Source organism: Delphinus delphis, chromosome 12, assembly GCF_949987515.2.
Source record: "Delphinus delphis chromosome 12, mDelDel1.2, whole genome shotgun sequence".
NCBI lineage: Eukaryota > Metazoa > Chordata > Mammalia > Artiodactyla > Delphinidae > Delphinus > Delphinus delphis.
Genome location: NC_082694.2, coordinates 25669325 through 25813503, shown reverse-complemented (window position 1 = coordinate 25813503; position 144179 = coordinate 25669325). Strand labels below are relative to the sequence as shown.

The following is a 144179-nucleotide window of genomic DNA, read 5'->3' as shown; positions in this document are numbered from 1 at the left end:
TCTGAAGAAATAATCTTAACTGTTGCTCTAATTTTAATTCCCCTGATTACAAACTAGATGGAAATTGTTTTCATATTTCATGGTCATTTATATTATTTTCTTCTGTGAATGCTTATTAATATATTCTCTACAGTTCAATAATGAAGTATGTGTGTTATTTTATATGTATGATTTCTTTGTATATTCTGGATATTAGTCCTTGGTTATAACTACTAATTCTTTACTTTTGTTTATGATTACTTCTGTTATTCATATCAGTATTGATATAAAGGCGTACCTCATAGATACTACAAATTTGGCTCCAGACCATCACAGAATAGTGAATATTGCAATAAAGTGAGTCACACGAATATTTTGGTTTCCCAGTGCATATAAAAGTTATGTTTACAGTATACTGTAGTCTATTAAGTGTGCAATAGCATTATGTCTAAGAAAACAATGTACATGCCTTAATTAAGAAATACTTTGTAGACAAAAAATGCTAACCATCATCTGATCCTTCAGCAAGTCATAATTCTTTTGCTGGTGGAAGGTTTGAAATATTGCGAGAATTACCAAAATGTGACACGGAGACACAAAGTGCGCAAATGATGTTAGAAAAATGGCATTGATAGACTTGCTCAGTGCAGGGTTGCTACAACCCTTCAATCTGTAAAAACTGCAGTATCTGTGAAGCACAGTGAAGCAAAGCACAGTAAAATGAGGTACACCTGTGATTGGGTTTATCGATCTCTCTCATAGTTTTTCATTTTTCTTTTATGTGAATTTTACATGCCTGTTTTTTTTTTCTTTTAATTTTGTGACTGAAAGTTTGTGATCTTTGACCAACGTCACCCCTTTCTCCCAACCACCCACCCAGCTATAGCAAGATAGAGGGAGACAGCGAAGATAGTGCCCACCAGTCTCCAACCCAGCATCCTGGTAGAATGTTCTAGTAGACTCTTAGTTTGGGTGGGATAGGCTGCTTCTGCCCTGGGCCCTTGGAGCAGGTGAGTTCTTGAAGACCCGTTTCTCAGATCACTACAGTCTTGTGGAAGCGAGTCCTACTGTTTTTCAAAGCTAGATGTTTTGGGGGCTCATCTCTCTGGTGCAGGTCTTAAAATTTGGGGCGCCCAATATAGGGTTCAAATCCTTCCCTCTTCAGAGAGAAGCTCCAGGTTTTGAATTCCCTCTTGATTGTGAGTTATAAACTGGGGATGAAGTTTATAATGAGATTGTATCCCAGCCTCTCCTACCCACTTCAATGTGGTTTTCTTCTGATTTACCAGTGTGTAGTTGTTGCTTAACCAGCCTTTATGTTTTTTCCAGAGGAAATTGTTCCATATGTAGCTATAGCCTCAGTGCGTATGTGGGAAGAGGTGAATTCAGGATCTTCCTATGTCACCATCAAACTGGAATCTTCAAACATACATTCCTTTAATATTTCTTCTATGACTTTATAATTTTTCTATCAATTTCTTTAACCATCAGGAACATACTTCTATAATTGGTTAAGGATCTAAACTTTTCTCTGTATGTATGGAGACAACTTTTTGAATAATTTACTTTTCTGAACTGATTTGAATAGCCACCCTTTTTATATACTAAATTTCAATATATACAAAATTTCAAGGTCAAAAGAGATACCTTGGCTAGAGATTCAAGTTTGGCAGAAATTGGCATTTACATGACATTTGGATCTTGCAAGTGAAAACAATCCTGAGGTTAATGTGTAGAGTAAGAAGAGGAAAATTTGAAAGAGAAGACAATTAAAGAAGGACGAGGTATGGAGTAGAGATTCAGTGCCTGCTGGATCTACACCCCACGGGGAACCACATTTCTACCCTAGGAGCCCCATCAGGGACACAGGTTCCTGCCTTCAGATTAGGCTCAGGTCAGCCCTGATGGTTCCTGTGACTCTACTTTGCCCCTTGATATCCCTGGGTCTCTGATCAGCATTAACTCCTTTCTAGCACCACTTGTGGGAGGAGAGGTTGGTTCTTACAACTAGGGGGCACTACTGACATTTCATGCATGCAATCATTGGATGCTGGAAACATCTTGCACAAATGCACAACTGTCTTTCTCAAAATGCCAATAGCATGTCCTTTGAGAATCCCTGGAAGAGAGATTAGTAAGGAAGATATTGCAAATCTACTGGAGAAATGATGGAGAGCTGAGCCAGAGAAGTGGCAAATAATTCAGGGGAAAGAATAGGTATAAGGAATATTTATGTAGTAAAATCAACAAGAGTTGGTCTTAGATGGATGATCCAGGATAATCAAGATGGAGGAGTCAATCAAGATTCCCAAGGTTGTACCTTGGGCAGTGGGGTGGCTTAGTATTTCATCCATCAAGATAGAAATGCAGGAGCAGGAGCAGATCTGGATAGGTAGGAAATGATTAAGTCAATTAGGAACACATTGAATTTGAGATCCCTGTGGGAGATTGTATGGGAATACCCAGCAAGCCAGGAAACAGGTACAGATAAAAATCCAATACAAGAGACTGGGAGGGAACAGTCAGGTTTGGAAACCACTCCTGGCGTATATCCATATGGATTAGTAGCCTCTGTGGGAAACATCCCACTAATCCATACAGACCGCTGTGTTACATGCTTCTCCAGCCAAGGCTGCCTGTGGCCTTGAGGATCCAGCACACTGATAGTCTACATGCTCTGCATTCCAAGCCTCTTCTGTGACTTGCTCAGGTTTTACAGCATACCGGGGAAGAGGCTAGGGCTTAGAAGTGGACAGGCTCTGTGAGGAAACTCTCACCATGTTCAAAGATGGAGGACATTAGCACCATCTCTGGGACACCTGAAGGATTGTCTTTGAGAATTTGGGAAATGGGGGCCCCTCAGTGACCCCCCTGAGAGAGTAATCCCAATCCCAAACCGTGAGGTCGAGAATGTGTGAGAGGTTTTAGGTGTACCTAACAGGAGTATTTGTGTCCCAGTTTCAAAACTTTTATCACCTGAACTTTAAGTGTGATTCCCGTGGCCGTCCATAAACCCTTCTCAAAGTTTAGGAGGTAGATTTTCCTTGTTATTTTTTTTTCACATTTCCTAGATGAAGTATTATTGGGAGAGAGTTTTCCATGGGTCTCTTGAGCTCCTACGTGTCTTAGTGGGTATGCTATCCAGACCATTTCTCAAGATTGAGTTTACAATGAGCAACCTTGAGGGGTTAGTGTCCATGTCTCACCAGGACAAAGCACAGGCTTGTTTACTGCTTGCTATAAAAGCAAAGGATTTACTAAGTTCAGTGTTCCTCAGCTGTGAAGGAAACCCACTGCATCTGTGCCATGGTGTCAACATGTGGGGTTTGAGGGCAAAGGAGATGTTTGCAAACATGCTGATGCTCATGCTGCTTACTTTTTGTGCCATCAGTAATAAAGTCCTTTGTCTCAGGAGTCTCATGTCTTCTACCAATGTTTATGAGACAAAAACAACTTATTCACTTGTAGGCAGGGGGAAATCAAATCCCAGTTCCTTCAAGTATGTGTTACTTCTGTGATAACAAACCAATCAACATTATTATACAGTTAGAAATAATTCGTCTCTAGCAAATTGTTATTTTCCTTCCATGATTCTCTAGGTAACGTTGATTAAAATGCATTGATATGTGTCTATAAACAAATACCTAAAAAGAAAGTAGAAGTCTAAGTCATTACATTTTATGAATATTTTCTTTCAGATAAAACATACTTCTCAAGCTAGTATTCCTCAAATCTTAGTGAAATTCAGTTTTCTAGTAAAAAATAATACTGGGTAGTCTAGGACTGATCCCTGCAGCCATCTCTTTCCATAGTTGGTATGCTACAGTGATTTCCCTATTTATCTTCTCATATACCTAACAGTAGGTATGGGATTCTGCTCACACATCATGTATTCCTCCAACTCCCACCCTCCCGTTCTTCTGTAGCAGCTCAATCTGCTAATCTCTCTAGGACCAGTGGCCCTAGCCCATCTCTCCATCTTTATCTTCTGAGGTAAAATGCAAGTGAATAAGACAAGCCTGATCTCTGAACATGGCTACCAGTCACAATTATCTTTGTCTCTCCTCCCTTTTTACTTCTCTTAAAAGTTTGAAGTATCCTTTTTGGGTGGGCAGAGAGAGACTAAAATTAGCTAATCTGAAACTTTGATTGTGTAATTCCTTGCTATTATAAGTTAAATTCTGTTCTAATCAAGGAAGCTGGAGTTAAAAGAAGACTTTGTCCCTCCTCGCAGTACTTTGAATTCTGTCCTCAGAACATGGCTCACTTTCTTTGAGAATTTGACTTTTTATCTGTCAACTGAAAACTGTGGATGGCTTTAAACTGGGAAAAAACAAGGACTAGGTATGCATTTCTGAGCCATCTTTTTGGTTTTTATGTGGAGAACGACTGAAGGGAACTGGAGGCAGGAAGACCAATGAGAAGACAGTTGCAGTGGTTTGCAGTGATCCTGAGGAGAAAGGATGGTAACCTGGATTAGCAATATGGATGGGAGGATGAGAAAGTTTAAGATATTTGAGATAGTTGATGGTGCCAGGTGTAGTTTTAGGAACTTTTCCTAGGGAGAGACATAAAGGAATCAGAAATGACAATGAGATTTTTGGCTTTAAGCAACAGATTGGATTTTGAAGCCATTCCTTGAGATAGCTAACACTGGGGAGGAAGTTTGGAGGTGAACATAGTGTATTCAATATGGACACATTGAGTTTGAGGTACTTTGGGACATTAATTCAACTGGAATGACCAATAAGTAACTAAGTAATCATCTCACTCTTGTGATGCTCCAAGGACAAAGAACAAGATAAAGTCAAAGGGCCAATATTGCTGGAACAAAGAGTTACAGGACTCTTATCACTATGTCACATTGCGACCATTACAATGTCCCAAAGCCCTCCCAAGCAGCATGCCCTGTCCCTTTCCCATCCCAAATAAGGAAAGGTATTTGTCCCATTCTTCTCACGCTCTGCACATTGTAAGTATACATATCTGCCCAATCAGCAGATGATTCCCAGGTTCTCTTTTTCCCTGGCTATAAAAACAGACCAGAAACCCTTGCTCAGGGTCAACTCCCCCTGGCTATCAGGAAGTTGGCCTGCTGTTCTGGCAGTGACCCTTCCCTCTAATAAATTCTATCTTCTTTCCATTCTTCCTTGTGTCTAGAAATTCTTTTCCAACCTGCATTCGGACCATGACAACTCTGAGTGTGAAATCCTTCCAGTGGCACACCATTGCTGAGAGTACAAATTTCAAATTTCTTAACAAGACTTACAATTTACCTTTTTAGTTTTGCCACCTATTGGAAGCAGATAGGGTAGGGGGTCCCCAGAGAAAAAGAACTCGTTACAGCTTTTTGACATAAGAGAAGACATTTTGGGCTTAAGCCATTTTGTGATCTTGAAACTGAGCAGGACCCTGTGGGTCCCCCTTGGATACAAAAACCTTTCTGTGTCCCTTGTTTCTTGTTTTTAGGAAATAGGCTTCATTCAGCTTCCTTGACCTTCCGTGCGTTCCAAAGGGCAGATTCAAACCATTACTACAGGGAAGGGAGGGAATGCAGAAAGGAGGAGCAGTCAAGAAACAAAAATGCAGCCTTGGGGCAGGGTCCTGGTTCCTCCTCAAGTAGTATACATAACAATATCTTTGAGTTCTTCTGCAGAACTGGGGCCCCCAACCAAGTGGAGGATGGTAACTTCAGGCTGAGTGCAAGATTCCTGGAGCATCACCCTGTTACCTCACCACCAACCAATCAGAAGAAAGTCACACACCCTGCAGCCCTCACCCCAAATTTTGCCTTCCTTTTCTGGGCCCAGTGATGACAATCCTGTTTGGCCCCTGTGTGTTTCAACTGCTTACAAGGTTTATCTCCTACAGGGTCCAACAGTTTCAGGATAAATTGTTGTTACTACAAAGGTGGAAGCTGGTTTCAGACATGGGATAACTTGATTTAGATCAGGTAGAGAGAGACTTCTACTCTACTAGGCAGGACTACGCCCACTCTCAGCAGGAAGTAGTTACAGAAGAAAGAAACCACTGCCCCAATTCCCAAGAAGTATCTTGAGTATGAAGTCTCTCAGTGGGGAGTTGTTAGGGGAACCACTGACCAAAACTACCCACCCTGGCCAGGCACAATAGTAACCACTTGCATACGTTATCTTACAACAGGAGGTCCTGGTAAGGAATGCGGAACTAACAAGCTACCACCAACTGAAAGGATTTGGGAAAGGTCAAAAGGAGAGAGGAGACTCCAGTCCATATGTCCTGCCAACCTCCCAGAATCCTCACTGAATCCATCTTGGCTGAATGATGCATGTGCCACCAAGAAGGACCCTGAGTTACACTGATTGGCCAGAGACAACCCAGAAATTAACCCCATTACCACAAAACCTGAGACTGCAAGACGTGGCAAAGCACTCTCCTGGGTTCCCTTACTCTGCTGCTCTCTGCCCAGGTGCCCCTTCTCAATAAAGTTTCTTGCTTTGTCAGCACCTGTCTCCTCCACAATTCATTTCTGAGTGTTAGACAAGAGCCCTGGAAGGGGTCCCCCTTCCACAACAGAAGAATGCTCACAATGGAAGGGAGTGTTCGGGAGTGTTTCAAAGGAGGAAAAATACCAGGTGCACAATATAACACTAACTAATAAGTAATCATTTGTAAAAGCAATTAACTAGGAAAAGAAATCACTTGTGGGAGGCAAGTGAAAGAAAGTGAGTAGAACATAAAATAATGGAGACTAAAACTGCTTTAGCTAGCTTTCAGCTGCAACATTGTATGCTGGATTCTCCTTTTCAAGCCCCTTCATGAATATGCATATATGGCCCAACCCCTTCATGAATATGCATGTTCCCTTAGCTTAAGATTTCTTCAAATTTGCTGTGCAGGGAGACACTGCTTTGGGAAAGATCCCAGGTGTTCCCCTTACTTGCTGTAAGTAATACATCCTTCCTTCTGATATTGGCTTGGTTGTGTCTCGTCTCAACACCGAACAAAAGGTGAACCCAGTTTTCAGGGTAATATAATCCCTACCTACAGTTGCTCAGCCCAAACTCAAGTTTAGCTCCTCAAGGGAGTAATGCTCTCTGTAGTCTCAGGGACTTTGCCACCCCTTCTGTCAGGAACCATTTTCTTTTCCTTTTTTTGCATTCAACAAAGAGTGAGGACCAGCTAGATGCTGAGAGAAAATGGTGAGCAAAAGACAAACTCCATGCCCTCAGGAGCTTACAGTATAATGGCGGAGTTAGACGGTAATCCAATAATTACACAAGTAATTAAAAATTAAGTTAAACTAAAAATTAAAATTGCAAATGACATCAGAGCTGCTAATGGCAGAATGAGAGCCTATAATGAGAATTTTGACATACTGAAGTCTTGCCTGAGAAATTGAAGGTAGAGTTGATTCAAAGAGGGAGGAAATCTTTCTAGGCTGAGAGAACACTCCCGTAGAGTGATATAACTTGGCACATGAAGAGAACTAGAGAAATACAGTGCACTTTCCCTAAGACATCCGGGCCCTTGTGGGGAGTGGGGGTGGGGTGGGTGGAGAAAGACTTGGCTATTTTGTCCCTTAGCAGGCGCCCTCTGTCTCAGGTGACCGCGACCTTGTCGCACTGATTACTGGGAGTTGTAGTCTCGACTGAGGGAGCAAGCATGGCGGCCTCCATTGCCAGGGGCTGCCGGGCTGCAATGGCCCTGGGCTGGACCTTTCGATGCGCCTGGGCTCTGCGCCCTGCGCCAGTCTCTGTCGCCTGCCGTAAGTGCAGCGGGGCTTGCTAGCCGGCGACAGAAGGAGCTTAGGGTCAGGCTAGGGGGAGGCGATTCTGGAAGTCAGGGGCGACATGGGAGGAGGCCTTTCGTGGGACCGCGCATTGGGGGCGATTTAAAGGTTTCGCGGGAGCTCTGGGCTGGCGCGAGCAGTCTTGACCTCTGTGGTGCGCTTCCGCAGAGGCCCTCGTGGGGCCGAGCCGGCGGCAGATCACTGGACCTTCTGAGCCCGGCGCGTTCCAGCCACCGCCGAAACCGATTATCGTGGACAAGCGCCGTCCCCAGCGCCGGGAAAGCAGGTGAGAGCCCCGACCTGGACGCGATTCCTGCCTTTTGGGTCTGTGCGCTCTAGAACCTGTAGTTGCTTCCGAAGTCTGAAACGGGTCTTATTCTGGGGTCTCCCAGATAAGAACTTGTGTGCAGGATTCATGTATGCGTGAAGGGCACCCAACTCAGGTTTGACTTCCTCGCTTCTCCCAAGTCGGCATTGAACTTTCTCTGCAGTCATATTAGAATTTCAAGTAGAGATTCCCCAGATTTGAGGCTCTTTGGCCCGTATCGAGAATTTTTCTGTGAAATACATTGTATTTTACCTGTTGACGTTAAGGAACGGATCTTTTCTCCCTAGGTGAAATGGATTGGCCAGAACTCACCCTGTTTTAGTTTCCTAACTGTGTTTTAGTGTCCCTGTAAAAGCGATACGGTGGTAAAAATTTCTACCAATTTGTTTCTGAAATTTGCTCTTCAAAACAGTGTGCTTAAAAGCCTGGTTCACTTAAGCAGGCAGTGGTAACTTTGTAGGTACGTGTAAATTTAGATGATCTAGAATTTGCAGAAACTGTTTCTGTAGAATTGTATAACCTTATTAAAAAGCGAATTTTAGGGGGGAAAATTGGTGTGACTTAGGCTTTATGAAAGGGCTCTATATTGTCGATTCGATTTTCTCTGCATATGTATTTGTGTTTAATGTTTAAAATATCCTGTGGTTCTAAGTTGAAATAAACTTGAATTTATGGAACCTAGAGATTCAGAAAAGATTTCTCAGTACAACTTTTTTTTTTAAGGTGGAAAAGGAATATTTCTCTTAAATGGCAACACAATATAATTCAGTTAAATGGGAGTAACTACTTTGGGAAACAATTTGACAAAATTTTGTAAGTTTGAGGTTGTCTGTACCTTCCCACCCAGACAGTATACAACTTAAGGAAAGTAATATGTACAAGGAGAGATGTACAAAAATGAACACAAAAGTAATGTTTGTAATAAAAGTTTAGAAGCAGCCTAGATATCCTTCAGTAGGTGAATGAGCAAATACATTCTCATAATGGACTATTATACAGCAGTGAAACATGAATGAACTAGAGTTAACATGGATGAACTTCAACTATGATGTGTGAAAAAAGCAACCTGCAGAAGAATTGACAAGTATGGTAGCATTTTTGTATTGCCCAGACATACATACATATGTAAAGTATAAAAAAATATACAGGGGAAATTCTCTACTTTCACGAGCAGTCAAACCTAGTTTTCCCAGTAGCCATTCAAGCTGACATTATGTGTCTCCTGATGTGTTGGAATAAGAAGATCACATCATCACCTCTGTAATATTTTTACCAAAAATGTATATCCTTGGTCTAGGTATGTGGAAACAGTAAACAAATTCAGATCCAGGGATGGTTTATAAGATGATCAGCTTTGACTCTTCAAAAAAGTCAATGTTACAAAAATGCAAATATGGGGAAGAGTACTAGTTTAAGAGACTAACAACCAGACATAATATGTGAAGCTTGATTGTAGCTTGGATTGAACAACAAACAGCTATAAAAGACCTTTTCCAGGACGAATTAGGTACATTTAAATATGAACTGTATTAGATTATACTACTGAATTAATGCTGAAGTTCTTAGGTGTCATAAAAGTATTGTGATAAATGTAAGAGAAAGTCCTTATTCTTAGCAGAAGCCTTCTAAAGTTTGAGGGATGAAATGGCTTGCTGTTTGACATTTTCAAATGGTTCTGGAAAAAAATTATATGTACATGTAAAGCAAATACGGCAAAATGTTGGCAGTAGGTGAAATTAGGTGAAGTATATATGGGTGTTCATTGTATTACTATTTCATCTTTTTGGTAGGTTTGAAACGTTTTAAAGTAGGAAATTGAGGAAAAGGAAGAAATTTATAGGAATAATCATCACACAAAATTTAGTTAATTACACCACAGTAATTAACTATGGGGGTAGGGAGGGGTGCACAGGGGCTTCAACTGCATTGTTAATTTATTCCTTGAGGTGGGTGACAGGGACATATATTTTCATTGTAATATCATTTATACTTTTCTACAGATTAGATATTTCATAATGACTTTAAAATCAGTTGGCTAATAGGGAGATTATTTTTAAAGCTAGTTTACAATTGATGATTTATATGTTTATATCTTTTCCAACATAATTTACTATAACATGTACAACTCAGCGTGAGGCCTGTGGGTCACAGGCTTTGGAATCTGACAGACATGATAAGTTTATAGCTAATGTAGTAATAAGTCTGTTAATCTTGGCTTGATAAGTTTATAGCTAATGTAGTAGTAGGTCCGTTGTTTACTGTCTCCAAGCTTCATTTTCTTCATCTGTAATAAGGAGATGATGACACCAAACTCACCTTGTTGTTGTAGGGATTAAGTTATGCTATAGATGTTTAATAAAGCTTTTAACACAATGCCGGGTGAGTACTCAGAAATTGTTAGCTATTTTCATGAGAATTGACAACAGTTTTAGAAATAAGATGGACTTTTCTTATTTAGAGAAGGAAGAATAAAACATGTCAGCATCCTAATCTTTCACTTTTTTTGGTAAAGCAATGGTTTCTTTTTTAGTGGTCTTTTAAGTTTGCTTTTAATTTATTTTACTCTATATTTTTCACAGGTTCTTGAGTCCTGAATTCATTCCTCCAAGGGGAAGAACAAATCCTCTGAAATTTCAAATAGAAAGAAAAGATATGTTAGAAAGGAGAAAAATACTCCACATTCCAGAGTTCTATGTTGGTCAGTAAGAGCTGGATGCTTTTATTATTAGTGGTTGGAGGGTTAGTTTTCTCGACAAAGAGAAAATTGTTTTTCACCTATCTGTGTTTTGCCCATATGAGGTACTTATTCCTAATATTATATTAAAATATTTAGGAACTTTGAAGTTATCTGGAAATGCTGTTGTTTGATTCTGCATCTCATGTAAAAGTTCACTTTTCTTTTGAATTTGGAGGAAGCATTCTTCGTGTTACTACTGCTGACCCATATGCCAATGGAAAAACCAGCCAGTTTCTGGGAATTTGCATCCAGAGATCAGGAACAGGACTTGGAGCTACTTTTATCCTTAGGAATACTATTGAAGGACAAGGTAGGCTTCATTTCATTATTTTGATTTTCTGGAAAATGTTATCTCAGGAGTCTTTTTTATTTTCTGCATCCTGGGTGAAGACATCTGGAACTTGAAAGTGAAAGGGAGCTTGGAGGGATGACTGGGAGCCTGTGGCCTAAGAATGGTATGAGAATTGAGGTTGCTGAGTACATACAGTTGGTGCTTTGCTTTCTCCTGAAGGCTTCTTTTGTTACAGGGACAACAACCATTAGAAGTAGACTTTCCAAATCATGGCAACATCAAAGGAGGAGACAAGTGACTATAAAGCAGTATGGGGGCATTCATTTTAGGAGCAAATAACCCTTGAAAACATTAAGATAAGCATAATGATGTCCTTGCAAGTTAACTTTCTCCTAAAATGAATGGCCCCCATTTTGCTTTATATTACAACAGTCACCACAATTGTTAGTTTTATAAGAATTGGAGGAATTTTTTAAAACGCAAAATTACATTTGCTATGTCAATAAGATAGGGGTGGTAAAATTCTAGAAAAATTATGAATCAAAATGGCAGGAACATGGATGGACTTGGAGGGTATTATGCTAAGTGAAATAAGTCAGATGGAGAAAGACCAGTACTGTATGTTATCACTTCTATGTGGAACCTAAGAATACAACAAACTAGTGAATATAACAAAAAAGAAGCAGACTCACAGGTATAGAGAACAAACCAGTGGTTGCCAGTGGGGAGTGGGAAGAGGAGAGTGATGATATAGGGATAGGGGATTAAGAGGTACAAACTGTTATGTATAAAATAAGCTACAAGGATATATTATACAGCATGGGGAATATAGCCAATATTTTATAGTAACTATAAATGGAGTATAACTTTTAAAAATTGTGAATCACTATATTATATACTTGTAACATATAATATTGTATAGCAACTATACTTCAATAAAATAAACATGAATAAAACTAAAAAAAACTTTTTTTAAGAAATAAAGACAAAAAAATTGGCAGGAACAGTACATTTTTCATACTTAAAGTTGTGTGCTTCATGGTCCCCAACAGTGAAGTAGTATATTGAAAGAAATTGAACATGTGAGAATCGTTGCTGTCTTCCTTATCCTATAATGACCTGTGGTGCTGTGCATGTAGGAACTCAGCAGAACTTGATTACAGAAACTTGGGCCAACAATCAGGTTGTGTACTTGGAGAAATCTTGTAATAGAAAGGCAGGAGCAAAGGTGTGGTAGACCTGAGATGATTTTTTTTCTTTAAAATTGAGATAATAGTTTCTACCTCCCAGGGTTGTGGTCAGTTTATTGTGATGTTCTATATGAAGTACTGGACACAGAATACTCAAAAGTATTAGTTCTCTCTTGCTATTTTCTACCATTAACACTTTGACTGTTTGTGGCCTGCCTGTACCTTCCCCATTGATACTTCCTACTTTGATGATTCTTTCTAGTCCATTGGCTTTAAATACCATCCATGTGGTATTAACTTCCCAGATTTATGTGTCAGGGACTGACCCTTTCCTTGTTCCAAATTTGCACATACAACTACCTATTTGACATCTGCATTTGGGCACCTTATAAGCATAAAACAAGTTCAAAACAGAACTCTTTGTTTCCTTCACAATGTGTTCTTTTAACAGTTTTTTCTATTTCCATAAGTTGTACCACTCCACACCCATTTATTTAAACCCAAAACTTAGGAGCTATTTTTAGTTATTCTCTTTCACACATCCAGTCAATCAGCAAGTTTTCATGGCTTAATTTCCAAAACTTTTATCCCAATTTTGCCCGTTTCTCCATCTCCATTGCTACCACTCTTGTCCATGCCACCATCATCTCCTGCCTGCAGCTGTGCAGTATCTCTGGCTTACTTTCCTGGCCCACCAAGTTACTTTGCTCCAGCCAAATGGACCTTTTTCTAGTTTTTCCAACATGGCAGGTTTGTTAAGACCCCAGAGCCTCTGCATTTGCTGTTCTTTCTGACTGGAGCATTCTTGGCTCTTTACAGTATCAACTTAAATGTTATCTTTTCTGAGAGGCTTTCCCTGACTATACTATTTAAAGTTGCCCCTGGGAATTCCCTGGTGGTCCACTGGTTAGGACCCAGTGCTCTCACTGCCAGGGGCCCAAGTTCGATTCCTAGTCAAGGAACTAAGATCCCTCAAGCCATGCGGTGTGGCATGCATGCATACATACATACATACATAAATTTGCCCCCTCCCCAGTCACAGTGTCATCACCCTGTATTGTCTTCACTATATGAAAGTACCTTGTTGGTTTATTTATCATTTGTCATCCACTAGAATGTAGGCTTTATGAGAAGAGAAGGATTTTACCTATTTTGATTTTGCTATAGGCACAGCTCCTAAATCAGTGCCTATAACAGAATAGATGTACAGTGGATACTGGATTAAATCCTGATATTAAACACTTGATGTTAACGTTGATCATATGTTTTACTATTTCTATTTCTCTTGGGATTATTCCAGGAAACCTCAGAATACACTCTTCCTTTTAAATGTTTGATGATACAGATGATATATATTAACCTTTTATGTCAGCATCTTGGAAACACTCAAAGCTGTTTCTCCTGTGGAGGGCTCCAGAGTGTTAACAAACCTAGGCCATCTTAAGAGGACTTCTAAATCAAAATTAGAATTTAAAAATGTACTTAGTCTTTTTGCATCATTAATTCTGTTGCTCAAAATGTAGAAGATAAGAGTCAAAATGTCGAAGATAGAGTTTTATTTAAGTAATTGGGAAATAAACAAGAACATAGCAAAGTGAAGAATTGTTCAAACTTCCAACTAATTTAATACTATCAAAATCGAGGAGATAAATGGCTCAATATATTTATAGAAGACAGTTTTCTTTAGACTTTATCATTCTAATTCAGGTTTTCTCATTTTTTAATCTACATGGATTTGTTCATTTCTATTTCTTTCAATAATCTTCATTTTAAAGATTACAAATTTATGTCACATTTCCTACATGCAAAACCCTGAGCTAATTCCTTCATGAAATAGCTTTTTTATAGTATGAGGTGTATGCAGGAATCTGAATTTAGATTATAAGAATATGTTTTCTTCTCTTTTAGGTGTTGAGATTTGCTTTGAACTTTATAATCCTCGAATCCAGGAGATCCAAGTAGTCAAATTACAGAAACGGCTGGATGATAGCTTGCTATACTTGCGAGACGCCCTTCCTGAATACAGCACTTTTGATATGAATATGCAGCCAATAGCACAAGAACCTAGCCAAGAAGTTCCTGTTAATCAGGTATAAGTTGTACATTTGGAACTGGAAGTTCAAGTATAAACTAAGAATCATCTTAAAGAAAACTTTTAGAAGAATTTTTGCTTGCAACTGTCAGCCTAATTTGTTCCTTTCCTTATATCTTCCTTAGCTGAAAGTAAAAATGAAGCCCAAGCCGTGGTCCAAACGCTGGGAACGTCCAAAATTTAATATTAAGGGGATCAGATTTGACCTTTGTTTAACTGAAGAGCAAATGAAGGAAGCCCAGAAGTGGAGTCAGCCATGGCTTGAGTTTGATATGATGAGGGAATATGACACTTCAAAAATTGAAGCTGCAATATGGGATGAAATTGAAGCATCGAAAAATTCCTGATCTGAGAATGAGTTTGGTTACTTGCAGAGGATATACTGACTCTCAGAGGATTTATTTAGAAACGAATTTAATCTCATATATAAGGACATAGTCATTAAATCAACCATTCATTATTTTATGAATATTATTTTAAAAATTAGCACACCAGTTTATTACTTTAAAAAGAAAATGTACATGCCAGGTGGTCTGATGTCCATTCTCTTAATGGAGGCAAAGCTACAATAGAGTCAAACTGTTACCAGAATGGTCTTCATTGAGCTTGGAATCTGAGCAAGGAAGTGGATAGGATGATTTTTTAAATTTGTGAAGTAAATTATAAATTCAAAAAGCATATGATTTAAAGAGTAATAATAAAATGAGCATTCATATACCCACCATCAGGTTAAGAAGTGAAACATTTGTAATATCTAAGAAGGTCAAGAAATAGAGCATTTACTAGAATCTAAGAAGACTCTTGTGTGTTGTAATTGCATCCCTCCCCTCTTACAGATGTAGGCACTATCCTGACTTTGTGTTAATCATTCCTTTGCATTTCTTTTATTTTATTACATATACATACACTCTTAAACAATATATTTACTTCTGAAAAATCTGTTGGCAGGTATTAAAGGGCAACATTGTCATTATTACATGAAAGCTTCAGGGAGCGCATAATGAAGTCTTGGGGTCATAGTCTGGCTTCAGCTTCCATGAGAGTTTACAAAAGTCACTTTTGAGGAAGTTCGTGGCTAAGGTCATGAGTGAGTCCTGCTAAATAGAAGGCTCACCAGAGGGTATCTGGAAGGGCCTATAGTGTGCACTGCCTAATTGATGGTCTGACAAAAATGTGGTCAGAGGGAGTAGACTTCTTTGTATTTACTGGTTCTCAGTCCATGAGGAATTAAATTCTAGCTCAAAGGAGTAGGTCAAGACAGTACTTCCGTAGGGTGATGTGAGTGTCTTTGCTGATCCTTGTAGCTGAGATGGAATGGAAAGCTGGCATGTAATCATACATGGTAAAGACCAACCTACAGATAATTAGGACCAGTTTCACCTGGGCATGCTGTTCCTCAAGTTTAAGAGTACAGTACTAGCACTGATCTTGATGAGTGTAACCATTAACCTGTCTCTTGAATCATTCTGCTTAAATCTATGTTCTTGTGCCTAAGCTTTTGGGATTTGCATTTACTCTTCTCCTGTGCTGATCTGTTTTCTGGATTTTTTGTTTTCCATTTTATTGGCTTTATTGTTTTCCATTTTGGTGAAGCACACCCTTTGTTAGCTTCTAGAGAAAGTATCAATATATAGGTAAATTTTTTGACCTTGCATATCTATCATATTTGATTAATATTTTATAAAATTCTGGGTGGGAGATAATTTTCCTTCAGAATTTTGAAGGTATTGCTTCATTGTCTTATTTCCAGTTGTGTTGAGAAATCCAAAACCATTTTGATTTCTGCTCTTTGAATGTGACTTGAAAGCTTTGTAGAATACCTTGGTTCTCAGGGTAGTGCAATTTCGCAGCGATGTGCCTTGGTGTGGGTCTATTTTTATTCATTATCTTAGGTGTTTGATGAACTCTTTCCATGCGATAGCTCATATCTTTCAGTTCTGGGAAACTTTCAGTGTTCATTGATTTCCTCTCCTCTGCTTCTCTCTTTCTGGAACTGATATTTTGATGTTGGATTGGATCTCTGTTTTCCTACCCTCTCTCCATCTCTTCTTTAGCTCTTTGATTCAGTCTTCCAACTCTTTGCTATATTTTTAGATCTCAAGATCCCTTTATGATTTCTGAAAGTTCCTTTTCTTATATAGTACTCAGTTCTTATTTTATATTCTTGTCTATGGATTTGTTCTGTTACCATTGAGGATGTTCGTGATAGTGTTTGTGTTTGTTTTTAGTATTTATTTATCTTTATTTTTTTTGGCTGTGTTGGGTCTTAGTTGTAGCACACAGGATCTTCATTGAGACATGCGGATCTTTCGTTGGCAGTGTGCGGGCTTCTCTCTAGTTGTGGCACAGGGTCCAGGGCCTGTGGACTCCGTAGTTGTGGTGCATGGGCTCTGTAGTTTGTGGCACGTGGACTCTCTCATTAAGGCACACGAGCTCAGTAGTTGTGGAGCACGGGCTTAGTTGCCCCATGGCATTTGGGATCTTAGTTCCCTGAGCAGGGATTGAACCCACGTCCCCTGCATTGGAAGGTGGATTCTTTACCACTGGACCACCAGGGAAGTCCCTATGTTCTTTCTTTTGAAATTGTTTTTCTGTAGAATCTGTTAACTCCAAATTTCTTCTCATGTATTTATTTCTTTTTCTATGTTTTAGGCTTTTCTAGGACATCTGGCAATCCTTGGCTGTCTACTTATGGTAGACATACAGTGGACTATAAAGCTGATTAGAAGCCTTGGACTTGTGGAAGGGGTTTGCTTTAGGGTTATCTGGGTGGGCTTTTTTTGGGTGGGCTCCTCCACATGAATATCTTGCTTTGGTCAGATTCTCCAGAGTAGAGGTTTCCAGTTTCCTTCCTGGAGGCTAAGGGTCTGTCTGCTAGTGTTCCAGTTGCCATATTGGAGAAGAACAGGCTTTCTGGCACTCTACATTTTTATGGCCATCCTGTCCATCCCCTCCCACACATACACTTTTGGCTTAGTATCCAGTGCCTGCAGTCCAGAAAACTGCTTTAACTGCTCTAGAGAATAAACCTCTGGACTTTAGCTGGTGTGGGGGAGGGCCAGACAAGCAGTGGTGGAGAGTTGGGAAAGGGATATCAGGAATATAACCTCCAAATAGTTTTCATCAGGTTCTCATTATTTTAGCCACTGTCCAGTACCCCCTGAGGTACTGCATCTGCCGACTGGCAATTGTGAGAGGTGAATTGGGTTGATTCTCATCTTTCTCCACTGCTGGCTTGATTTGCCTTTCTTGAGTCTGCCAGTCCATGCATATGCTTTTTCAGCTTTCAAAATTTTGTTCTGCTTGTTTCTTGTTCTGTTCTCTGTTGTGGTTTTATATCTCATCCATATGTTTCTCAACATTTTGTACTACTTTCATCTTGTCCTGTTTTCTCCTTCCTTGAGGGTTTGTCTTTTTCCCTGTGGTATATTCTAGTGGTTATTTGAATAATTCATCTGACAAATTAACCTATTTAGCCACTTTCCCCAGTAATAGATTTCTTTTGAGAGAAATATTCAGATATTAACGCTTGGGATTCTTAACATTCAGTGCTACCTTGCTCTTTCACTAAAAATTACACAGCCATCTAACTATTTTCAAAAAGCAATGAATATACCATCATACACTTATTTAGATTACTTGCTGAGATAGCCTCTCAAAGTAAAATTTTAACAGCCTATATCCTATATTTTTCTTCTGTTTAACTTGTCAGAAGAGAATCATTAAAGCTTGTTCATTTTTTTACCTTGATAAACACGCTGCAGTCTTCTTGGTAGAAGGGCAGATGAATGGTACATTTCGAGATCTAAAGCTGTGCAGATGTATGATTGGCTCATAAGTACATGTGCTCATAACAACAAAGCAAGTCATGTTTTTACTCTGTAAGATTCTCTTTAAAATTCTTGTGAATTTTCCCTCAGAAAAAACAAATCTTAATACATTAAATTTTTTATTGTGGTAATATATATGTATATTTTACCATAATAAAATTGTTATTAAAAATGTCTAAATAATATATATAACATAAAATTTATCATTTTAACCATTTTTAAATGTACAGCTTCAGTGTCATTAATTACATTCATGTTGCGCAGCCATCACCATTATCTTCAAAACTTTTTCATCACTCCAGAGAGGAACTCTAACCAGTAAGTAATAACTCCCTATTCCTCTCTCCCCATCAGCTCCTGGTAAGCTCTTATCTACTCAATTTCGATATGAATTTACCTATTCTGCTTCTTATAAGTGGAATCATACAATATTTGTTCTTTTGTGCCTGGCTTATTTTGTTTAATATGTTTTCAGGATTCATCCATGTTATAGCATGTATCAGAATTTCATTCCTTTTTATGTCTAAATAATATTCTATTGTATATGTATGCCATATTTTTGTTATCCATTCATCTGTTGATGAACACTTGAGCTATTTCCACCTTTTGGTTATTATGAATATGCTGCAATAAACACTGATATACAAGTTTCTCTTTGAGTTGCTTTTTTAATATTTTGAAAATATATACTCCAGATATATACATACCTTGGAGTAGAATTGCTGGATCATATATTTTGAAATTTTCCTTATACTTTCTTCTTTGACCTATTGGTTTTTAAAGAGTGTGTTGTTTAATTGCCACATTTAATATGCCACAAGTGAATTTTCCACTTTTCCGTTTGTTATTGATTTCTAGCTTCATTCCATTGTGGTCAGAGAAGATACTTAGTATGATTTCAGTCTTTTAAAATGTACTGAAAATTGTTTTGTGGCCTAACATATGGTCTATTCTGGAGAATGTGCCTTGCGCCCTTGAGAAACGTATATTTTATTGTTGTTGGGTGGAGTGTTTTATATATGTCCATTAGGTCTAGTTTGTTTATAGTGTTATTCAAGTCTTCTGTTTCCTCATTGATCTTCTGTCTAAAGGTTTTATCCATTTTTTGACAGTGAAATATTGAAGTTTCTAACAATTCTTATAGATCTATCCAGTTTTTAATTCTATCAATGTTTGCTTCATATATTTTGTGGGGGGCTCTGTTGGTGCATAAATTATATCTTCTTGATGAAGTGACTTTTTTTATCAATATGTAATATACATTTTTGTTTCTTAAAACAATTTTTGGCTTACAATCTATTTTATCTAATACTAATCTAATACCCACTCCAATTCTCTTTTGGTTACTATTTGCACAGAATGTCTTTTTCTATCCTTTCACTTTCAACATATCTGTGTCTTTAGAGCTAAAGTGAGTCTTTTATAGACAGCATATAGCTGGATCATTTATTTTTATTTCTCTTTTATCCATTTTGCCAATCTTTGCCTTCTGTTTGGAGAGTTTAATCCATTTACGTTTAAAGTAATTAGTATGGGACTTCCCTGGAAGTCCAGTGGTTAATAATTCACCTTCCAATGCAGAGGATGCAGGTTCAATTCCTGGCTGGGGAGCTAGGATCCAACATGCCTTGTGGCCAAAAAACCAAAACATAAAACAGAAGCAATATTGTAACCAATTCAATAAAGACTTAAAAAAAAAAAATTGTCCACGTCAAAAAAAAATCTTAAAAAAAAATAATTAGTATAAGGAAGAACTTCTGCCATTTTATTTGTTGTCTTTATGTCTTATGCCTTTTTTGTTTCTCATTTTCTCCATTACTGTTTCCTTCTGTGTTGATTTTTTGTGGTGAATGATTATGATTCCCTTCCCATTTCCTTTTATGCATAATTGTTAAATGTTCTTTTTGTGGTTACTGTGGGGATTATAGTCAACATTATACAGTCTAATTTGAATTGATACCAATTTGAATTCAATAGCATACAAAATTGCTACTCCTGTAAAATTTTGTTCTCCCTTTATTGATGTCACAAATTATATCTTCATATATTGTGTGCCTGACAATATAGGTTTATAATTATTTTGTATGCATTATAGATTTATAATTGTTTTGTATGCATTTGTCTTTTAAGTCTTGTAGGAGATAAAAAGTAGAGTTACAAGACAAAATTACAACAATAATAGCTATATTTTCCCATGTATTTATCTTTACTGGAGGTCTTTATTTCATCACAAAATAGATGTAGATTCAAGTTACTTCCTAGAGTCCTTTCACTTCTGCCTGAATGACTCCCTTTAGCATTTCTTGTAGGACAGTCTAATAGCAATGAACTGCCTCAGGTTTTGTTTATCTGGGAATGTCTTTATTTCTCCCTAATTTTTGAAGGCCAGTTTTGCTAATAGGGAATTCTTGGTTGACACTACTTTTCTTTCAGCAAGTTAAATATCTCATCCCACTGCTTTCTGGCCTCCATGGTTTCTGATGAGAATTGTCTGTTAAATTTTTTGAGAATCTTTTGATCATGAGGGGTTTCTCCTCCTTTGCTGCTTTCAGGATTCTCTCTGACCTTGTCTTTTGCCAGTTTGATTATAATATGTTTTGGTGTGCACCTCTGAATTTATCCTGCTTGGACATTGAGATTCTTGGATTTTCAGATTCGTGTCTTTCATCAAATTTTGGATGTGTTTGGCCATTCTTTCTTCAAATATTCTTTCTGCTCCTTTCTTTCTTCTGGGACATTCATAATGCACATGTTGGTCTTTTGGATGGTGTCCCATCAGTTTTGTAGACAGTGTTCACTTTTCTTCATTCTTTTTTTCTTTTTGCTCCACAGGCATGATCATTATAATTGTCTTGGTTTTAAGTTTGCTGATTCTTTTTTTTGCCTGCTTATACAGGTTGTTGAACTCCTCTAGTGCTTTCTTTTAATGTCAGTTATTATACTTTTCATCCTCAGAATTTGTTTCCCTTTTATAATTTCTATGTCTTTATTGATATTCTCATTTTGTTCATATATCCCTTTTCAAATTTCCTTTTGTTCTTTGTCCATGTTTTCCTTTAGCTCTTTGAGCATGTTCAAGACAGTTATTTAAAGTCTTTGTTAATTCTGATGTCTCTACTTCTGCAGCAATTGTTTCTATTTAATTCGTTCCTTTGGATGGCCATGCATTTCTGTGTCTTTGAATGTATTGTGATTATTTTTGTTGAAAATTGGACATTTAAATATTCTAATGTGATTCTGGAAATCAGATGTGCCCTCTTTCCCTAGGGTTTTCTTCATTTTGATTATTGGACTGTAGTCGTCCATTTGGTTAATGATGTTTTCAAATTATTTTTGCAAAGAACATATTCCTTGTGTGTGATCACTGAAATCTGTTTCTTACCTTGTCTTTAGATAGTGTTTTGATAGGTTTCCTTAAAATTCAGGAGCTAAAACAAACACCCCACTCCCAGTTTTTGCAGGTTGTCACTTTTCTAGGATACTCCCTCAACACTAAACCAGGCTTGCACTAAGCCTAACAGTTAGCCTGAATTGAAGGCTTAGGATCTTTTGGGTCTTTTTAAAGCTTGCTTCTTGCCCTGTACATTTGTGGCTTTCTAAATTTCCCTATATATGTTTTTGAATATCCTAATTGCCCAAAGTAACTCCCCACCCCTAGCTTTTTCTCCCAGTCCTTAGGTGGTCTATCATGTATCTCAACTGTAATCTTTTGACCCAGGCATTTGTGGATTGTTGGTTTGCCTTACATTCTGGCCTGAGTTTCGAGTTAGGCAAAACAGAAATGAGTGCTTTGCTTCAGTCCTTAAGGAACCCCCAGAGAGGCTAGAATATAGACATATACAATAATTTGTGAATGAGATCTGCTCTGCACCATCCAGAGACAGGGACTGAGGTTCAACACTGAGAATGAAGCTGTCATTTTCAAGACAGCTGCCACATCAAGGAGGGGTGGGGGAAGGGCAAGTAAAAATGTCACAAAGTTTTCCTAACATTTGTTTTTGTTAAATTTTTTTTCTAGTTTTATTGAGATATCATTGAGCACTGTGTAAGTTTAAGGTATATAGCTTAATGGTTTTACTTTCATATATTATGAAATGATTATCACAATAAATTTAGTTAATATCATCTCATATTTATACAAAAAGAAAAAGAATTATTTCCTTGTGATGAGAACTTAGAATCTACTCTCTTAACAACTTTATAGTGTGCTATACAGCAGTGTTAACTATAGTCATCGAGTTGTATATTTCATCCCCAGTACTTATTTATCTCATAACTGGAAGGTTGTACTTTTTGGTCACCTTCATCCAGTTCCTCCACCTCCTGCCCCCTGCCTATAGCAACCATGAATCTGATCTATTTTTGAGTGTTTGTTTCAGTTTTACATATAAGTGAGATCATACACTTTCTCTGACTTATCTCACTTAGCATAATGCTCTTCAAATCCATTCTTGTTGTTGCGAATGGCAGGATTTCCTTCTTTTTTATGGCAGAATAATATACCATAACTTATCTATTTATCTGGCAATGGACACTTAGGTTGTTCCCATGCCTTGGCTATTGTAAATAATGCTAGTATGAACTTGAGGGTGTAGATAATTCTTTGACATAGTGTTCTCGTTTCTTTGGCTATATACCCAGGAGTAGAAGTTCTGGATCATATGGCAGTTATATTTTTAATTTTTTGAGAAATCTGCATACTATTTTCCATAGTGGCTGCACCAATATATATTTCCACAAACACTGCACAAGTGTTCACTTTTCTCCACATCCTCCTCAGCATTTGTTACCATGTGCCTTTTTGATGGTAGTCATTCTAGTAAGTGTGAGGTGATATCTCATTGTGGTTTTGATTTGCATTTCCCTAATGATTAGTGATATTGAGCACATTTTCATGCACCTGTTGGCATATATCTTCTTTGGAAAAATGTCAGTTCAGGTGCTTTGCCCATTTTAAATTGGATTATTTGTTTTGCTGTTGCGTTGTATGAGTTCTTTATATATTTTGGATATTAACCCCTTATCAGACTAGTGGTTTGCAAATATTCTTTCCCGTTGCGTAGACTGTTTTTTCATATGTTGATCATTTCTTTTGCTCTGTAGAAGTTTTTTAGTTTGATGTCTCAGTTGTTTATTTTTTATTTTGTTGCTTGAGCTTTAGGTGTCATATCCAAAAATTCATCACCACAACTCATGTAAAGGAGGATTTTTTCTGTTTTAAGGTTTCCAGTCTTACATTTAAGTCTTTAATCCATTTCATGTTAATTTTTGTGAGTGGTGAAATACAGGGGTCTAATTTCATTCTTTTACATATGAATATCCAATTTTCCCAGCACTATTTACTGAAGAGACTGTCTTTTCTCTGTTGAGTGTTCTTGGCTGCCTTGTCAAATATTAGTTGACATATATGCATGGATATATTTCTGGGTTCTCAGTTCTGTTGCATTAGTCTTGGTGTTTGTTTTTATGCCAGGACCATACCATTTTGGTTACTAAGCTTTTTAATATAGCTTGAAATCAGGAAGTGTGATGCTTCCTGCTTCTCCTTTCTCCGGATTGCTTTGCCTCCTGTAAAAAATGCCATTGGAAGCTTAATAGGTATTACACTGAATTGATAGATGGCTTTGGGTAGTATGGGCATTTTAACAGTATTCATTCTTCCAATCCATGAACATGGGATACCTTTCCATTTACTTACGTCTTCTCCAGTTTCTTTCATCAGCATCTTAAGTGAGAGATCTTTTACCTCCTTAAGTTTATTCTAAAGATTTTCTAATTGTTTTTGATGCTATTGTAAAGGGGATTGTTTTCTTTATTTCTTTTTCAGATAATAGTTGTTAGTGTACAAAAACACCACAGATTTTTGTTTGTTAATTTTGTATCCTGCAACTTCACTAAATTTATTGATTAGTTCTAATACATTTTTTTTTGGGGGGGTGGCATCTTTAGGATTATAAAATCACATCATCTGCAAATATAGTCAATTTTACTTCTTTCTTTCCAATTCTGATGCCTTTTATTTCTTTTTCTTGCCTGATTCCTCTGGCTAGGACTTCCAGTACTTTATTGAAGAGGAATGATGAGAGTGGGCAACGTTGCCTTGTTCCTGGTCTTAGAGGAAAAGCTTTCAATCTTTCACCACTGAGTATGATGTTAGCTGTGGTCTTGCCCTATATGGCCTATATTATGTTGCTATTTGGTTCTTCTGTACTTAATTTCCTAAAAGTTTTTATCATCAACAAATGTTGAATTTTCTCAAATCCTTCTTCTGTGTCTCTTTAGGTGATTTTTTTCTTTAATTCTATTAATGTGATATATCACATTTATCCCTTTGTGGATGTTGAGCCATCCTTACAAGGATAAATCCCACTTGATCATGGTGAATGATCCTTATGATGTGCTATTGAATTCAGTTTGCTAGTATTTTATTGAGAATTTTTGCATCCATATTCACCAGGGATATTGGCCTGTAGTTTACTTGCAGTGTCCTTTCCTGGCTTTGGTATCAGGGTAATCTTGGCCTCATAAAATAATCTTGAGAGTATTGCCTCCTCTTCAATTTTGGGAAGAACTGGAGAAGGATGAGTATTAATTCCTGTTTAAATGCTTGGTAAAATTCATGAGGGAAGCCATCTGGTCCTGGGCTTTTCTTCTTTGGGAGATTTTTGATTATTTATTCAATCTCCTTACTAATAATTGGTCTGTTCAGATTTTCTATTTCTTCCTGATTCAGTCTTGTTAGGCTGCATGTTTCTAAGAATGTTTCCATTTCAAGGTTTTTCAGTTTGTTGGCATATAATTGTTCATAGTAGCTTCTTATGATCCTTTGTATTTCTGTTATATCAGTTTTAAATGTCTCCTTTTTCATTTATAATTTTGTTGTTTGAGTCCTCTCTCTTTTTTCCTTGGTTGGCTAGCTAAAGTTTTGTCACTTTTGTTTATCTTTTCAAAGAATCAACTCTTTTGTTAATATTTTCTGTTGTTTTTCTGTTCTCTATTTCATTTATTTCTGCTCTGATCTTTATTATTTCATTCCTTCTGCTAATTTTGGGCTCAGTTTGTTCTTCCTTGTCTAGTTCCTTGAGGTGTAGAGTTAGGTTGTTTATTTGAGATCTTACTTGTTTCTCAATGTAGGTGTTTTTTCTGTGAACTTCCCTCTTATAACTTCTTTTGTTGCCTATAACTTTTGGCATATTGTGTTTCCATTTTCTTTTGTCTGAAGATAATTTTTTTATTTCTCCTTTAATTTCTTTGATCCATTGGTTGTTCAGGAGAGTGTTGTTTAACTTCCCTGTATTTGTGAGTTTTCCAGTTTCCTCCTGTTATTTATTTCTAGTTTCATACCACTGTGGTCAGAGAAAGTACTTGGTATGACTTCCATCTTCTTGAATTTGCTTAGACTTGTTTTGTGGCCTAATATATGGCCTATCCTAGAGAATGTTCCTGTGTGCTTGAGAAGAATATGCTGTTTTGGATAGAATGTTCTATATATGTCTGTTAGGTTCATTTGGTCTCTGTTGTTCAAATTCACTCTTTTCTCTTTGATTCTTTGTTTGGATGATCTATCTATTATTGAGTCAGGTATTAAAATTCCCAACTATTATTGTATTGCTGTTTACTTCTCCTTTTAGCTCTGTTAGTTTTTATTTTATATATTTAGTTGCTCTGATGTTGGGTGCATAAATATTTAGAATTGTTATATATCTTGATGGATTGACCTCTTTATAATTATATAAATGACCTTCTTTGTCTCTTTTACCATTTTTAGTTTAAAATCTATTTGGTCTGAAATAAGTATAGCAGCTACTGCCTTTTTTTATTATTATTATTTACTTGAAATATCCTTTTACATCCCATCATGCTCAATCTATGTGTATCTTATAGGCAGCATATCAATGGGTCTTTTTGTTTATCCTTCCAGCCATTCATTGTCTTTTGACAGAAGAAGTAATCTATTTTTGTTTAAAGTAATTATTGATAGGTGCGAATTACAATGGACTTTTCATTGTTTGTGTTCTGGCTGGCTGTCTGTTTTGTAGATACATTGTTCCTTGATTCTTTTCCTGTTTTTTTTTGGTTTTGTGGTGTTTGTTTGTTTGTTTTTCTTGTTTAATGTCTTTTGGTATCAGAGTTTTTGACTTCTTTATCTTGTTCTTTTGTGTAATCACTACAGGTTTTCCCCCTTGTAGTTATCATGAGGCCTACATAAAAATCTTAGAATTATAACACCCTATTTTATTTTATTTTTTTATAACACCCTATTTTAAACTGATAACAACTTTGATAGCATCCCTACAATTTACATTTTGACTTTTCCCCCTCATATTTTAGGTTATTGATGTTATAGTTTCTATATATTTTTTTATATTGAACAGCCAACAACAGGTTATTGTAGTTATGGTTATTTTCACTATGTTTATTTTTTTAACATTTAAACTAGAGCTGTAAGTGAATTACATACCGCCATACCATATTACAGAATCTAACTATATATCACCACCAGTGAGTTTTACACTACCTTGTTTTGTGTTCTTTTAGTTCTATTCAAAGTACTCCCTTTAGCTTCTCTTGTAAGGCAGGGTAATGCTGATGAAGTCCTTAAGCTTTTGTTTGTTTGAGAAAGTTATCTCTCCTTCATTTCTGAAGGACAGCTTTTCCAGGTATAGAATTCCTGGTTGACAGTTTTTTTGTTTGATACTTTAAAAATATTATCTCATTCTCTCCTGGCTTGATAACGTTTCTGTGAGAAACCCACCGAGACTATTACGGCGTTCCCTTGTACGTTACCTTTTTTTTTTTTCTACTTTCAAAATTCTTTGTCTTTGATTTGACAATTTAATTATAATTTATCTCAGTGTTGTTGTCCTTTGGGGCTGATGGCTCTGAATAGATATGAATCTCATTTCTCTCCCAAGGTTATGAAAGTTTTCAGCCATTGTTGCTTTAAATATACTTTTCCCCTTTCTCTTTTCCTTCTGGAGTTCCTATAATGCAGATATTGTTTCTTTTGATTGTGTACATAAGTCCCATAGGTTCTTTTCTCACTCTTTTTTTCTTTCTGTTCCTCTGATTAGATAATTTCAAGTGTCTTATAAGTCATTGATTCTTCTGCATGGTTGAGTTTGCTTTTGAAGTTCTCTGTTGACTTCTTCAGTCATTGTATTTTTCAGCTCTAGGATTTCTGGGGATTTTCTTTGGCTTTGTTTTTTGATGGTTTCTATTTCTTTCTTGTACTTCTTTTTCATGTATTTCCCCCTCTAATTTCCTTTAGTTCTTGTAGTTCACTAAATTTCTTTAAGAGCATTATTCTGAAATTTTTTTTTTCTGACAGTTTATAGATCTCCATTTCTTTAGGGTCAGTTATTAGAACTTTATTAGTTCCTTTGGTGCTGTCCTGTTTACCTGATTGTGATCCTGGACTCCTTACATTGGTATCTGTGCATCTGAGTTAGCAATCTCCTGTTCCAGACTTTTTAGGTTTGCCTTGGCAGTCAGCTCCGTTTGGGTTTTTGGACCTGTCAACTGGTAACATCTTAGGGCAGGTGGGTCTTGCTATCAGGGTCTATTTTGTGGTGAGGTCACAGCCTGAGATCTGAGGTTGGGGGAGTGCTGGTGGCTGAGAACAGTTGGAAAGGACTGCTGGCTTAGTCCCCTGCCCAAGCAAGGCTGTATAGGTTCTCTGGTTAGGGTTACTAGATGATCAGGACTGGGTGCTATACTCAGCAGTTAGCTTGCCTGATCTGGCAGGGCCATAGAACAGGTCCCAGGTCCTGCATGGTTTATTGTTTGGGGACCTGAATCAGGCAAGACTGTAAACTGGATTCCCTGGCCAGATGGGGCCACTCCTTTTGTTCTGCAGACAGGGAAACCACAGGCTGGCTCTGTGTTCAAGTGCCACTGTAAGCAGAGCTGTTGGATAAGCTATGCAGCTTCCCAAGTTCCCTGGTTGGGTAGGCGAGGCTACAAATTAATTTTCCTGTCAGGCAGAGTGGAATAATCAGATCCAAGGTTGGCAAGGATATTTGTGGTCTTGACTCAGGCCTACCCCTGTGCCAAGTTCCCTGGCCAAATGGGGCCACTGGATTTGCAGATGATCATCTGTGCCTGTCAGAGTCTATTGCTGGGCTACAGTTTTCCAGGTGTTCCAGCCAGGATTTGTGGTTCAGAGGGGCTGGGAGCTATACTCAGCAGTGGGTGAGGCTATGAATTAGCTCCTCTGCCTGGGCAGAGAGGGAACCAGCTCCAACTCTGGAAACGCTCTGTTTGTGGTCTTGAATCAAGCTAACCCTCACTCGCAATTCCCTGGCTGGGTGGTGTCCCTGGCTTTGCTCTGTGGATGATCAGCTCTGCCTACTGTCATCTCTGCTCGAGCATTGTTGGGTTACACAGCTTTCCAGGTGTTCCAACCATGCTTTCCCTGTGAGGTGAGGCCAGAGTGGAACTCCCAAAAAGCAGCCAACAATGCTGGCGGAGCTGGATGTCCACCCTGCGCTCTTTGTTCCCATTGGAGGAATTGTAGGCTCAGTGGAACCCTCTTGGTGTGGTGTTGCCCTTGCCTGGGGGAGGGGCAACGTGCTCCGAATGCAGTTGCTTCTCTTACCCTTCATACGCAGTCTGTCTCAGCCTCTGTGGTGCTTCAGAGATAGAAGCTCCAGTGCTTCAGCCTCACCTCCATGTTCTAAGATTTTCTCAGTGGTGTCTGGTCTATGAATAGCTGTTAGTTTAACTTGTGAAGAGGAGTGAAGTCAGGAGCAAAGCCTGGCATGTCCTATGTTGCTATCTTGATGACTTCCTACCATTTAAAAGTTGTCTTTTTTTTTTTGGATTCAGTGTTTTCTTGGCTGCTATAAAGTTTTGACTGTTTTCCAGAGTTCTGGAAAAGCTGGTTGTGAATGTTCCTCATTTTTTCAATGTTTCTCTGGGACATCAAGATCTTGGATGTGCCCAGTCCATCATTTTTCTCAATTGTGTGCTATTTTTAAACCTCCCTTTAGCACTGTGGTAGGACAATTATTATCTTAAAAGAAATAATCCCCTGAGTCTTTTGTATAACTCGGAGTTCAAAAAGTTAGGTTTTCCTATTATACATAGAAAAATGATTTATAAATTCAGTGTTCAAGGACAGGCTAGTCTGTGTCCCAGTAGAAGGGTTCCTATGTTTCAGACACTGTGCAAGGCATTTCCTGTCTCTAACATTCACAAAAACCTGGTGAGATAGGTGTCTATTTTTACAAATGAGGTAGCTTGGGAGAGGAAAGTAGCTTGTCTAAAGTGGTTCAGGAGATAGGTGATGAGGCTAATGTTAAAACACAGAAATGTCTGAGTTTTCAAAACTGTTTTAAACTCAGTTAAAAAAAAAAATCTCCAGACTATATTAGATTATGATGGGGAAGGTGAGGGATGGATATTCATTTTTTAAAAATCTCTCATTGTGACTCTAATGTACAGCTAGTTTTGAGAACCACTGCCCTTAATGTCTTGCTCCTAAGGAACAGCAGAATGCAGGTGAAATTCAAGGCAGGTCATTTTGTTCTAAATTAGGCAGCTAACCAAAATGTCCACATACTATTTTCAGTGAAGGGAGTAGAGTGGCTAACTTGTCCTCGTTTGCTGGGGACTCCCCAATTTTAGTATTGAAGGTCCTGCATCTTGGGAAATGTCTTAGTCCCAGCAAACCAAGATGGCTGGTCATCCTACCAGCCACATATTTATGGAATTTAATTATCTGTAATAGCCTTTTTTTTTTTTTTTTTTTGGCTGCTCCATGCAGCATGCAGGATCTCAGTTTCCCGACCAGGTTTCAAACCTTTGCCCCCTGCACTGGAAGCATGGAGTCTTAACCACTGGACTGCCAGGGAAGTCCCTGTAATAGCCTTTTATAATTTAAAAATCCTACATGTGTTCCTGAAAATTAAAGCACAGTAGGGAGGTGGTATTCCTATGTATTCCTTTATGATTTTGCATAAGAAACCCAAATATGTCCAGGGACATTATTTGCTTTCCAATGAACAAGGTATCAGTGTTCTCACATTCTCACTTTACAGAGCCCTTAGTTTTGCAGAAATTTTAAAAGGGTGCCCCATCCCTTATCTCTCCCCACACCCCCTGCCAAAAGATACTTAGTGCCCCTTTTTAACCATTAGATCCAAATATTTTCTTTTTTTAAAACATGTAAATTAATTTTATTGCATCCTTAAATCATAATTACTAATTGGGGTTGTGTTCATCTGCTGGCCACTATGTAACTTGCCAAATCTTGGAATCATATTGAACACTACCAACTCATTTCCACATAGAATTTCAGGTGGTATTTGCTTTTTATCACAGCAACTTCTGAAAACCCAGCTTCATAAATACATATCATCTTCTAAAGTAATGTCACATGATCTAATGTTGAAACTGAACAACCTTGGGCTATAATCTCCAGTGGTTCTGACAGGTACTGCTGTTTTCCTTGAAAATTTAAAATGTCCCACAGGGGCTTCCCTGGTGGTGCAGTGGTTAGGAAACCACCTGACAATGCAGGGGACATGGGTTTGATCCCTGGTCTGGGAAGATCCCACATGCTGTGGAGCAACTAAGCCTGTGCACCACAACTACTGAGCCCACGTGTTGCAACTACTGAAGTTCACATGCCTAGAGCCCATGCTCCACAAGAGAAGCCACTGCAATGAGAAGCCCACACACCACAACTAGAGAAAGCCCACACACAGCAACGGAGACCCAACACAGCCAAAATAAATAAATAAATAAAAATTAAAAATAAATGTCCCACAATGCCTCTTGAGTTCACAGTGGTGTCACAGGGCATCTCAGATGACAGTTTGGGAACTGTGGATCCACAGATATTTAATTCTGTCATGTAACAACTACATGAAAATATTCAAATGAATAGTCAACCTTAATGCTCTTTTGACATTTTGTAAGAAGCCTGTAAAACCTGTGTTAACAAACATTAATTCACATTTCTCTGGACTAACTCCATGAAACTTATTCAAGTTTAAGAGAATAGCATCAAAAATGTTGCGTTTATGACTATCTTACAGAATCTTCCTGGGGCACTTCTGGTTAGCAGATCATACTGAAATATCCAGGGCAGTGATTCTAAAGCACTATTTTTGATGGAAACTTGTTAGGTTTAGGTTTGGGCAGAAAAGAGGTTAAGAACCACTGGTCAAATGGACTGTGTCACGTTAAAAGCAAAAATGTCTCTGAATATCACTATTAGTTTTCCTCCATTAACTTCCACTGATGACCTTTGAAAACAGTCTCATGAAGTAAGGTCTTCAATGGTGCTCAGCCCATCTGTAACCAGAGATAGTTCACTATTCCAGACACTTGTCTAACTTAACAAGGTATTTAAAAAATTGATGCATAATTAATGTACAATGAAATACACAGATCTTGGGTTTTCTCTTTGAATTTTTAACAACTGAGTATACCCATGTATCCATCATGCAAATCAAGACATAGAGCACTTCCATCACTACTGAAAGCTACCTTGTCTTTTTTCATTCTTCCATCATTTTAATTATGGCTGTTCTTATATTTAACATACATTGAGTCATAATGTATTCTTACCTAACTGCTTTCATTTAATGATGCTTTTGAGGTTTACTTATTGTATACATTAGTTTATTTCTAATGTTGAGTAGTTTTCCATTGTATGAATCCACCACTTTATCAATTTTGGTTACAGTTTTGGGCTATTTTTAATAAGGCTCCTATCAACACTCTTGTACAAGCTTTTCTTGTGAACATATTTTTATTTTCTTAGGTAAATATGTAGGAGTGGTATTGCTGAGTTGTATGGTTAGTAAATGTTTAACGTTAATAAGAAACTGATGAACAGTTTTCCAAAGTGGTTGTTCCATTTTACACTTCCATCAGCAAACTAGGAGTGTTCCAATGGTTTCATATTCTTAGCAGCATTTGTTGATATTAGTCTTTTTCAGTCATTCTAGTGGATGTGAACTGGTGTATCATTCTGCTTTTAATTTGTACTTCCCAGCTGACCTAAGATATAGAATACTTTTGAATAAATTTAAAATTTTGATAAAGTCCAACTTATCCTTTTTTTCTTTCTTTGTTGGTACCTTCTGTGTCCTACCCCCAAAAAATCTTTACCTACTCCAGGGTCAAACACAGTTTATGTTTCTCCCTGCCAGCTTTTGTTTCTGGGCTTTACATTTGGATCTATGATTCACCTGCATGTGTGTGTGTGGGAAGTTAAGGGTTGAGGCTCATCTTATTTAATAGTTATTCAGTTGTTCCACCAATAACTGTTATACTCTCCTTTTCCCACTGTATTAACTTGACACTGTGGTCAAAAATTGATTATATATGTTTAGGTCTATTTCTGGACTCTTGATTCTGTTCCATTGATGTATTAATTTATTCTTATCCTAACATCATAGTCTTGATTACTGTAGCTTTATAGTAAGTCGTGAAACCAGAACGAGCAAGTCTTCCAACTTGTTCTTCCATTTCAAGATCGGTTTGGCTATTTTAAGGTCACTGTACATCTACATAAACTTTATTATTTTTTAAATTTTTTGATTGCTGTGCACAGGCTTCCTCTAGTTGCGGCAAGTGGGGACTACTCTTCGTTGCGATGCGTGGGCTTCTAATTGTGGTCGCTTCTGTTGTTGCAGAGCATGGGCTATAGGCACGTGGGCTCAGTAGTTGTGGCTTGCAGGCTCTAGAGTGAAGGCTCAGTAGTTGTGGTGCATGGGCTTAGTTGCTCCGTGGCATGTGGGATCTTCCTGGACAGGGTTCGAACCCGTGTCCCCTGCATTGTCAGGCGGATTCTTAACCACTGTGCCACCAGGGAAGTCCCAGCATGTGGGCTCAGTAGTTGCAGCATGCAGGCCCTAGAGCGCGTGGGCTTCAGTAGTTGCGGCTCGCCGGCTCTAGAGGGTAGGCTCAGTAGTTGTGGTGCACGGGCTTAGTTGCTCTGTGGCATGTGGGATCTTCCCGGACCAGGGATCGATCCCATGTCCCCTGCATTGGCAGGCAGATTCTTAACCACTGAGCCACGAGGCAAGTCCCATAAACTTTAATATATTTTAATCAATCAGTCTTTGTTCTTTTTTTTTTAAAGCCTGATAGAATTTTGGCAGGGACTGCATAACTATTAATCAATATGGGGAGAAGATACCTTAAACAATAACTGAGTTTTCCAATTCATGAATATACGTCTTTTTATTTAGGTTTATTTTTGGCTGCGTTGGGTCTTCATTGCTGTGCGTGGGCTTTCTCTAGTTGTGGTGAGTGGGGGCTACTCTTCATTGCAGTGTGCAGGCTTCTCACTGCGGTGGCTTCTTGCTGCAGAGCACGGGCTCTAGGTGTGCGGGCTTCAGTAGTTGTGGCACATGGGCTCAGTAGTCACGGCTTGTGGGCTCTAGAGCTCAGGCTTAGTAGTTGTGGTGCACGGGCTTAAGTGTTGCACGGCATGTGGGATCTTCCCAGACCAGGGTTTGAATCCGTGTCCCCTGCATTGGCAGGTGGATTCTTAACCACTGTGCAACCAGGAAAGCCTTTATTTAGGTTAAACATTTTTTTTTTTCCTCAGCAATTTTCGTACTCCTCAGTGCCAAGTCTTTCTATAGATTTGTTCCTAGAATTTGATGTTTTTCACTGCTACTGAAGTGTTGTTTTAAAATTTTGTTTCCAGTTAAATCACTAGCATGCCCCTGGACTTTGATATTTGTAAGATCTTGGTAAATTCACTTATTTGTTCTGATTGAATTTTTTTTTTTTTTTTTTTTGTTGAGTGCATAAGACTTTCTACGTAAACAATCTTGTCATTTGTGAATGTCGACTCTTTTGTTTTAATCTTTATGCCTTTTTCTTGACTGACTGCATGGTTAGGACCTACAGAACAAGGATGAACAGAAATGGTGAGAGCAGACATCCTTGCTTTAATATTTTACCATTAAGTATGATGTTAAGTGTGGATGGTCTTTTGCAGATGCTCTTTATTAAAGAATTTATATTCCTGTTTTTGTACTGTGGGAGGGTGTTGAATTTTGTCCAGTGCTTTTTCTGTAATCATTAAGATGATTGTATGGTTTTCCTCTTTTATTCTGTTCATAGGTGAATTATAGATTAAATTTTTAATGTTGACCCAAACTTGCCTTCCTGGAATAAACCCTATTTGGTCATGATGTATTAGTATTTTCCTTTTTATACATTGCCGGGTTCAATTTGCTAGTATTTTAAGGATTTTTATTTCTATATTCATGAGGAATATTGGTCTATTTTCTTTTCTTGTAATACCTTTTTCAGGTTTTGTACCACATACGGTATTTCTTAGGAGTCATCTATATAAATATTTCGTCACAAGCCTAACAAATCCAAAACTCAATTGTTCTGAGGTATGTTTTCATGGCCATTGAAAGGTTCCTAAAAGCCATATGAAAGAAGTAAAAACAAAAAGTCATCTGTCTGATTCTGTAAAAAATTTACATCCTTTAAGTGAAAAGCTGAAAAAATCCAGGGAGAGAATTGAGATGTGAGAGAAACTGCTAACTCAAAGATTTGTTTTTGCTAGTTGTTTTCTCTGCTTTATTCCATCCATTTCACAGTAACAGGAAAAAAGTGGGGGGGGGGGTGTTGGAAAAGGGAACTCTGCACTGAGGATTAGGCAAGCTTCACAAATGTTTTTGAATATCCTCAGATATAGTATATTATGGATAAAAATACTGAGATTCAAACTCCAAGCGTAATGAAATTTAGTTGAAAACTATTGGGAATTTAAATCAATTTAGTTTTAAAAGCAGTTCTAATATTTTCCACTCTACAAAAAGCAAAAGAAATCTCTCTGCCCAAGTTAAAAATGTAAGGGATCATCTAACACACCTTTAATTACAAATGCAAAAATTATAGGGAAATTTCAAATGTACACTTTAACAATTAAAAAGTTACAAATTTCATATACAATAAAGTATCTGCCATTTATATAAAAAACAAAGGTCTTTGTGTGTGTATACACACATACCTACTTTTTAAGTAGAGAAAAGGTCTGAAAGGATAACAAAATGAAAACAGCAGTTACCTCTGGGAACATAATTGTGTAAGAATGCTAAATCCTTTTTAGCAATGGCTTGAATTTTCTAGATGAGATTCTACTCTTCATAATTTGTGTAACCAAAATAAACTTTAAAACACTGTTCATACCAGTGAATCATGAGTCTTCACTGTAGTAGAAATCACACACCAATCTGCTAAAATAAATTACATGCAGCTTCAAAACTAGGGGTGATAATGTCAGAGGCCACATGCTCAAATCCTACACGTAATCAATTTTTTCCTGATTGTCTTTTGGGCAACAATTTGCATAATACATTTAGGATGGCCCTCAAGTTATTTAAACAAATAGATTTAACAAAAATTATTTTAGTAAACTCTTTGAAAAATGTTTTTTTTTAACATTAATTCTCATACACATAGCATGTTTCAAAGTTTTTATTTTATAGTTATTGAGAGTGCCACAAAGAATTTTTTTTTTTTTTGGCTGCGCTGGGTCTTCATTGCAGTGCGCGGGGCTCTTTGTTTAGGGGCTCTCACTAGTTGCCGCATGCAGGCCTAGTTGCCCCACAGCATGTGGGATCTTAGTTCCCCAGCCAGGATCGAACCTGAGTCCCCCGCATTGGAAGGTGGATTCTTAACCACTGGACCACCAGGGAAGTCCCTCAATTTCTTTTTGATTCAATGACCTTGCCTCACTTTCTTAATCGCACAAATTTTTTATTAGAAAATGAATCACATGTGCTGAATATTTATTTATTTATAATAAATTAATTTTATTTTTATTTTTGGCTGCATTGGGTCTTCGTTGCTGCACGCAGCCTTTCTCTAGTTGCGGTGAGCAGGGACTACTCTTCATTGTGGTGCGTGGGGGCTTCTCATTGCGGTGGCTTCTCTTGTTGTGGAGCACAGGCTCTAGGTGTGCAGGCTTAAGTAGTTGCGGCACACGGGCTTAGTTGCTCTGTGGTGTGTGGGATCTTCCCAGACCAGTGATTGAACCCGTGTCCCCTGCATTGGCAGGTGGATTCTTAACCACTGCGCCACCAGGCAAGTCCCTGTGCTGAATTTAAAATATTTGTTTCCTAAAGCGAGAGAGAGGCATGGACATATATACACTACCAAACGTAAGGTAGATAGCTAGTGGGAAGCAGCCGCATAGCACAGGGAGATCAGCTCGGTGCTTTGTGACCACCTAGAGGGGTGGGATAGGGAGGGTGGGAGGGAGGGAGACGCAAGAGGGAAGAGATATGGGAACATATGTATATGTATAACTGATTCACTTTGTTATAAGGTAGAAACTAACACACCATTGTAAAGCAATTATACCCCAATAAAGATGTCAAAAAAAAAAAATTTGTTTCCTGTCTAGGCCTACCACCAATGACAAAAAAACCACAACAAAAAATAGTAACTACCTAACAAGCGATAACTTAGTACACCAAAAACATACACAAATTTAAAGAAAATGGCAAATGAGGGAAACTATAACATAGCACATTCAAAACATGGGTATCTTTGTTTTGTTTTTGTTTTTATTTTTGGCCGTGCTGTGTGGCTTGCGGGATCTTAGTTCCCCGACCAGGGATCGAACCTGTGACCTCGGCAGTGAAAGTGCAGAGTCCCAACCACTGGATGCCAGGGAATTCCCAGAACATCAGTATCTTTAAAATATAAAGCTCTTACAAATCCATAAGAAAAAGATGAATAGGTATTTCAAAAAGAATTACAAATGGCCAAAAGACAAGTAGTCACTCTCTAATAGCCAAAACAAATCATTAAAATAAGATTTTTTTCACCTATTAAGTGCAAGTGAGTTAAAAAAAAGAAAATACCTATTGCTGGTAGAGATTCATTGACCTTTCTTAGACTTCTGTTGGTACAATATATTGGTACACATTTCTGAAGAACAATTTGACAAGCATTAGTTATCAAAAGCCCTAAAATGCCTTAATCAGAATACTTAACAAGTAATTCATCCCGATTAAGATTTTCATTTAAACTCATCTGTAAACAGAGATAGTTAAAATGAAGAGAACTAAAAGAGGTTTTTATGGTTCAGGACAGAAGACCATCCAAGGCCAAAACAGCTATAACAAGCTTCCTTCAACTCCTTTCTTAAGCTGGAAAAGTCGATGGAAAAATCAAATGGAAATGGAAATATGTTAAACTCTTACTGTTCCTGTGTGTCTAATTCCTGCAAACACTGCAAAAAAAAGGGGCAGCCTTTCATGATACCAGAAGGTAGAAGGTGGAAGGAATGGAAAGACAGAGTCCTGCTTTTTGGGTGTTGCAAATCCTCCCCTCCATTACTGGGAATAAAGAAGTGGCAACATTTTTTCTTTTTTTCCTTCTTTCTCCAAGCAAAAGAGCCAAGTGTGACTATATTAAAACCTCATTTTAGTACTTTCCTATAAAGTTCACTCAAACTTCTTCAATTACTGATTTAAGATGGTCTAGGTGATATTCTTCTATGAAGGATTCTGCTTGATTCAAAGCTTTTATTTTCACCAGAATAAGAATTATTTCTTTGACTTCATCCCTGAAAAAAAAACAAAAAAGCATTTTCCCTTTTAGAAATGCAATGTGTAAGGGCACAGTGAATCATAAGTAGTTAATCTGAAACAAAAACTTTACCTTATGCCAATATCTAAGATAGCATAAAATATTTAGATGCTACCTTCTCCACATAATCATGAAGTTCCAATACAGACTATTAGTGGATGTATTCTGGCAAATTTTAATGTGAATGACTATAAAAAAGGAGAAAAGCATAGATCAAATCTATCAGAAATCTGACTTGTGGTTTGCTGCTACCAGCAGCTTATATGGGCTATCCTGGCAGCAGTATTTATCCACAGATATCATCAAATGCTACAATTTGAGGTTTTAACTTTTTTTCTTTTTGGAGAGGTGGTTTACCAGAATACCACTGTATGTAAATCCTTAAACATCTAGTGCTGTGAATGAGATATCCAAAACAGAGATCTAGCTACTGCTGGGTAAATGCCAGGTTGCAGACCTGTACATAACAAATGTTGAGATTTTGAAATGGCTAGGAAAATTAAGAAGACATTTAAAACATGCTTGATAAGAGGCTTTTGATTTATAGTTTTAATTTTAAATTCCCCTGTGATACAGTTTTCTGGAAGTGCTTATTTTGGAAGAGATTTACATTTAAAAATATGAACTAATATGCATGAGGTGTGAATATAAAATATTGAGTGATTCTAAAGATCATACATGAAAATATCTCCTAACTCTTCAGTGACAGTCTTAGATTTTTAAAAGTAAAGTACAAATCTTTCTAAAAATTGCTAAGAATGGAACCCTAAACTATGCTTATGGAGGTACAAATAAAATATGCATTACCTGATTTCACTTGTAGATAATTTACGTGCAGACTGCAGTAAAAACTGGATGAAGTTTTCTAGCTGGGGAATAGATGTTCTCATGGCAGAATTTTGGAACCATTTTTCTGGTAAACATGCTGCTATCTGATAATCGAAACACATTATTTTTAATAATGACAGTTATTATCTAAGGACTTTAGCTAACATAATTTCATTTAATCCTCATAGTACTCATGTTGGTTGAGTATTATTCTTCCATTTTATAGTTCATGGTTAAATAACTTTTGAGAATTTCCCCTTTTTCTGTCAAGGTTTTATACTTAAAAAAAAATCATATTTTGATACCGAGAGCTTAAAATAGACTACTCTTTATAAATACTTCCTAGTACTTGTAATACTTTCAATACTCTGTATTCCTGAGCGATTAAATTGTACAAAACATTTATAACTAAACACCAGAAATGTGTAGACACAAAATACTTTGTTAACATACCTACATTTGACCCTTAAACAATGCAGGGGGTTACGGGCAGTGACCCATTCGCAGTCGAAAACCAGTGTATTAACTTTACAGTCGGCCCTCCATATCTGTGGTTCGGCATCCAAGGATTCAACCAACTGTGGATTGTGTAGTACTCTAGTATGTATTTATTGAAACAATCCATGTAGAAGTGGACCCATGCAGTTCAAACCTGTGTTGTTCAAGGGTCAACTGTATAAAATAGGTATTTTTTTTTTTTTTTTTTTTTCTGCGGTATGGGGGCCTCTCACTTCTGTGGCCTCTCCCGTTGCGGAGCACAGGCTCCGGACGCGCAGGCTCAGCGGCCATGGCTCACGGGCCCAGCCGCTCCGCGGCATGTGGGATCTTCACGGACCGGGGCACAAACATGTGTCCCCTGCATCGGCAGGCGGACTCTCAACCACTGCGCCACCAGGGAAGCTCAAAATAGGTACATTTAATATGATTTCACAGTAAGAAATTGGGTGAGTTTGTGTATAATCTACATGAAGAAATAAATCAAGGTCATTCTAAGATACACTGAGTGAAAAAAATTAATTATGGTTTTGATTTTCTTGTAATTTAATACATTTCTTTAAATGTCCATGGCAGCATAAAGAGTCAATGTATGTGCATTCATTTTTTTTCTTTTGGGGGGGAAAATAACCCCAAACAACACTTACCATCATCATGTTAAAGGTAATGCATGATTTGGGGAAAAGTTTTGGAAAAAAAGAAAAATGTTAACAAAATAAAAAAGAAAAGAAAAACGTCCTCATAGCAGAAGGAAGAATTTTTTTAAAAAAGGAGAGAGAATGGGAGCAAGGAAAAATCTGAGATCATACTATTTAAAGAAATTCTTGGTTTTGCTATAGTTGGTAAGATCAAGATCAGTACGTACTTCTAGAAAGTAGAAAGTTGCACCATATATATATTATAAAATATGTTAAATGAAAGTTCTGGAATGCAGTCTTTCTAAAATAAATCTGACTGGTCAACACTGAAAACACAGTTGAGGAAAATGATTTACCCTATTTTTTAATCACCTTTATCAATTATCCAGAAAAAATACAGACACACTGATTGCCTAAGGCAGAAAGTCCTATAAGTCTTATCATGCAAACTGTATCTTTTTAAAGTTTAAAAACCAGCCCTTACTGGCTTGGAATTTAATGTCATTTGCCCTTGCTTTCCCCTTGTTTTGTACCACAAGTCTCAATAAAATTCTGAAGGAACTATCTAGCTTTTCCATAAATGATCCTGGGACTTATAAACACATTGTCTTGGTCTGGTTTTCTGGCCACAAGCTGTGGAGAGAATGTCATATATCCTCTTCCTTACTTCTGCATAGTAGAGCCTACGGTCAAAGAGAACTAAACTGAAACCTGAAACACACATAGGATGGATGATGATTGAAATTTCTGGTAGATAATGTAGTTTAAAACTACATGAAATAAAAACCACAGCTAGAAAAATGGAGGTTGTCTAGGAACTGCTATCTAATATTACATATATATTTATATTTTTAAAAATTTTATTTAAGAATGTAAATATTTTCCCACATTCTTAAAATGTTTTCCTCATGACTTTTATCTTATGGATAGACACTAATGTTTTTAGACATTTAGGTTCTTTCCAACTGTCAGCTATTATAAATAACGCTACAATACTATTCTTTGTACGTAGAAACCTTTATGCACATCTGATTTTTTAACATAGGATAATTTCCTAGAAGTAAAACTGCTGAGTAAAAGGGTATAAACTTTAAAGGTTTTATATCAATCATGCCAAAATAGTTTCCAGAATTGTATTCCTCTTTCCATAGTGCAAAAACTATTTCCCAGAATTGCCACTCCATACGTTCTAGATGAATGGTATTCCTGGAATGATGTGGGGCTGTTGTTTCCCTGTGCTTACGACAATACTGGAAATTATAATGTAAATAACAGCAAAAAATTTGCCAGCATAACAGGTAAAAACAATATCCTTACTGTATTATTTGCAATTCTCTGATTATTAGTATTGTTAATATTTTCCACATGTTTAGAAGTTATCTTTGCATATTCTTGTTTTGGTGAATTAGGCAATTCACCATGTTGCATGTCTTTGGGTCATTTTCAATAAGAATATTTGAATTGTTTACTGCTTTTTAAAAATGTGGGTATTTATCCTCGTTATGCATTGTAACTTATTTTTCTGTTTTTCAACTTTCTTTTTAACTTTTCGTTATAGAAAATTTCAAACATAAACAACAGGAGAAAGAGTAAGTATAGTGAGCCCAATGAACCCATCTTCCAGTTTTAACAATAATCAAATAATCCTGATACATTTTTGGTTTACTGAAGTTTTATATTTTTGTCAAATCTATTATTTTTTCTCACCATTTTTGCTTTTAAGTTCAGAAAGGACTCCCTTAACATCAGGTATAGTCATTTATCTTCTTCGTACAATATTTTATAGTTTCATTTTTTTACACTTAATTCTTTACTTCACCTGTAATTTACATTGGTATGTAGTGAGAGGTGAGGATCTAACATTCATTTTGTAAACAGTTAACCAGTATACTTTTTTAAAATACTGGGTTCTTCTGGGTTTCTAGTCTGTTAAATTAATTTGTTGTTAATGTGAGTACCATAATTTTAATTATTTTGCTACAAAATTGATTTTAATAACTAAATTTTAAAAATGATAAAATTAGAATCAGTTTCTACACAACTTACCTGGTTGCACTTTTTAACAACATCTGGCCCAGGTATGGCATTGAGAAGAGCTATAATAAGATAACGATTCAGCAGCTTCCCTAGTCCTAGCTCTTGCAAAGTGTCTTCTGGGAGGAGTTCATTCCAAAGAAGAATATTGCGGAAGAGCTAAAACACAATAAAATGTCAAGTGACTATGTACCTTTTCTCCAAAGGAAAACTGTAATAGTATCCAACAAACATAAAAAGTTGGTCAAACTCTTTTAAACTCTCACTACAATTGGCACTGTTGGAACTGTAAATTTTAGAATCAACAGAAAACATTTCTGAATAAACACTTGATTCTTTCCAACCTCCATATATTTGTTCATCCTATTTTCATTTTTTTAGGACAACCGCTCAAAATCTATTTCAAATTACCTTGCTGGAGCCTTTCCTGATCAATAATCTTCCTTCTCAATCCATACCCTCCTGGAGGCTCGGGCCATCAGATACAAGACCACAGGACCTCAGGATTCATAAAAGCACTGCTGTTAAAGCCTGTGTTACTGTTACCAATGTGTGACCTTCAGAAATCAATCAAACCTGAGAACCTCACTGCTCTAATATAGAAAATAAGATTAATAATAACCTGTGACTTTGGAGATACCTTGGGTAAAATACTTTTTAGAAAATCTAGTAAAAGTAACATGGGTTGCATTTCCCTCCTCTAAATGCAGATCTTTCTGTGAATTTTATGGTATCTTCCACTTTCTTTCCAGTAATATATGTATCACGCTAGGTGCTAAACTACATCCAATTGTACTAATATGCAATGCCTTTTCACAATGTCATTTTTGATGTTGCTCCCTCTTCTTGAAAAGCCTTTTCCCTGACTCAACCACATGACAAGTATTGATTCACCCTATCAAAATTGTTCTTGCTGAGGTCACCCACTACCTTATCATCATCAAATCCAGTAAAAAAATTTGTCTTCTTTCTAATTCTCTTCAGTGGCATTAACGCTCTGTCTTCGTTCTTGAAGGCCCTTCACTTAGTTTCCCTGATGCCACTCTCTTATGATCATTCTTAGTTTCACAACTCATTCTTAAGGCCTCTCTGAAGACTCCACTTTCTCTGCCCACCTCTTATCTCAGTATCTCCTAAGGGTCTATCCTTAGCCTTCTTCTCATGCTTCACGCAATCTCCTCAGAGGTTGTCATTCATGACCATGCCTCCAAATATTGCCTATATGTGGTTGACTCCCAAATCTCCAGCTCAGATCTGTCCCCTGCAATTCAGAATCATATATCCAATTGCCTCCATTTGTCCCATAGATATTAAATTCACTATGTCCAAAACAGATCTTATCTCTCCTCCCAAACCTTTTCTTCTTCCTGTAACCCCTCCAAGCCCTCAAAGAATGTCATCATAAGTTACCAGGTTGCCAAAGTCAAAAACTTGACTAACACCCTACATTCTTCATACGTAATTAATATCTTTTGAATCCATCTTTTCCTTACCTTCCTTTGCCACTGACTTAGCACCAACTTCATCCTGTATCATTTAGACTAGGGGTGAGACAACTATGGCTTGTGATATAAATACAGCTTACTGCCTGTTTTCGTAGAGTTGGTGAACTAAGAATGTTTATTTATTTATTTATGCATGTATTAAAGTATTTATTTATTTGGCTGCGTCAGGTCTTAGTTGCGGCATGAGGGATCTTCATTGCAGCATGCGGGACTGTGGCACGTGGGCTCTTTAGGTTGTGGCATGCGGACTCTTAGTTGCAGCATGGGAGATCTAGTTCCCTGACCAGGGATCAAACCCCCAGGCCCCTGCATTGGGAGCGTGGAGTCTTAACCACTGGACTGCCAGGGAAGTCCCAAGAATGGTTTTTATAATTTTAAATGACAGTAAAGCTTACTGAACCAAAGACATGCGCTCATTTGTTTACATATTGTCTATGACTGTTTGTACTACAGTGGCGGAGCTGAACAGTTCAACAGAGACCATATGACCTACAAAGCCTAAAATATTTACTGTCTGGTCCTTTACAGAATTTTGCTGATCTTCACTCTATAGTAAACTTTTTAAAAAATAAAAACAATTATTTTTATTTCTGCCGTTTTCTGCTTACCTTTAGACCTGACCAGAACTGTCTTTCTTGGAACTTTGAATGTGGTGACATTCTGTTTTCTACAGCACTAATTTGAAGCAAAAGAAAGAGAAAGAAGAAAATGCAAATGACTGTTCTTCTTTCAGAAACAGAGTTTAAAAACCTGAATGGTTTTGTTTTTTTAAAATCAACCAAACTAAGCCTTAACAGAATATAAAAGGAGGTGCTCTGGTGATATCTACTAAAATTACAAATGCATGCACACTTTGACTCAATAAATCCATGTCTGAGAATGCCTTCTGTAGATACATTTCCACATGTACAGAATAATATGTCCGTAAAATTATTCCCAACATTGTTAGTACTGGTTTACTGCTTACATTCTCGTCAATTACAGTACATCTATATAATGGCATATTGTGCAGCTTAAAAAAGACTGAGGAAACAACTTATGTGATGTCATAAAAAGATCTCAAAGATGTACTAAGTCAAAAAAGTAAGGTACAAAACAATGGTTATGACTACAATATACTTACTTTATAAGTAAATATATAAAAAAGGAGAGGAAAATAAGATTAATTCTAATTGCATTATAAGTATTAAGATTCTATAAGTATTTAATTCTAATTGCATAAAGAAATTCTGAAAAGGTAAAAAAAATTACCAACATTGGGCATTCTTGCATGCATGTATGTGTACAGAGAAGGAAGGTCAAAAACTGGGTGGATGGAGGTCAGGAATGGGAGGGAGTTAAGACTTTTCCTTTTAAACATAAAGTTTAAAAATACACATTCATACTTTTTAACCATGGGACTATATTACTTATCTAAAATATTACAAACCTTACTGGGGGGGAATTTTTACATGCAGGCATCTCTTCAGGATTCACATTAACTAGCAAGCTTAGAAGTTCCTTTCTTTTCTTTCCATACAGCTCTTCCATCCTGTAAGTACTCTACAGCTTCAGTTCATGATCCATTACTATAACTGATGCCTTCTTAACAAATGTAAGAATATGCATCAAATACTACTTGTTTGATCATTTAAAGGTAAATACAGAATTCAAAGATGCAGTTTCTGGCCCCTCAGTGATGTTCCAGGCCTTATGCTGGGCTTTCCATGTCAGGCATTGTTCTGAGCACTCTCTTCATCTTCACAATGTCCTGTGAGGTAGGCATTAATGTAATGCCCAATTTTATATACAAGGACACTGATGCACAGAAAGGCCCAAGGTCAAATATCTAGTAATGGTGAATCTGGGCTCCAGAATCTGTGGTTCTAAGCACTCTGCCATGCCAACTGTCATGTTCTTAGGAATATCATTAACCACCACCCCCAACCAAAAATCCCCCCTAAAACCTATGTCCAAGTGCCAGACATCATACACGGCAATATAAAAGGTGACTGAAAAATATTTGTTGAAATCTCAATTTGCATCCTAATAGGTTATGTGTGTTTTGTAAACACTTAATACATTTAGTGTCTTCTACATTACATTCTTAAATGAATCTGTATTACAGGAGTAACTATTTCATAAAATCTAGAAATTAGCAACTCTTACCTCTCTGGATATAGAGGAATAAAAACATCATCATCTATTGCCTTCTTCATTCTTGAAACAATGGGTTTAAGTAAATCCTATTTTTAAAAAATTTAAAAGCATCACTGATAGTTATAGGTAGAAATGTGTTTACCAAAAGAAGCAATTTTAACAGAATAGTGCAAATTTGTACACACTCACAGACTTAGGTGTTAAAATAACTATCAACTAGGTACAAGAGAACTTCGTTCATCCATGGTGTTGCATGTTGCAGTAGTTGGTGCCTTTTCACTGCAGCACAATATTCTGTTGCATGATGGAACATTTATTTAGATGGTCTTCAGTTTAGGGGTTACTATGAATCATGTTGCTATAAAAGTTCTTGTAGAACATGTCTTTTAGTATGCATGGGCATACAATTCTAATGGGCATATGTAGAGATAGAACTGCTGGAATACAGTTCATGTTTATATGTTCAACTTTGTACAGAATGCCAAATTGTTTTCTGAAATAGTGGTATGCCATTTATATTCCCACTAGCCATGTATGAGAAATCCTGTTTCTCTACACCCTTACTAAATCCTGGTATTTTTAGGGTTTTTAAATACTTGCAATTCTGGTGAGTATGTAGTCATATTTTATTATGTTTTAATTTTTATTTTCCTATTGAGTAATCTGGTGTTAAGCATCTTCTCATATTCTTATTTACCATTTGGATATGTCCCTTTGCAAAGTATCCAATTAAGATGCTTGTCTACATATGTTTTTTTTTTTAATTTAAATTAGGTTCTATCTCTTATTGATTTGTAGATGCTTTATAAATATGGTTTCTTCACTGGTTTGTCAATATCCTTTGACATAGTATATTCACTTTGGCAAATTCATTTTATTGTTTGTATATCAAAAATTGAACATAACCAAAACATTGAATCATGGGAACTTTTAAGGACATCATGTTATGTCCATCCAGTGCATGAAATGTTTAGCTAAAGTTTACGAAGACTGTAGTAACATGCAAATTTAAATGTTTAATATTTAAGTGGAAGAAGTAGGATACAAGTGTACATGTCCATTAGTATTAAAATTCTGAAATAAAAGGTAGGCTGAAAATATCCTACAGCGGTATCAGTCTTTATACTAGGATAAAAATTTCTGTAATAAGATACTGGTCTTACACTTAAAAAAGGAATCCATATTTGAAAAATGGAAACGGCATACTACATATTAGAGGGAAAGTTATTTTTTTAAGTCAGTGACAATGTGTGTAGCACAAATTAAGCTGTCATATACCCTATACTAAGCAAGTTACTCATAAATGTAGAATTCAACCAAATATATTTTTTCATAAAAGGTGTATCTAACTGAAGTCCTGTTTCTCTTTTCACTTAAATATCTGTAACATATTCCTCAAATGGCTGCATATCAATATTAACATTAAAAACAAAAACTCAATTTTCTTTTACTCTCTCAAACATTTTGAATTCTTTTTTTTTTTTTTTTTTTTGCGGTACGCGGGCCTCTCACTGTTGTGGCCTCTCCCGTTGCGGAGCACAGGCTCTGGACGTGCAGGCTCAGCGGCCATGGCTCACGGGCCCAGCCGCTCCGCGGTATGTGGGATCTTCCCGGACTGGGGCACGAACCTGTGTCCCCTGCATCGGCAGGCGGACTCTCAACCACTGCGCCACCAGGGAAGCCCTCTTGAATTCTTTTAAAATACAATTATGCTTTGATTTTTTTCCATTTAATGTAAATGATTTTGAATCTCAGCCTTGATAAATATTTCCATATTAATTTTTGTTTCTTAAAAATAGTTCTCTAAAAAATGCTATAAAGGACTTTATTGAGTCAAATGACAGAAGTAGAATATGGATGGTAGATTAAGTACTGTTAAATTTACTGAAATTGCTAACTGTACTATGGTTATGTAACAGACTATCCTTAGCAAATATGCAACTTACTCTCAAAGTGTTCAGGAGAAAAAAAATTGTGTGTGTGTGTGTATATCTAATGGGAGAGCAAACACTAATGCAAATGGGGCAAAATATTAACGACAAGTCAATCTGGGTAAAAGGCCTATGAATATGCTATTTTTAATCATGAGAGTTTTCTGTAAGTTTGCCATTATTTCTAAATAATTGTTTAAAACAAAAGAAAACTTAAATTCACATATTTTATAACTTGGAGCTCATTAACTTTTCCAAGTAGTAAAATATCTTTGGTGGAAAAACAAAGTTCTCTAAAGCGTAAAGTTTTAACAACTACAGACACTTCTGTACACAGACTTTATTTTTATTATTTTTATTTTCTTATTGAAAGGTTCTTTAAATTCTACAATGCTTTACAATTTTCAAAAGTTTCACACACATGATAAAAATACGGGATGCTTCATGAATCTGTGTGTCACCCTTGCACAGGGGCCATCCTAATCTGTGTATCATTCCAATTTTAGTATGTGTGTTGCCGAAGTGAGCACTGTATAGACTCTAAAACAGCTCTGAAAAGGCACTTAAAAGCTCTGGCTAGTAGTTTTTATGATGCTCTGCATATCCATAGTGATAATCCTGGGTGGCATGGGCAGATGTTGAGGCCCTCAGGGGAGAATGAGAGTAGGTGCTCACCACAGCAAGAGCAGCATTACTTTTGTGTGTGTCTGTGTACAGGGATGTGTAAGACTTTATTTGAAAAGTTTCTGTGGATAGAAAAAGAAATTTGAAAACTACCAATCTATCTAAGCATTCATCTGATGTCACTTTCACATTTCCACTAACCGGTCAACCAACCTATGCACTATCCCCTGAGGCTGTGCATAACTTCGGGCATCTTTTGACTATTAGATTTCAGTTAATGAGAAACAAACTTCTCTCCCCTACTACACCTTCCATACGTTGGTCCCGGTTACTTCTCAGGATCATGCAGAGCAAATCTAATCATCCTTCCCTATGAAAACTCTTCAGGTTTAAGATTGATATCTCACTTTTCTACATTTTCTCTTTCCCATACCATCTTAGACACTCTCCATTTAATATACTTTAACCTAAAATTAAATGCAAAATACCCAGGGAAGTCTTACTTGTGAGGAAAGCACATACAACATTTTTACTCAAAAGAGCAGACACCTAGTAGGATGAACTCCCATTAGTCTTTCTGCTACTCAAGTGACACTGTTGACTCATATTGGGTTTACGGTTGATTATAATCCCTCTCTGTTACCTATGGTTGCTTCAAAGCTTGCCTCTCCCATCTTGTATTTATGCAGTTGAATTTTTGAACACAATGGTAGGACATATGTATATTCCTTTTACATTTTATGTTTTGAGAGTCAGTCCATTTTCTCAGTATTTTGAAATTCTTTTGGATTCTAATTCTTTTATCCATAGATCTATGACAGAATTCCTAGCTTTCTGCCATTGAGAAATTTTATTAGCATGTATTTTACATCTTCATCCAGTTCAATAAAAATACTGAACAGGACAAAGCTGAGAAGATTCTGGCCCTATGGGTCACTATTCTTTAGGTATACTCTACCAGTTTTCTGTATATCTGACTATACCATATCTTTTCCCATTTGATCCATAAGAAAATCTTAACATATTTAAATACATTATCTACTGTACCTGTACAGTACCTTATTTATCAGTGAAAGTAACTGAGATAATATGGAAGAATATGCTTTGATAAACAGTTGTTTGTATTTAGGAACCCCATCAATGAAAGATTACAGTAAACACTGCTTTCTTATTTTAAGTGCTCGTAATCCATCTCTGTAATAATCTATTTTAGAACATTAACCAGAATCAAAACTATTCTCACCAGACATTAGTTTACAGAATCATTTGTTTTTCACTTCAAAATCAGGAACTATGCTGTCTGACTTGTTCTTCTGGAACCTTTCTCATTCTCTTCAATTCTTAAATATCACTGAAACAAATCACTGGCAAACTGTGTTACTAACCTGGAATATTACGTAGTACACTGACTCTCAAGTAGGGATAATTTTGCCATGCCTCAGAATATTTAAAGTCTAGAGATATTTTTGGTTGTCAAGACGGGGAAGTGCTACTGGCATCTAGTGAGTAGAGACCAGGGGATCTTAATGCATAGGACAGCCTCCCACAAAGAACTATCTGTTCCAAATGCCAAGAGTGCCAAAGTTGAAAGTCCTGATGTAGTTCTAGTCTCCTACGAATGCAAAGACCCCATTTTCAACATTCAGAGTGGGATGGCTTCCAGAATTAAAATTACCAGTATAAAGACTTCATGAGTGAATCCATAATACCACTGAAAGACTTTAGTGGTTACAAAGTGCTGGGCCTGCCACTTTAATCTTTTAAAAGTGACTTGGAACTCTGGGCCCCAGCTCCTTCACCTGTAAAATGCAATTAAAGTCAACACATTTTACAAGGTTGCGAGGATCAAATGAGAAAATGTGAAAGTGTTTAAAAAATGGCAAAGCACTATTTACATTTGGGCCATAGTTAAATAATCCCACATAGAGAGCAAATACAGGACTATATAGCTGCTTCCTTGTAGCTCTAACCTACTAATCTTGGTTCTATGCTTTATAACAACACAGAATAAATCTATTCCTTCTTCAAATATAAACACTATCTCTATGCACATCTTCTTTTTAGTTGAATCTCTCTAATTCCTGCATGATTTTCACATGTTTTTATCCTGTTGGGGGTAAGTGGAAAATGCCCTTTCTCCATCAGTTGCTACTGTTCAAATCCTATTCCTTCCTTCAGGTCCCTGCTCAAATGCCACATCTAACAAAAATTCTTTCACTGCAGAAAGTAAATTCTCTCTCCTGCCTCTCTTTTGAGGTTCATAGCCCTTTATCTGGGCCACTCATGGGGAGGCAATGTGGTCAGTGAGATGAGCCTGGGCTTTAAAGACTAATAACCAAGGTACAAATCCTAGTTCTGACTCAAGGCTTTACTGTGAACAACTTTTCAAGATTCAGATTCTTCAACTGTAAGATTAAGCTATCACCGTTGTTAATAGGATTGCTGGGACTAAGTGGGATGATACAAGAATAAGACCTAACAGAGTGCCTAGTACATAGCAGGAGTTAGATAAACAAGTGCTCCTGGTCACTCCCACTTACTTCCTATTTGAAATAACAGTTTATGTACATCTTGTTTCCTCTAAGATAACATGCTTCTTAAAGGCAGAATCATGCTGGTATCCCTATTCTCCCTCTTATTTCTTACAACTTCCCTCCTTCATGACAGCAATTTCAAGTGCTAAAACTTACTGGTGTTCAGAATATGAATATGACACGTCTCCTTGCTTTTTCAACCATCTTGGTTATTCCACTCTGGGTACCCTCCAGTCTGTCAATCTCTCTCTTAATTCTCTTAAAATTCAACGTAAAATTGGTTTACTTATTTAACTGCATGAGTATACAATATTATCAACAAACAGAATTATAAAAAAGAGTACTACAATAAGAGTAAGATTCAACACTCTCAAAAGAGCCTCTAAAAAGTTCCTTCCTCTTTATGTCTTATGTTCAGTGAAACTCAATTCTAAATTATGCTAAGATGAGAATCTATCCTATTGAAGCTTGAATCCTCAAAGAGATTACTGTTCTCAACTTTGGCAGATTATAGAAAACTAGTTAGTATAATGAATGTTAGCCTAGTTTTAAAATCATTGTTAAAGTAAGGTCATAATACTACTACACTTTTGCCAAAAAAAAAAGGTAATTAGTATTTTTTTCTTTTAGAAGGAATGAATTTGCACTAATATATTTATGCCTTTTCGTCTCTGCAGGGCCAATGTATATTCACAAACCTGAAAGACAGCTGGCTGGGCCATGAGAACACAAATCAGACCACTGAACAGAGAGAAATAAGCTAATAAGAATGAAAGTAATAATCTGGATCTTATTGAATGTATGTGTATCCTTTTATAAGCATTACCATTCCTGTAAGAGTGTTCAGAAATATCAAGGTGTATTCTTTCATCTTAGTAATTATAAAGAGCAAAGAATGGTCAATCCTAAATATTTTTCCGATAATTACGTCTGCATCTTCCGTAAACAAAGATTTATAATAAATTTTATTGATTTACAAATATATCAAGAAATTCATAATTCTAGAAATTATTACCTGTTTGCCTTTACTAATAACTTCATTTTCACAAGTGGAATGTTCTTCAAAAATCATTCTGCTCTGTGTTATTAAATTTGTTGTCTGTGAGGTTGACAAGGGATCCCAAATGAATTCTACAAAGTCTGAAACAAAAATTTTTGGTGGTGCACAATTTAGTTACTAGACTGAGCTTTGCTTGTCACATATAAACAATTGAGGCCTTCAGCAAACACTACTTCCCTCCTTATATGGTTTAAAATCCATGACAATCAGTACCATTATGTATTTGCATACACTCTCTGTTGTTGCAGTCTGGCTCAACTGCAACCCTAGTTAAATCACCTTGTCACAGCATCTGTGCCTGCAACCATGCAGCTAAAACATGGCTGGAAAAAAATACACTTTAAATTGATCACCATGAAACTCCAGTGAGACCTTACTGCTGCCCAGCAATCACATTCTGTTTCCCTGGCCCATTCTCCTTCCCTCTGGCCTAGACAATTATTTCCTGCCTTATCCTTTCTCCTTGCTCTCAGTTAATGGACTCTTCCAGATGACTACTTCTTATGTTTTCTTTTCTCCACACTTGCTCTCACTCTCAGCTGATTACTTCCCCATTTGATGAGAAAAATAGAATCAATCCGAAGAGAAGCTCCACAAGGTCCTCCTACAGCATGTACACAACTACAAGCACCTGTGCTCATAAACTCTAACTTGTCTCCTGTTCCTATGGACGAAGCACTACACTCCTTGCCAAGGCCAACACTTTATTTGTACAAAGACCCCAACCCCTTTGGCTTTCTTGAAGATCCTGTTCCCGGAATTCTGCCCTCTCATTTCCACTGGATCTTTTCTATCAGTCTACAATTATTTCTCTTGTATTAAAAATAATCCCTCTCTTGACCCTACTTTCCCCTCCAGTGCTGTTTTACTTCTTTGCTTCATTTTATAACAAAATTACTTAAAAAACTTCCTATCTCCATTTTCTCTCCTCAAACTCCTGAATTCACTTCAGTTAGGCCTTACCTCCAACTATTCTCCTAAACTACTCTTACTAAGTCACAGATAACCTTCACATTTGTAAAATCTAATGGTTGATTCTACTCCCCATCTGATTTATCAGCAACAATTGCAACACTTTTCTTTACTTGGCTTCCAGGATACTACTCCCGTTTCCCACCTACCTCTCTGGTCTCCTTTACTGTCTGTTTGTCATCTTGTTGACTTTCTAAATGCTGGAGTACCTCAGGACTCTGGTCACTTACCTTCTCTTTCCTATTTATATTTATACTTTATACAGAATTCAACCACTTTCCAGCCACCTCCACTTTTAACACTCAAGCCTAAGCTACTATCATCTGTTGCTTGGATTACTGCAAAAGTTTCCTAACTGGGCTGCCTACAGTTCATTCTCAACACAATAACCAGAGTAATTCTGTTAAAATGTTAAGGCAGATCTCGTCACTTCTCTGCTCTAAACTCTCCAACTGCTTCTCACTCTTTCACTTAAGTAAAAGTCCTTACAAATGATTATAAGGCCCCATATGACACAGCCAGTCATCCTGCTCACCTCTTCTTAGTCTCCCCCTTGCTCACTCTACTAAAGTTACCCTGGCTTATGTGCTGTTTTTCAAGCAAATCAGGCTAGCTCCTGCCTCAGGGCCTTTGTACTTGCTGTTTCTGCTGCCTTGGATGCTGTTACCTCAGATATTCACATGGCCCACTTCTTTACTTCCTTTTGGAATCTGCTCATTTGTGACCTTCCCAGGAAAGCTTTCCCTGGCCAGCCTATTTTAAATTGCACTACTCTTTCATAATTTGTATCTCTTTCCCTTACTTTATTTTTCTCCTTGGCCCTTTTAACCCACATACTCTAGATTTTATTTATTTATCTTATTATCCTTTGTCTTCTTCATGGAATGTAAGCTCCATGAGAGCAGGGATTATTATTTTGTTCATTGTTGTATACACTGAAGTAACAACTGTGCTTGACCCTTGTAAAATACATGTTAAATAACTTTTTAAATTTTTCTTTGCGGTACGCGGGCCTCTCACTGTTGTGGCCTCTCCTGTTGCAGAGCACAGGTTCCAGACGCGCAGGCTCAACGGCCATGGCTCACGGGCCCAGCTGCTCCGCGGCATGTGGGATCTTTCCCAGACCGGGGCACGAACCCGTGTCCCCTGCATTGGCAGGCGGACTCTCAACCACTGCGCCACCAGGGAAGCCCTAAATAACTTTTAAAAATGTAAATAGGTTAAAAAGAAACATCCCAGGTCAAATATAAAACAGTGATTTCTCAGGCATCTAGAAGGTTAGGCTTGTAATAATCTTAGAAATATTTGGTCAACTAATACTGAGAGCCTACTATGCGCCTAACATTAACGACAGGAAACAAAGCAATAAGTAAGACTAGGTAACTGCCTCTGAACAATTCTGGCTAATGGCAAATACAAACATTTAGGTAAGCAATTATAATTTAATGCATAGATGCCACCCTAAGTATGAGTTCAGAGTGCCACAGGAACCCTGAAAGGTATGCCTAATCCAGTTCCTAGAAGTAATGTCCATACTGAGTTCTGAAAGATGAGGAGAAATTAGCTAGATGAAAGAGGTAGAGTTAGGGGATTTGTCAAGTGGATGGATGGCAGAAGGTATAAAGGCCAAGAAGAATATAGCTTAAGTCCAGTAGAGGTGGAAATGAGGGGAAGAAGGAACCGAGCATGGCAGGAGATGGGGCTAAAGCACTACTAAACAGAGACAAAATCCTGAAAGGCCTAGAAAGCATGTTAAAGAGTTTAGACTTCATCCTAAAGACAGTTAAGAATAATTAAAGTGTTTTACGTGAGGTATGACAGAATCAGACATACTTTAGATAGATCACCATGGTTTTTGTATAGAAAATGGGTTAGAAAAAGGAAAAAAAAACCAGACTTGGCAATTGCTTATATAAGGAGGTAAGAAAAAGGGAGGAGTGGATGACTTGAAAGTTCTGGTTTGAATATGTGGGTAGATGGAGGTACCATTTTCCAGACAAGGAATATAAGAGGAGCAGGTCTGCAGCAAAGATGGCAAGTATGATTTTGCATGTGGAGTTTAAGTTGTCAAGTAGATGTACGCAGAAGATACTTTGATAAGAGAGATCTGGTGCTCTAAGAAGACATCTGGACTTGTTCTTCCAGTTCTTTTTGATTTAAAATGAAGCAGAATAGTACCATCCAAAAGAACTTTCTGTGATGATGGAAAAAAACATCTTACATCTGCACTATTTAATATGATAGCCATGAGTGATATATGGCTACTGAAGGTTTAAAATGTGTCTAGTGTGACTGAGAACTGAATTTTAATTTTACTAATTTGAAATTTATATTTTAATAGCTACATATTGCTAGTGGTTACCATACTGAGCAACACAGATATAGATGGCACTAGAGAAGAGTATGCCAGGGATTACCCAGGGAGCTCATGAAGAAGGTCCAGGATAGGACTTGAGAATAAATATACAGTATTAATTTCTCATAATGCTACTTATTTGAGGAACTGTTTAATTGTAAGTGAAATATTTGGAGTTTCCAGATGAGTACTTAAATGAGGCACATATATTCTATGCTATCATTAATAGTGCTTAATAGCTAAAAGCAAATAGTTAAAAGTACTATCTTTCTAAGATACCCATGATTGCACTACAAGTTATATGAAAAAAAATCTTTAAAGTATAGTCAAGTTGGCTGAGAAGCACTATAAAGTAAGTTGCTTCATCTTTTAAGAGTTCTGCAGACTTTGCTGTCAGAATTCATTCTCAGTGACATGGTGGAACAGAGCCTTATCAAGTACAATTTCAGATAAAACAAGTCTTCAGACTGAAGCACAAGCATCAATGCCCAAGGGCTTCTGAGTGCTGGTGGCAGATGTGAGGGAAATGTAGTAATGTTTTTTAAAGAAAGAAGAAACACAATACACAAAAATAAACTCAAAATGGGTTAAAGACCTAAATGTAAGGCCAGCCACTATAAAACTCTTAGAGGAAAACATAGGCAGAACAGTCTCTAACATAAATTTCAGCAAGATCTTTTTTGATCCACCTCCCAGTGAAAATAAAAACAAAAATAAACAAATGGGATCTAATTAAACTTAAAATCTTTTTTTGGGCCACGCCACATGGCTTGTGGGATTTCAGTTCCCCAACCAGGGATCAAACCCAGGACATCAGAAGTGAGAACATGGAGTCCTAACCACTGGACTGCCAGGGAATTCCCTAAACTTGAAATCTTTTGTACAGCAAAGGAAACCATAAACAAAACAAAGAGACAAGGCTCAGAATGGGAGAAGATATTTGCAAATGAAGGAACCAACAAGGGATTAATCTCCAAAACATACAAACAGCTCATGCAGCTCAATATCAAAAAAACAAATAACCCAATCAAAAAATGGGCAGAAGATCTGCATAGGCATTTCTCCGAAGAAGAAGACATACAGATGGCCAAAAAGCACATGAAAAGCTGCTCAACATCACTAATTATTAGAGAAATGCAAATCAAAACTACAATGGGGTATAACCTCACACCGGTCAGAATGGCAATCAACAAAAAGTCCACAAACAGTAAGTGCTGGAGGGGGTGTGGAGAAAAGGGAACCCTCCTACACCGTTGATGGGGATGTGAATTGGTACAGCCACTATGGAGAACAGTATGGGAGGTCCCTTAAAAAACTAAAAATAGAACTACCATAAGACCCAGCAATCTCACTCCTGGGCAAATACCTGGAGAAAACCATAATTCAAAATGATACATGCACCCCAATGTTCACTGCAGCACTGTTTTCAATAGCCAGGATATGGAAGCAACCTGAATGTCCATAACAGAGGAATGTATAAAGAAGATGTGGTACATATATACAATAGAATATTACTCAGCCATAAAGAAGAACAAATAATGCCATCTGCAGCAACATGGACGGACCCAGAGACTGCCATACTGGGTGAAGTAAGTCAGACAAAGACAAATATCACATGTTATCGCTTATATGTGGAATCTAAAAATAAGGGTACAAATGAATTTATTTATAAAATAGAAGTAGAGTCATGGATATGGAAAACACACTTATGGTTACCAGGGGATGGGGGGAGGGGTAAATCAAGAAATTGGGATTGACATGTACATACTACTATATATAAAATTGATAACTAATAAGGACCTACTGTATAGCACAGGGAACGCTACTCAATACTCTGTGATGGCCTATATGGGAAAAGAATCCAAAAAGAGAGTGGATATGTATAACTGATTCACTTTGCTGTACATCTGAAACTAACACAACATTGTACATCAACCATACTCCAATAAAAATTAAAAAAAAAAAAGAAACATAGGGGAGAAGTTACGAGAAAGAAAGAAATACATGTAGTAGTGATGAAAGTGTGCCCCTAATAAATGACTTACAAAAAAGTAACTAATGAAAGTAATGCTAGGGCTTCCCTGGTGGTGCAGTGGTTAAGAATCCACCTGCCAATGCAGGGGACATGGGTTTGAACCCTGGTCCGGGAAGATCCCACATGCCGCAGAGCAACTAAGCCCGTGTGCCACAACTACTGAGTCTGCACTCTACAGCCCGCTCGCCACCAACTAGAGAAAAGCCTGCGTGCAGCAATGAAGACCCAACGCAGTCTAAAATAAAATTAATTAATTAAAAAAATAAAAATAAAAGTAACGCTAATGTCACAAATACTAAAGATCCAAAAGTATCAGGAGTTTGATAGCCAATCACTTGCACAAACAAGCATTTTTTAATCAGCTTAAATTATAACATCTATTGCTTTTTACTGCATATTACAGTTGCTGTGTTCAAAAACGTCCAAAAAAATTTGTGACTGTTAACAGAAATTAATGATCTCACACTTTGCCAAAGAACAATTTAATTTTATCAAGATTACAAAACAGTACCTGTAAGTCGAGGAATAATTGTTTTGCTGATGACAGTAGACAAGATTTTCTTATCAGAACTATCTTCCTTCTTTGAATCTTCCATACTGCTATCTATAAATTCTTCTATAGATGTGAACCATGGCATCTGTTTTAAACCTATGGAATCAAACTTATAAATAAAATTATCTAAGTTATAAATAAATTCTTAAACATTAGTTTATTTTTAAATAGTTAACTTTTTCAGTAATTACCAGAGCTTCTCTAAGGATCAAAGGAGAATAATTCCATATTTTAACCCAATGTATACAGTACTAGACCACCAAGGCTAGGCAGGATGACATGACTAAGACATGATGTCTAGGCAGTAGGACAGAACACTGCGTTTCATGCATTCATTCATATCCAGAAATGTCCACTATGTGTTCAGAGCCTACTACATGGCAGGTACTGTTAGGAGCAAAGTATACATTTATAACAACAGCAGTTAAAATAGCCACGTAATTTATTTATAAAAATACACTTAGCTCACGCAAAATTCACTTCTGGCTCTCTCGAGTCTCACTGGCACAAATATCACAAATATATACTTTGCAGGTGGTTTAGCTTATTATTAAACAAACAGCAGACGGCCAATTATTATTTGTTGAATAACTGAATGAACAGATCTTTGCTAGATGTAACAGACTACTCAGTTCAGCTGGAGTGGTTAACAACTAGGCTGCTTTCCGACCAACTATCTACCACTTTCTTAGGGATAAGCTTGGCTCCTAAACTATGAACACTGCATGGCCCTAACACAGAGCCTAAAGGCATGCATGACTAGAGCAAGGAAGATAAAACGACAAGGATCCATCCTTTACTTTGTTAAATCTTTATTTTCAACTCTCCTTTCTTCCTAGAGTTTCATTTTCTCATTTCTGTTTGCATAACAGGCATATCCACATGGATGTCCCATCATCATTTCATTGTCTATAAAGTAAAACTTCCATCAAAACCGTTTTCCTGTCTGAAAAGTCACCATTTTTATGAATGGAACTACCATTGTACTAATAACTCAGACTCCAAATCTTGAGGTCATCTTTCTGATATGTTGTGTTAGGTTTATTCTCAGTATTTTACTGATTCTTACTTCATAACGCCACTTGTAATCAACACTTTCTTTCTCTTCCCTTTGTCACTATCACCCCACGTGAGGAATTCTTCACCCTGCACTTGGGCTACAGCAATAGCCTTTCAGTATAGACCTTCAACTTTTTCTCCCTAGCCTCCAAGTTAGCCTGTTGCTCAGGGCTTCCTAAAACATTACCTTCATCATGTCACGCCTCCCATTATCTATCAAAACAAGTTCATATCTCTTAATTTAGGATCTATGCAGTCTCTACTAAACTAATATTTCTCCCTATGTACCTTCATAAAATACCTTTTCCTTCCTCTGTCTTCCTGTTTAAATTCTATATATCCTTCAAATCCTCATTTAAATTCCTCATCTTCATTGTAGCTTTCCTAGCCAAGTATTCCCATTATGTCATCTCCAACTTCAGAACTCTTGGTACCTATTTTGAATTTCACTCAAACAGACTCTAAAATTCTTAAGGTCTAATACTACCTTTACTTTTTTGAGTGATCTTAAACTTATCATAGAAGAAGATTTAAAAGAAAAAGTGTTTCCTTTACTGATGTTAAGTGTCACTCAGCCTTAAAAACAGAGTGAGAACCAAGAAAAGATGAGTGCAGACTATTACTCCAAAGCACAAATTATCAATTCCAACTCTAAAGGAATGGTACTTTATAGTTAACCTGATAACTAGAGGATTTAAGTAACTAAATGTGATCAGGATGATTTTTTTCACATGTTAAGCTTATGTACCTTAAGAGGATTCCAATCAATCAACTGAAATCGTATTAGGGGATTTAAAAGCTTCGGAATGCATAAACTAATGAAAGCTTCATAATAAGAATCAGGAAACTTTTCTCGCCATTGTTGAAATTTCAATAAAATATTCTGGATATTACAAAAATCATCGTGTACGTCTTCAAAAATCTTCTTATGATCCCGTAAAATGTCACCTGTGAAGAAAATGAGTCTCTGTATATTATGCATTTTAAGTTTGTGATCTTGAAGTTTGTTTCCTATAAACATAGTTATATATAACTTATGTAATCAACTGAGCTGAAAACTATCCTTTGACGTTAACATATAAATTAGGTTTTATTAAAAAAACACTTTAGTAACAATTGACACTAATAAAGTCTGCCATTTATTGAGCCCCTGCTATATGCCAAAACATTATAAATACATTACCTCATTTCATCATCATAACTATGTTTCCTATAAGGTAGGTGTTTCTAGCCTACCTATTTACAGACAAAGAACAAGCAAACAAACAACAATATCAGATATAGTGAAGTCAAGGAATCTGCCAATGATCACACAGACTAGATCCCCTCTTTGAACTCATCTGGTTGACTGTAAAGCCCACACTCAACTATACATATTTTACCTTCTTATAATGCTAAAACTGGGCTTTACTAAATTCAATTATTTTAAATTAAAAATTATAATATAGAAAGTATGCAGTAGAGAAATGAAGCCAAAAATGTTCATGGTTCCTTTATAACAGGAGATGAAAAGGAATACTCATCATGCTCCTCCATTTTATCCATTTTTTCAGAGGAAAGGACAAGTCTTATATGGAAAAAAAAATGTATTCCTTTTTTCCTGAATTTTACCAACTATTTTACATAGCTTAAATAATTAAGGGCAATCACAGCAAAGCATTTTCCATCATTTCAATACTTCAAGACACATTAGAAACTTGATAACTGACCTTGGCTTTTTTGGAAGTCCATCATGTCTGCTGAAGGTAGTTCATCATCACTAGACGTTCCTTCCTGATGAGTACAATTCCCAGAAAGAACCCTTGCTTGTCTTCTTTGTGCCCTATATTTTGCAATAAACCAAAAATAAATAAAAAACAAATAGCTCCTGTTGAAAAGAAATGCTTTAAAACAAAAAGTCATCATTTACTTAAAATACCCAGAAATAAACCATCACATTTGCATGCAATTTTATGTTAATATTTTTGACATTTTAGCTTCATTAATCTGAATTGGTTCTCCCTCTTTTTTCCTGTAAGACATTCCCATAGCCTACCCAGATTTGGAAGAGCAGGTAACAATGTAATTAGGACCGGCTTCTTAGGTATGAGCCATTCCCAGCCTGATAAATGCCATTTTACCCATTCCTTCTGACTGATCCAAATATACCAGTGCATCTTTAAACCATAAATTTTGGTTTTATATCATCCTCACAAATTAATATGCTAGGTTATGGTTATTTATACTATATGGTTAATTGTATTTAAGCAGTAAAAAATACTTGCTCAATGATGCTTTAAGTCTTTATATAGTTACCTTCGAGATTCAATCTCTTCTAAAATCCATTGAGTTTTTTCATCTATAGCCAAGCTTCTATTTGTTGACGTCTCAGCTTTGCCTGTTAATGAATAAAATTAATTTCATACTGCAAATTCTTAAAAGAAATACAGTGAAACACTTTGAAAACAAGTTATATCTTAGGTATATATACATATCTGTATATATAAACACACACAAATAGAATATGCTTAAATTGCGTATTTCATCATGCAATGAAATTGCAATGTTACCCTATCACAATATTAACAGTCATTGAGTTTGCTAGTCTAAGAAAATATACCTTGTCTGGTGAATATAGTTCAGCACTTGAGAACAGTAACAAAATTTAATATAAAGTTTCTTTCCCTAGTATTCTTTTTCAGCAGTTTTCACCAGTTTTTTTTCTGTCCCTATAGTCAAATGCTAGAAACATTTGCATTACCAATACGTCATTCATATTATTTCCTATTTTAGCATGTACCGTAATTTATGACCAACTGAATGTCATGTATTTGAGTCATTCTGATTTTGCTTTTATCATCTACTTGATGCTATGGTCCCATTTCTTTCACTATACCCTGACAGCACCTTAACCAATGGAAGACATCTCTGAAAATACAAAACCAGTGTGAGAACTAAAGGGAAGCATCCAAATCTTTTATTAATATAATGAGATCTTACAGATGATTCTATGCTGAACCCACCAGAACTTCTTTAACCTCCACAAACAATCTGTGGACGGGCTATGGAAAATTTATAAAGTTATATTTCTGACACAGTCTATATATTTATTTCAAGTCATCTCCAAACAGTCATTAAATGGTCCTATAAATATTTTGTTTCAAATACTAAGTGATTAGAAGTTATAATATTCATTTTTTAGTTTTAGACTGCATTTAAGACATTTTGAAGCCCTAGCTTAAATGGTTTGGGAGTTTTGGAAGGGGGTAGGTGAAAGGTTAGTGGGAAAATACTCAAAAAACATTTTTTATACAGGAATAAAAATATTTTTATCTTTTAGCTGATAATTTAGCTTAATGAATTAAAAATCACATTGAACATGAAAAACACTAACGTGATAACTGTTGTAAATACGCTGATTCATGTTTTAATTCATCTTGCCTGCGTTTCATAAAGATCATGGCTTGTTTTACAAGGAGTGCATGCATGGCTGATTCTATTTCTTGGATGTTGATAATCTGAAATACATATATAAGTAACATTTTGTGGGTCATCCTTAATGAATTATAAAAAATAATATTTATATATAAGCATATTACATGCTCAATTCTCATATACAGAAACATTTTTTATACCATCTCATCTCAATTAAAAGAACACTGTGAGGAACAGACCTAGCTTCCAATACTTTTAATACTAATAAAACTAGAAAATCAACTTACTGTATTAAAACAGCTATAAATATCATAAATAATAAAACCTAATGGGCTGGAGTCAGGAACATGGTAAGAGTGGATAGATAAGAAGGATTCTTTTTTGAGCAAAAGAGGAGGAGGAAATAATGACTGCAGCTATTTTTCACAGACTGACGGGAGGCAGACTGTAGGGAACACTTGAGGAAACTGGTAAAATTTAAAAAAACAGAGAACGGAAGAGACCTAACCAGACAAGTAAGAAAGCTGTCAAGCAGAATTGAGTGATTAGTTGAAACCGGCATTTTTATATTTCTTGGGCAACAATCCCCCCACTCCAATGATGTTCCATAGCTAATGCTATGGATTCAAGCCTTTGACAGTGTAATTCTTCAAGGATGAATGAAGAAAGTTACATTGTAATAGATACTTCAGAAAAGTAACTACCAAGTGATATTAAAGGTAGTCAACTTAAAACAATAGGGGAGAAAATACAATTACTTGGTAATATTTTAAAAGTAAATTAAAAGTAATGCAGAAAGTAGAGTATATTTTTAAAATGATTAGTCTACTTTAAAAAAAGGACAACTTAAGACCCCAGTGTAAGGACTTAGTATGTATAAACAAAATCAGAAATTATAATGGAAAAGAATGATTCATAAATCTGATTAACACAAAAATTTCAAAACATCTGATGTCATTGCTAATTACTAGAGAAATGCAAATCAAAACTACGATGAGGTATCACCTCACACTGGTCACAATGGCCAACATCAAAAAGTCTACATGTAACAAATGCTGGAGAGGGTGTGGAGAAAAGGGAACCCTGCTACACTGCTGGTGGGAATGTAAACTGGTGCAGCCATTATGGAAAACAGTATGGGGATTCCTTAAAAAACTAAAAATAGAGCTGCCGTATGATCTTGCAATCCCACTCCTGGGCATGCATCTGGAGAAAACTCTAATTCGAAAAGATACATGCACACCAATGTTCACAGCAGCATTATTTACAATAGCCAAGACATGGAAAGAACCTAAATGTCCACTGACAGATGAATGGATAATAAGGAAGATGTGGTGTACACACGCACACGCGCGCGCGCGCACACACACACACACACACACACACACACACACACACAATGGGATACTACTCAGCCATAAAAAAGAATGAAATAATGCCATTTGCAGCAACATGGATGGACCTAGAGATTATCACACTAAATAAGTCAGAAAGAGAAAGACAAATACTAAATGATATCACTTATATGCAGAATCTAAAATATGACACAAATGAACTTATTTACAAAACAGAAACAGACACAGAAAACATATTTCTGTGTCATAGACACAGAAAACAAATTTATGGTTATGAAAGGAGAAAGGGGGTGGGGGAGGGATAAATTAGGAGTTTGGGATTAGTGGATACAAACTACTATATATAAAATAAACAACCAGGTCCGACTGTACATCACGGGGAACTATATTCAATATCCTGTAATAAACCATAATGGAGAAGAATATGAAAAAGAACATACATATACATAACCGAATCACTTTGCCGTATACCAGAAACTAACACGTTGTAAATCAACTATACTTCAATAAAAAAAATTAAAAACAAAAAAACACATCTAATGTGAAAAAACCATTGCAAACAAAATCAAAAGACAAGGCAAATTGGAATGTTTACCTACATCAAATAGGATAAAGCACTAAAATTTTTAAGCAATAAAGAACTGTTCACCATATACTGGAAAAAGAAAAAAGGAAAAAAACCCTACAAAAAACCTCCATATAAACCAAGAAGATAGCAGTGCAAAGGACACAAATAATTCAAAAGAAGAAAAACTACATTAACAAAACAAAGGGTTTGTTTGAGATCAAAATAAATATGTAAAAACAAAAACCATTTTTTAATGTAGTAAACTAGAAACTGATACAACCTTTCTGGGGGATAATTTAGCAATGTTTCGTAAGCCTTAAAAATATTTAGACCCTTTCACTTAATAATTTACTTTCTAGGAACTTTTCTTAAACAAATGGAATTTTAAAAATTTATACTGCTATTTATAAGTTGCAAAATGATTACAAACTACACCTAACTGTCCAACATTGAGGGAATACTTAATACTCCAGTATGTCAAAAATGTGTAGGAAGAGTCCTAGATGAAATATTTCTTTATGGGATTTAGACTTAAAAAAAATCACATTGTAAGGGAATTTCTCCATAAAAAGGAAATGATTACATATTTATAGACATGTACCTTTTTATCAAGACAGTCAATTAAATTCTCCACATAAACTTTCATGCTTTTATAGAATTTAAAATTTAGAACTTGATTTGATGAATTCTCTAGGTTCTGGATGGTACTCTTTGAGCTCTTGACATCTTGTATGTATTTTTCATATTCCCTCAGGTGAGAGCGGTGAGTATCCTGTAGTAATGTTAATCTAAATAAATATAAAATAAAAATAAATAAAAATCGTTTTATATTACAAACTTTTATTTCTAATATAGTAAATAGCGGTCTAATGAAAAAATTTTTCAAATCTACCTTACAAAGACCACCAAGGAAACTGACAATCATATAAACCTGGGTTTATAAGACTTGTAGAGCAAAGGAAAACACCAGGATAAAAGAGGTTTCAAAGGGAAAGGTAGGAAAGGACACTTAAAGGTTTTTAGGTGCTGGAGCTAATCATAAGTTAGTCTTAGAGGAGAAGTTAGTAAGTGTGGATTGATCAGATTTTATAAACAAGGTGAGTTCCTGCAATAATCAGTGGTTTTATATTTGAAACACAGGAGTCCAGGTGGAGTTACTGTTAAATCAGTCTGTGGTCTTCCTTGCAATATGGGTATCTGAGCTGGTATTAAAACCATTTGAGGGCTTCCCTGGTGGCTCAGTGGTTGAGAATCTGCCTGCTAATGCAGGGGACACGGGTTCGGGCCCTGGTCTGGGAAGATCCCACATGCCGCGGAGCAACTAGGCCCATGAGCCACAACTACTGAGTCTGCGCTTCTGGAGCCTGTGCTCCGCAACAAGAGAGGCTGCAATAGTGAGAGGCCCGCTCACTGCGATGAAGAGTGGCCCCTGCTTGCCACAACTAGAGAAAGCCCTCACACAGAAACAAAGACCCAACACAGCTAAAAATAAATAAATAAATAAATAAGCCAAGCATTAAAAAAAAAACCATTTGAGCATGTTATGATTTGGTAATTTATAATATTATAAGTATTATAATTATTAAAATATTTAATATTAAAATTGAAATATTTAATATCAACATCAAAATATTTAATATTAAATCTAATATTAAAAATTAAAATTTCAATAACATCTAAATATTAATTAATATTAAATTAATAAATATTAATAAATTAATTAACATTAAATATTACTTTAATATTAAAATTTATAAATTATTTTGGTAATAATTTATCTGTTTCGTGACTCACAATGGTTTCTGTTTTGTCATTAGAATTTGATGTTCCGTGAGGTGGGTGCATTTCATTCCCTCTGTTGTTGCTGTAAACCCTATACTGCTCTGTTGATGTTCAGGAAGCCCAGTTTCCTTCAGCTCTTGTGAACATCACATGTATCAACTGATATAACATAAAAAAACTCTCAAATACAATTCAACATCTGCTTATCTTTTAAAATTCACTTACCCCTTACATATACATGCCAATGGAGGAATAAGAAACACACAAAAAATCTAGAATGTGTTTTACACTAATATTCGACACTGTGAGCACATTAGAATTAGAGAATTAACTAAATGAAATAACAAATTCATAGTATTTGGACTTGAATCAAACAATTAAAAAAAACTAAACTTCTGCTAACCTCCTCTAAAATGAAAACTATTAGTAAGCACTTGCTTAGGCCAAATGTCCTCTTTTCAAGTTTCCCTTGAATAATGACTACTGCATTTGTCTCTGAAAGTCTTTCCTTGCTTTATATAAAAAATAGAGGCAGTTAAGAAATAAATCAAGATAATAATGTACAGCAAGCATTATTAACAAGATGCTTTAAGTGTAGTATTACCAGTTACAGCAGTAAATGTGTAAGTACATATATGGAAAAACAAGGTATGGAACAGGGTATATAAGTGTGCTTCAATTTTGTATTAAAAATGGGGCAATATATAAGTACGTATGTGCTTATACAGACATACATATATATTACTTCTGCAAGGAAACATAAACTGGTAGAAATGGTTTCCTCTGGGGAAGATGACTTCCTTTTCTCTGTATAAGCTTTTGTACTGTTTTTTGACTTTTGTCTTTAAACCATAAAATATGTTTTCTTTTAAAATAAAGAACCCCGTTAATTAAAAAAATAAAGTACACTAAAGTTAAAAATAACATTTATCTGGATAAAGTGAAATGCTAATCTATATCAGTGGTCTGCTATTTTTTTCTGTTCTATTACTCATGCAAGACAACTCTCTCAAACACAGTCTCAAAAAAAAAGGTTCTGAGTTATATGTGATTCTAGATGCAATCTATCTATAATTCTAGCTCTGTATCAGAAGGAGAGTAAATGATAGTGAAAACATTACAAAAATCATCTTTAATCAAGATAATCTCATCATTTAACATCACTACTGAAAAACAATGACCTAGAACAGAGGCTGGCAAACTTTTTTGGTAAAGGGCCAGATAGTAAACATTTTAGGCTTTGGAAGCTCGATGGTTGCTGTTGTAACTCCTCAATTTTATGTTGTAGCACAAAATCAGCTACAGATAATACACTGCACAAGCATGGCTATGTTTCAATAAAACCTTATATAGAAAAATGGGCAGTAGGCTGGTAGTTTGCCAACCTCCTAGAAAACAGAGATAACCTGAAATCTAAAAAATGGTACATCTAAAATTTTCATATATTTCACAATAAAATGTTACAAAAGGTCCTTTTCTGCATTAAACTATTTAAATAAACCATGACCAACATATTTTAGTTGCAATGTGATCAAGGAATGAAGCTACTGCAAACCTGATTTATACAAAAGATACAGGGGGAGAAAATTCTGAACCTATTTGAAGGTATTAGAAAAAAATTCCCAGGTATAAAAAAAAAAAGCAATGAAAATGTTCTTTAAGAATACTTGCTTTGGTGGCAGGAGAACCAAGCTCTCTCCTTGTATTAAATGTTGTAAGGACTAATTAGACTTTTACTGTCATATTTATTCTTTCATATATCTAAAGATGCACACTAGATCCTAAGTAGTAAAACAGAAAATATATAAATATTTAAAACAAAACAACCTATTACGGGGTTTGCCTTATTTTTAACAAAAAATACCATTTATAAATGTGAGATTAATACTATTTAAGAGATAACTATTAATAGCAATAGATAATGAATGGTTAGCTGTGCTTTACAAAGCTGTGCTTTGTATCAAGAACCATAAAAATATGTCTAACTTTTGCTGCAGTTAACTTTCCCCGGAAACTTATCTTAAGAAATAATATAACCATTTTGGGACTTCCCTGGTGGCACAGTGGTTAAGAATCGCCTGCCAATGCAGGGGACATGGGTTTGAGCCCTGGTCCAGGAAGATCCCACATACTGCGGAGCAACTGAGCCTGTGCACCACAACTATTGAGCCTGCACTCTAGAGCCCGTGAGCCACAACTACTGAGCCTATGCGCCTAGAGTCTGTGCTCCGCAACAAGAGAAGTCACCACAATGAGAAGCCCGTGCACCACAATGAAAACCCAACACAGACAAAAATAAATAAATAAATTTATAAAAAAAAAATAACAGTTTAAGTGACTTATAGGAACAAAACGTTCATAATGAACATCTGTAGCATTATTTATAATAAGACACATTTAGAAATCAAAATGTCAATGTCCAACACAAATACTTAAATAAATCATGATATACTAACTGTATCGACGAACAAAATATTACTAATATACTTATTTTTTATTGTAGTCAAAAACATATAACAAAATTTACACTTAACCATTAAAGTATATTACAGTAGTATTAACGATATGCACATCGTTGTATAACAGATCTTTAGAACTTTTTCATCTTGCAGAACTGAAATTCTATACCCACTGATCAACAACTCCCCATCTCCCCCCACCCTTGGCAACCATGATTCTACTTTCAGTTCCTAAGAGTATGACTACTTTAGATACCTCATATAAGTAGAATCATGCAGTATTTATCTTTTTGTAACTGGTTTATTTCACTTAGTCCTCAAGGTTCATCCATGTTGTGGCATGACAGGATTTCTTTTTTTTTACCACTGATAATAAATACTCCACTGTGTGTAAATACCACATTTTCTTTACCCATTCATCTGCTGATGGACATTTAAGTTGCTTCTACCTCCAAGCTATTGTAAATAAGGCTGTAATGTGCAAATATCTCTTGAACTGTTTTCTTTTGAATTCTTTTGGCTATATATCCAAAAGTTGGATTGCTGGATCATATGGTAATTCTATTTTTAACTTTTTCAGAAATTGTTCTCCATAGCAACTGATCATTTTACATTCCCACCAACAGTGTATAAGAGTTCCCTTTTCTCTATATCTTTGACAATACCAGTCAATTTCTGTATTTTTCATAGTGGCCACCTTAATGGGTATGAGGTGATAGCTCAGTGTGGTTATGATTTGTTAATTCCCTGATTAGTGATGTTGAGCATCTTTTCAGGTTTGTTCACCACTTGTATGTCTTCTTTGAGAAATGTCTATTCCAGTCCTTTACCCATTTTTCAGTTGGATAGTCTGTTGTTGAGTTACATGGGCTACTTATATATTTTGGGTATTAACCACTTATCATATATATGGTTTACAAATATTTTCTCCTATTCTGTTGGTTGCCTTTTCACTCTGTTGATTATTTCCTTTGTTAGGCAGAAAACATTTTAGTTTGATGTAGTCCCACTTGTCTATTTTTGCTTTTGTTGCCTGTGCTTTTTCTTTCTTGGGTCCTTTGAGATTCCATATGAATTTCAGCATTTCTTCCTATCTCTGCAAAAAATGCCATTGGGATTTTGATAGAGAATGCACTGCATCTATAGATTGCTTTGGGTAATATGGACATTTTAATAGTATTGTTTTCTAATCCATGAACATGGGATGTCTTTCCATTTACTTATGTCTTCAATTTCTTTCAGCAATGTTTTGTAATTTTTGATGTACAAATCTTTTGTCTCCTTGACTAAGTTAATTCCTAAATTTTATTCTTTTTAATTCTATTGTAAATGAGTGTTTTCTAAATATATAGTTTTGGACTTTTCATTGTTAGTGCATAAAAACAACTGATTTTTATGTGTTGATATTTCATTCTGCAATTTGCCAGATTTATTAGCTCTTACAGGGTGTGTGTGTATATGTAAGTGTAGTCTTCAGGCTTTCCTACATAAGAGATCGTATCATCTGTGAACAGAGATAATTTTACTTCTTCCTTTCCTATTTGGATGTCTTTTATTTATTTATTTATCAATTTATTTTTCTTGTGTGAATTCTCTGGCTAGGACTCCCAAAACTTTGAATAGAAGGCACAAGAATAGGCATCCTTACCTTGTTCCTGATCTTACAGGGAAAGCTTTTGGTTTTCCACCACTGAATATGATGTTAGCTGTGGGCTACTCATATATGGTCTTTATTATGTTCAAGTAATTTCTTCCTATTCCTAGTTGGGTGAGGGTTTTTATCATGAAAGTGTGCTTAATTTTGTCAAAGGTGTCTTCTGTATCAATTGAGATGATCATGTGGTTTTTGCCCTTCATTCTGTTAATGTAGTATACCACACTGATTTTCTTATGACTCATTCTTGTATTCCAGGAATAAATCCCACTTGATCATGTGTATAATCCTCTTAATGTATTGTTAATTACATTTGCTAGTATTTTACTGAGGGTTTTTACATCAATATTCATCAGGGATATTGGCTTATTAACTTTCTTTTCTTGTACTATCTTTGTCTCAGATTTTGGGATCAGGGTAATGCTGACCTCATAGAATGAGTTTGGGAATGTTATCACCTCTTCAGTTTTTTGGAAGGGTTTGAGAAGGAATGGTGTTAATTCATCTTTAAATGTTTGGTAGAATTATCCAGTGAGGTTATCTGTCCTGGGCTTTTCTTTGTTGGTAGGTTTTTGACTACTAATTCAATCTCCTTACTAGTAACAGATTTGTTCAAATTTTTCATCTCTTTATAAATCAGTCTTGGTAGGTTGTATGTTTCTTGAAATTGATCCATTTCTTCTTGGTTATCTAGTTTGTTGGTGTATAATTGTTTATAGTATCTTATGATCCTTTTTGTTTCTGTGGCATTAGCTGTAACGTTTCTCTTTCTTACTTTTGTTATTTGAAACTATTCTCTTTTTCACTTAGCCTGGCTAAGGGTTTGTCAAATTTTTTTGATCTTAAAAAAAAAATTCAGTTTTGATTTTTCTTCAGTTGTTCTTCTATGCTCTATTATGTTTATTTCTGCTCTAATCTTTACTATTTCCTTCCGATAACTGGGCTCAGTTTGTTCTTTTTGAAGTTTTTTGAGGTACAGTTAGGTTGTTGATTTGATACCTTTCTTCTTTTTTAATGTGTTCATTGCTATAAACTTTCCTCTTAGTACTGCTTTTGCTGCATCCCATAACTTTTGGTGTTTTTGTTTTCATTTGCCTCAAGATACTTTATAGTTTCCATTTTGATTTCTTCTTCGGTACATTGGCTGTTCAAGAGCCTGTTTAGTTTCCACACATTTGTGAATTTTCCCTTTCCCTTTCTGTTACCGATTTCTAGTCTCACTGCACTGTGCTTGGAAAAGGTATGATTTCAACCTTAAATTTGTTAAGACTTGTTTGTGACTTAATGTGGGATCTATCCTGCAGAGTATGGTCTGTGTGGTTGAAAAGAAAGTATATTCTGCTGCTGTTGGGTGGAACATTCCATATATTTGTTAGGTTCATTTAGCTTTGTTCAAGATCACTGTTTCCTTAAGATTCTCTGTCTATTTCATCAATTATTTGAAAGTGTGATATTGAGGTCTCATACTATTATTATATTGCTATTTCTCCCTTCAGCTCTGTCAATATTTGCTTTATACAGTTAGGTGCTCCACTGTTGGGTACATATACATATAAATAGTTGCTATATTGTCCCAATAAATTGACCCTTTTATATTACATAATATCCTTGTCTCTTGTAGTTTTAAACTTAAAATTCTTTTCTCTAAGTAATGCCACTCCTGCTCTCTTTTGTTTACTGTTTTCATGGAATCTTTTTGCAATCCTATCACTTTCATCCTATATGCATCCTTAAATCTAAGTGAGCCTCTTGCAGATAGTATATAGTTGGCTCTTGCTTTTTAAAATTTTTTGGCTGTGCAGCTTGTGGGACCTTAGTTCCCTGACCAGGGATCAAACCCAGGTGCTAGGCAGTGAAAGCACAGAATCCTAACCACTGGACCACCAGGGAATTCCCAGATCTTGCTTCTTTTATTTTTCCCAACCTATTCAGCCACTATATGTCTTTTGATTATAGAATATAATCCATTCACATTTGAAGTAATTACTGATATGGAAGGACTTACGACTGTTATTTTTAAATTGTTTTTTGTCTGTCTTGTAGTTATTTTGTCCCTCTCCCTTTTTTTTTTTAACATCTTTATTGGAGTATAATTGCTTTACAATGGTGTGTTAGTTTCTGCTTTATAACAAAGTGAATCAGTTATACATATACATATGTTCCCATATCTCTTCCCTCTTGCGTCTCCCTCCCCTCCACCCTCTCTATCCCACCCCTCTAGGTGGTCACAAACCACCGAGCTGATCTCCCTGTGCTATGCAGCTGCTTCCCACTAGCTAACTATTTTACGTTTGGTAGTGTATATATGTTCACGTCACTCTCTCACTTTGTTGCTGCCTTGCGTTTTGTTGATTTTTTTGTAGTGATGTGCTCTAGATCGTTTTCATTTTCCTCTGCATATCTTCTATAGGTACTTTCTTTATGTTTACCATGGGGATTACCAAAAAACATCTTATAATTCTAGTAATCTATTTTAAACTGACAACATCTTAACTTCAATCACATACAAAAACTCTACTCCTTTATATCTCCCCCTCCACCTCTTGTTATTGATATCACAAATTACACTTAAAAATTTTGTATCCACTAACATGTTATTTTTGTGCTTTTACCTTTAAAATTCTGTATTAAAAGTGATTTTTACACCACTCTTACAGTATTACAGGATTCTATATTTATATATATATTTACCTTTACCAGAGAACTTTGTATTTTTGTATGGTTCATGCTACTGTCTAGTGTCCTTTCATTTCAACTTGAAGGATATCTTTCAGCAATTTTTGTTAAGGCAGGTCTAGTGTGACGAACTCCCTCAGCTTTGTTTACCTGAGTTTTTTATTTCTCCTTCATCCTACTCCCTTCTGGCCCCCGTAATGTTTCATCCTACTCCCTTCTGGCCCCTGTAATGTTTCTGTTGAGAAGTCTCCTGTTAATCTTATGGGGCCCTCTTGTACATGATGAGGTGCTTTTGTCTTGTGGCTTTTTAAATTCTTTGTATCTAGAAAGTTTGATTATAATCGTCTCATTGTAAGCTTCCTTGTGTTCATCCTTGTTGGAGTCCTTTTAACTTTTTGAAGTTGAATGCCCATTTCCTTCCTCAGACTGGTAAGTCTTTGGCCATTATATCTTCAGATAAGCTCTCTGTCCCATTCTGCTACTCTTTTCCTTCTTGGATTCCCATAATGTATATGTTGTTCTGCTTGATAGCATCATATAAATCCCTTAGGCTTTCTTCACTTTTCTTTTTTCTTTTTGCTACTCTGACTTGGTAATTTCAAATGATCACTCTTTGAGGTCTCGCTTGTTTCTTCTGCTTGATATAGTCTGCTACCTTCAGTAAATTTCCTTTTTTTTTTTTTTTTTTTTGGTACGTGGGCCTCTCACTGTTGTGGTCTCTCCCGTTGCGGAGCACAGGCTCCGGATGTGCAGGCTCAGTGGCCATGGCTCACAGGCCCAGACACTCCGTGGCATGTGGGATCTTCCCGGACCAGGGCACGATCTCGTGTCCCCTGCATCGGCAGGTGGACTCTCACCACTGTGCCACAAGGGAAGCCCCCTTCATTAAATTTTTTAGTTCAGTTATTACACTTTCAGCTCTAGAACCTCTGGTTCTTTCTTAGTTTCCATCTCCGTTGGTATTCCAATCTTGTTCATGTATCATTTCCCTGATTTCTTTAGTTGTCTGTGATCTCTTATGGCACATTAAGCTTCTTTAAGAAGACATTAAGCTTCTTTAAGAAGATTATTCTGAATTCTCTGTCAGGTAATTCATAGACCTCTGTTTCTTTCAGTTCTGGAATTAATTTGGGCCCTTTGATTGGGCCATGTTTCCTTGTTTATTCATGTATCTGGTTATCTTTTTGTTGTGTTTTGTGTATTTGAAAATGCACTTAAGGGGAGTTTCTCCCCCATATGAAGCTGTTTCCCTTAAGTGCATTGCAATCAGCCTGACTGGAGATTCCCAGTGGTGTTGTGTGGGGAAGAGTGTCTTCTCAAACCTTTCCTGGGGGAGGCACCTTCTCTGGGCTTCTATACGAAATTTCCTAATTATAGAGATTAGTGGGTTTCTTTTTCAGGATTCTGTAGTCTCTTGTTCCCTCTGGTGTTTGTAGTACTACAGACTTTCCGGCTCTGCAACAGGCTGCTTAGCTCTTCCTTGCCCTCTGTGGCCCTCAGGCATCTAACGTATGATGGTTCCCCATCAGTGCTCTGAGACAGACAAGACAGAAACAAGTCTCTTGGGCAGTACCTCCAAAAGACAGTGTTCCACTCTTCTTTCTCCTTCCCAATGGAAAAACTATGACTTGGGTTTTTTCTCTCCATCAAAAGCAGTGCTGGCTTGTGAGAGGGGCTAGATGCAGTTGGAATGAAATGGTTTTTCTTACCCATTACAATGTGGCTATTTTGGGCTTTGAGCTTGCCTGGGGTACTACAACTTCCTGATTTCTGGAGTACTCATAAAGGCTTTTTGGACAGTATGCTGTTGTTAAGTTGGTATCTCTGTGAGGCAACGAGGTCTAGGGCTTCTTATTCTGGCATCTTGCTGCCATCACTCCCGACATATTATTTTTAAATATTAAAGGCTATTTAACAATGCAGATAAATGCTAACAAAAATAGTAAGTGAAAAAAGCAGAACTTGATTTTATTGATTGTAACTATATGATATATACTTATCATAAACACTAAAAGACATATAAAAAAGGAAATCAGTTATATTAATGTGCTAATACAGGTGATGCTAATTTTTGCCTATAAATCTGTTTAATACTAATATTTAATAGTTAAAAAGATTATAGTGCTAATTTTTTTCACTATTAAGTGTCTATCACAAATGTAAATTTTAAAATTAATATTACTTACCTAGTATTTAGTTGCTTCTTTATAATTTCTAAATTTACTGGTGGAAATGAAATGGAAGTATCAAACTTCTTCACTGTTTGAGATTCACTGCTATGAGAAAGATCTATGTCTTGTCCCTAAAAGTAATATGAAAGTTTATATTGTTTTCAACATTCATTAGTCTTGCAAATATTAATAGCATGAAAGCAGACTGGATACACCAAGGTCTCACCAGCTCAAAATTCCATGCCTCTGACATTTTTTATGGTTGTAATAAAATGTTTTTAAAATTTGCACAGTTTTAAAATTTAGAACTTTAAATTCACGTGCAAGAGGCAAACTACAAAATCTTATTTTTCACAAAAGCTTTGTTCTCAGTGTTTATATAGCTAGTTCTGTTTATGATCTAATATACTCTCAAAAAACCACATACTGGAGGCTCCAATCAAGGTGGCAGAATAGAAGGACATGGAGGTCACCTCCACCCACAAATACATGAAAAATACATCTCTGTGGAACAATTCTCACAGAATACCTACTGAACCTGGCAGATCTCAGAACCTAAAAGTGCAAGAAAGATCTCCATGTAATCGGGTAGGATGAAAGAAAAAAAAGGGAAGCGGGATGGGACCTGTGTCCCTGGGAGGGAGTCATGAAAGAGGAAAAGGTTCCCATATCTTGGAAGGCCCCTCAGGTGGGACAGAAAGGGAGCTTCAGAGGCTCAGAGGAGACAGCAGCAGCCAGTTTGCACAGAGAGGCCAGAACAGATGGTCTGGGCCACTGCCCTGCACTCCCCAGCCTGAGATGCACATCGGCTGGTGCACACGAGGGCTGGGTGCTGATACTCCAGCTTTAGAGGACAGACCCAAGGGGAGGACTGGGGTTGGCTGTGTGGAGACAGCAGGAAGGGGCTGGAGTGTGGTACAGCGACAACTGGTAGGTATACATGGAAGAAGCCTGGGCCCGCCATAGAAGCAAAGTGTCATTGTTAAGGGGGTGTGAGAAGGGAGGGGCGGTGCCTGCCATTAGCAGCCTCACACTTGGCATGCTCACAGAGGGAGTGGAGCTGCCGCTGAAACCCCACTGTTAATGTGCATGTGAGTGAAGGGAGGGGCGGGGCCGCCATAGCAGCCTCTTTCAGCTGGCTTGGGACCACCTCTACAAGCTCTGGGAGCACGCAAGTGCCATGGAGTTGCCCACAAGTGGAGGCGGGGCTGAAATCCAAGTTGATTACCAGGGGTCACATAACTTAGGAAGCAGGGCTGAAATCTAAGCCATCTCCCCACGACTGTGTGATCTGCAGATTTATGCCACGGCCACTGGCTTTGTAAAAACTCAGCGACTTCATGATATCTGAATGGACAACGGGTGCTCCTGCAGCTCTGATGCGTCTGGCCTTAGCATCTGTGGGCTCTGTGGGCGCATGCACATGCAGGCTGGGACAGGGTCTGGGTTGCTCCCATAGCTCCCATGGAGGGTCCAGGTGTGCAACTACTGCAGTCGTGGTACCTGACTTCAGTGGATCTGCACTGGTTGATTTGCGCTGGTGGCTTTGTTAACACAGGGCCTGAGGGACACCAGGGACTACTGCCTGCATTCCCAAAGTTGAGGTGGGGCCAAGGGCATGCCACCAACAGTACACTTTGTGAGCTTGCACAGTGGGTTTCAGGTGACACCATGGAGCGCACTTCACAGTGGATAGCTCTGGTAGAGGAACACTCAGTGGCTCCTCTCTCAGTGGGAGTGCTCCAATTCCACCTATCTCACACCGCACATCAGAAACAGATCTGAGGGTTTCTACTCCAACAACTAGGGGGTAGACGCTGCTGCCAACAGGGCTGTGACAACCACAGAGCAAAGAGGAGGCTCTGCTCAACATTCAGTTCAGGCTCGGGTCACCACGACACCAGTCACAGTCACACCCCCTTTTAAAGGTGATAACGGCCAGCACGCACTGAGGAAAGAGGCAGCCATACTAAAACAGCCCTCCCACCAAATATATTAAACCCGTGCAGGCTACACATGGATACTCCCACATAAAAATAGCCCTCCAAGACCACAGTAGTTAACTGTTTCTCCTAAACTCATAGAGTAAGAGAAATATAAGTAAAATGAAGAAGCAGAACAACCACTCCCAATTAAAAGATCAAGAGAATTGCCCTGAAAGAACAGTGAAATAGACATCTTCATCTAATAGATACTGATTTATTTCAAAAAGAAGATAGTGAAAATACTGAAGGAATTAAGAAAGGCTATAATTGAAATACATATTACTGTAAAAAGGGACTAGAAACTATATAGAGGAGCCAAGAAAAATTAGAAAACTCAGTTGCCCAGATGAAAGCTGAGCTAAAGGCAATAAATAGCAGACTGAATAATGCAGAATGAATGTGTTCTGAAAGAAAAAATAATGTAAATCCCCCAATCAGAACAGCAGACAGAAAGGCAATATAAAAGAAATGAAAAAAATGGAAGCAATATAAAAGATCTATGGGATAATATAAAGCTTGCCAGTGGTTAGAGGTCCCGCTCTGCCAACAATCAGCCTGGCAGTGGTCCTCGCTGCAGAGAGTGCAGTGAGAAGAGGATCGTAGCCTTCTCCCTGGGGCCCTCCAGGCCCTCTGGCCTCAGGCTGGAGGGTGAGCTGGGGGCTCAGGGACAGGCTGAGGGCTGTGTCCTGCAGAGCTCCAGAGCCCTCGCCAGGGCCACCCACTGGTGGGGCCCAGGCCTTGAAGCAGCCCCGAACCGCTCCCCCATCCCCACCTCTGGGACTTAACGGCAGTAGCAGTCTCCATGGGTCACAGTCCATGGAGGCCCCAGCAACTGGAGTACATGGACACTGCCGTTAAGGTAGGATACTTCCGCACTCCCATGAAGCCGGGCACAGCCACATGCCTCCTTGCAGCTAAGGAAGTCTGAGCAGAAGTGACATGTATAGCACTGAGCTGCGGTACTTGACTCAAAGGCTTCTCTTCCCTGCCGTAAGGACCTTGGATGTTCTGACTCCAGTCATGCTTGTGGAAAGTTCTATGCTCTCCTTCCTGCTCCTGCTGCCTCAACAATGTTGCTTCAATTAAAGTTACTGTCCCTTGAAGAGTGGGTTCTGTCTCCTCCAGGCCCACAAGGGCCAGGGCAGGATACAGGCTCCTCCCCAGCCCACAGCCCCACCCACACTTTGGGCAAAGATGACTTGCGCTACAGTTGCTTTTATGTACCAGGAGTGGTGACTTTTAGTATGGTCTGCTGTTTTCTCAACTTTACAATTTTCAATTAGTTCCAAGGGCTTTTTTTTATCACTTCACTGGTTCCTGGACTAAAGATTTAGAAGGCAGTTTAGATTTAGTCTAGACATTTATGGTCTTAGGGATAATTGACTCTATAAATTGTGGAATAAACAGCTTATGCTCATAGAACTGTACAACACAAAGAGTGAACTGTAATAAAATTATAGACTTTGGTTAATAATAATGTCTCAGTATCGGTTCATCAATTGCAACAAATGTACCACACTATTGCAAGATGTTAATAATGGGAGAAACTGGGTGAAGAGGGAGAGGTGGGAATGCTGCATATTATCTGCTTAATTTTTTGTGAACCTAAAACTTCTCTAAAAAAAAAAAGTCTATTAACTAAAAAATAATAATACGGGCAGGGTGAGTATATGAGGGCATTGATGAAACAAAATTAGCCAATAGTTGGCAATTTTTGAAGCTGAATCATGGTCCACAGAGGGGGATTCATTATATTATTATATGTCCACAATAAAAGTTTTAAAACTCTTAAATATAAAGCGTGCCAATCTATGCATAATAGGAATTTCAGAAGGGGAAGAAAGAGACAAGGGGATTGAAAATGTATTTGAAGAAATTATGGCCGAAAACTTCCCAAACCTAAAGAAGGAAACAGATATCTAGGCACAGGAAGCACAGAGGGTCCCAAACAAGATGAACCCAAGCAGACCTACACCAAGACATATTATGATTAAAGTGGCAAAAGTTAAAGATAAAGAGAGGATTCTAAAGGCACCAAGAGAAAAAGGGTTAATTACAAGGGAACCACCATAAGGCTATTACCTGATTTCCCTATAGAAAACATTGCAGGCCAGAAGAGAGTAAAAAGAGTTAATTACAAGGGAACCACCATAAGGCTATTACCTGATTTTCCTATAGAAAACATTGCAGGACAGAAGGGAGTGGCAAGATATAGTCAAAGTTCTGAAAGAAAAAAATATGCAACCTAGGATATTCTACTCAGCAAGATTATCATTTGGAATAGAAGAAGAGAGACAGAATTTCTCAGAAGAGCAAAAACTAAAAGAATAACAGCAATACTAAACCTATACTAAAAGAAATAATTAAAGGCCTTCTCTAAATAGAAAAGAAGAAGTAATCTGTATAAAAGAGAAAATCAAAAATGGAAAGTAAATCACTTAAGCCAGTATACAGATTAAAGTAAAAAACAAACATTTTTGTGAAAGGGATGATAAGCAAAATGAACAGAAAAAGGATGAACATGAAGATGTAAAAGAGGGTATCAAAATCATAAAATGCCAGGTAGGAGAGTAAAAAAATGTAGATTTTTAAATTTTAGAATGTGTTCGAGCCTATATGACTATCAGTCTAAAGCAAGTAGATATAGTAATGGTTTAACATATTTGAAAACCATATGGGTTACCACAAATCAAAAAACATACAACAGATTCACAAAAACCAAAAAGAAGAGAACAAGCATAATACAAAAGAAAATCACCAAACCACAAAAGGAAAAAGAAAGGAACAAAGAAAAAATACAAAATCAACTGGAAAACAAGGTTAAAAATGGCAATAAATACATATCTATCAATAATTACCTTAAATGTCAATGGACTAAATGCTGCAATCAAAAAATACAGAGTGGCAGATTGGATTAAAAAACAAGAGCCTACCATATGCTGTCTACAAGAGACCCACTTAAGAGTGAAGGACACAGACTGAAAGTGAGGGGATGGAAAAAGATAACCATGCAAACAGAAATGACAAGAAAGCAGGGGTAGCACTACTCATATCAGGCAAAATGGACTTTAAAACAAAGGCCATAAAGAAAAAGAACACTATATAATGATGAAAGGATCAATACAAGAGAAGGATATTACATTCGTCAACATATATGCACCCAATATAGGAGCACCCAAAAACATAAAACAAATACTAACAGACATAAAGGGAAAAAGGGATGGGAGTACAATAATAGTAGGAGACTTAAACACCCTACTCATATCAATGGACAAATCTTCTAGACAGAAAATCAATAACGCAGCAGAGATCCTAAATGATACACTAGAGCATTTAGACTTAATTGATATTTTCAGGACATTATATCCAAAAAACCCAATACACAGTCTTTTCAAGTACACATGGAACATTCTCTAGGGTTGACCACATACTGAGGCACAAAACAAGCCTCAACAAATTTAAGAGCATAGAAATTTTTTCAAGAAGGTTTTCTAACCACAGCAGCATGAAACTGAAATCAACCACAAAAAAAGAAACGAGAAAAAAAAAGATTACCTGGAGACTAAACAACATGCTACCAAAAAACCCAATGGGTCAATGATGAACTCAAAGAGGAAATTAAAAAATACCTTGAGACAAATGACAATGAAAATACAATCATACAAAAATCCATGGGCTACAGCAGAGCAGTTCTTAGAGGGCAGTTCATTGTGATACAGGCCTCCCTCAAAGAACAAGAAAAATCTCAAATAAAAACCTACCCTAACACCTAAAAGAATTAGAAAAAGAACAAACAAAACCCAAAGTAAGCAGAAGGAAGGAAATAATAAGGACCAGAGAGGAAATAAATGAAATAGGGATTAAAAAAACAATAGAAAGAAATCAATAAAACCAAGAGCTGGTTCTTTGAAAGGATAAACAAGACAAACCTCTAGACAGGCTCACCAAGAAGAAAAGAGGGGAATCAAATAAACAAAATGAGAAATGAAAGAGGAGAAATCACAACTGATACTGCAGAAATACAAAAACCCATAAGCGAATACTATGAACAATCATATGCCAACAAATTGAACAACCTAGAAGAAATGGACAAGTTTCTAGAAACATCCCATCAAAATTGAATCAAGAAGAAATAGATACTTTGGACAGACCAATCATTGGAAGTGAAACAGAATCTGTAATAAAAAAACTCTGTACAAACAAAAGTCCAGGGCCTGACGGCTTCACAGGCGAATCCTACCAAGCACACAAAAAAGGACTCATATTTATTGATCCTTCTCAAATTCTTCCCAAAGAGTGAAGAGGAGGGAAAACTCCCAAAGACATTCTATGAAGCCGTCATCACCCTGATACCAAAACCAGACAAAGACACTACAAAAGAAGAAAATTACAGGCCAGTATCTTTGATGATTACAGATGCAAAAATTCTCAATAAAATACTAGCAAACTGAATCCAACAACACATAAGAAAGATCATACACTATGACCAAGTTGGATTCATCCCAGGGTCACAAGGATGGTTCAAAATGTGCAAATCAATGTGATACACCACACTGACACAGAAAAGACAAAAACTACATGATCATCTCAACAGATACAGACAAAATTCAACATTCATTTATGATAAAAACTCATACCAAACTGGGTATAGAGAGAACATATTTCAACATAATAAAAACTATGACAAACCTACAGCCAATATAATACTCAGTGGTGAAAAACTGAAAGCCTTCACGCTAAAATCTAGATCAACACAAGGATGCTCACTCTCACCTCTTCTATTCAACCTAGTACTGGAAGTCCTAGCCACAGCAATCAGACAAGAAAAAGAAATAAAAGGGATCCAAATTGGAAGGGAAGAGGTAAAATTGTCATTATATGACATATGTAGAAAACCCTAATGACCTACAGAAAAACTATCAGAACTGATAAACGAATTCACAAGGTAGCCAGGATACAAGATTAACACACGGAAATTGGTTGCATTTCTGTACACTAATAATGAAATACCAGAAAGGGAAAGAAAAAAAAAATCCCTTTTAAAATTGTATCAAAAAAGAAAATACTTAGGAATAAACCTCACCAAGGAGGTGAAAGATATATGCTGAGAAATATAAAACATGAATAAAGGAAACTGAAAATGATTTAAAGAAATGGGAGATATCCCATGCTCTTGGATTGGAATAATTAATATTGTTAAAAAGGCCATGCTACCCAAAGCAATCTACAGATTTAATCTGATCCCTATCAAATTACCCATACCATTTTTCACCGAACTACAACAAATAATCATAAAATTTATATAGAACCATAAAATACCCAGAATTGCCAAAGCAATCCTGAAGAAAATGAACAAAGCTGGAGGTATAACCCTCCCAAACTTCAGACAATCCTAGAAAGCCACAGTAATAAAAACAGCATGGTACCGGCACAAAAACAGACATATGGATCAATGGAAAAGAAAAGAGAGACCAGAAATAAATTCACACACCTATGGTCAATTAATCTTCAACAAAGGAGGCAAGAATATACAATGGAGAAAAGACAGTCTCTTCAGGAAGTGGTGTTGGGAAAGTTGGACAGCCACATGTAAATCAATGAAGTTAGAACATACCCTTACTCCATACACAAAAAAATAAACTCAAAATGGCTTACAGACTTAAATATAAGACATGACACCATAAAACTCTTAGAAGAGAACATAGACAAAACATTCTCTGAAATAAATCATACCAATGTTTTCTTAGGTCAGTCTCCCAAGGCAACAGAAATAGAAGCAAAAATAAACAAGTTGGACCTAATCAAACATATAAGCTTTTGCACAGCAAAGGAAACCATAAACAAAATGAAAAGACAACCTACAGACTGGAAGAAAATATCTGCAAATGATGTAACCGACAGGGGCTTAATTTCCAAAATCTACAAACAGCTCACACAACTCAGTAACAAAAAAAACCAACCCAATAGAAAAATGGGCAGAAGACCTAAATAGAAATTTCTCTAAAAAGACATACAGATGTCCAACAGGCACATGAAAAGATGCTGAATACTGATAATTATTAGAAAAATGCAAAACAAAATTACAATGAGGTATCACCTCACACCAGTCAGAATGGCCATCATTAAAAAGTATACAAATAACAAATGCTGGAGAGGGTATGGAGAAAAGGGAACCCTCCTACACTGTTGTTGGTGCAGCCACTGTGGAAAACAGTATGGAGGTTCCTCAAAAAACTAAAAATGGAGTTGCCATATGATCTTGCAATCCCACTCCTGGGCATATATCCAGAGAAAACTGTAATTCAAAAAGATACATGCACCCCAATGTTCATTGCAACACTATTTACAATAGCCAAGACATGGAAACAACCTAAATGTCCACTGAAGATGAATGGATAAAGATGATGTGGTACATATATACAATGGAATACTGCTCAGCCATAAAAAGGAATGAAATAATGCCATTTGCAGCAACATGGATGGCCCTAGATATTATCATACTAAGTGAAGTAAGTCAGAAAGAGAAAGACAAATACCATATGATATCACTTATATGTGGAGTCTAAAATATGACAGAAATGAACGTATCTACAAAACAGAAACACACTCACAGACATAGAGAACAGACTTGTGGTTGCCAAGGGGGAGTGGGGGAGAGGTACATTGGGAGTTTGGGATTAGCAGATGGAAACTATTATATACAGAATGGATAATCAACAAGGTCCTACTCTATAGCCCAGGGAACTCTATTCAATATCCTGTGATAAATCATAATGGAAAAGAATATGAAAAAGAATGTATATATATGTATAACTGAATCACTTCCCTGTACAGTAGAAATTAACACAATATTGTAAATAAATTATACTTCAGTAAAATAAATTAAAACGACAAACCAAATACTGGTTTTTCATGATAGATGTTGCCACCTAACTCCAGTCTAATGAAAGGAAAGCAAATGGAAGTCTGCTGGTGGGTTTCTAGGTAAAGCTTTTAATTTTCTTTAAGCCACCATTATTTGGGTTTTCTGTTAATTGTAGAGGAATGTATTCCTAGCTAATACATGTTGTAATTCAGTACATTTCATATTACTGTCCTCTGGCTCATCGTAACTCACTCATCACCATCATGCTTAGAATGTTGAAAAGGTTCTGAAGAACCTGTTTTAGAAAAGGATATGTGAAGAAGTGGACCAGATAATTAGTCAACTCAATGGCTAAACTATACTTTTTATATTTTCCATGAGACTCCATCATTTCTCATATCAATTCTTACCAAGTCTCCTATCCAGTTCGAATCATACCTACAAATTCCCAAATTAACCAGACCTTTTCAAACTTCATGTCTTCACCCCTGATATCCTCTTTTGCTTCAAATCCCTTACATCATAAACATCTTTCAAAGACTCATTCAAATTTGACCATTTACTTACAGGCTTTTCCAAACCTTCCCATCCACCCTCTCGCCTACAAAACTGACCACTCACTTGTTCCTTTGTGCTATTTCAGAACCCTGTACAGAATTCTGTCACAGAACCTTGTAAGATTTTACTATAATTATTTTGTTTAGCTGTCTCTCCCCTGCAAAGATTGTACATGCTTTTGTCTACCACTGTTAAGTAGTTATAGAGGCTACACGGTGATCCCCAAAAGATATGCCCAGGTTCTAAAATCCCAAACCTGTGAATGAATATTACCTTATATGGCAAAAGATGTGATTAAGTTCAGGTTCTGGAGAATAGGAGCTTATCCTGGATTATCTAAATGAGTCCTAACTGTAATTACATGTAGCCTCATAGAAAAGAAGGAGAGAGAGTTTGGGATGCAAAAAGAGGAGGTGATGTGAAGATGGAGTAGAGAGATACAGCTATATGCCAAGGAACGCCAACAGCCAACAGAAGCTAAAATAGTCAAGGAACAGATTATCCTCTAGAGCTTTTTGAAAGGAGTGTAGCCATATCAACACCTTGATTTTGGACTTCTGGCCTCCAAAAGTGTGAGAAAATAGAATTTGGTTGTTTCAAGTCATTCAGTTTGTAGTAATTTGTTAGAGCAGTCACAGGAAACGAGTACAGTGCCATGCAGTAAGTCTTTAATAAAGAAATCAGTAAATGCACCCACATCAGTAATAAAAATGCAAATCAAATAAACTTGAGATTCCATTTTCACCAAGTGAACTTATACCTAAAGCTGGCAAGATTATGGTAAAACATTCCCATAATAACAGTGGCATTACAGAGTGATCTAAATTTTCTCTAGAAGACAACAGAGAAAAATGTAGTAAGTGCCATAAAAATGTTCATCTTCTTTATTAGTAATACCATGCTTGGCCATTACCCTAAGAGAAAAGTTCAAAAAACACACATCGGAACAAAAGAAAGGAAAAAAAAAAGGAAGGAAAAAAACCAAGCAAATATTTACCAGTTCTTACTAATAGCAAAAAAATTCAGATTGCAAATAACTAAAAAAAAAAAATGGCTCAGAGACTTCTAAATTGTAACTGAAGGCTTACTTTTACTTAGCTTTTTAGTTTTAATAACATGAAGATCGTACAATACTTTCTTGCTTAAAAGAACAAAAAATCTTTCAAAGCACTCCTATTAAAAAGATTAAAAATAAAACTTGCATTTGTTATACAATTTATAAGCACTTTGACTTAGATTAGACCATTATAACTTTGAGCCTTACAGCCACCTACTCAGGTAGGTAACATTATCATTCCCACTTTATTATTCCCAATTTATTGATGAGAAAACTGAGATTTAGAAAAATGAAATTATTTTCTCAAAGTCATACAAATAATTATTGAGCTCTCACAATATTAGGCACTATGGGATATAACACTGAAAAACGTAGTTAATAATTCTTGACTTCAGGGAGAGTGTATTTTAGTGGTAGAGCCACAACCCAAATCTAGGACTTTCTACCCCAAGTATAATACTTTTTTTTGTTTGTTAGTTTTGTTTTAACCCTCACTATTTATTTGTTTGAACTTCACATTTAGGCATCTACCATATAACTGTAAAATTAAAAGTAAAAAAGATGGTTCCCTCAAGGGGCTTGCAATATGTAGAAAGTATTTATAATCTAGTGGGAAAAGAACATAATGTACATGGTATAGTGGGTTGAATGATGGCCTCCCTAGATAGGTCTATATCCTAACCCCTGGAACCTCTGAATATGACCTCATTTGGAAAAAGGGTCTTTGTGGTTATAACTAAGTGAAGAATCTCAAGATGAGATCATCCTGGATTATCCAAGTAGACCCTAAATCCAATGACAAGTATCCTCATAAGAGACACAAATTAGAGGCATAGAGAAGGCCATGTGGAGAAGGAGGTAGAGACAGAAGTTATGTAGTCACAAAGCAAGAAATACCTGGAGCTACCAGAACTTACAAAAAGCAAGAAAGAATTCTCTGCTGGGAGATTCAATGCAATCCCTACCAAAATACCAATGAAATATTTCATGGAACTAGAACAAGTAATTTTGACATTTATATGCAACTATAAAAGACCCTGAAACAGCCAAAGCAATCTTAAGAAAGAACAAAGCTAGAGATTTCAAGCTCCCTGGTTTCACATTATATATTTCAAACTATATTGTAATCAAAACAGTATGTTACTGTCACAAAAACAGACACATAGATCAATGGAACAGAATAGAGAGCCCAGATATAAACCCATACTTATATGGTCCATTAATCTACAACAAAGGTGACAAGGATATACGATGCGGGACAAGATAGTCCCTTCAATAAATGGTGCTGGGAAAACTGGACAGCTACATGCAAAAGAATGAAACTGGACCACTTTCTTATACCATATACAAAACTCATTTTTGAAACCATAAAACTAGAAGAAAACATAGGTAGTATGCTCTTCAACATGAGTCTCAGCAATATTTTTTGGATATGTCTTCTCAGACAAGGGCAATAAAAGCAAAGATAATCACATCAGACTACAAATTGAAAACCTTCTGCACAAGCAAAGGAAACCATCAATAAAACAAAAAGGCACTCTGCTGAATGGGAGGAGGTATCTGCAAATGATATATCTGATAAATTGTTAATATTCAAATTATATAAAGAACTCATACACCTCAATATCAAAAAAACAATCTGATCAAAAAATACACAGAGGATCTGAAAAGACATTTCTTCAAAGAAGATTTACAAATGGCCAACAGAAACATGGAAAGATGCTCAACGTCACTAAACATCAGGGAAATGCAAATCAACACCAAAATAAGATACCTCATACCTATTAGAATGGTTATTATCAAAAAGACAACAAACAACAAGGGTTGGCAAGGATGTGGAGAAAAGGGAACCCTCGTGCATTGTTGGTGGGAATGTAAATTGGTGCAGCCACCACAGAAAACAGCATGGAGATTCCTCAAAATATTAAAAATAGAACTACCATATGATCCTGCAATTCCACTCTGGGTAATTACCTGAAGAAAACAAAAATGTTAATTTGAAAAGTTATATGCAACCCTATGCTCATTGCAGCATTATTCACAACTGCCAAGATATGGAAGCAACTTAAGTGTCCATTGATATACAAATAGATAAAGAATATGTGGTATATATACACAACTGAATATTATTCAGCCATAAAAATGAATGAAATCATGCCATTTGCAACAACATGGATGGACATAGAGGGTGTTATGCTAAGTCTAACAAGACAGAGAAGGACAATCTCTTTGATCTCACTTATATGAGGAATCTAAAAAATGAAACAAACAAAACAGAAACAGACAATATCGACACAAAGAGGAAACTGGTGGTTGCCTGAGGGGAGGCGGATGGGGGTAGGGTGAAGTAAGTGAAGGGGATTAAGAGGTACAAACTTCCAGTTATAAAATAAGTCACAGGGATATGATATACAGCATAAAGAACATAGTCAATTACACTGTAATAATTTTGCATGGTGAAAGACTGTTACTAGACTTATCATGGTGATTTATTTCATAATGTATTTAAAAGTCAATCACTATCTTGTATACCTGAAACTAACATAATACTGTTATGTCAACTCTACTTCAATTAAAAAAAGAAAAAGGGGGGAAAAAAGGAAAAAAAAAAAAAAGAATTCTTTCCTAGGGCCTTCAAAAGGAGCACAGCCCTGTCAACACCTTGAATTGAGACTTCTAGCCTCAACAACTGTGAGAGAATAAATGTCTGTTGTTTTAGCCATCAAGTTTGTGGTAATTTGTTACAGTAGCCACAGGAAACTAATACATATGGCATAAAAGATTATTACCTTTGTGATTTTAACTGCTCTTCTCATCTGCTGCTGTTCCCAAATATCTTGATATTTTTTATCTTCTTCACTATCTTCACTTGTTTCTTCATTTCTGGTTGCTTGAAAAAAAAGTTCATGTACAAATATTCCATATTTTTCCATTCTAATAGCAGCAGCAATTAGCAATTGGGGAGCTTATAAATGGCTTAGCAGCTCTTTATATGTGTTAACCTTTTCTTCACAATTCATAATTCACTCTCTCTTTATAAATAAAGAAACTAAGATAACAGGATGTTACATAACACAGTCCTCTATCTAAGGACTGTGTTGAACCTAGGACCTGAATCTAGCAATCTGACTTCAGAATCTGCATTTATCACCAAACTGTCTCACTCAAAACATGATGGTGTCACATATGAAAAAGCTTGGAATGCAACATTTGGTTTTATCAGAGATTCTCAATTCTACCTGAGAATCTAAACATGCAAAAATAATTTCTGGGTTAATAGGAACCAAAAGTCTCATTCTGAAATAGTATTATTTGAAATGACAAAAACTTGGTAAAACATTATTGTTTATAAATGAGAAATGTGAAAATAGTTCTTTGATACCTAAGGATTATTGGTTGAGGAAAACTTTTTACTAGAGCAGGGAAGATTTTAACGCATGACACCAAAATCCTACCGATGTTTCCATGTTAAAAAAAAATCTTATAAAGGTGACAATAAAAGTTTTCAATATCAAAAATAGGAGGGCTTCCCTGGTGGCGCAGTGGCTGAGAGTCCGCCTGCCGATGCAGGGGACATGGGTTCGTGCCCTGGTCCAGGAAGATCCCACATGCCGCGTAGCGGCTGGGCCCGTGAGCCACGGCCGCTGAGCCTGCGCGTCCGGAGCCTGTGCTCCGCAATGGGAGAGGCCACAACAGTGAGAGGCCCACATAACGCAAAAAAAAAAAAAAAAAAAAAAAAAAAAGGAAACTCTACAAATTTTTTAACCTGTCAAGAAAGATCAAGTGGAGATCAGATAACAGTAAACATTATTATTGCATGTACCCTTTGATAACATTTTGATACAGACATGTATTTTAGAAGACATGATGTCAGTAAATTGGTATTTAAAAAATAAACAACCTTTAGAAAAGGAGATACTACATTATGTTTTTATGGATATTTTTATCATAAATTATATTCTAATGAAAAATGCCTTAATGTTCATTTATTATAAATAAATTAAATATGTACCTGTTGTTTCAGCCATCTTTTGTCTAAGTGTTTGAGGCTTTGGGGTAAATGGTATTATATTTTCATGATCATCAGGCTCACTCTCAGGATATTCAGTGTTTTTCTTCACACCAGAGATGGTGAAGGCATGTTTTACATCCAAAGAAATATAGTCCTCTTGGGCCCTGGCCAATTCACGTTTTCGGTAGGCTGCCTGAATAAAAGCTGCATCAGGGATATTTACTGAAAGAAACAAAGAGGAGGACATTGAAAACAAAATACTAACAGAGAAATATTCCTCAAATTTAAAGGAAAAGAGCACCGTTTTTCCAATTTTTTCACTATTTTGATATAATGACTCAAAATCTGTTTCAATAGAAGATAATTATTTTGATAGAGATTAAATATAAATTAAAGAAATGAAACAAATCTAGAAGTATCAGAAAATATTGAAACGACTCCAATTTATCTTTTTTCTACCTTCTTCATCAGGTGTTTTTGCTGACTTTTTGTTGAGGGCTACTTCTCATTTCCAGAAGCTCTGAAATTATCAGGGTAGGGATGTGGAGAGGGCTGAGCATGGAGTTACTCTTGGAGCATGGAGGGTAGAATGATAAGTGGTAGAGCAGTCTGCCTTATAAAGTAACAGGGACATTCTACTATGACCTGCCCCTCGCCTTTGGGCATCCAGGCACACAGGGAGTGAGAAACAGACTAAAACGCAGCACACATTCAAATCAGCCTCCAAGGTCCTGTGGCGATTCTCACATGAATAAACATAAGTTAAAAAGTATAAAAGAAATAATCAGGTAATTTACCAGGTTTAAAATACTTAAGGGACAACATCTTTTAATAGAGGATTGTTTTATTTTTTCTTCATTTTATTCAGTACAAACTTCATTAATATACGCTCTTCTAACTCAAAACAAGTTTCTTCATGCATGATCTAAGCTGAAATTTATCTTTACACTCTGGAAACAAATGGTTTCTTAAGCAAAATACTAAGGTAAACAAAATAGCAAGAGAAATCATTGTTTCAAGCACTTCAAGGTATTAATTAGGAATACCAAGCCACTGAGTAAAATTTTCTATCCTTTCCCACAAATTGGTCCAAATCCTTTGAGAAATAAATAGAAAAGATGCCATATGCCAGGAGATACACAAATACTCTGATTTTTGAAAGAGATAGAGATTTCAGAAATTATAGATCAATATACTTGACACCAGAACTAAGGAAAACAATTAGTACTTGAATTAATTATGAAGCAGTAAGTGATGAACACTAGAAAGCAACATAAGCTCATTAAAAACAAGGAATATTAAATAAGTGATTTACTTTTTATAGACTAGAATTTCTTGTAGAATAGTACCTGGAAAATGATGCAGGTAAGGTGTCTCTTCATCCTCCCAAAACACTCAGGATAATGGCAGCATTTCTTGACCCTGGCTATATGCATTAGAATCACCTGGGAAGGTTGATAATCTGATAACTAGTCTCCCATCCAAAACACAGGATCTAAATGCAGTTGATCTGAGGTGGAGTTGAGCAGCAGTATGTTTTTATAGCCCCCTAGGGGATTTTTTTTTTTTTTTTTTTTGCAGTACGCGGGACTCTCACTGCTGTGGCCTCTCCCGTTGCGGAGCACAGGCTCCGGACGCGCAGGCTCAGCGGCCATGGCTCACGGGCCCAGCCGCTCCGCGACATGTGGGATCCTCCCGGACCGGGGCACGAACCCGTGTCCCCTGCATCGGCAGGCGGACTCTCAACCACTGCGCCACCAGGGAAGCCCCCTAGGGGATTTTAATGGGTCACCAGTTAAGATGATACACTTAGGTTCAAATATTCAAGTGTATAAATACAGAAACAGAAATACTTGAAGCAATTCACCAGCAAGTGATTTGGTGGGGTTTAATTAATAAATCACAAGCAATGGGCTCACTAGTGAGATACTAGTGTTACATAAAGCTAATCCTCTCTCAAACTACAATAAAGAAATATAAGTTCAAGGAAGAGAAGAGTATTCTATCCTGTCCTGTCTATATCTAACACCTAGCTCAAGGGTTCCCACATAGCAGATGTTGGTCAGACATGAGATGAATTAATGTTAGCATATTGCTTTATAATAATAAAAACATCATGTTTTTGTAGATTTATAACTCAAAAATAATTTTCACATAGATCATCCTATCTGAGGAGTAGAGGTTATGAGGGGGATCAAGATGGCAGAGTAGGAGCTCACCTCTCCCCACGAACACATAAAAAATACATCTACATGTGGAACAATTCTCATAGAAAACCAACTGGAAACAGGCAGATCTCCCACATAACCAAAGCCGCAAGAAAGATCTCCATGTAACTGGGTAGGACAGGAAAAAAAAAAAAAAAAGCGACAGGACCTGTGCCCCTGGGAGAGATCTGTAAAGGAGAGAAGGTCCACACGGGCAGACCCTTGCCTGGGGAGCCCCCTGCCAGCTGGGAAATCTGCTGGGACAGACAGAGGGGCTGCGGAAGCCTAGACTATACTTGTGAGGAGTGCAGGCATGCTGGCTTCCTAACAATCAGGATGGAAAGGGACCAGTGCTGGTGGCTGATGCCTTGCTGCACTTCCCAAGCCTCACCTCACTTACCAATCCGAACCATGTGCCAAGTGGGACCACAAACACGTTAAGTGCTGAATTTTGGGCAGACAGGATGTGGGAGAGGACTCCATTTACCTGTGTGGAGACAGTGGAGACAGCCCTGATGGCCTGGGGTGTGGTCCAGGCTGAAACATGGAGCCCACTGTCAATGTACACAGGGAAGGGTGAGTCCAGCTGTGGCACACTTTGTCAGTGAGCACACCAGGTGGTATCACAGAAATGCACAGTGGCTGGGCATTGAGGTTCAGTGAAAAGGCCCTGGGCAGCAGCATGCAGTGGTTCATTTCCCGGTGAGAATGCTCCAGCCCTGCCCACTCCACACCTCAGCCTGGAGCTGGAATTGGGGTGGACAGGTCCTGGGAGAGGTGTGCCACAGAGGCAGCCCAGGTCCCAGGCAGCAGCACAACAACCTTGATCCTGCAGCCACAGCGCCCCAGCCTCCAGCCACAGCCCACTCCACAAAAGAGCCTACCACTAGGTCTGGAGTGAAACACAACAGAGAAAGGGACACAACATTGCACTGAGTCTGAGAGGAACTGCAGATGCCTGCCTAGACGGTGCATGGGCTCAATGTGACCATACAGGCCCCACTTGCACCAACAGTCGCCTCCTTTGGGGCAGGGCATGCACTCAACGGCAATGAAATCTCATCAAACACAAACTTCAGGGCTTCTACTCCAACAGTTGTGGAGCAGACCCCACTCCCAACAGAGCTGTGATAGCCACAGAGCAAAGAGGAGGTCCTGCCCACCACAGAGCCCAGGTTCTAGACGCTTCAACACCAATCACACCCCCTATCAAGGGGTTAATGGCCAGCAAATGCTAAGGAAAGACATGGCTGGCACCCACACCAAAACCAGCCCACACACCAAAAATATTTGACTCACGGAGTCTACACAGGGATGCTCCCACATAAAAACACCCCTTCAAGACCACAGTAGATAAATGTTTCTCCTAAATTCATAGAGAGAGAGAAAGTTAAGTAAAATGAAAAAGCAGAGGAACTACTCTTAATTAAAAGAACAAGAGAAATCCCCTGAAAGAACAAATAATTTCTGAAACAAACCTCACCAGTCTACTAGACCTTGAGTCCAAAAAGAAGGTAATAAAAATGCTAAAGGAATTAAGAAAGATTATCAATAGAAATGCAGAGCACTGTAACAAGGAACTAGAAACTATGAAGATGAACCAAATCAAAATTAGACAACTCAACTGCTGAAATAAAAACCAATCTAGAAGCAATGAATAGCAGACTAAACAACACAGAACGTGGAACTGATCTGGAAGACAGAATAATGGAAATCACTCAATCAGAACAGCAGACAGAAAGACAAATGAACAGAATATGAAGATAACATGTAAGAACTATGCGATAATATAAAGCATGCCAAACTATGCATAATAGAGGTTCCATAAGGAGAAGAGAGAGAAAAGGGGATTTAAAATATATTTGAAGAAATTATGGCTGAAAACATCCCAAACCTTGAAGAAGGAAACAGATATCCAGGCACAGGAAGCAGAGAGGGTCCCAAACAAGATGAACCCAAAGCGACCCACACCAAGATACATCATAATTAAAATGGCAAAAGTTAAAGAGAGGATTCTAAAGGTAGCAAGAGAAAAACAAAGAGTTAATTACAAGGGAACCACCATAAGGCTATCAATTGATTTCTCTGCAGAAACTCTGCAGGCCAGAAGGGAGTGGCATGATATATTCAAAGTCCTGAAAGGGAAAACCCTGCAACCTAGGATATTCTACCCAGCAAGATTATCATTTAGAATAGAAGGAGAGAGAAAGAATTTCTCAGACAAGCAAAAACTAAAAAAATTCAGTATTACTAAACCTACCCTAGAAGAAATATTGAAAGGTCTCCTCTAAATAAAAGAGAAACAAGAATCTATAGGTAAGGGAAAATCACAATGGGAAAGCCAATATATAAAAGGATTGAAGACCACTTAAATAAGCTAGTACATAGATTAAAAAATAATTACAAATATTTTTGTAAAAGCAATTATAACTACAATGAACAGCAAAAGAATAAGCATGAAGATGTAAAATATGACATCAAAATTAAAAAATGTGAGAGAGGGGGACTCTAAAGATGTAGATTTTTTTTACAATGTGTTTGAACTTGTATGACTATCACTTTAAAGCAAGTATACTTATGGGTCAACATACTTGAACCCCATGGTAATCACAAATTTAAAACATACAGTCGATTCACAAAAACCAAAAAGAAAGGAACTCAAGCATAATATAAAAGAAAACCATCAAACTACAAAAGGAAAAACAAAAAGAAGAACCAGAAAAGAACTACAAAAATAACCGGGAAACAAGTTTTAAGATGGCAACAAATACATACCTATCAATAATTACTTTCAATGTCAATGGACTAAATGCTCTGATTAAAAGACACAGAGGGGCAGGTTGCATAAGAAAACAAGAACCCATAATATGATGCCTACCAGAGACTCACATCAGGGTGGAAGACACACAGATAGAAAATGAGGGGATGGAAAAAGATATTCCATGCAAATGGAAACAACGAGAAAGTGGCAGTAGCAATACTCATATCAGACAAAACAGACTTTAAAACAAAGGCCATAAAGACAAAGAAGGACATTATATAATGATAAAGGGATCAATACAAGAAGAGGGTATTACACCCATTAACATATATGTACCCAATATAGGAGCACCTAAGTATATAAAGCAAATACTAACAGGCACAAAGGGAGAAATTGACAGGAATACAATAATAGTGGGAGACTTTAATACCCCACTGACATCAATGGACAGACGTTCCAGACGGCAAATCAATAAGGCAACAGAGGACCTAAATGACACAACAGACCAGTTGGACTTAATTGATTTCTACAGGATACTACAGCCAAACAAAGCAGAATACACATTCTTTTCAAGTGAACATGGAATATTCAGTAGGGTTAACCACATACTGGGGCACAAAACAAGCCTCAAAAAATATAGTATAGAAAGTATTTTAAGCATTTCTGACCATACTGCTATGAAAGTAGAAATCAACCACAGACAGAAAAATGGGAAAAGAACAAACACGTGGAGACTAAACAACACACTAATAAAAAACCAATGCATCTACAATGAAATAAAAGAAGTCAGAAAATACCTCAAGACAAATGACAATGAAAACACAACCATATAAAATCTATGGGATACAGCAAAGCAATTCTAGGACGGAAGTTGATAGTGATACAGTCCTTCCTCAAGAAACAAGAAATTTCTCAAATAAACAACCTAACCTACCACTTAAAAGAATCTGAAAAAGAACAAACAAAACCCAAAGTCAGCAGAAGGAAGGAAATAATAAAGATCGGAGAGGACATAAATAAAATAGAGATCAAAAAAACAATAGAAAAGATCAATAAAACCAAGAGCCGGTTTTTTGAAAAGATAAACAAAATTGACAAACCTCTAGCCAGGCTCACCAAGAAGAAAAGAGAGAGGAACCAAATAAATAAAATAAGAAATGGAAGAGGAGAAATAACACTGATACCGCAGAAATACAAAAAATCATAAGAGAATATTATGAACAATTAATTATATGCCAACAAATTGGACAACCAAGAAGGAATGAACAAGTTTCTAGAAACATACAGTCTGCCGAAACTGAATCAAGAAGATACAGATACTTTGAACAGACTGATCACTAGAAGTGAAATAGAACTGGTAATAAAAAAACTCCCTACAAACAAAAGCCCAGAACCTGACGGCTTCACAGAGGAATTCTACCAAACATGCAATGAGGAACTTATTCTTATTCTTCTCAAACTCCTCCAAAAGACTGAAGACGAGGGAACACTCCCAAATTCATTCTATGAAGCCACCATCACCCTGCTACCAAAATCAGAGAAAGACACTACAAAAAAAAAAGAAAATTATAGGCCAATATCTTTGATAAACATCGATGCAAAAATCCTCAACAAAATATTAGCAAATCAAATCCAACAATACATAAAAAAGATTATATACCATGATCAGGCTGGATTCATCCCAGGGTCACAAGGATGGTTCAACATACACAAATCAATCAATGTGATACACCACATTGACAAAAGGAAAGCCCAAAATCACATGACTATCTCAATAGATGCATAAAAAAGCATCTGACAAACCTCAACATCCATTCATTATAAAAACTCTCACCAAAGTGGGTATAGAGGGAACATATCTCAACATAATAAAAGCTATTTATGACAAACCCACAGCCTATATAATACTCAATGGTGAAAAGCTGAATGCCTTCCCACTAAATTCTGAACAAGGATGTCACTCTTACCATTTTTTTTTCTGAGTCAGTATACATTCCAGAATTTATTCCAATACATTACCAAGTACATGGGTCAAAGGAGAAAAATATATTACCATCTCATAAAATAATCATGAAAGATTTAATTCTGCTTACATTTTAAAGAAATGTAATGATTCTAGGCAGCAGTGCTACGTGTACTTGATTTTTCTACAAGGAATGCAAATAAGAATTGTGTCTCTATTTATTTATTATTTTATACTGGAGTAGAGTTGATTAACAATGTTGTGTTAATTTCAGGTATACAACAAAATAATTCAGTTATACATATACATGTATCTATTCTTTTTCAAATTTTTTTCCCATTTAGGTTATTACAGAGCATTGAGCAGAGTTCCCTGTGCTATTCAGTAGGTCTTTGTTGGTTATCTATTTTAAACATAGCAGTGTGTACATGTCAATCCCAAACTCCCAATCTATCCCTCCCTCTCACCTTTCCCCCCTGGTAACCATAAGTTCATTCTCTAAGTCTGTGACTCTGTTTTGTAAATAGGTTCATTTGTATCATTTTTTTCGATTCTGCATATAAGTGATATCATATGATATTTGTGACACTTATTGAAAAGAATGAAATAATGCCATTTGCAGCAACATGGATGGACCTGGAGATTGTCATACTAAGTGAAATCAGTCACACAGAGAAAGACAAATATCATACCACTTCTATTCAACATAGTTTTGGCTGTCCTAGCCACAGCAATTGGACAAGAAATAAAATGTATCCAAACTCGAACATAAGAGATAAAACTATCATTATACATAGATGACATGATACTCTATACAGAAAACCATAAAGCTTCCACATAAAAACTATTAGAATAAATAAATTCAGCAAGATAGCTAGGATACAAGATTAATATACAGAAATCTTCTTTAACAATGAAATATAAGAATGAGAAAGTAAAAAAACAAACCCATTTAAAATCACATCAAAAAAAAAATTCCAAAAAAAAAAATATCCTAGGAAGAAACCTAAGGAGGTGAAAGACCTATATGGTAAGAACTGTATATAAAACAGTGATACAGGAAATTGATGATGATTCAAAGAAATGGAAAGATATCACCTGCTCTTGGATTGGAATAATTAATATTGTTAAAATGGCCATACAAGGCAATCTACAGATTTAATGCAATCCCTATCAAATTGCCCATGACATTTTTCACAGAACTAGAACAAATAATCCTAAAATTTATAAGGAACCACAAAATACCCAGAATTGCCAAAGCAATCCTGAGGAGAAAGAAGAAAGCTGGAAGCATAACTCTCCCAGACTTCAGACAGTCCTATAGAGCTACAGTAATCAAAACAGCATGGTACTGGCACAAAAGAAGATATATAGATCAATGGAAAACAACAGAGGGCCTAGAAATAAATACACACAACTACTGTCAATTAATCTATGACAAAGGAGGCAAGAACAGAACAAAAAAAGACTCACAGACATAGGAAAAAACTTATGTTTACCAGAGGGGAAAGGGTGTGGGGGAGGGATAAATTAGGAGTATGGGATTGATAGATACAAACTACTATACATAAAATAGATAAACAACAAGGACCTACTGTAGAGCACAGGGAACTATATTCAATATCTTATAATAACCTATAATGGAAAATAATCTGAAAAGTATATATATAACTGAATCAGTTTGCTATACACCTGAAACTAATACAATATTGTAAATCAACTATACTTCAATTAAAAAAAAAGAATAAAGGTTAATATCATGGCCAATTGGTAAGCAGTCTCTGCAACAGTGCACATCTCAAGGCCGATATTCCAGTACTGGATCATTCTAATAGTTCTATCATCTGAACAAAAAAATAAATGCACTCCATCTTCTACATACCAGTCCTTACACTTATCTCATTCCTTCTTCCTCTTTTCCTCTCCAGAAAAAAAGAAAAAAAAACAAAAACAAAACACGAAGTGTTCCTTACAGGAAAAGTTTTCATCTTTCAATCAGTGTTTCTCAAAGGGGCATCAGAGGAGGGACAATTCTTCACCTTGGTAAACTGTCCCACATTCTTTATCTTTATCATCTCTTGCCTTCAGGGCACTACATGCCAGCAACACCTCAGGCACTATGATAATTTAAAACTATCCTACATATTTCCAAACACTGCATTTTCTCCTTAGGTTCCCAATGCTACCAACACTGTCTAATCTGCCATCTTCTACAGCATCACTGTTCAGTACTGTAACCACCAGCCATATGTGACTATTTAAATTTAAGTAAATTAAAAGTCCAGTTCCTTAGTCACACTAGCCACATTTCAAGAACTCTATAGACACATATGGCTAGTGGCTAATGTACTGGACTGTGAAGATACAGAACCTTCACAGAAAGTTTTATTGGACAGCACTGTACCTAGAGTCTAGACAAAGCTTCACTTGTCTACTAGGCTTCAATTCTTAATACTGGCTTCATCACTAATTACTTCTGTAGCTTATGAACTTGTTTTAGAAAAAAAATTAGAAGAGCTTCTGGTTCCTGTTATTTCACATGTTAATAAAGCACTTACTACTATACTACAAATCTTTAAAAAAATATTTTAACAATTATATTTCAAATTAATGTTTCCTTTATAAAGCTATACATTTTACTTTGTTTTCTTCAGAAGGGGTCTTAGGCTTCATGAGACTGAAAAGAGTCCACAGCACAAGACAAGTTAAGAACCCTTGAGCTAGGTAGAAGGCCAATAAATATTTCTGGCTTTCTGGGCCATAAAGTCTCTGTTACAACTTCTCAGCTCTGCCATTGTAGTGCAAAAGCAGCCAAAGACGATACATAATTGAATGAGCATGGCTTTAATAAAATTTCATTCACAAAAGCAGATACTGGGCCACATTTGGCCCACAGGTGGTAATCTGCCAACCCCTGAACTGGATTTATCTTTCTAAAACAAAAAAATGGTCATGTCATCTATTTGCATAAAATTTTCAGTAGTTCCCTTAAAACCCTGTATTATTTGACTCCAGTCAGTCCCTCTGCTTTCTTTTTGTTCTTCTTTATTAAACTTAAACCAAGTATTTTCAGTCCAACAACTACTTTTTAGTTCTCTGCACATGTTATCTTTCCTAGAGTTTTTTTTTTTTTGCGGTACGCGGGCCTCTCACTGCTGTGGCCTCTCTTGTTCAGAGCACAGGCTCCGGATGCACAGGCTCCGGACGCGCAGGCTCAGCGGCCATGGCCCACGGGCCCAGCTGCTCCGTGGCACGTGGGGTCCTCCCGGACCGGGGCACGAACCCGTGTCCCCTGCATCGGCAGGCGGACCCTCAACCACTGCGCCACCAGGGAAGCCCTTCCCTAGAGTTTTATATATGCTACATCCTATACCTGAAACATCCTCACAGACAAATTCTTACCATGTTTAGATACTGTCATGAATCACCCATTATAGCACAGTGGTTAAGAACCTAGGCTCTGGAGCAGATTCCCTGGGTTGGAATCCTAGCTCTGCCTCTTATAAGCCATCTGACCGTGGGCATGTTATGTAATGGAACTGAGCAGCCAATTTTGGTCCCCTGACAATCATTAGTAATGACTTATTTGCCCCACACTTCGCTAGAGTTTATTAATAATAAGTATCACTGGTATAGGAGATTGGTTCAAGATGGTGGAGTACAAGGACGTGCACTCACTCCCTCTTATGAGAGCACTGGAATCACAACTAACTGCTGAACAATCATTGGCAGGAAGACACTGGAACTCACCAAAAATGATAAACTACATCAAAAGACAAAGGAAAAGCCACAATGAGACGGGAGGTGGGGCGCAATCACAATAAAATCAAATCCCATAACCACTGGGTGGGTGATTCACAAACTGGAGAACAATTATACCACAGAAGTCTACCCACTGGAGTGAAGGTTCTGAGCCCCACGTCAGGCTTCCCAACCTGGGGGCCCGGCAACGGGAGGAGGAATTCCCAGGGAATCAGACTTTGAAGGCTAGTGGGATTTGACTGTAGGACTTCAACAGGACTGGGTGAAACAGAGACCCCACTCTTGGAGGGCACACACAAAGTAGTAGGCACATCAGGACCCAGGGGGAAGGAGCAGTGACCCCATAGGAGACTGAACCAGACCTAACTGCTAGTGTTGGAGGGTCTCCTGCAGAGGTGGAGGGTGGCTGTGGCTCACCATGGGGACAAGGACACTGGCAGCAGAAGTTCTAGGAAGTACTCCTTGGCATGAGCCCTTCCGGAGTCTGCCATTAGCCCCACCAAAGAGACTGTAGCCTCCAGTGCTGGGTCACCTCAGGTCAAACAACTAACAGGGAGGGAACTCAGCCCCACCCATCAGCAGACAAGCGGATTAAAGTTTTACTGAGCTCTGCCCACCAGAGCAACACCCAGCTCTACCCACCACCAGTCCCTCCCATCAGGAAGCTTGCACAAGCCTCTTAGATAGCCTCATCCACCAGAGGACAGACAGCAGAAGCAAGAAGAACTACAATCCTGCCTGTGGAACGAAAACCACATTCACAGAGAGACAAAATGAAAAGGAAGAGGACTATGTACCAGATGAAGGATCAAGATAAAACCCCAGAAAAACAACTAAATGAAGTGGAGATAGGCAACCTTCCAGAAAAAGAATTCAGAATAATGATAGTGAAGATGATCCAGGGCCTCGGAAAAAGAATGAAGACAAAGATCAAGAAAATGCAAAAAATGTTTAACAAAGACCTAGAAGAACTGCAAGAACAAACACCTAGAAGAATTAAAGAAAAAACAGACATGAACAATACACTAACTGAAATGAAAAATACACTAGAAGGAATCAATAGCAGAATAACTGAGGCAGAAGAATGGGTAAGTTACCTGGAAGACAGAATGGTGGAATTCACTGCCATGGAACAGACTAAAGAAAAATGAATGAAAAGAAATGAAGACAACCTAAGAGATCTCTGGGACAACATTAAACGCACCAACATTTGCCTTATAGAGGTCCCAGAAGGAGAAGAGAGAGAGAAAGGACCTGAGAAAATATTTGAAGAGATAATAGTAGAAAACTTCCCTAACATGGGAAAGGAAACAGCCACCCAAGTCCAGGAAGTGCAGAGTTCCAGGCAGGATAAACCCAAGGAGAAACATGCCAAGACACATAGTAATCAAATTGAAAAAAATTAAAGACAAAGAAAAATTATTAAAAGCAACAAGGCAAAAATGACAAATAACATACAAGGGAGCTCCTGTAAGGTTAACAGCTGATTTCTCAGCAGAAACTGTAGATAGCCTCATCCAGGGGGAAGGAGCAGTGACAATGGACAACCTGAAATACAAAGTATGCCAATAAAATGGACAACCCTCCCAGAAGGGAGGGGCACGATATATTTAAAAGTGATGAAAGGGAAGAACCTACAACCAAGACTACTCTACCTGCAAAGATCTCATTCAGATTCAACGGAGAAATCAAAAGCTTTACAGACAAGCAAAAGCTAAAAGAATTCAGCACCACCAAACCAGCTCTACAACAAATGCTAAAGGAAATTCTCTAAGTGGGAAACACAAGAGAAGAAAAAGACCTATGAAAACAAACCCAAAACAAATAAGAAAATGGTAATAGTAACATACATATCGATAATTACCTTAAATGTGAATGGATTAAATGCTCCTACCAAAAGACACAGGCTTGCTGCATGGATACAAAAACAAGATCCAAATATATGCTGTCCACAAGAGACCTCCTTCAGTCCTTGGGACACATACAGACTGAAAGTGAAGGGATGGAAAAAGATATTCCATGTGAATGGAAATCAAAAGAAGCTGGAGTAGCAATACTCATTTCAAATAAAATAGACTTTAAAATAAAGAATGTTACGAGACACAAGGAAGGACACTACATAATGATCAAGGGATCAATCCAAGAAGAAGACATAAGAATTATAAACATATATGCACCCACATGGGAGCACCTCAATACATAATGCAAAAGCTAACAGCTATAAAAGAGGAGATCGACAGCAACACAATAATAGTGGGGGACTTTTAACACCTCATGTACACCAATGGACAGATCATCCAGACAGAAAATTAATGAGGAAACACAAGCTTTAAATGACACAATAGACCAGATAGATTTAATTGATATTTATAGGACATTCCATTCAAAAACAGCAGATTACACTTTCTTCTCAAGTGCACACTGAACATTATCCAGTATAGATCACACCTTTCGTCACAAATCAAGCCTTGGTAAATTTAAGAAAACAAATCATATCAAGCATCTTTTCTGACCTCAACGCTATGAGATAAGAAATAAATTACAGGAAAAAAAACATAAAAAACACAAACACATGGAGGCTAAACAATACGTTATTAAATAACCAAGGGATCACTGAAGGAATCAAAGGGAAATCAAAAATACCTAGAGATGAATGACAATGAAAACATGACGATCCAAAACCTCTGGAATGCAGCAAAAGCAGTTGTAGGAGGGAAGTTTATAGCAATATAATCCTACCTCAAGAAAAAAAAAAATCCCAAGCAATCTAACTTTACACTTAAAAGAACTAGAAAAGAACAAACAAAACCCAAAGTTAGCAGAAGGAAAGAAATCATAAAGATCAGAGCAAAATTAATTAAATAGAAACAAAAAAACAATAGCAAAGATCAATAAAAGTAAAAGGTGGTTCTTTGAGAAGATAAAATTGATAAACCTTTAGCTAGACTCATCAAGAAAAAGAGGGAGAGGACTCAAATCAAAAATAGAAATGAAAAAGGAGAAGTTACAATGGACACCACAGAAATACACAGTATGCCAATAAAATGGACAACCTGAAAGAAATGGACAAATTCTTAGAAAGGTATAACGTTCCAAGACTGAACCAGGAAGAAATAGAAAATATGAACACACCAATCACAAGTAATGAAATGGAAACTGTGACTAAAAATCTTCCAACAAACAAAAGTCCAGGACCAGAAGGCTTTACAGGTGAATTCTATCAAACATTTAGACAAGAGCTGACACCCATCCTCCTCAAACTCTTTCAAAAAATTGTAGAGGAATGAATACTCCCAAGCTCATTCTACGAGGCCACAATCACCCTGATACGAAAACCAGACAAAGTTACTACAAACAAAGAAAATTACAGACCAGTATCACTGATGAATACAGATGCAAATCTCCTCAACGAAATACTAGCAAACAGAATCCAAAAACACATTAAAAGGATCATACACCATGACCAAGTGGGATTTATCCCAGGGATGCAAGGATTCTTCAATACATGCAAATCAACCAATGTGATACACCACATTAACAAACTGAAGAACGAAAACCATATGATCATCTTAATAGCTGCAGAAAAAGCTTCTGACAAAATTCAACACCCATTTATGATAAAAACTCTCCAGAAAGTGGGCATAGAGGGAACCTACCTCAACATAATAAAGGCCATATACGAAAAACCCACAGCAATCATCATTCTCAATGGTGAAAAACTGAAAGCATTTCCTCTAAGATCAGGAACAAGACAAGGATGTCCACTCTCACCACTATTATTCAACATAGTTTTGTAAATCCTAGCCACGGCAATCAGAAAAGAAAAAGAAATAAAAGGAATCCAAATTGGAAAAGAAGTAGTAAAACTGTCACTGTTTGCAGATGACATGATACTATACATAAAGGATCCTAAAGATGCCACCAGAAAACTACTAGAGCTAATCAATGAATTTGGTGAAGTTGCAGGATACAAAATGAATGCAGAGAAATCGCTTGCATTCTATAAACTAACAACAAAAGATCAGAAAGAGAAATTAAGGAAATAATCCCATTCACGATTGCAACAAAAAGAATAGAATACCTTAGGAATAAACCTACCTAAGGAGGTAAAAGGTCTGTACTCAGAAGACCATAAGACACTGATGAAAGAAATCAAAGATGACACACAGATGGAGAGATATACCATGTTCTTGAATTGGAAGAACCAATACTGTGAAAATGACTATACTACCCAAAGCAATCTACAGATTCAATGCAATCCCTATCAAATTACCAAGAGCATTTTTTATAGAACTAGAACAAAAAATCTGAAAATTTGTATGGAGACACAAAAGACCCCAAATAGCCAAAGCAATCTTGAGGGAAAAAAACGGAGCTGGAGGACTCAGACTCCCTGACTTCATATTATACTACAAAGCTACACTAATTAAGACAATATGGTTCTGGCACAAAAACAGAAATACAGAATAATGGAACAGGATAGAAAGCCCAGACATAAACCCACGCACCTATGGTCAACTAATCTATGACAAAGGAGGCAAGGATATGCAATGGAGAAAAGACAGTCTCTTTAATGAGTGGTGCTGGGAAAACTGGACAGCTACATGTAGAAGAATGAAATTAGAACACTCCCTAACATCACACACGCAAGAAAACTCAAAACGGATTAAAGCCCTAATGTAAGACGGGAAACTCTTAGAGGAAAACATAGGAAGAACACTCTTTGACATAAATCACGGCAAGTTCTTTTTTGATCCACCTCCTAGAGTAATGGAAATAAAAACAAAAATAAACAAAGGGGACCCAATGAAACTTAAAAGCTTTTGCATAGCAAAGGAAACTGTAAACAAGATGAAAAGACAGCCCTCAGAATGGGAGAAAATATTTGCAGATGAATCAATGGACAAAGGATTAATCTTCAAAATATATAAACAGCTCATGCAGCTCAATATTAAAAAAAAACAAAGAATCCAATCAAAAAATGGTAGAAGACGTAAACAGACATTTCTCCAAAGAAGACATACAGATGGCCAAGAGGCACATGAAAAGCTGCTCAACATCACTAATTATTAGAGAAATGCAAATCAAAACTACAATGAGGTACCACCTCATGCCAGTTACAATGGGCATCATCAGAAAATCTACAAACAACACATGCTGGAGAGGGTGTGGAGAAAGGGAACGCTCTTGTACTGTTGGTGGGAATGTAAACTGATGCAGCCACTATGGAGAACAATATGGAGGTTCCTTCAAAAACTAAATATAGAATTACCATATGACCCAGCAATCCCACTACTGGGCATATACCCAGAGAAAACCATAATTCAAAAAGGCACATGCACCCCAGTGTTCACTGCAGCACTATTTACAATAGTCAGGTCATGGAAGCAACCTAAATGCCCATCGACAGATGAATGGATAAAGAAGATGTGGTACATATATACAATGGAACATTAGCTATAAAAAGGAACGAAACTGTGTCATTTGTAGAGACGTGGATGGACCTAGAGACTGTCATCCAGAACGACGTAAGTCAGAAAGAGAAAAACAAATATCGTATATTAACGCATATATGTGGAATCTAGAAAAATGGTACAGATGAACCGGTTTGCAAGGAAAACAGTGACACAGATGTAGAGAACAAACGCAAGGGGGAAAAGTGGGGTGGGTGGGATGAATTGGGAGATTGGGATTGACATATATACACTAATATGTATAAAACAGATAACTAATAAGAACCTGCAGTATAAAAAAAATAAATATTAAAAAAAATCACTGCTATAGAAAAATACTAATATTAGAAATAAAGTTCTTAAACAAAATTCAAAAGTTACCAACCTAGTGATGTAAACTCTTCTTCCAGAGAGCTAGAGCTATTGGAAGATGAACTCTGATCATCTTTACTTTCTGAAGAACGATGTGTTCCATCCTCTTCATCTGTTGAAAGATCAACCGCTCTGGATTCTAACAGGACGTTTTTTGAATATAACAAGAAAGAGTCAAGATGTTGGAATCAATAATTGAAATTATGAACAACACATGGCATATGTAAAATATGGTGTTTTAATTTTACTCCACATATTTAAAGTAGATATGCAGATCTTTCCTAATTTCCATTCTTTCTGAAATCAATGGATGGTCTAATAAATGTACAAGGACGTATCCTATTTGTGTTATCTACTTAACTAGTAAAATACTCTCTTCATTAAAGAATGAAACGAAAAGAGGAAAGGGAACATAAGAGAAAAAAGAAAATGACAAAAAGTGAAAGGATATTTAAATGAAAAAAGAAAAACAGTGATAGTGAATAAGTAGAAAAAGAAAAGAATACTTAACGTACATTTCCTATATGCTAGACATACTGAAGTCTGGTTTACGAGATTTATTTAACATTCACAACGCTATAAAGTAAATGCTATTACTGATGAGAATATTAAGGACTGGAAAGGCTAAATAACATGTCCAATGTCACAAAGTTACTAAATGAAGAAGCTGGGCTTTCAGTCAAATTTCATCCAATTCTGGAATTTAGGCTCTTGTAATATAAATACTAAGTTACATTTCAATGGCTGGTGGTAAGAAGTACTATAATGAGTACTGTAGCCTCAAACCAAATCATGGATCTATTTCCATTGTGTGATTCTGGAAAGGACATAGTCAATTAATCTATTAAACAAAGACAGCATTAAGAGAGAACACCCACAGAGGTATTGTGAGAATCGAATGAGCAAAGTGTAAAGGAATTTATGGTATTATTGACAAAAAAGGACTTGTTAGTTCACAAATATTTTGTAATAGTTGTGAATAACCTTAAGATTTAAGATTACATAAATAAGTACTCTTATATTAAGAACGTTCCTTAATTAGAAAACCTATATAAATTTCAAAAAAGCTGGAGTAAAATCAAGAATTAAAAGACAAAGTAATATATCGCTTCTTGGCCATTTGGCTAAGATCAAGTGTAAAAGACAAGGTATATAGCTGTAGCTTACATCTTCCTTAGCTACTGCTATTTATAACAACTCCTACATCTTCTTAAAGTGAAGTAAAGTTACACCAGAGCAATGGTTCTCAGAGTATGATCCATCAACGCTTGGAGGTCCCTCAGACCCTTTCAGCGGGTCTGAGGGAAAAGCCAAACTACTTTCATCACAACATTAACTTGTTACTTGCCCTTTCTACTCCGTTGGTGGGTAAAACTGCAAATCTTTTAGTATGAATCATAACAGTGATACCAATCTGCAGAAGCATCCACTGTATTCTTTTCCACCTTGTACTAGCAAGAAAAATAGTCAGTTTCACTTATTGTCCTTAATGAAACAATAAAAAAATAATTTGATTAAATTTTGGCCCTGAGTACACATCTTTTTAATATTCTGTGGATCAAAATAGAAGCATGCATAAAGCACTTCTGGCTCATAATGAAATGCAATGGTTGCCTCAAGGAAAAGCACTTGTGTGATGAGCTGCAAGTTGAACTTAACCACTGTCTTTGAGGAGGAAAACCTTTCTACTTGAAAGAATGACAGACAAACTCTAGTTATTCAGACATGGGTATCTGACAAACATTTTCTTAAAAACGAGCAAAGTTGTGCCTATCACTTCAAGAATTAGAAGTTTCAAGTGAAGTCTATAATTTTGGGAATTATACTACTGTGAACTTGATAAGCTTTCCTCTACTGTTAACTTGATAGCTTTCCAATACTTAAAGACTGATGATGTCAGTAGTAGCATTAAGAGAGTTTTTCTTTTGACATTGTAATAAATTGTACCAACACTTGCAAGAACTGCAACTCGGTGAACTACTACTTTCCAAAGGGTCAATGCATGATGTTACCAGTCATGCATGGGTAAAAGAGCCATTCAAAGTGCAAAACACACCGACAGATTTTAATCTAGTGGAGTACAAAAAAATTGACTGATATGGTTTCAGCTTCCTCGTGCCAACTAAAAATTGGCACTTGCCTTCTGCATCTACAAGGATTAAGTCACAAACTACTGTAGCTGCTGATTTTCAATACACCCTGAAAGGAGTTCAGGGCAGAGATGAGGAATGAGGTACTCTGTGCTTTGGGAAAAACTGGCAGAACAGGCCTTCAGACAGATATTTTCAGAAGATTTTATGAGCTCAATCCTTACATCTCCTCATATCTGGAAAAGCACTAAAATCATTAATGGTGATGTCTGCTCCTCATGACTAGCAGCAAGTCTGCCAAAATGTGTGTTTGACCGCACAAACCCCTCTTCACTAATATCATATGTAATACTGACCTCTCCCCTACCTCTGTGGAGCAGTTTCTCAAAGCTACCTGAAACGCTGTCTCCTGGGCTATAGTTCTCATTTTGCCCCAAATAAAACTTAACTCACAAACTTTCACATTGTGCATTTTCTTCAGTCGACACACATTGCAAACTAACCTTTAAGAACCTATTACTTTTTGAGCTTCATTGTAACATTAAAGCAGAACACCTTCAATGAACTAAAAAGGCTCTTAAGTACTCCTAATCATCTATCTGTGGTTTTCTTCATACATTCAAACAAAACAACATATTTCAATAGACTGAATGCAGAAATATCTGTGAGAATTCAGCTGTCTTCCATTAAGCCAGACATTAAAGAGATTTGCAAATTGAAAACGTCACTCTATTTTTCAGAAAACAGTTATTTTTCATTAAAAAGGTTTATCTGTACATATAATGAGTTAATTTTAAAAAAGAATTAATAAAAGTTTATCTTAATTCCTAAGATGGTAAATATTATAGATATAATCCACAGAATTATTATAGATATAATCCACAGAAACAAAAGCTCTTTGGGATCCTTAATTATTCTTAAGAGTATAATGGGTATGTATACCTTTAAGACCAAAAGGGTACTCTTAAGACCAAGAAGTTTGAGAACCACTGTTTCACTGTTTTAGAAGGCAAGAGAAGAGGCAACTCCTGGGACCCCCCCTCCCATTAAAGTTTAACCAGATTACTCTTACATAAAGCAAAAAATATTTTAAAAGTCATCAGAACTTCAGATAAACAGGTGATTATAACAATGACTAAGAAATCACCAAAATCACTTGGACTAAAAGTGGGAGAAAATTTTTTTACCTCAAGACTAACCAAAAACTATATATTTTTTTACAGATACTTTTTTATTTATTGAAATTATACCATGTATACTGTCTTGAAAATAACAATAAATTACGTAACATATCATTAGCAACATAGGTTTGTTTTCTACATGGTTATTTCATCCTGTGACAAGCCAGAAATGCTGAATCATCACTCTATTGGTGGCATCATCCACAGGTGACAAACTGGAGATTCTACTCATGTCAACAGGCCAGGGATTACCTCAGTTCATTAAACCTGAGTGTTAGGTATCCTGGAGAAACATGGTTTGCAGACAAAAGTAGGTAAAAAGTGCCATTTATCTGGAGAAGCTAGTTGCTTTTAGGGCCTTTACTACGAGCTTCACTACTGAATTTTTTTAGAAGTTCCTTTTAGAATGAAACATAATCTTAAATATTTTTATGTGTGTCTGAGTCAGAAGTTAATGTATTTAAACTTCAAGACCCTATTTATACAAGTTCCTTCCAAGTCCTTGTTCCTGTGTTTTTATTTCTAACTTTTCCTAACTATATAGTTTTATTTTTAACTATATTATTATTAAACTCCAATTCAAACTAGAACACATCTTATGTAAACAAGTTTATGCTGCTTGAATTCTATTTTTAAGAACGCAAAGGTACTTCAAAATTACTACACTGTATTTAACACCATTATTGGTACTCTACAGGGTCACCAATCTGTTGTTAGTGGCATATATTGCTATTTTTATCTTTTCTTTAAATAACCGCTTAAAAAACAAAACGCAAAAGAAAATGTCCCAAAGCCTGTCACCTAAATTTTTCTAGTGTATCGTTTTGCTTGTTTTCGAGGAAAAGAATTGGGGACAGAAAGTACCTTCACCTACCTAGGAGTATTAGGAATTTTTAAACTCTTCTGTGACGATTTAGGTTCTTCATAAGCATAAAGTGCAGCACTAAAGCTATATATAATTAGTGAGGGTTTATCTGACAGTGCAAACACGGACAAGCCCAAACCTTGCAGTATTCTTTCTACTCCCCCAAGGGGCCCAATACGGAGATACAGGCAGCAGGCCAGTGATCGCAGGCAGGTATCATCGTTGTTCGTGGTTGGCAAAGGGTTGTAGAAACCTCTAGAGAATCCCGCGGCCTCTTTCCCCATCCTCCCCACACCCCGCCCCGGGCATCCACCCTGCTGCCCCAGGCACCCATCCTGCTGCCCCGCGTCACCTGGGACGTCCGAGCCTCCGTCCAAACGCGAAGCCGCTCTCGCGGCGTGCCGGGAACTGGCCCAGACCCGGCCGCGGCCCCGGCCCCGGCCCCGGCCCCGACCCCGGGCCCGGCGGGGTAGTTCCGCCGCTTCCGCGCGGCCTCCTCCAGACTGCAGCCCTTCCTCCGCAGGGCCCAGGTCTGCCTGCTCCCCCGGCGCGCCGGGTTCAGCAAACGGCTCCTGGGTGCTGTCGCTGTCACTAGAGTCCGCTCGGCGCTGCCGGAAAGTCCTTTTCGGCCTGTGAGCCATAGCAGGTTCACTTCCTGCTCTGGCTAACCCAGGCCTACAACAGTCACCCAGGCGCGCGCTCCCGCCTCCCGCCTTTCCGCCGCATGCGTGCGCCCTACCGGCGCGTCTTCGACGCCAGCTTCGCCATGCGCATGCGTGCTTTGTTCCCTTCGATCTGTTCGACCGAGTTCGGTTCCCAGGGCTGAGGCATGTAGAGCGTTTTTACTTTGCAAGGCCAGATTGTGCAGATGGTCGCAGAGAATCTCGCTGACTTCCGGAGGTGAGTTCCACGGAAAGCTGCACTCACAGGCTCTTGTGCAAACCCTATCTGGGAATCAGGCGTTATGCCCACATCCTGGACTGGGACTGGATCTGCTCTTCTACTTTCTGGAGAGAGTGAAGTTCTCTCCAACCAAGAATTAAAACAGAAAAAAAAAAAAAAAAAAAAAAAAAAACAAGCAAAAAAACCGCAGGTGTGTGTGTGTTTGAGATTGTCTCTGAAAGCTAAACAGTAAAATCTACACAGTAAAATCTGCACATAAATGATAGGTGCACAAATAAGCAAAAATCAAATGATTGCTTCCAAGTATCAAGGCTTCAGTAGAACCTGGTCAAATACGTTGGTCCATAAGAAAAAAAAATGTATTTGAAAAATGGGGATGTTATTTAAAAAGATGCACAGAGATAACAAGGACAGCCCCACAGAATTACCTTTAGAAACAGGTAAAGAGCAACAAGAGAGCAAGAAGCCTTTTTAGGTACCCATAATCATCACTACTTTATATTATTTGCTCTTTCTTATGAATACGAGGAATTTCTTCCCCCAAGATGACATGAATAATGCCATATATCTTATTTGCCCCCACTATACTAATTTACAATGCTAGCTTATTAAATTAATCAACTGGTTATTAGGAAACTTTGCATTATTCATATTTTATATAATTTAAAATTGCAGAGTTTAATAATTGAAAGAAAATTGGCATATGAAATATTTCCAGCTTTTGGAAATCGTTTATCCCCTAGTGAAGTGACATTTTATTCTGCTTCTCTAGCCATTGATCAGTGGGTGCTGAGCTCCCTCTAGTGAGAAATGTGCTACTTACAGAAGGATTGTGTCAATCTTGGAAATTACCTCCTTTCTCATAATAGAGCTACTTTTCATTCTCTGTTGTTATAAGTAATAGATATATTTTCATTTTTAAGCCAAACCTACATCAGATTTTCTCAGAGAACAAATATTGAGAAGTCTTATTAATAAGTTATCACTCTCTCCTTTGGGAATTAAAAACACTTATTGTGGAAATAGATCCACAAAAGTATGGACCTAATTTTGTTTTCATTTTTTCAGTATCTATTTTTGAGCACTTACTATGAGGGTCTCTTGTCCTGGGCCCAAAGGGTCATGATATACATGGGGGTCATGCTCCCGGTGGTCAGGTGCTATTAGCCAAATTATCCCTACAGTTTGGCTTGTTGGAAATTACTTAAAAAAAAATGATGCTCAAAATACTTAATGTAAGATCTACACTCTCAACAAATTTTTAAGTGTACAGTACAGTATTGTTAATTATAAACACAATGTTGTACAGCAGATCTCTAGAACTTTTTCCTTTTAACCAAAGCTTTTTACCTGTTGTACTTTAACTCCCCATTCCTCCTCCTCCCTGCCCCTGGCAATCACCATTCTCCTTTTTGCTTCTATGAGTTTGGCTATTTTAGGTACCTCATGTAAGTGGAATCATGCAGTATTTACCCTTCTGTGACTTAGCATAATGTCCTCAAAGCTCATCCATTTTGTCACATATAGTGGGATTTCCTTCCTTTTTAATGATGAATGATATTCCATTGTCTCTATATACCACATTTTCTTTATCCATTCATTGGACAATAGACATTTAGGTGGTTTCCATACCTTGGCTATTGTGAAGAATGTTGCAATAAACGTGGGAGTGCAAATATGTCTTCAAGATCCTGATTTCAATTCTTGTGGATAAATACCCAGAAGTGGGATGGCTGGATCATATGGTAGTTTTATTTTTAATTTTTTGAGGAACTTCCCTACTGTTTTCCATAACAACTGCACATTTCACATTCCCACCAACTGTGTGCAAACATTCCAGTTTCTCCACAACCTTGCCAACACTTGTTGACTATTGATTGATTGACTGATTGATACCGGCCATCCTAGCAGATGTGAAGTGATATCTCATTGTGGTTTTGATAGGCATTTCCCTGATTAGTGATGTTCAGCATCTTTCACATAGCTGTTGGCTTTTGGAGAAAGTCTGTTCAAATCCTTTGCCCATTTTAAAATTGGGTTATTTGGTTTTGTTGTTGTTGTTGGTTTTGTTTTGTCATTGAGTTGTAGTACTACCTTATATATTTTGGATATTAATCTCTTATCATATATATGGTTTGTCAATATTTTTCTCCCTTTCCATAGTTTGCCTTTTCAGTCTGTTGATCATTTCCTTTGCTGGGCAGAAGCTTTTTAGTTTGATGTAATCCTACTTGTCTATTTTTGATTCTGTTGCCAGTGCTTTTGGCATCATATCCAATAAATCATTGCCAAGACCAATGTCATGAAGATTTTCCCTTAAATTTTCTTTTAAGAATTTTACAGTTTAAGATTTTATGTTTAAGTGTTTAATATATTTTGAAATGATTTTTGTATATGGTGTAAGATAAGCATACAATTTTGTTCTTTTGCATGTGGATATCCAGTTTCCCCAACACCATCTGTTGAAGAGACTATTCTTTCCCATTGTGTGTTCTTGGTATTTCTGTCAAAGATTAGTTGACCGTATATGTGTGTGTTTATTTCTGGGTTCTCTATTCTGTATCATTGTTCTACATGTCTGTCTTTATGGCAGTACCATACTCTTTTTTTTTTTTTATCTTACTTGAAACTTCTGTGTGTTCTTTTATTTTTTTTAACATCTTTATTGGGGTATAATTGCTTTACATGGTGTGTTAGTTTCTGCTTTATAACAAAGTGAATCAGTTATACATATACATATGTTCCCATATCTCTTCCCTCTTGTGTCTCCCTCCCTCCCACCCTCCCTATCCCACCCCTCCAGGTGGTCACAAAGCACTGAGCTGATCTCCCTGTGCTATGCGGCTGCTTCCCACTAGCTATCTACCTTACGTTTGGTAGTGTATATATGTCCATGCCTCTCTCTCGCTTTGTCACAGCTCACCCTTCCCCCTCCCCATATCCTCAAGTCCGTTCGATAGTAGGTCTGTGTCTTTATTCCTGTCTTACCCCTAGGTTCCTCATGACATTTTTTTTCTTAAATTCCATATATATGTGTTAGCAAACGGTAATTGTCTTTCTCTTTCTGACGTACTTCACTCTGTATGACAGACTCTAGGTCTATCCACCTCATTACAAAGAGCTCAATTTTGTTTCTTTTTATGGCTGAGTAATATTCCATTGTATATATGTGCCACATCATCTTTATGCATTCATCCGATGATGGACACTTAGGTTGTTTCCATCTCTGGGCTATTGTAAATAGAGCTGCAATGAACATTTCGGTACCTGACACTTTTTGAATTATGGTTTTCTCAGGGTATATGCCCAGTAGTGGGATTGCTGGGTCATATAGTAGTTCTATTTGTAGTTTTTTAAGGAACCTCCATACTGTTCTCCATAGTGGCTGTACCAATTCACATTCCCACCAGCAGTGCAAGAGGGTTCCCTTTTCTCCACACCCTCTCCTGCATTTATTGTTTCTAGATTTTTTGATGACGGCCATTCTGACTGGTGTGGGATGATATCTCACTGTACTTTTGATTTGCATTTCTCTAATGATTAGTGATGTTGAGCATTCTTTCATGTGTTTGTTGGCAGTCTGTATATCTTCTTTGGAGAAATGTCTATTTAGGTCTTCTGCCCATTTTTGGATTGGGTTGTTTGTTTTTTTGTTATTGAGCTGCATGAGCTGCTTATAACTTTTGGAGAGTAATGCTTTGTCAGTTGTTTCATTTGCAAATATTTTCTCGCATTCTGAGGGTTGTCTTTTGGTCTTGTTTATGGTTTCCTTTGCTGTGCAAAAGCTGTGAAGTTTCATTAGGTCCCATTTGTTTATTTTTGTTTTTATTTCCATTTCTCTAGGAGGTGGGTCAAAAAGGATCTTGCTGTGATTTATGTCATAGAGTGTCCTGCCTATGTTTTCCTCTAAGAGTTTGATAGTTTCTGCCCTTACATTTAGGTCTTTAATCCATTTTGAGCTTATTTTGGTGTATGGTGTTAGGGAGTGATCTAATCCCATACTTTTACATGTACCTGACCAGTTTTCCCAGCACCATTTATTGAAGAGGCTCTCCTTTCTCCATTGTACATTCCTGCCTCCTTTATCAAAGATAAGATGACCATATGTGCGTGGGTTTATCTCTAGGCTTTCTACCTGTTCTATTGATCTATCTTTCTGTTTTTGTGCCAGTACCATACTGTCTTGATTACTGTAGCTTTGTAGTATAGTCTGAAGTCAGGGAGCCTGATTCCTCCATCTCCGTTTTTCGTTCTCAAGATTGCTTTGGCTATTCGGAGTCTTTTGTGTCTCCATACAAATTGCAAAATTTTTTGTTCTAGTTCTGTGAAAAATGCCAGTGGTAGTTTGATAGGGATTGCATTGAATCTGTAGATTGCTTTGGGTAGTAGAGTCATTTTCACAATGTTGATTCTTCCAATCCAAGAACATGGTATATCTCTCCATCTATTTGTATCATCTTTAATTTCTTTCATCAGTGTCTTATAATTTTCTGCATACAGGTCTTTTGTCTCCTTAGGTAGGTTTATTCCTAGATATTTTATTCTTTTTGTTGCAATGGTAAATGGGAGTGTTTCCTTGATTTCACTTTCAGATTTTTCAACATTAGTGTATAGGAATGACAGAGATTTCTGTGCGTTAATTTTGTATCCTGCTACTTTACCAAATTCATTGATTAGCTCTAGTAGTTTTCTGGTAGCATCTTTAGAATTCTCTATGTATAGTATCATGTCATCTGCAAACAGTGACAGCTTTACTTCTTCTTTTCCGATTTGGATTCCTTTTATTTCCTTTGCTTCTCTGATTCCTGTGGCTAAAACTTCCAAAACTATGTTAAATAAGAGTGGTGAGAGTGGGCAACCTTGTCTTGTTCCTGATCTTAGTGGAAGTGCTTTCAGTTTTTCACCATTGAGGATGATGTTGGCTGTGGGTTTTTCATAGATGGCCTTTATTATGTTGAGGAAACTTCCCTCTATGCCTACTTTCTGTAGTGTTTTTATCATAAATGGGTGTTGAATTTTGTCAAAAGCTTTCTCTGCATCTATTGAGATGATCATATGGTTTTTCTCCTTCAATTTGTTAATATGGTGTAACACATTGATTGATTTGCGTATCTTGAAGAATCCTTGCATTCCTGGAATAAACCCCACTTGATCATGGTGTATGATCCTTTTAATGTGCTGTTGGATTCTGTTTGCTAGTATTTTGTTTAGGATTTTTGCATCTATGTTCATCAGTGATATTGGCCTGTAGTTTTCTTTGTTTGTGACATCCTTGTCTGGCTTTGGTGTCAAGGTGATGCTGGCCTCATAGAATGAATTTGGGAGTGTTCCTCCCTCTGCTATATTTTGGAAGAGTTTGAGAAGGATAGGTGTTAGCTCTTCTCTAAATGTTTGATAGAATTCGCCTGTGAAGCCATCTGGTCCCGGGCTTTTGTTTGTTGGAAGATTTTTAATCACAGTTTCAATTTCAGTGCTTGTGATTGTTCTCTTCATATTTTCTATTTCTTCAGGATTCAGTCTTGGCAGGGTGTGTATTTCTAAGAATTTGTCCATTTCTTCCAGGTTGTCCATTTTATTGGCATAGAGTTGCTTGTAGTAATCTCCCATGATCTTTAGTATTTCTGCAGTGTCAGTTGTTACTTCTCCTTTTTCGTTTCTAATTCTATTGATTTGAGTCTTCTACCTTATTTTATTGATGAGTCTGGCTAATGGTTTATCAATTTTGTTTATCTTCTCAAAGAGCCAGCTTTTAGTTTTATTGATCATTGCTATCGTTTCCTTCATTTCTTTTTCATTTATTTCTGATCTGATTTTTATGATTTCTTTCCTTCTGCTAACTTTGGGTTTTTTTTGTTCTTCTTTCTCTAATTGCTTTAGGTGCAAGGTTAGGTTGTTTATTCGAGATGTTTCCTGTTTCTTAAGGTGGGCTTGTATTGTTATACACTTCCCTCTTAGAACTGTTTTGCTGCATCCCATAGGTTTTGGGTCGTTGTGTCTCCATTGTCATTTGTTTCAAGGTATTTTTTAATTTCCTCTTTGATTTCTTCAGTGATCACTTTGTTATTAAGTAGTGTATTATTTAGCCTCAATGTGTTTGTATTTTTTACAGATCTTTCCCTGTAATTGATATCTAGTCTCATGGCGTTGTGGTTGGAAAAGATACTTAATACAATTTCAATTTTCTTAAATTTACCAAGGCTTGATTTGTGACCCAAGATATAATCTATCCTGGAGAATGTTCCATGAGCACTTGAGAAAAATGTGTATTCTGTTGTTTTTGGGTGGAGTGTCCTATAAATATCAATTAAGTCCATCTTGTTTAATGTATCGTTTAAAGCTTGTGTTTCCTTATTTATTTTCATTTTGGATGATCTGTCCATTGGTGAAAGAGGGGTGTTAACGTCCCCTACTATGAATGTGTTACTGTCGATTTCCCCTTTTATGGCTGTTAGTATTTGCCTTATGTATTGAGGTGCTCCTATGTTGGGTGCATAAATATTTACAATTGTTATATCTTCTTCTTGGATCGATCGCTTGATCATTATGTAGTGTCCTTCTTTGTCCCTTTGAATAGTCTTTATTTTAATGTCTATTTTGTCTGATATGAGAATTGCTACTCCAGCTTTCTTTTGGTTTTCATTTGCATGAAATATCTTTTCCATCCCCTTACTTTCAGTCTGTATGTGTCTCTAGGTCTGAAGTGGGTCTCTTGTAGACAGCATATATATGGGTCTTGTTTTTGTATCCATTCAGCCAATCTGTGTCTTTTGGTGGGAGCATTTAGTCCATTTATATTTAAGATAATTATCCATATGTATGTTCCTATTCCCATTTTCTAAATTGTTTTGGGTTCGCTATTGTAGGTCTTTTCCTTCTCTTGTGTTTCTTGCCTAGAGAATTTCCTTTAGCATTTGTGGTAAAGCTCGTTTGGTGGTGCTGAACTCTGTCAGCTTTTGCTTGTCTGTAAAGATTTTAATTTCTCCATCAAATCTGAATGAGATCCTTGCTGGGTAGAGTAATCTTGGTTGCAGGTTTTTCTTCTTCATCACTTTAAATATGTCCTGCCACTCCCTTCTGGCTTGCAGAGTTTCTGCTGAAAGTTCAGCTGTTAACCTTGTGGGGATTTCCTTGTGTGTTATTTGTTGTTTTTCCCTTGCTGCTTTTAATATGCTTTCTTTGTATCTAATTTTTGACAGTTTGATTTATATGTGTCTTGTCATATTTCTCCTTGGATTTATCCTGTATGGGACTCTCTGTGCTTCCTGGACTTGAATAACTATTTCCTTTCCCATATTAGGGAATTTTTCAACTATAATCTTTTCAAATATTTTCTCAGTCCCTTTCTTTTTCTCTTCTTTTTCTGGAACCCCTATAATTCTAATGTTGGTGTGTTAAATGTTGTCCCAGAGGTCTCTGAGACTGTCCTCAGTTCTTTTCATTCTTTTTTCTTTATTCTGTTCTGCAGTAGTTATTTCCACTATTTTATCTTCCAGGTCACTTATCCGTTCTTCTGCCTCAGTTATTCTGCTATTGATCCCATCTAGAGTATTCTTAATTTCATTTATTGTGTTGTTCATCGTTGTTTGTTTCATCTTTAGTTCTTCTAGGTCCTTGTTAAACATTTCTTGCATTTTGTCTATTCTATTTCCAAGATTTTGGATCATCTTTACTATCATTATTCTGAATTCTTTTTCAGGTAGACTGCCTATTTCCTCTTAACTTGTTAGGCCTGGTGGGTTTTTGTCTTGCTCCTTCATCTGCTGTGTGTTTTTCTGACTTCTCATTTTGCTTATCTTACTGTGTTTGGGGTCTCCTTTTTGAAGGCTGCAAGTTCATAGTTCCCATTGTTTTTGGTGTCTGTCCCCAGTGGCTAAGGTTGGTTCAGTGGGTTGTGTAGGCTTATGGTGGAGGGGATTAGTGCCTGTGTTCTGGTGGATGAGGCTGGATCTTGTCTTTCTGGTGGGCAGGTCCACGTATGGTTGTGTGTTTTGGGGTGTCTGTGGACTTATTATGATTTTAGGCAGCCTCTCTGCTAATGGGTGGGGTTGTGTTCCTGTTTTGCTAGTTCTTTGGCATAGGGTGTCCAGCACTGTAGCTTGCTGGTTGTTGAGTGAAGCTGGGTGCTTGCGTTGAGATGGATATCTCTGGGAGATTTTTGCCGTTTGGTATTATGTGGAGCTGGGTCTTGTTGACCAGTGTCCTGAAGTTGGCTCTCCCACCTCAGAGGCACAGCACTGACTCCTGCCTGCAGTTCCAAGTGCCTTTCATCCACACGGCTCAGAAAAAAAGGGAGCAAAAGTAGAGAGAAAGAATTAGTAGAATTAGGAAGAAAGAAAGAAAGAAAGAAAGAAAGAAGGAAGGAAGGAAGGAAGGAAGGAGAAAAGAAGGAAAGAAAGAAAGAAAGGAGAGAGGGAGGGAGGGAAGGAGGGAGGAAGGAAGGAAGGAAGGAAGGAAGTAGGGAAGGAAGGAAAAAAGAAAGAAAGAAGATAAAGTAAAATAAAATAAAGCAAAATATAATAAAGTTATTAAATTAAAAAAATAATTATTAAGAAAAAAATTAATAAAAAAAACAATGGATGGTTAGAACCTTAGGCCAAATGGTGGAAACAAAGCTATACAGACAAAATCTCACACAGAAGCATACACATACACCCTCACAAAAAGAGGAAAAGGGGAAAAAATCATAAATCTTGCTCTCAAAGTCCACCTCCTCAATTTGGGATGATTCGTTGTCTATTCATGTATTCCACAGAGGCAGGGTACATCAAGTTGATTGTGGAATTTTAATCCGCTGCTTCTTAGGCTGCTGGGAGAGATTTCCCTTTCTCTTCTTTGTTCTCACAGGTCCCAGGGGCTCAGCTTTGGATTTGGCCCCGCCTCTGAGTGTAGGTCGCCAGAGGGCGCCTGTTTTTCACTCAGACAGGATGGGATTAAAGGAGCCGCTGATTCGGGGGCTCTGGCTCACTCAGGCCGGGGGGAGCCAGGGGCATGGATTGCGGGATGAGCCTACGGCGGCAGAAGCCGGCGTGACGTTGCACCAGCCTGAGGCTCACCATGCGTTCTCCCGGGGAAGTTGTCCCTGGATCCCGGGAACCTGGCAGTGGCGGGCTGCATAGGCTCCCCGGAAGGGAGGTGTGGATAGTGACCTGTGCTTGCACACAGGCTTCTTGGTGGCGGCAGCAGCAGCCTTATCATCTCCTGCCTGTCTCTTGGGTCCGCGCTTTTAGCTACGGCTCATGCCCGTCTCTGGAGCTCCTCCAAGCAGCGCTCTTAATCCTCTCTCCTCACGCACCAGGAAACAAAGAGGGAAGAAAAAGTCTCTTGCCTCTTCGGCAGGTGCAGACTTTTCCCCGGACTCCCTCCCGTCTAGCCGTGGCGCACTAACCCCCTTCAGGCTGTGTTCACGCTGCCAGCCTCAGTCCTCTCCCTGCACTCCGACCAAAGCCCGAGCCTCAGCTCGCAGCCCCGCCTGCCCCAGCGGGTGAGCAGACAAGCCTCTTGCGCTGGTGGGTGCCAGTCGACACCGATTCTCTGTGCGGGAATCTCCCACTTTGCCCTCCGCATCCCTGTGGCTGCACTCTCCTCTGCGGCTCCGAAGCTCCCCCCCTCCGCAACCTGCAGTCTCCGCCCGCGCAGGGGCTTCCCAGTGTGTGGAAACCTTTCCTCCTTCACAGCTCCCTCCCACTGGTGCAGGTGCCATCTCCATTCTTTTGTCTCTGTTTTTTCTTTTTTTCTTTTGCCCTACCCAGGTACGTGGGGAGTTTCTTGCCTTTTGGGAGGTCTGAGGTCTTCTGCCAGTGTTCAGTAGGTGTTCTGTAGGAGTTGTTCCACGTGTAGATGTATTTCTGGTGTATCTGTGGGGAGGAAGGTGATCTCCGCGTCTTACTCTTCCGCCATCTTCCCCTCGTCCAGTACCATAGTCTTTTGATCGTTGTAGTTTTGCAATAGGTTTAAAAATCAGGAGATGTGATGCCTTCAACTTTGTTTTCTTTCATAGAGTTGTTTTGGCTATTCAGGGTGTTTTGTGCTTCCAGATGAATTTTAGGATTTTTTTCCTATTTCTGTAAAAATTGAGATTTTAATAGGGATTGCTTTGAATATGTAGACCCTTTGGAGGTAGTATGGACGTTGTAACAATATTGTCTTCCAATTCATAAACACAGGATGTCTTTCCCTTTATGGTATTTTCTTTAATTTCTTTCATCAATGTTTTGTAGTTTTCAGTGCAGAAGTCTTTACCTCCTTGGTTGAATTTATTCCAAAGTATTTTTTCCTGTTTGATGCTATTGTAAATGGGATTGTTCTCCAAATTTCCATTTTTGATCGTTCATTGTTAGCGTGTATAAATGCAGCTGATTTTTGTGTGTTGATTTTGTATTCTGCAATTTTGTTGAGTTTACATATTCTTTCTAATAATTTGTGTGTGTTTGTATGTGTGTGCATGTATAGTTTTTAGGGTTTCCTATATATAAGGTCAAATAATGACAATTTTACTTCTTCCTTTCTGATTTGGATACCTTTTATTTCTTTATCTTGTCTAATTGCTCTAACTAGGAATTTCACTACTGTGTTGAATAAGAGGTGAGAGTGGGCATCTGTCTTGTTTGTGATCTTAGAGAAAAAGCTTTCACTCTTTCACCATTGAGTATGATGTTAGCTGTGGGTTTGTTGTACATGGCCTTTATTATGTTGAAGTATGTTCCTTCTATACCTAATTTGTTGAGGACGTTTTTTATCATGAAAGGATGTTGTATTTTCAAATGCTTTTTCTGCATCTACTGAGAGGATCATATTGTTTTCACCTTTTATTCTATTTAATGTGTTGTATCACATTTTTGATTTGCATATGTTGACTCATCCTTGCATCCTGGGGATAAATCCCACTTGATCATGGTGCATGATCTCTTTAATATGTTGTTGAATTCAGTTTGCTAATATTTTGTTGAGAATTTTTGTATCTATATCCATCAGGGATATTGGTCTATAGTTTTCTTGTAGTGACCTTAGCTGGATTTGGTATTAGGGCCTCTTAAAATGAGTTTGGTATGGTTCCCTCTTCTTCATTTTTTTTGAAATAGTTTGAGAAGGATTGGCTTTAATTCGTCTCTAAGTGTTTGATAAAATTCATTAATGAAACCATCTCATCCTGGACACTTCTGTGTTGGAAGGTTTTTGATTACTGATTCAATCTCCTCACTTATTATTGGTCTGTTCATATTTTCTATTTCTTCATGATTCAGTCTTGGTAAGGTATATGTTTCTAGGAATTTATCCATTTATTCTAGGTTATCCAATTTGCTGGTGTATAATTGTTCATAGTAGTCTTTTATGATCTTATGTATTTTTGTGGTACCTTTTGTAATGTCTCCTCTTTCATTTCTGATTTTATTTATTTGAGTCTTCTTTCCCCCACCCTGTGGTTAGTCTAGCTAAAAGTTTGTCAATTTTGTTTATCTTTTCAAAAAAACAACTCTTAGTTTTGTTAGTATTTTCTATTTTTTCCTGTCTCTATTTCATTTACTCTGATTTTTGTTATTTCCTTCCTTCTGCTTATTTTGGGGTTTAGTTTGTTCTTTTTTTTTAGTTCCTTGATATGTAGTTTATTTGGGATCTCTCTATTTTCTTAATATATTCGTTTATAACAATAAAATTTCCTCTATTAACTGCTTTTGCAGCATGCTGTAGGTTTTGGTGTGTTGTATTTCCATTTCCATTTGTTTTGAGATTTTTTAAAATTTTTATTTCTTATTTGAACTATTGGTTGTTTAGGAGTGTATTGTTTAGTTTCCACTTATAAATTTTCCAGCTTTCCTCTTGTTGGTTTCTAGTTTCATACCACTGTGGCCAGAAAAGATACTTTATATGATTTCAATCTTCTTGAGCCAGCTGTTAATCTTGACAAGTAAGATTTTTAGTTGGCTTACAGTCTTAACTTCCAGGAGCAGGTGCTTCTGGTAACAAATATCTTTGTTCAGCCCAGTATTATTTAGCATGAAAAACAGGAAAATATAATTCTTTCAGAATTGTTTAACTTAGGGACCAGAAAGCCTATTTGATCTCAGTAGGGAATTATTTTAATTTCACTTCTTATAAGAGTGAGATCTTAAAAGCACTAATTTTTGGTAGGCAATAAAATAATAATAGCAGCCAAAATTTATTGAGCAACTACTATGTGTCAGGTATTATGACAAGCACTTAACATATATTATTTCATTTTATACTTATAGCATTCTTACTAGTTGGAGCATTATCCCTGCTTTCTTGCATGAGGAAACAGAGTAACAAAGAGAAAAATTAAGAAAAGCTCCCTAGGACAGATGTCAGCATCATGGTGGTGTGAGATGCTCTTTTAATCTTCCCCCTTTAATATACAACAATAAAACATCCCTGACTCAACAAATGTTTCTTTGCCCAACACACCAAGATGCTGGAGAGTTCCACACATCTGTACATCTAAAGGTGGTTGGACTGGAACACATAGAAGAGACAGAACCAGGGAAAAGTAGAGGTGTTGCTTGTAATCCTGGCCCTCTGGCCATGGAGACTGAGCCCCAGGGAGCCTGGTAGCAGCAGGGGAGGTAGCATATGTGACTCCAGCATCCTGACCACAGTGACATCTGTGGCCACAGGGAACCAAGAAAAAGCAGCAGTGGGACCTGTGACCTTGTCCTTCCAGCTGTGGAGGTGCCCAAAATTCTGGCTCCCTGCCCACAGCATTGGCGCCCCCAAACCTAAAAACCCTGGATATGGCAGAGGTGCCTGTGACCATGGCTCTACCTGCCACGCTTCATCTCCCTCTGTGTGACCCAGGCAAACTTGGATGTGATGGAGGCATCTGCCATCCCGGTGCCCTAGGTGGTGATACCATTGACAGCAGCAACACTGGCAGCAGCAAGACACCAGTGACCCTGGAGACACAAACAGTGACAATGAGGCCATTGGCAACACCTCTGGAAGAGGAGATGGAGGGTAGAAAGAAGGTGGATTCTCAAATATAGCCGGAGGCAGCTCAGGTAAGAGATATCAAAAGCTTGTGCTCTAGTGCCACTTACTGAAAAGGAAAATAAAGACCTCTAATTACTAACTTGTTGAGTTGTTAGAATCCAGTAGAAAATACTTTACCTAAAGAAGAAAAGTGTTCACTACTTCAAATGCTCTGGCAGAGGAACAACTCATCAAGCACCATGAAAAAACACAATAACAGAGTATTGCAAAAGAAAATGACAATTCTCCAGAATTCTGATCTAATTGATAACATGAAGAAACTCAATGAGCTCTAAGAAAACTCAGAAAGGCAGTTCAATGAGCTCAAGAATAAAATTAATGAACAAAGGAATACTTTATCAAAGAGACTGAAACTCTGAAAAAGAACCAAACAGAAATTCTGGAGATGAAGAACTCAAAAAATGAGATTAAGAATGCATTAGACAGCACTGAAAATCAAACAGACCATATGGAAGACAGAATTTGCAAGAACAAAGATAGATATCTAGAAATGATACAGGTAGAAAAGGAGAGAGAGCTAAGATCAAAAAAATGAAGAAATTCTTCAATAACTATCTGACTCCATTAGGAAGGACAACATAATGATAATAGGTATCTCAGAAGGAGATTAGAGTGAGAAGGGAGCAGTGAGTTGATTTAAAGAAGTAATAGCTGAAAAATTCCCAAACCTGGGGAAGGAAATGTGTATATAAGTCAATGAAACTAAAAGAACACTTAATTGCCTTAATGCAAAAATACCTTCTCCAAGACACATATTCAAACTGTCAGAAGTCAATGACAAAGAAAGAAGTTTAAAGGCAGCTGGGTGGGGTGGGGTAACCTACAAAGGAACCCTCATTAGGCTATCAGCAGATTTCTCAACAGAAACTCCACAGGCTAGGAGAATGGAATGACATACTCAAAATATTGAGAGATAAAAACTGTTAGCCAAGAATACTCTATCCAGCAATGTTATCCTTCAGACATGAAAGAGAAATAAAGGCTTTCCCAGACAAATAAAAGCTGAGGGAGTTCACCATAACTAGATCTGCCTTGCATGACATGTTGAAAGGAGCTCTTCTACCTGAAATGAAAAGGCAAAAAAGTACACAAAACTTTGAGTAGGGTGATAAATAGACAGAGTCAGAAACTTGCAACTCTGTATCCAAATAGGTTGTTAAACAATTATAGGATAAAGGGAGAAAGCAGGAAAAAATAACTATAGCTACTTCAATTTGGTAATGAACTCACAACATAAAAAGGGATAATTTGAAACAACAAAAACATAAAAGAGGCAGAAGAAAAGGACAGAACCAGTAAAGGCAAATGAAGATAAGATGCCAGCAGCAGAAAAATGACTATTTTATCTATGAGAAATTTTATACAAACCTCATGGTAATCACAAAACATAAATCTGAAGCAGTGACATGCAATATAAAAAGAGAGGAAACAGAAATATCACCAAACCAAAATGGCAGACAAAAACACAAGGAAAAAGAAACAACAGAGATATAGAGTAACCAGAAGACAAAAGATAAAATGGCAGTACTAAGTCCCCATTTATCAATAATCACCCTAAATACTAATGAGTTGAATTCATTAATCAAGAGACACAGAGCTGATAGATGGATTAAAAAACAAGCTCCAACTATGTGCTGCCTCCAGGAGACTCAGCTCTAAAAGCAAACATAAGTGCATAGTAGAAGGATGAAACATGATACTCCAAGCAAATGGCAGCCAAAAGAAAGTGAGTGTAGCCATACTCATATCAGATAAAATAAACTGCAAGCCAAAAAATGTAGCGAGAGACAAAGGTAAACATTATATTATGATAAAGGGGACAATTCATCAAGAAGACATAACAGTTGTTAATATATATGCATCTAACACAGGAGCACCATAATATATAAAGCAATTATTAACAGACTTAAAGGGTGAAATTGACAGCAACACAATAATAGTAGGGGATTTTAAAACCCCACTTCCATCAATGGATAGACCATCCAGACAGAGAGTCAACAAGAAAACAATGGCCTTAAATCTAGAACATTCCATCTAAATACAGCAAATACAAATTCTTCTCAATGGAACCTTGAGAATCAAGGTGAGACCATATGTTAGGACATAAAACAAGTCTCAATAAATTTAAGAAGACTGAAATAATATCAGCATCTTTTCCAATCACAATGGTAGGAAACTACGTATCAACTACAAAAAGAAAGCTGGGAGAATCACAAATATGTGAAGACTAAACAACAGCCTATTGGGTCAATGAAGATATCAAAGGAGAAATTGAAAAATACCTGAAGACAAATGAAAATGAAAATACAACATACCAAAATCTGTGGGAGGCAGCAAAAACAGTTCTAAGAGGGAAGTTCATAGTGATAAAGGCCTACCTCAAGAAATAAGAAAAATCTCAAATAAATAATCTAATTTTACACCTAAAGGAACTAGAAAAAGAAGAACAAATGAAGCCCAAAGTCAGCAGAAGGAAAGTAATAATAAAGATCAGAGTGAAAATAAATGAAATAGACACTACAAAAACAATAGAAAAGATCAATATAACTAAGAGCTAGTTCTTTGAAAAGGTAAACAAAATTGACAAACCTTTAGCTACACTCACTAAGAAAAAAGGAGAGAAGTTTCAGATAAAATCAGAAACAAAAGAGGAGAAATTACAATGGATACTACAGAAATACAAATGGTTATAAGAGAATACTATGAATAGCTACACAACAACAAATTGGACAACCTAGAAGAAATAGCTAAATTCATACAACCTTCCAAGACTAAATCATGAAGAAATAGCAAATTTGAATATACCAATCACTAGTAAGAGTAAGTAAGTAAGTAAGTAAGCAGATTGAAACAGTAATCGAAAACCACCCACAAAACAAAAGTTCAGGATCAGGCAGCTTCACAGGTAAATTATGCCAAACATTCAAAGATTTAATGTCTATCCTTCTCAAATTCTTCCAAAAAATTGAAGAACAGGGAATGCTTTCTAACTCATTTTATGAATCCAACACTCCCCTGATACCACAACTACCAAGGACAACACACAGAAAGAAAATTACAGGCCAACGTCTCTAATGAACATGGGTGCAAAAATCCTCAATAAAATATTAGCAAACCAAATACAACAATGCATTAAAAGGATCATACACTGTGAGCAAGCGGGATTTATTCCAGGGATGCAAGAATATTTCAACATCTGCAAATCAATCAACATGATATACCACATTAACAAAATGAAAGGTAAAAACCACATGATTATCTTAATAGTTGCATAAAAAGCATTGACAAAATTCAACACACATTTATGATAAAAACTCTCAATAAGATGGGTATAGAAGGAATGTACCCCAACATAATAAAGGCCATATATATTAAGCCCACAGCTTACATCATACTCAATGGTGAAACTGAAAGCTATCCCTCTACAATCAGGAACAAGTCAAGGATGCCCACTCTCACCACTCTTATTCAACATACTATTGGAAGTCCTCATCAGAGCAGTTAGGCAAGAAACAGCAATAAAAGGCATCTACATCAGAAAGGAAGAAGTAAAACTATCACTATTTGTGGATGACATGGTTTTATATGTAGAAAACCCTAAAAACTCCACCAAAACACCATTAGAAATAATAAAGAAATACTGTAAAATTACAGGGTACAAAATCAATATACAAAATATGTTGTATTTCTATACATTAACAACAAACTGAAAGTAAAAGAAATCAAAACAATCCCATTTTCAACTACATAAAAAAATAAAATACCTAGGAATAAATTTGACCAAGGAGGTGAAAGATCCATACACTGAAAATTATAAAACATTGTTGAAAGAAATTGAAAAAAAAACACTAAGAAATGAAAAGATATTCCATGCACATGGATTGAAAGAATTAACATTGTTAAAATGCCTATAACTATCTAAAGCAAACTACAGATTCAATACAATTCCTGTCAAAATCCCAATAACATTTTTCACAGAAATAGAACAAAAAATCCTAAAATCTATGTGGAACCGTAAAAGACCCTAAATAGTGAAATCAATCTGAAAGAAAAAGAACAAAGTTGGGGGTATCATACTCCCTGATTTCAAATTATACTACAAAGCTATAGTAATCAACACAGCATGGTATTGGCAGAAAAACAGATACATATATTAATGGAGAATTGAAAGCCCAGAAATAAATTCATACATATATTTTCAGTGAATTTAGCACAAAGGAGTAAAGAACATACGATGGAAAAAGGATAGTCTCTTCAAATGGTATTGGGAAAACTGGACAGAGTGAAAAAGAATGAAACTAGATCACTATCTTACAGCATACACAAACATCAATTCAAAATGGATTAAAGGCTTGAATGTAAGACCTGAAACCACAAAACTCCTAGAAGAAAACATGGTCAGTATACTCTTTGACACTGGTCTTAGCAATGTCTTTCTAGATATGTCTCCTTAGGAAAGGGAAACAAAAGCAAAAATAAACACATGGGATTACATCAAACTGAGAAACTTCCGCCCAGAAAAGGAAACCATTAACAAAATGAAAAGCAACTTACCAAAAGGGAGAAAATTTTGCAAATCACATAACCAGTAAGGAGTTAATATCATATATATTTATATAATATATAACATATATAATATAGCTATTTAGAAATAACCTAAGTGCCCATCCATGGACAGTGGATAAGGATGGACAGTGAAATACTACTCAGCCATAAAAAGATAAAATCTTGCCATTCACAGCAACATGTGTGGACCTTGAAGGTATTATGTTAAGTGAAATAGGTCAGACAGAGAAAGACAAATACCATATGATTTCACTCATATATGGACTGTAAAAAAAGAAAAGAAAATCAATGAACAAACCAAAACAAACAAACAACCCCCCCCCATATAGATACAGAGAACAGAATAGTAGTTACAAGGGGGCAAGAGAGGTAGGAGGAAGGAGAAATTGGTAAAGGGGTCAACTGTATTCTGATGAATGGAAAAACTTTTTTTGGTGAGCATGCTGTAGTGTATACAGAAGTTGAAATATAATGTTGTACACATGAAACTTATGTAGTGTTACAAACCAGTGTTACCTCAATAAAAGACTTACATTAAAAAAGAAAAGTTCCCAAGTTAAAGTACTAGCTAGAAAGTCATGGGACAGTGATTTAAATCCAGGCAGCATAATCTGAAGCCTTTTGTTTCAACTACTACATGACACATCACAAGGGCAACTTTCCTCAAGGAAATGTAGCAATGTGAAATAGCTCATGCTGTGGTGACCACAGCCTGTTCATGCATTGCAATCAATTTAAGATCAATATACATGGCAATTTAGTAAGATGAAAAGATATAACAAAGAACAGTGTCAAGGGTGATCATGAGTGACTTTCTTCATTTTGAATATTTTGCCCCTTAATTCTAGACAAAAAATTCTAGAACTTTGCTTCTATTCCAACAATCAGTTTTCTAAGTCCAAGCTTCTTTTCAGTGCCTCAACTGGAGTTTTTTTAAATTGAGTTTTTATTCCCTACTATGAACTGTGAAATACGTCCATAAAAATACACAAAACAAAAATGTACAGGTCATGGACTTATTGCAGAGCAAATCCCTCTGTAACCACCATCAAATTAAAGAGACAAAACATTGCTAGCACTCTAGCAATCTCTTTTATGCCCCCCTTTCAGTCCCCATTTCCCTCTCACTGCTTCTCAAAGTAATCATTATTATGATTTTATAGTAATCACTTTCTTGCTTAAAAGACGTTTTACCACCTAAGCATGCGTCTTTAAACACTATGGTGTAGTTTTGTCTGTGTTTTTGAACTTTACATAAATGGAATCACCATGTGTTTATTGTTTTGGGCCTGGACTTTTTCTCTTTTTTGCTTAATAGTGTTTGTATTATATTTCCACATTTCTCTGTGTAACTGTAAACCCAAAATGGTTTTTATTGCTGTGCAGTACTTCATTGTATGAGCATACCACAGTTTATCTATTATAATGTTGATGCTTGGTAGTTTTTAGGTTTTCACCACTGTTTTAAGGAAAAGAGCCCAGTCCTTCCCTCCTGTGTAAGGAAGAACACAGTTATCCTCCTGTATTTCCCTTTACTCTCACATTACTACCACACTTACAATGCTCTGACACTAAGTGTTTGGGAGTTTCTCCCACCAAACAATTTTGTGATACCAGTTGGATATTCTACAATTAAACCAAATGGTGACACTGTTTACCTGGGGATAGCATCAGATCCACTGGTTAAGGGCCCAGTCCCATGAGACTATCCCCCACTTCAGATGCCAATCTCAAGTAGTAGGTCTCCAGGTTACCCACAACTTCTGTATGACCTGGCTTAAGATCTAAGGTTCTCATGGATTTCTCCCTATTGGATTCAATTATTTGCTAGAACAGCTTACAGGGAAAAACTTACCAGTTTGCTAAAGGATATGATAAAGGATACAGATGAACAGCCAGATGAAGAGATACGTAGGGAAATGTCTGGCAGTGTTTTGAGTACAGGAACTTCTGTCCCCTTGGAGTTGGGGTGTGTCTCTCTCCTGGTACTTGGATGTGTTCACTAACCTGGAAACTCTCTCAACCCCATATAATTGGGATTTTTATGGAGGCTTCATCACATGGGTACAATGGATTATTAACTCCATTTTCAGCCATTCTCCTTTCTCAAGAGAATGAGGAGAGCAGGGCTAAAAATTTCAAACTTCTAATCATGGCTTGGTCTTCCCTGTGACTGACCCTGATCCAGCAGCCCATCCAGAGCCACCTCACTAGAACAAAAGACACTCCTATAACCCAGGAAATTACAAGGTTTTCAGGAGCCCTGTGTCAGGAACTGGGGTCAAAGACCAAATATTAGAACAAAAGATGCTCCTCATGCTCTTATCACTTAGGAAAGTACAAGGATTTCAGGAGCTCTGTGCCAGGAACCAGGAGCAGAGACTGTTACTGAACCAAACTTGAGTCCACTCGCCCAACACCCAGCAAAGCCTATTTACCAACACTGGGTTGTAGTGAAGGAAAGTACAGCATTTACTGCAGGGCCAAGAAAGGAGAATGGGAGGCACATACACAGAAGACCCAAAATCCTTGTTGGTTTTCAGGGAAAGGTTTTAAAATGCAAGGTGAGGAAGAGGGTTTCAGGGTGCTTGATCAGCTCATGGATATTCTGATTTGTTGGTGATGAGGTAACTGAGTGGTGTTTCAGAATCAGCATCATCAACCTTCTAGTTCCAGCTGATCTGGGGTCTACATGCTGGTGGTCAGCAGTTAACTTCTTTCACCTGTTGGGGGTTTTAGTATCTGAAAAATAACTCAAGGATATGGCTCAGGATATTATCTATAACCTTTAAGAAGGAGCTAGAAGTGCTTGACGGGCTTCCCTGGTGGCGCAGTGGTTGAGAGTCCGCCTGCCTATGCAGGGGACATGGGTTCACGCCCTGGTCCGGGAGGATCTCACATGCCGCGGAGCGGCTGGGCCGGTGAGCCATGGCTGCTGAGCCTGCGCGTCCCGAGCCTGTGCTCCGCAACGGGAGAGGCCACAGCAGTGAGAGGCCCGCGTACCGCAAAAAAAAAAAAAAAAAAGAAACATTAGAAGTGCTTGACTTTGTCTTATGGCTAAACTACTATTATTGTTTCTTGCTTGACTGTTTTCCTTAGTTTCTGCATTTCTTTGATTAAATTTGCTCATTGGCATTCAGGGAAGGTTTTAGGAGGCTAAAGCTCTCCTAAAAACAAGAGGCAGGGGACATGGGGATCTGTTCCTGGGAAGGCTCCATAGGGACCTATAATAGAAATATATATATATCTATCATCTCACAGCCATATTGCAAATAATATAGTCATTAAAACTTATACCTGTCTCGGGGTAATGTTCACACAGTTCTGTTGAGTATTGTCCTATGAGTGAAATATTGGGATCATGGATTATGCATATCTTTAATTTCAGTGGAAAATGCCAGCTTTCCAAGGTAGTAGCCACCTAAATTTATACTTCCATAAATTTACATGTATAAAAGTTTTCATGATTCTTTATCCTTGCTAACACTTGGTATTGTCAATTGTCTTACTTTTAGTCCTCTGGGTCCTAATGGCTTTAATTAGAATTTCCTTGGTTACTAATGAATAAGAGCCCTTATTCATATATACATATAAATAATATATATAATATATATGTATGTATTACACATACACACACACACATACATCCCACCTAAAGTTTCTCTTTTGTGACTTTCCTATTCAAGTCTCATCCATTTTCTATTGCTTGTTTTTTTCTTAACGGCACATAGCTATTTGTTATGTTTTATGTATATGAGCCCTTTGACTGTTACACATATTGCAAATATGTTCTACCACCTTGTGTTTGGCTTTTTCACTCTCTTAATGGTTTTTGGTTTTTTGTGTGTGTGAAGAGAAATTCTTAAATTTTTAATGTTAATGTAAAGCAATTTATTTATCATTTCCTTTATCTTTTGTGCTTTTTGTGTCTTATTTTAGAAATCTTTCTATATACCCCAAGGTCAAAAATATAGTCTCTGATAGTATATTATGGATATAGATCTATAATGTACCTGGAGTTGATATTTTTTGGGTATGGAGTGAGATGACAGTCAAATTAATTTTTATATGGCTATCCAATTGACCTAATTTAATTAAAAATTATATAATGGAAAATTTCCAAACATATATAATAAGTACACAGAAGAATTTAATGAACTCTTATTATTCAGCTTTGATAATTTTCAACTCATGGGCAACTTGTTTCATCTCTACTCCCATCTAGTCTTTTTACACATTATTTGAAAATATGTCACACACATGGTGTTTCATCCAAAATATTTCAGGTATGACTAAAACATAAAGACTACATTATTAAAAAAATAGTCACAATAAAATTATCACACTTACAGTTGGTAATACTTTAAATTTTTTTTATTGAACTATAGTGGATTTACAATGTTGTCGTAGTTTCAGGTGTACAGCAAAGTGAATCAGTTATACATATACATATATCCACTCTTTTTAATATACTTTTCCCATATAGACTATTGCAGAGTATTGAGTAGAGTTCCCTGTGCTATACAGTAGGCCTTTATTAGTTATCTATTTTACATATAGTACTGTCTATATGTCAGTCCCAATCTTCCAATTTATCCTTCCCCCTCTTACATCCTGTAACCATAAGTTTGTTTTCTATATCTGTAACTCTATTTCTGTTTCGTAGATAAGTCCACTTGTACATTTTTTTAGATTCCACTTATAAGCGATATCATATCATATTTGTCTTTGTCTGACTTACTTCACTCAGTATGACAATCTCTAGGTTTATCCACGTTGCTGCAAATGGCATTATTTCATTCTTTTTTATGACTAATATTCCATTGTATATATGTACCACATCTTCTTTATCCATTCCTCTGTTGATGGACATTTAGGTTGCTTCAATGTCCTGGCTATTGTAAATAGTGCTGCAATGAACATTGTGATACATGTCTCTTTTTGAATTATGTTTTTTTCAGGGTATATGCCCAGTAGTGGGATTGCTGGGTCATACAGTAGTTCTATTTTTAGTTTTTTAAGGAAACTCCATACTGTTCTCTATAGTGGCTGTATCAATTTACATTCCCACCAACAGTGCAAGAGGGTTTCCTTTTCTCCACACCCTCTCCAGCATTTATTGTTCATAGAGTTTTTGATAGTGGTCATTCTTACCAGTGTGAGGTGATACCTCATTGTAGATTTGATTAGCATTTCTCTAATGATTAGTGATGTTGAGCATCCTTTCATGTATTCATTGGCAATCTGTATTTCTTCTTTGGAGTTCTGTCTATTTAGGTCTTCTGCCCATTTCTGGATTGGGTTGTTTGTTTTTTGGATATTGAGCTGCATGAGCTGCTTGTATATTTTGGAGATTAATCCTTTGTCAGTTGCTTCATTGGAAAATATTTTCTCCCATTCTGAGTGTTTTCTTTTTGTCTTGTTTATAGTTTCCTTTGCTATGCAAAACTCTTAAACTTCATTAGGTCTCATTTGTTTATTTTTGTTTTTATTTCCATTTTTCTAGGAAGTGGGTCCAATAGTGATTTATGTCATAGAATGTTCTGCCTATGTTTTCCTCTAAGAGTTTTATAGTGTCTGGCTTACATTTAGGTCTTTAATCCATTTTAAGTTTACTTTTATATATGGTGTTAGGGAGTGTTTTAATTTCATTCTTTTACATGTAACTGTCCAGTTTTCCCAGCACCACTTATTGAAGAGACTGTCATTTCTCCATTGTATATTCTTGCCTCCACTGTCATAGATTATGTGACCATATGTGTGTGGGTTTATCTCTGGGCTTTCTATCCTGTTGCACTGATCTATATTTCTGTTTTTGTGGCAGTACCATACTGTTTTGATTAATGTAGCTTTGTAGTATAGTCTGAAGTCAGGGAGCCTGATCTTTCTTTCTCAAGATTGACTTGGCTATTTGGCATCTTGTGTGTTTCCATATAAATTGTGAAAATTTTTGTACTAGTTCTGTGAAAAATGCAATTGGTAGTTTGATAGGGATTGCATTGAATCTGTAGATTGCTTTGGGTAGTATAGGCATTTTCAGAATGTTGATTCTTCTTATCCAAGAACATGGTATATCTCTCCATCTGTTTGTATCATCTTTAATTTCTTTCATCAGTGTCTTATAGTTTTCTGCATACAGGTCTTTTGTCTCCTTAAGTAGGTTTATACCTAGGTATTTTATTCTTTTTGTTGCAGTGGTAAATGGGAGTGTTTCCTTAATTTCTCTTTCAGGACTTTCATCATTAGTGTGTAGGAATGCAGGAGATTTCTGTGCATTAATTTTGTATCCTGCAACTTTACGAAATTCATTGATTAGCTCTAGTAGCTTTCTGGTAGCATCTTTAGGATTCTCTATGTATAGTATCTTGTCATCTGCAAACAGTGACAGTTTTACTTCTTCTTTTCTGATTTGGGTTCCTTTTATTTCTTTTTGTTCTCTGATTTCTGTGGCTAAAACCTCCAAAACTATGTTGAATAAGAGTGGCACAAGTGGACATCCTTGTCTTTTTCCTGATCTTAGAGGAAATGTTTTCAGTTCTTCACCATTGAGAATGATGTTTGCTGTGGGTTTGTCATATATGGCCTTTATTATGTTGAGGTAGGTTCTCTCTATGCCCCACTTTCTGGAGAGTTTTTATCATAAATCAGTGTTGAATTTTGTCAAAAGCTTTTTTTGCATCTATTGAGATGATCATATGGTTTTTATTCTTCAATTTGTTGTTGTAGTGAATCACGTTGATTGATTTGCAGATATTGAAAAATCCCTGCATCCCTGGGTTAAATCCCACCTGATCACATTGTATGATCCTTTTAGTGTGTTTTTGGATTCAGTTTGCTAGTATTTTGTTGAGGATTTTTGTGTCTATGCTCATCAGTGACATTGGCCTATAATTTTTTTTTTGTGATATCTTTTTCTAGTTTTGGTATCAGGATGATGGTGACCTCGTAGAATGAGCTTGGGTGTCTTCTTTCCTCTGCAGTTTTCTAGCAGAGTTTCAGAAAGGTAGGTGTTAACTCTTCTCTAAATGTTTGATATAATTCACCTGTGAATCCATCTGGTCACGGACTTTTGTTTGTTGGAAGATATTTTATCACAGTTTCAATTTCAGTACTTATGATTGGTCTGTTCATATTTTCTATTTCTTCCTACTTCAGTCTTGGAAGGTTGTGCCTTTCTAAGAATTTGTCCATTTCTTCTAGGTTGTCCATTTTATTAACGCATAGTTGCTTGTAGTAGTCTCTTATGATCCTTTGTATTTCTGTGGTGTCCATTGTAACTTCTCCTTTTTCTTTTCTAATTTTATTGATTTGAGCTCTCTGCCTTTTTTTTCTTGATGATTCTGGCTAAAGGTTTATCAGTTTTGTGTTCTCAGTGAACCAGCTTTTATATTCATTGATCTTTGCTATTATTTTCTTTGTCTCTATTTCATTTATTTCTGCTCTAATCTTTATGATTTCTTTCTTTCTACTAACTTAGGGTTTTGTTTGTTTTTCTTTCTCTAGTTCCTTTGGTGTAAGGTTAGGTTGTTTATTTGAGATTTTTCTTGTTTCTTGAGGTAAGATTGTATTGCTATAAACTTCCCTCATAGCTCCTTTTGCTGCATCCCATATGTTTTGGATCATTATGTTTTCATTGTTATTTGTCTCTAGGTATTTTTTGATTTCCTCTTTGATTTCTTCAGTGATCCACTGGCTGTTTAGTAACATATTGTTTAGTCTCCATGTGCTTGTGTTTTTTTTCCTATAATTGATTTCTAATCTCATAGAGTTGTGTTCAGAAAAGATGCTTGATATGATTTCAATTTTCTTAAATTTACCAAGGCTTAATTTGTGACTCAGGATGTGATCTATCTTGGAGAATGTTCCATGTGCACTTGACAAGAGTGTATTCTGCTGCTTTCAGATGGAATGTCCTATAAACATCAATTGAGTCTATGTGGTCTAATGTGTCATTTAAGACTTGTGTTTCTTTATTGGTTTTGTCTTGATGATCTGTCTGTTGGTGTAAGTGTGGTGTTAAAGTCCCCCACTATTATTGTGTTACTGTTGATTTCCTCTTTCATAGCCGTTAGCATTTGCCTTATATATTGTAGTACTCCTATGTTGGGTGCATATATATTTACAACTATTATGTCTTCTTCTTGGATTTAGTCTTTGATCATTATGTCATGCCCTTCCTTGTGTCTTGTTAACAGTCTTTATGTTAAAGTCTATTTTTTCTGATATGTGTATTGCTACTTCAGGGTTCTTTTGATTTCCACTTGCATGGAGTATCTTTTTCCATCCCCTCACTTTCCATCTTGTAGTGAGTTGTCTTGTAGACAGCATATATATGGGTCCTGTTTTTGTATCCATTCAGCCAGTCCATGTCTTTTGGTTGGAGCATTTAATCCATTTACATTTAAGGTAATTATTGACATGTATATTCCTATTGCCATTTTCTTGTTTTGGGTTTGTTTTTGTAGGTCTATTTCCTTCCCTTCATCTTTTGTTCTCTTCTCTTGTGTGTCTCACCTAGAGAAGTTCCTTTAGCATTTGTTGTAAGCTGGTTTGGTGGTGCTGATTTCTCTTAGCCTTTGCTTTTCTGTAAAGCTTTTGCTTTCTCTGTTGAATCTGAATGAAAGCCTTGCTGGGTAGAGTATTCTTCATTGTAGGTTTTTCCCTTTCATCACTTTAGATATATCATGCCACTCCCTTCTGGCCTGCAGAGTTTCTGCTGAAAAATCAGCTGATAACCTTATGGAGTTCCCTTTTTTGTTACTTGTTGCTTTTCCCTTGTTGATTTTAATATTTTTTCTTTGTATTCCTGGACTTTATTAACTATTTTCTTTCCCATGTTAAGTAAGTTTTTGACTATAATCTCTTCAAATATTTTCTCAGACGGTTTCTCATTTTCTTCTTTGGGACCCCTATATTTTGAATGTTGGTGCATTTAATGTTGTCCCAGAGGTCTCTGAGGCTGTCCTCATTTCATTTCATTTTCATTTCATTTCTTTTTCTTTATTCTGTTTCATGGCAGAGATTTCCACCATTCTGTCCTTCAGGTCTTATTCATTTTTCTGCCTCAGTTATCCTGCTATTGATTTCTTCTAGTGTATTTTTTATTTCAGCTATTGTAATTCTTACCTGTTTCTTGTTTAGTTCTTCTAGGTCTTTGTTAAATATTTCTTGTATCTTCTCTATCCATGCCACCATTCTTTTTCCAAGATCTTGGATCATCTTAACTATCATTACTTTGAATTATTTTTGGGGTAGATTGCCTACCTCCTCTTCACTTAGTTGTTCTTGTAGGTTTTTTATCTTGCTCCTTTATCTGCAACATATTTCTTTGTCTTCTCATTTCGTCAAACTTACTGTGTTTCTGGTCTCCTTTCCTACTACTGCTGGTGTCTGAACCCTGGTGAGCAAGGTTGGTCCAGAGGCTTGTGTCTTTATCCCCTTGATAGGGGGTTTGATTGGTGTTGTGGTGACCAGATCCTGCCGTAGATATTGAGTGGGGCCTCCCATTTGTTCTGTGGTTGTCACTGCCCTCTCAGGGGTGGAGTCTGCTCCCGAGTTGTTGGAGTAGAGGCCACCAGATCTGTTTCTTTGCTGTGATTCTGATCTGTGGTGTGAGGTAGGTGGGATTGGAGCATTCCTACTGGGAGAGAAGCTATTGAGTATTCCTCCTCTGGAGCTGTGCACCTCTGAATATTCTGTGTTGTGTCCCCTCTGCTTGCTGTACAGGCTCACAAAATACACTGTGCTGGCACTGCTCTTGGTCCCATCTTAACAGTGGGTATGCCGGCAATTGGCCCTGGTGACTCTCAGGTATTGTTTTCACCAGGCCACCAGTGCAGATCCACTGAGGTCAGGTCCCAGGACTGCAGTAGCTGTGCACCTGGACCTGCTGTGGGAACTATGGAGGCAGCTCAGACTTTGGCCTGGCCCAATTCCCGTGCGTACGTGCCCACAAAGCCCATAGCTGCTAAAGCCAGACCCTGACCAAAAGGGCAGGAGCAATTGCCCTTTTGGATGTTTTGCAGGTGCTGAATTTAGGAAGCCCTAAATTCAGTGGAGGTGTAACTTTGTGGTTTGTGCAGCTGTGAGGAGTGACTTCAGTTCTTCTTCCTTAGTCACATGGCCCCTGGGTCTCAGTTGTGGTTTCATCCCCACCTCAGAGGGGATGCATGTGCTCCTCCCTCTAGAGTCTGTTCCAGAGGTTGCCAGGGCACATGAGCCAGTCAGGCAGGAAGGAGCTGATGAGGCGATTGGAGTGAGCAGGCTGCCCAGGGAGGAGGGTGCTGGTGTAACGATTGGAATGCACAAGCCCTTCAGGTGGCCACTGGGGCAAGTGAGCAGCCCAGGAGGGAGAGTGTGGGGGTAGGGATTGGAATGTATGCGCCCGTTAGATAGTGATAAGGGCGAGCGTGTTGCCCAGGCTGGGGGTTGGGGGAGAGGAGGAGGCAATAGCAGGTGTGTGTGAGCTGACTTTGGTGGGAACCCTCCCTAATGCCCATAGAGGAAGGGGCTGGTGCATGAAGAGAGAGGCTGCAATGACGGCTCTGCCCTTTGTATGTCACTCAACAGTGGTGCTTTGCTTCTGTGGTGATCTGGGATTCCTCCACAAGCATTCCTGGTTGTGGAACTCCTCACTCCCATCCCCTCAGGTTGCATCCTCACAGCAAACAGCAGTCACCTCCCGGGGTCTGCTTTCCAAACCCCACGTTCCAGCACCTAGTCTTAGTGCACACTGGCAGACACCGTCTCAGCCTGGGGTGCACAGGGCTGTGGCATGGACCATCTGTGTAGGTGTCACTCTATCCTGCCTGCCACAGACCAGTTGCTGGGCTATCCTCCAAGCCCCTGAGGCTCCCCCTTCTGTCCCAGCTGATCTCTCTGCCAGTGAGGGTGCTTCCTCAGATGTGGGAACTGTCCTCACCTTCAGCTCCCTGCAGGTCTCATCTTGCTTCCTATCCTCTTCCTTTTCCCTTCTTGTTTCTTTTGTCCTACCTTGTTATGTGGGGATATTTCTTGTCCTTTTAGGTGTCCGAGGTTCTCTACTAGTGTTCAGCAGGTGTTCTGTGAGAATTGTTCCATTTGTTCATGTATTCTTGTTGTGTTTGTGGGGAGAGATGAACTCCATGTCCTCCTAATCCTCCACCATCTTGGAAAGTTCTCACTATCACACTGATTGATGTGCAGATATTGAACCAGCTTTACATCTCTGGGAGAAATTCCACTTGACCATGATGGATGATCCTTTTAATGTGTTATTGAAATCATTTTGCTAATATTTTATTGAGGATTTTTGCATCTATGTCCATCAGTGGTATTGGCCTATAAATATTCCTTCTGAGATATGTTTGAGGATGGGGGGAACAGAAAGTGCCCACCAAACTCAGAAGGCATCTTGAGACCAAAAAATGAGGCATGCAGCTCCACATAATCAATGGATCAGTTTATTATAGGACAATTTACTCACAGGGTGGATTAGGGATTAGGCAGACAATGATCTGGAAGCATTTGCAGCTGTTCTCCACACTGTTGAGAGGTCACTGGGACAATTTTTTAGTTAACCTAGGGAATGTGGGTAGGTTCTTTCATATACAGTGTGTTGCCCTAAGACAAGATTTATGAATAGGTAACTAGTTTCGTAGGGGCTGGTGATACATAACGGAAGGTTTTCATCATTGCTTGGGGACAAACAGAACATAGAGGCTACCTGGTCCTAATGATTATTGAACAATATCTATTAACTACAAAGCTCTTGGTGACAGAGAAGTGATTTGCCACACAGCACAGTCCTGGATAGGGTCCACAAAAGGACAGGAGAAACTGTAAGGGCCCAAAAAGGCATCAGTTATGCTGATAGCCATAGAAGGTATCTTTGTCTGGTCTTTGTGTCAGGCTGATCCTGGCCTCATATAATTAGTTTGAAGGCATTCCTTTCTCACTTGTTTTTAGTTTTTTTCTTTTTTTGGAATAGTTTGAGAAGAATAAGTGTTAACTCTTCTTTAAATGTTTGTTAGAGTTCACCTTGTGAAGGTGTCCTGTCTTGGCCTTTTGGATAGGAATTTATCCATATCTTCTTGGTTGTCCAATTTTCTGGCATATAACTCTGGCTCTTATGATTTTTTTTTTTTGTATTTCTGTGGTGTTGTTTGTACTTTATCCTCTTTCATTTCTGATTTTATTATTTGGACCCTTTCTTTTTTTTTCTTGATGAGCCTGGCTAAAGTTTTATCAATTTATTTTTTTCAAAGAAAAATTTCATAGTTTCATTGATATTTTCTAGTGTTTTTTTAGTCTGTACTTTATTAATTTCTAATAAGGTTAGATTCTTTATGTGAGATATTTACTTCCAGAGGTAGGTGTGTATTCCTATAATCTTCTGTCTTAGAACTGCTTTTGCTGTGCCCCATAGATTTTGGATTGTTGTGTTTCTATTTTTATTTGTCTTCAGGTATTTTTTGATTTCTCCTTTAATTTGTTCAGTTACCTATTGCTTGTTTAGTGGCACATTATTTAGCCTTCACATGCTTGTGGGGTTTTCTTGTAGTTTTTTTCATTGTGGTTGATTTCTAATCTCATAGTGTGTGACTGGAAAAGATGCCTTGTATGATTTCAATCTTCTTAAATTTATTGAGACTTGTTCTGTGGCATAACGTCTGATCTACCCTGGAGAATATCCCATGTACAATTGAAAAGAATGTGTATTCTGCTGCTTTTGGATGGAATGTTCTATGTATATTTACTAATCCACCTGGTTTAATGTATCATTCAAGGCCAGTGTTTCCCTGTTAATTTTCTGTCTGGATGATCTGTCCATTGATGTAATTGAGCTGTTAAAATCTCCTACTATTATTGTGTTACTGTCAATTTCTCCCCAAATATTTGCTTTATATTATTAGTTTTGCCTATGTTGGTTGCACACATATTTAGAATTGTTATACCTTCTTGAATGGTTGATCCTTTTATCATTTTGTAATGTCCTTCTTTGTCTCTTATTATAGTCTTTGCATTAAACTCTAATTTGTCTGATATACTTACTGCAACTCCAGCTTTCTTGTTGTTTCTATTTGTATGGAGTACCTTTTTCTATCCCCTTACTTTCAGTCTGTGTGTGTCTTTAGATCTGAAGTGAGTGACTTACAGGAAACATATAAATTAAAAAAAAAAAAACCATTCAGCCAATCTTTCATTTGGTTGTAGAATTTAGTCCATTTACATTAAAGTAATTATTAATAGATTGTACTTATTGCCATTTTGTAAATAGTTTTCCAGCTGTTTTTGTAGTTCTTTTCTCCCCTTTCTTCATTTTCTTCCTTCCCTCATGATTTGATGACTATTTTTATTGTTATTTTGCATTTCTTTCTCTTTACTGTGTGTGTATCTATTATAGATTTTTGGTTTGTGGGTACCATGAGGTTTATTTATAGCAATCTATATATATGTGGTTATTTTAAGTTACTGATCTCTTAATTTCAAAAGCATTTTAACAATCCTGCTTTTTTACTCCTCTCCCCCACATTTATTGTGTTTTACATCATATTTTGCATCTTTTTGTTTTGTGTATTCTTTAACTGTGTATTATGGATATAGATGATTTTACTACTTTTGCCTTTTAACCTTAGTACTTGGATTATATGTAGCTGATTTACTATCTCTATTTGCCTTTACCAGTGAGATTTGTCCTTTTGTAATTTTCATGCTTCCACTTGTGGCCTTTTCTTTATCGTTTGGAAAAGTCCCTTCAAGATTTCTTATAAAGCTAGTTTTGTATGCTGAACTCTTTTAACTTTATTTGTCTGTATAACTTTTGGTCTCTCCATCAAATTTGAATAAAAGCCTTGCAGATAGAGTATTCTTGGTTGTAAATTTTTTCCTCTCATCACTTTGAATATATTGTTCCACTCCCTTTTGCTTGCAATGTTTCTGCTGAAAAGTCACTAATAGTGTCACGTGAGCACTCTTTTCCTTTTCTTTTCTCCTGCTGCTTTTAAGATTCTCTTTATTTTTATCATTTTAATTTATAATGTGTCTTGGTGTGTACCTCTTTGTGTTCATCTTGTTTGGAAATGTCTGTGCTTCCTGGACTCTGATGTCTGTTTCCTTTCCCAGGTAAGGGAAGTTGTCAGCTATTATTTTTTTCAAATAAGTTCTCTGCCCTCTTCTTGCTCTATTCTCCTTTGTGGACCCCTATCATGCAAATGTTAGTGTGCTTGATATAGTCCCAGAGATCTCAAACTATCCTTTAAGAAAATCCTCTTTTTTTTTTTTCTGCTCAGCTTAGGTAATTTTCACTATTTTGTCTTCCAGTTCACTGATCTATTTATCTATACCATCTAATATGCTGTTGATTCCTTCTATAGTATTTTTAATTTCAGTTTAATTTAGATCTGTTTGGTTCTTTTCTAACTCTGTGTTAAACTTCTCACTGTGGCACCTGTTTTTCTTCCAAATTCATTAAACACTTTATGATTATTACCTTAATCCCCTTATTGAGTAGATTGCTTATTCTCCTTCACATAGTTCTTCTGGGATTTATATCTTGTTCCTTCATTTGGAACATGCTACTCTTTCTTCTGATTTTGCTTAATTCTCTGTATTTATTTCTATTAATTAGATAGTTTGGTTATATTTAACAATCTTGTAGAAGTGACCTTGTGTAGGAGATGTCCTATGCAGTCCGACAGCACACTTACCTCTGGTCACCAGAGATATATGTTCTAGGTATTCCCCCTATGTGGGCTCCATAGGCCCTTTTGTTGTTTCATGTTTTAGATTCCACATATAAGTGAAAACATACAGTATTTATCTTTCTCTGTCTGACTTATTTCACTAAGTGTAATACCCTCCATGTCCATCTGTGTTGTTGCAAAAGGCAAAATTTCACTCCTTATTATGGGCAATATTCTATTTCATATCTATATATCTATATCTCCATCTATGTTTAGATCTATACCCTACATCTTCTTTATCCATTGATGTGTTGATGGACATTTCAATTGCTTCCATATATTGGCTATTGTAAATAATGCTGTTATGAACACTGGGGTGCAAATGTATCTTTCTAATTAGTGTTTCCATTTTCTTTGGATATTATCCAGGTGTGGAGTTTCTCGATCATATGGTAGCTCTATTTTTAGTTTTTTGAGGAATCTCCATACTGTTTTCCATAGTGGCTGCACTAATTTACATCCCCACCAACAGTGTACAAGGGTTTCCTTTTCTCTGCATCCACATCAACACTTGTTATTTCTTGTCTTTTTGGTGATAGCCATTCTGACAGGTATGAGGTGATATCTCACTGTGTTTTTTTTTTTTTTTAATTTAGTTTTGGCTGCTTTGGGTCTTCATTGCAGCATGCGGGCTTTCTCTAGTTGTGGTGAGTGAGGACTACTCTTTGTTTCAGTGTGTGGGCTTCTCATTGCAGTGGCTTCTCTTATTGTAGAGCACAGGCTCTAGGCACATGGGCTTCAGTAGTTGTGGTGGCTCACGGACTCTAGAGCACAGGATTAGTAGTTGTGGCACATTGGCTTAGCTGCTCCATGGCATGTGGGATCTTCTTGGAACAGGGCTCGAACCCATGTCCGCTGCATTGGCAGGCCAATTCTTAACCACCAGGGAAGTCCCTCACTGTGGTTTTGATTCACATTTCCCTGATGAAATGTTGTGGAGGATCATTTAATGTGCCTGGTGACCATCTGCATGTCTTCTTTGGAAAAAATGCTTATTCAGGTCTTCTGCCCAATTTTTAATTGCGTTATTTGATTTTTTGATATTGAGTTGTATGAGTTCTTCATATAATTTGAATATTAACCCCTTATCAGACACATCATTCAGTAGGTTGCATCTCTGTTTTGTTTCCAGATTCCTTTGCTATGTAAAAGCTTCTAAGTTTGATCAGGTCCCATTTGTTTATTTTTGTTCTTTTT

At 37.1% G+C, this 144179-nt stretch overlaps 2 protein-coding genes and 1 non-coding gene across 8 annotated transcripts; 1 reads left to right on the top strand and 2 right to left on the bottom strand.

The window, feature by feature from the left end:
- The first annotated feature begins 7610 nt into the window (after positions 1–7610).
- On the top strand, positions 7611–18867 carry MRPL19 (mitochondrial ribosomal protein L19). The gene is made up of 6 exons (XM_060027457.1): positions 7611–7726; positions 7919–8036; positions 10658–10776; positions 10991–11125; positions 14206–14387; positions 14515–18867. Exons 1-6 carry the CDS (start codon positions 7624–7626, stop codon positions 14734–14736), a joined length of 879 nt encoding a protein of 292 aa, XP_059883440.1. The 5' UTR covers positions 7611–7623; the 3' UTR covers positions 14737–18867.
- Positions 18868–35792: 16925 nt separating this feature from the next.
- Positions 35793–110572, bottom strand: GCFC2 (GC-rich sequence DNA-binding factor 2). 6 transcript variants are annotated; one of them, XM_060027450.1, is made up of 17 exons: positions 110138–110572; positions 105663–105788; positions 89132–89353; positions 87909–88009; positions 74670–74785; positions 64514–64700; positions 61949–62072; positions 60871–60952; positions 60285–60397; positions 59324–59523; positions 57475–57625; positions 51556–51680; positions 45461–45537; positions 43921–43987; positions 41820–41966; positions 38620–38744; positions 35793–37789 (listed from the first exon to the last, which is right to left on the bottom strand). In XM_060027450.1, the coding sequence occupies exons 1-17, from the start codon at positions 110424–110426 to the stop codon at positions 37672–37674; spliced, it is 2370 nt and encodes a 789-aa protein (XP_059883433.1). In that variant the 5' UTR covers positions 110427–110572; the 3' UTR covers positions 35793–37671. The 6 variants fall into 6 exon arrangements, with proteins under 6 accessions (XP_059883433.1, XP_059883434.1, XP_059883435.1 ...); XM_060027451.1 differs by lacking the exon at positions 35793–37789 and adding an exon at positions 37924–38000; XM_060027452.1 differs by lacking the exons at positions 35793–37789; positions 38620–38744; positions 41820–41966; ... (1 more) ...; positions 45461–45537; positions 51556–51680 and having other exon boundaries at positions 57493–57612.
- LOC132435689 (U6 spliceosomal RNA) lies at positions 47809–47912 on the bottom strand. Its single transcript, XR_009521632.1, has one exon. It is a non-coding gene; the product is annotated as a U6 spliceosomal RNA (small nuclear RNA).
- Positions 110573–144179: the final 33607 nt, after the last annotated feature.

Excerpts from the sequence above, each read along its gene's own strand:
- MRPL19 (XM_060027457.1), top strand. The coding sequence starts at position 7,624 with ATGGCGGCCTCCATTGCCAGGGGCTGCCGGGCTGCAATGGCCCTGGGC. Across the intron at positions 7,727-7,918 it reads GCCAGTCTCTGTCGCCTGCC|AGGCCCTCGTGGGGCCGAGC; the intron begins GTAAGTGCAGCG and ends GCGCTTCCGCAG. Across the intron at positions 14,388-14,514 it reads AAGAAGTTCCTGTTAATCAG|CTGAAAGTAAAAATGAAGCC; the intron begins GTATAAGTTGTA and ends TATCTTCCTTAG.
- GCFC2 (XM_060027450.1), bottom strand. The coding sequence starts at position 110,426 with ATGGCTCACAGGCCGAAAAGGACTTTCCGGCAGCGCCGAGCGGACTCT. Across the intron at positions 74,786-87,908 it reads GAGCAGTTAAAATCACAAAG|GGACAAGACATAGATCTTTC; the intron begins GTAATAATCTTT and ends TATTACTTTTAG. Across the intron at positions 60,953-61,948 it reads GTATTTACAACAGTTATCAC|GCAAAGCTGAGACGTCAACA; the intron begins GTTAGTGTTTTT and ends ATTCATTAACAG.